The sequence below is a fragment of the Lemur catta genome, chromosome 25 (genome assembly GCF_020740605.2).
Source record: "Lemur catta isolate mLemCat1 chromosome 25, mLemCat1.pri, whole genome shotgun sequence".
Lineage (NCBI taxonomy): Eukaryota > Metazoa > Chordata > Mammalia > Primates > Lemuridae > Lemur > Lemur catta.
This window is the reverse complement of record NC_059152.1, coordinates 4,069,883-4,186,527: the sequence shown is the minus strand read 5'-3', so window position 1 is coordinate 4,186,527 and position 116,645 is coordinate 4,069,883. Positions and strand designations below refer to the sequence as shown.

At 39.6% G+C, this 116,645-nt stretch overlaps 2 protein-coding genes and 1 pseudogene across 4 annotated transcripts; 2 read left to right on the top strand and 1 right to left on the bottom strand.

The window, feature by feature from the left end:
* Positions 1 to 1,069: 1,069 nt before the first annotated feature.
* CATSPERE (catsper channel auxiliary subunit epsilon) lies at positions 1,070 to 60,652 on the top strand. The gene is made up of 22 exons (XM_045537205.1): positions 1,070 to 1,230; positions 2,856 to 2,904; positions 7,294 to 7,367; positions 7,674 to 7,743; positions 9,096 to 9,163; positions 14,233 to 14,257; positions 16,860 to 16,937; positions 19,728 to 19,834; positions 22,186 to 22,678; positions 25,403 to 25,880; positions 29,706 to 30,148; positions 32,679 to 32,737; positions 34,395 to 34,470; positions 37,783 to 37,835; positions 41,483 to 41,533; positions 43,035 to 43,068; positions 43,193 to 43,272; positions 46,942 to 47,041; positions 49,119 to 49,205; positions 53,419 to 53,576; positions 58,623 to 58,676; positions 60,364 to 60,652. Exons 1-22 carry the CDS (start codon positions 1,166 to 1,168, stop codon positions 60,512 to 60,514), a joined length of 2,853 nt encoding a protein of 950 aa, XP_045393161.1. The 5' UTR covers positions 1,070 to 1,165; the 3' UTR covers positions 60,515 to 60,652.
* On the bottom strand, positions 27,314 to 27,968 carry LOC123627406 (annotated as a pseudogene). Its single transcript, XR_006731278.1, has one exon. The product of XR_006731278.1 is annotated as a 60S ribosomal protein L12-like (transcript).
* An 8,338-nt stretch (positions 60,653 to 68,990) lies between the features above and the next one.
* On the top strand, positions 68,991 to 115,361 carry DESI2 (desumoylating isopeptidase 2). Of its 2 annotated transcripts, none has more exons than XM_045537202.1 (5): positions 68,991 to 69,289; positions 98,078 to 98,150; positions 100,524 to 100,617; positions 102,211 to 102,352; positions 111,957 to 115,361. In XM_045537202.1, the coding sequence occupies exons 1-5, from the start codon at positions 69,248 to 69,250 to the stop codon at positions 112,185 to 112,187; spliced, it is 582 nt and encodes a 193-aa protein (XP_045393158.1). In that variant the 5' UTR covers positions 68,991 to 69,247; the 3' UTR covers positions 112,188 to 115,361. The 2 variants fall into 2 exon arrangements, with proteins under 2 accessions (XP_045393158.1, XP_045393159.1); XM_045537203.1 differs by lacking the exon at positions 68,991 to 69,289 and adding an exon at positions 88,623 to 88,929.
* The last annotated feature ends 1,284 nt before the right edge of the window (positions 115,362 to 116,645 follow it).

Genomic DNA, 116,645 nt, shown 5'->3' with positions numbered 1-116,645 from the left:
TTTCATCCCCACACCGTATAAGGTAGGTGTTCCTGTCTTGTCCTTATTTTACAGGATTTAAGATCTCGGTAACTAGCTCAAGGGAGGCTTTAATTGGTACCTAGACAGGCTGAGTGCAGAGCCCAGAGTGCAGAGCCCTGGTATGTTCCACTCCTCTTAGCGTTTCAATTGTGGCTAGACTGGAGTACACCTACTGCTGATGTAATGCTCTTCCGACTGCAATACAAATTATTTTAACGGTGACGTCTAATTCTAATAAAAGTTGCTTCGGAAAATAGTGGGAATAGAATCACATTATATGCGTCTCCCACATCGTATATACTGTTACATTCCCCAAAGGTCCCTGGAGCGCATTTTAGTATTTTATTATTTCTATTTAATGTGTTAAATAAGTAAACACGAGAATTCACTATAACCTAAGGCTGTACTGGGCACTGATAACATAGGAGGAATAAAGATACAGTTGCGCCCACAAGGATTCCAATTATTTGGTCTAGCAATAAGTAAGTAAATTATAATACTACATAACTGGTTTTTGTTTATCTTGACTTTATCGCAAACCATTTGTAAGCAAGAATGCAGTCATATTTTATACTCTAGTGCCCAGGGTAGTGTTGGGCATATAGTAGATACTCAATAAGCACACGTTCCTATTCGTTTCTGTTCAGTTTTTTAAAAATCATTTGTGGCGTGCCTGCTCCCAGGAAGACACTGCCAGACAATGTATTTGCTATTGCAGTGTCTACATAGTCACACGGAGATTGGGGCTAAAAGATAAACTTAAAAGTTTCACCTTCATTCAAGCAGCTCAGATTTTTCGAAGGGCTTTTGCTATCTTACATCAGGAAAGAGCATTACTGCCGTTCCTAAAATCTGTTTTGTATTTTCGCACTCCAGTTTCTAACTTTGAGGCCCCTGGGGGAGCGCAGCGCGCGCGCGCGCACGCACCCACCCTCTCACACACACGCGCGGGCACGCGCACGCGCGCACGCACTTTCTCTCTCACACACGCAAGCGCGCGCGCGCGCGCAGTTTCCCCGCCGGTGCCCAGGCCGAGCCCGCCCGGCAGCGCCCGGGCCTAAGCGCCTGCGGGCCGACGCCCGGCGGAGCGCACGCGTCCCGGCGGGCTCGGCGGAGGCGGTTGGGCGGAGGCGGAGCCGGCGCCATGTCTGCCTGGGGCGTGGCGGCGCTCCTGTCGTGGCTGAGCTGCTGCGGCTCGGCCCTGTGGAGGTAGAGTCGCCAGTCGCGGGCGGGCGGGCCGGGCCCGCTTCCCGCCTCCCCAGCGCCGGCGTCCTGGGGCCGCTCGCCCTCGCCGCGCCCCGCCTCGTCCCCTCAGACCCCGCCACCGGCGACCCGCCGCCCCCGCCCGAGTTTGCCGTGAAAATGAAAAGTGAGGGCGGAAAGTGGGCGCCCTCCCACTGCGGCCCTGGGAGCGACCGAGCCCCTCCGAATTCTTAAACTCACTTCCCCTCCCTGCACCCCCGTGTCCGCCAACGAGACGAGCGAACGAAAACCGAAAGGTCGTCGCCACAGACTGGCAGGGAGGAGGCACTGTGCCGGGGTGACTGGGTCGTTGGTGGCTCATACGCGGCAGTCGAAGCGGAGTGACTTGTGAGAAAAGCTGCACAAGTGTGAGGAAATGCACTTCCTGCAGGAAGGGAGTTGATCTGGGGGTGCCGACGTTTGCAGGGTCTGAGGGAGGTCGGCAGTGCGCGCTTGACTCTTGTTCAGTGTTCGGTGACTGCTGCACTGGAAGGTGTGTCAAAATATTTCAGACTTTCCACGTAGGTTAAAACACAGATGGTTAACCAGAAAATCACATTCCACGGATATTCTGTTTTTGCTGTAAGAAATAATTACTACTCTGTAACATTTCTTCTCTGTGAAAGGGAAATAACAAAAGCTGTTTCCTGGGGTGGTTGGGAGGCTTAAATGCTATGATATATATACACAAGAATGAATATATCTTTCCTATTCCCTCTTCGTGTAGTCCCACTCTCCCACGCCCTCGATATTTAAGAGCATTCTTGACCTTTACCCCTTCCTTCATTTCCCAACAGATGAGTCCCCGTTTGACTCCACTTTCCTCTCTCTACCCAGCGTATATTAATAGAACATGTTCTTTGGGTAAACCATTTTTCTCCCAAATCCCTTACCTACTCATCCTCCTATAGCTATCCAGGAATTGGTTTTGGATACATCATACTCTTAGGCATCTGACATAAGCTGATAATTATTTTGTACTGATTATATGTTGAATAAAATATATTATTAAGGTTAATTTCATTTCACCTGTTTACTCTCACACTTTTGGTGGCTACTAGAAAATTCGTAATTACACAGATGGCTTGTGTTACATTTCTGTTGGACGGTGAGTGCTACTTTAGATGGATCATAGAGACAGAAATTAAAGGACCTTGGATAATTGTACGAAAGTGATAATGAACAAGGACTGACAGAAATTTGCTCTTTATTTCAGTGTTTAAAATAAGAAATGCTGGTTTTTGAAATTCCCATCTTTATTATTCTGATTTTAACTCAGTTTGTAAGTGAAGGAGTTAGAGCCAGTGTTCTTCAACAGTTTTCAGCTACCAAAAAAAGAGTAAAAAGATGAGTATTTACTTCTCATCTAATTTTCTTGTCTTCAGATACTGAGCAAACCCTAACACACCTAGAATGATGGGAAGAGGTCACTGGTAGCCCAAATTTTAGCCCTCAGTTTACTTTGCAGGAATGGACTTGGGCAGAAAGGTTAAAGCTCTTGGGAGCCCAGGGGTGCCATGACCACAATAGAATTTCTCATATTTGGAGAATAAATTAGTTTTGACATTCATATTTGTCTTTTTCCTCCACAGGTATTATAGTAACAGCCCAAACTATAACATTTTTAGTACCAGAAGTGCAGTAAGTATTGAATTTTTCTGAAAACCATAGTTCAGTATTAAATTTTTTGAAACTGAGAGCAGAGTTCATCATATTCAGTTTTACAGCTCAGTGTCACTCTTTTATTTCTGTTTCATTTCCTTCACCCCATTCATTATCCTAATATATTAGTAGGTCCCCTCATCAACACATATCCCTAAATATGTGTGTAGCAAAAAGAGTGCTGTTTTGAGTGTTTTTGTGATTTATTAGTAATATTCATAAAATAGTGTTATAGATAGAATTACCATATATATTGTCTAAACTATTGAGAATGTGGGTACTATTAATAATTACACACCAGATATAAATGGAACTATCGTAACTTCTACCTTCGCCCATCACTTTATATTTTTTAAATTTTTTATAGTTAATAGACTTTATATTTTTTAGAGCAGTTTTAAGTTTACATAAAAATGGGTAGACAGTATAGAGAGCGCCCATAAAATCTCCGCAGTTTCCCCTATTCTAACATCTTGTATTAGTGTGTTACATTTGTTACAATTGATAAGCCAATATTGATACATTATTATTGACTAAACTCCAGTAGTTTACACTAGGATTCAGTCTTTGTGTTGGACATTCTATGTGTTTGGACAAATGTTTAATGACATGTTTCTTCCATTACAGTATCATATAGGATAGTTTCACTGTGCAAAAAATGCTCTGTGCTCTGCCTTTTCAACCCTCCCTTCCCCCAACCCCTGGCAACCACTGATCTTTTAATTAAATACTTTCTCCATAATCTTGCCTTTTCCAGAATGTCATATAGTTGGAATCATACCACATGTAGCCTTTTCAAATTGGCTTTTTTCACTTAGCAATAGCATTTAAGGATCCTCCATATGCGTATTGATATGGTTTGATAGCTCATTTCATTTTAGTGCTGAACAATATTCCATTGTCTGGATGTGCCACAGTTTATTTCTACATTCACATAGTGAAAGACAGCTTGGTTGCTCCCAAGTTTTGGCAATTATGGATAAAGCTTCTATAAACATTCATATGCAGGTTTTTGTATGGACATAAGTTTTCAACTCCTTTGGGAAAATACCAAGGGGTAAAATTACTAGATTATATGGTAAGAATATGTTTTGTAAGAAACTGCCAAACTATCAAAGTGTCTGTACCATTTTGCATTCCCGTCAGCAATGAATGAGAGTTGCTGTTGCTCCATGTCCTTGTCAGCATTCGTTATGGTCAGTGTTCTGGATTTTTGTGAGTCTAATAGGTATATATCATAGTATCTCGTTGTTTTAATTTGCAATTCCCTGATGACATATGCTGTTGAACTTCTTTTCATGTACTCATTTGTCATCTGTATATCTTCTTTGGTGAGGTGTCTGTTTGGACTTTTTGCCCATTTTTTTAAATTGAGTTTTTGCTGTTGTTGAGTTTGAAGAGTTTTTGGTATATTTTGGATACCAGCCTTTTGTGAGATATGAGTAATTTTGCAGATATTCTCTCCCAGTCTGTGGCTTGCCTTTTCATTCTCATAACAGTGACTTTTACAAAGCAGAATTTTTTAATTTTATTTATTTACTTTTTTTTTTCTTTTAACAAGTAATTTATTGAGTGCTCCTTACAAACCACACTAAAGAAAGGCATTGCCCTTACTCTCCAGGAGCTTACAATCTAATTAGAGATAAACAACGGGACAGAATGTATAATAAGTTCTATAGGAATGTAATGTAAAGAAAAGTTACTTTGTGTAAGAATCAGGAAGGGTGTTATATATCAGATAATCTGAACATTAGAATAGCATCAGGTGACTGGGAGCTAAGTGATGAAAAACATAAGGAAAGGTAGAAAAGAACAGGCTGTTTGGAAACACTGAGTAGAGTGGCTGGCTAGAGAAAACAAACTGAGTAAGAAAAGGAGCATTCAGGGAAATTTAAAGTGGGATGGGGCCTTACACACCTTCTGTTCTAGGCTTACCTATCTGAATTGTATTCATCTCTTGTCTACCAGTTTAACCCTTATCTCCTACAAGTGGATTCTCTCCATAGCTTTTGATCCCTTGGAGTTCTCAACCTTCCCAGCACTTGTAATTGATCACAATCCTGAACACCTGATTATGACCATTTTTTTCAGGTAACCCAAGTCAAGACATTTTAAAAACTGTAAACACCTGTAAAAATGCTAGCTATTATCATTATTCTCTAATTCTTTCACTGCTGATATTTACAAAACTTGTAAATCTGATCTTGCCACTACCTGCTTAAAGTCTGTAATGATGTCCCATTTTTCTTAGAAAAAAGGCATAAATCCTTTAAATGTCCTATACAGATCTTCCAATCTCTAGTTCCTGCTTATGCCTCTAGTTTTTTAAGGAGATAAACTCTCTCCTACCACTGAGCTTCTACACATGCTGTTTCCCCTGGAAACCTCATACTCTGCTCCTAGTTTGGCCTAGTTACCTTCTATTTAACCCAATTCTGTTTTTACTCTCAAAGAACTGTGTTCCTTTGTGTTAAGACAACTCATCTCGGTTTGTATTTATGCATCTTTGGTTTGATTATTGAACTGATTATCTCTCCCACTAGAAAACTCCGTGAGATCAGGGACATTGCCATTCCTATGCCTGGGAATAACAGGCACTCAATTGATACTTGTTGGAAGAATTAATGTGTCAGGTTGTCACTACACTGGCAGGCATCCTGGTGCCTGCTTTTGATCTCCTTACGTGAAAAGAAAGGCGTTTACTAACATGGGCCTACTAACAAGACTCTCCGCAAACAACTGCGATGTGCCTGCCCAAAAGGTCCTTGAATTGAGACACGAAATTTTAACGTCACTTCCCAGAGACCTCACGCTGGACTGTGCTCGGGATGGCAGGAGAACTAGCCCACCAAGGAGAATTCAGAACTCAAAAGACAGGTTTTAAATCGGAAACATTCTTCAGTCTGCCATCAGCTTCTCTGGTCCCGCGCAGCTCAAGCTGTGGTTTTAGGGGATGCTGGACGAAGGCTTTGGCAGAGGCTTGCAGACCCCCTATCCACATTCGCCCCCAGCGGCAGTCCAGATCCTGGAACTGTGTCGTCTCGACCCGACACCCACCGCTCGAAGCAGCTTCAGATCCCCGAGCTGGATCTCGTGCAGCTGAATGACGCTGCTGCCCCGTGCGAAGTTGCCCGTGGTCACAAATGTGGCACCGCGGGGCACCCACTTACAGTCACACACCGTGTAGTTGAGGCCCTTCTGGATATGGGCGATGATCTGAGGCTTCTGGAAGGCCGACCTGGTCCAGCCGATTTCCCCTCCCAGACCCCAACAGAACAGCAACCCAGAAACCAGACTCCAAACGTTACAGGAATTTTTTAATTTTAATGAAGTCTAATTTATCTTTTTTTTTTTTTGGATAAATTTTTGTGTTGTATCTAAGATGTCGGTGCCAAACCCAGAGTCACCTAGGTTTTCTCCCATTACTTTAGACTGTCTGGGTCACTTTTTTCTTTGGATGTTTCTCTTGTGCACAGCGTGTATTGAGTCTTGCTTTGTGAGTTAAGCCCATTCACATTTAATTATGTGACTGATATCTTTGGTCTCAATTCTCATATTATTTTAGCTTATAATTATGTATGTTATAGTTACTGTGTTTCTTTCTCAGCCAGATTAATTTTCTCTTTTTAAAAAAGTATCTTTCTGTATTTTAGAAAGTTTGTATTTTTGTTTTAGGGGTTACCTTTGTATTTATACCTTTTGAACATGTTTAGGGTCTTGGTCTCTTATTTACGCTTTTACTCTCTGGTTTCTTACTTTTTAATGTATCATTTGATTTCCACCTATTCCCTGGGCAACAATATCCAATCCAATATAGTTTGGATATTCCTCCCCCACCCAAAAACCTCATGTTAATATTTGATCCACAGAGTTAGAAGTGGGGCCTCATGGGAGATGTTTGGGTCGTGGGGGCAGATCCCTAAATTCTTGCTATTAAAAATGTTTTTTTGGCAGGAAATAAAATCTTTGGATCACACTTTATTTTCTTGAATTTATTTTTAAAAGATACTTCCTTGTTACTTTGCTTTCTATGTTGCTTTTGAGAAGTCTGATGCTGTTGTATCTTATTTGATCTTTTGTTGGGAGGCCTAAAGATTTTCCTTTATCTTTAAAGTCTAACATATTATAGATTATTTTTGAAGTAAAATAAAATTAAAGGCTTATAGTTTTTTGAGAGACTACTGAAGTGTCTCAGAAGGGTTAATTTACTTTTTGCTTGTCATATTACTTTGTACAATTTCAAAGGAATTGAATTTTAGTGATTGTTTTTTGAATAATAAGGACCCAGAATGTTGAACCCTACAAATGAACACTGAGGGGAAAATTTTGAAGCATATTTTTTGTTTAAACTCTTACTTTCTTTTTTAGATTAAGTTAGAGTATGAAGGAACATCATTTTCTGAGTGGAGTGTGCCAGAAACTTGTTCTTTGCAAGATAAAAGGTAAGATTTTTGCCATGAATATCAATGTCTGTGTATATTTACAAGTAGAGGAGCATTCACATAGTGTGGACATTTAGATTCAAGGCTGAGATTTGATGTAAATTTCCTTCTATTAAATAGATATGAAAAGAAAGACAAAAATCACTTTGAACTAGGATTAGAAGTAAAATATTGTTATATTTAAAAATTTCTCTTATCAGCATATAATGGAAATTTTTGGGCTTAAAAAATAAGAGGGAAATTTTTATTAACCTCATATGCATCTGTAGTTATTTCTTCTTCTCCGTTTTTTTTTTTAAACACTAGATCACCCACAACAGAATTGCGTTGTTCTGCTCCTGGTATTCAGGCTATAAAACCAATTGTTACGGGCCCAGTAAGTTGATTTTAATGATGTTATTAAATCTTGAATATTCATCTCTGTTACATTTTATTTTGCCATTCTTTTGAGCTTTTCAACCTAACTTACCTTGCTTTAAATAGTATTCATTGTAACTATAAACAAGAACTATTTTTGAATTATTGTCGGTATGTCAATTTTTATGTATGTCTCATATCAATTATAAATTATGAAATGGTGTACAATTTTTACCTTAGCCTTTTTATTAAAAAGTATGGTAAAGTCAATAGCCACTACCTTATTGATAATAATACTCTCAGGTGAATGGGTCTTATATCATACACTCCTATGCCAGTACCCAGGATCAAGAGCAATTTCTAGCAGATTTGTTTTTACTCTACTGCATTTTCTTCAGTTCTAGAAAATATATGAATGCAAATGAACTACAGTGATGTTGAATCCTCTCTAGTTTACAAAAAAAAAAGAGAGCCAAAAACCCAAAACCAAAGTAAAGCATTTTAAGACATTGGCATTTTAATAGTTTGTAACAAAGTGCTGGCCACATACCTCACAGCTGATGTTCCCTCACAAGTGTGTCTGAAGCTACTGCTAGAGAGACTCCATGTGACAAATCCTTCCTTTACTTAGGACTTGTGCCTTTTCTTTAATTAAAAAACTTTATTTTCAAGGCACAAGTAGACAGAGTGATGTGGCAGAGGCCAGAAGAATATTAATTCATTTTTTAATCCCTATGGAGTAAAAAGTATTTGAATTTGTCTTTTTGAGTCTATTAGTATTTACCAGTTTCAAGAACACAACTCATGAGGAAGCAGAGGACTCCTTTCCTTTTTATTTATGTTAGAAGCCCATGTAAATGTGTAATATTATATAAAAAATACACATACATGCATATATGTAGGAATATTTTTGTCATTTATGTACAGTGTCATCAAATCCTACAACCAGCTGAGGAGGTACATCTGACTTTTAAAATATACTCAAAAGCACTCAGCTGTAACAACCAAAAGCATCTCCAAGCATTGTCACAAGTCCTGGAGCAAAATTACCCAAGTTGAGAACCAATGAATAAGAAAATGAATTGAATTGTATTTCAGTGAGGAAGACAAATAAAATAGAAACAAGGATAGCAAGCCATCAGAATAGCTTCTAAATTTGTTACTCGTGATAGTACATTCTTAATTACAGAGAATAGCTAAAGAATTGAACTAATATTATATGTATATTTTTAAATTATATTCTGAAATTTATTTATTTTTCTTCCTCTAATATTAGATAAGTAACTTAATTCCTCTGTGACTTTTATGCCTGTATCCACATTTGTATTTATTTTGGAGGTAATATCATAATTCTTTTGCATTTTCGTTTAGGATGAAGAAGAACGCTATTTATACGTGGACAGTTCTCATACTTGCTTTATGTGGCATTATAGAATTATGTAAGTAAAGCAGTGTTGAATATAAAGGTAATTAATGCTTTTAAAGAGTATTTAGCTTCAACTTGTAATTAACCACAAATGAATTGTCTGTATTATGGTTTCCATACAAACTTTCATTCACCAACCAAGATATTCACAAATATATTGCCAAAGAAATAACTGAAGAGCAAACAGTAAACGTAACAGTGGCAACCATCATTTGAACAGATACTTGGTCTATATGTTCATATTTTGGAGCTCTAGTGGTGCAATCGGTTAGCAGTACTGATATGTGTTCATATTTTTAGACACATTATCTTCCTCAATTTTCATAATATCCATGTAAGTGTAATTCTTTATAGATGAGACAACATGAACTTGGATGTTAAAAATTTGGAGAAAAATACAAAGCTACTAAAAGACAGTATTGGGACTTGACTCTTGTTTTTCACACTACAGGGCTCTTGTGTTTCTATTCTAAACATTCCAAAAACACTCTTTGTATTGGATAGCTCTTTAAACCCATTTTAACATGAGAGTGAATGAATATAACTAAGAAGAAAAAACTGGTATAAGAATACATAATTAACTGCATTATAAAATCATTCACTAAGTTAAAAAAGTGTTAATGAATCAGAATATTTTTAGTATCATAGTGAAGGCAATATTCCAAACACTGTGTAGGATACAAAGAACTGTTTTATGTGGTTCTTGCCCTCCAGATGACTGGAATGTACCTATTTCTTTTTATCCACTTAACATCCATTCCCTTGAGAAAACTATTCTCCCTATTATATGATAATATTGTTAATCTCATGTGATTTTTATGGTATTAACTCTCCAAACTCACACTTCATTGGCTATATATAGTTATTAGCTGAGGATCGGCGCATGACCCAGGCAGAACCAATCAGAATACTCATGTCTTAATAAAGCGTAGTTGTTGTGGATAGCTTCGTTGTCCGGGTCCACATGGTTCCTTAAAGTCAGATGGTTCTGCAGTTCCTGTGCAATTTTTGAATTGGAACTCCTGAGCCAGACTGCAAGTCCTGATAACGGGGTCTCAGCAAGCCCAGCAAGGAGCACCCACGGAGTCACTCCTCTCTGATTTACTACCACCTTCCCAGAGTCTCACCGAGAAGTAAGGATTAAGTCTCTGCTGCTCATGAAACTGTCAGGCTTCTGTCCTTGCTGGCAGTTTCAGAAATGTCAATCATTGACTTTCCCCCTATGGATTCCAAACCAGTTGAGAAATAGACAAAGAAAAATTTGGGGATAAAAACTGTGGGTAGATCTGGATTGGAAATGCAAATTTGATCTCCAACTTCAATATATTTTTTATGTATGGTGTAAGGGTAAGTCAGAAGTTTTCTTTTTCCCTTTATGTTTCTATAATACTTCTTACAGCATCATTTGTTGAAAAGACTTCTTTTCCTATCGAATATCTTTGTTACCCTTGTCAAAAGTCAGTTGATGGGAACTGATGGGCACACATGGACACAAAGAGATGGAAAGGTCACTGGAAGTCAAGAAGGAGAGAGCGGGAGGAGGAGAGGGGTAGAAACCTACCTATCAAGTACAATGAACACTATTTGGGTGATGGATACACAAAAAGCCCTGACTTAAGCATTATAAAATGTATCCGTGTAACAAAAACATTTGTACCCCTTAATATTTTGAAATAATTTTTTTTAATAATTTTTTAAAAAAAATATGTCTAGGTCTCTATCTGAGTCTATGTCTGGACTCTATTCATTCAATTTATGTATTATTAATGCCAGTACTACACACTCTTGATTACTCTAGTTATTAAGTTTTAAAATCAGGCACTGTAAGTCTTCTAGCTCTGTTCTACTTCTTAAGAATGATTTTTGGCTATTCTAAGTAAGTCCTTTGCAATTCTAGATAAATTTTAATATCAGATTATTAATTTCTACTAAAAGGATGCTGACATTTTGATTGTTATTCCATTGAATTTATTGATCAAGTTGGAGAAAAATGACATTTTAACAATATTTAGTCTTCTAATTCATGAACATGATATATCTCTTCATGCTTGGATCTTCTTTAATTTATCTGTTCAGTGTTTTATAGATTCCAGATTAGAGGTCTTATGTGTCTTTTTAAAAATTTATTTTAAAGTATTTTATGTTTTTGATGCAATTGTAATTGGTGCTGCAAACTTTGAAATTAACAAATATCTTTATCTTCTTACTGAAAAAATACAAGTAACTTTACCTCCCAATATTCCCTTCCTGGTTTATGGCTTACTCTTCTTTATTATTTTTGGTGCTTTCTAGTTGTTTCATTATCCTTCAAATTGGACATTTTTTTCAGTCAGCATTTATTTTGATTTATTCACAGGCCTTCCATTTCTTAGTTGAATAATGCTTCTTATATCTAAGAGATTCTTTCTCGTATTACTTTCTCTTCCTGAAGTATATCCTTTAAAGATTCCTTTAGGGAAGATTTCTTAGGAATAAAATTTCTCGTATTTGGACCTCTGAAAATATCTGTATTTTATCCTCACTCTGGAAAAATGGTTTCTCTGGGAATACAATTCTAGGTTGGTTGCTGTTTTCTTCCAGTGTTTTTAAATAATTTTTTCATTGTCTTCTGGCTTCTGCTTCTGTGGAGAAGTCTGCTGTTGTTCTGATGATTTTCTCTTCTTAGGTAATCTGTATTTTCTCTGTGGCTATTTTAAGATCTTGTCCTTATGTTCGATGTTTTACTATTGTAAATTTCTTTTTATTTGTCTTGTGATTTTTTTGCAATTCCTGAATCTGAAGATTGGTGGCTTTCCTCAATTCTGGAAAATTCAGTCATCATCTTTTTAAATACTGGTTCTCACTCATTCTCTCTCTTTTTTCTTTCAAGATTTTTATAATACGAATATATGTCACTTTTTAATTCTGTCCTTCTTGACTCTTAAAATCTTTTCATATTTATCCATCTTTTTGTCTCATTATGATTCACTCTAGACATTTATAAATGTTTCTCCCAGTTTACTAATTTTCTCATCATCTGTGGCTAAAATTTTTTAATTCCTAAAATCTTAGTACTTAGAGTAACAACCATAATATACAGTTCTGCCATTTCTGCATCACTGTATCCAAAATTGGCTACATTGTGGGGTCTAGAGTAAAATAAAGTGTGAAGCTCAAAGAGCAGAGGGAAAATACTATTAAAGGTATTAAATATAAAGCTTTTTCTTTCTCCCATAGTCACTTTTATTACCTGCCATGGCGTTTTTTTATTGGCAATTGAGTGTCATACTACCTTGGGCACAGGAATACTCCTGGGCCAAGTGCAGACCCTCACAGTCACCTGGTGATTCAGCAGGTGCACAACCCACCAGCTGACAGGTTTCCCCTCTCAATTGACCTACACATCATGCCCCAGCCAGTGGTGTGGTCTGAAATAGTTAAGCCATGTATCTTCCCTCCATGAGCCTGCCATCTCAACTCATAGCAGATGGGCAACCCCCAAGGGCATTGCAGCCTCTGCACTGGAACATGCTAGACGCCTGGATTGGGGGTGGGCAAGAGTCTTACTCCTGCCAAGATGAGTCCTCCATCAGTTACACCACGGTGCTGCCAATCACAAATGGGACAGCTACTGCTGACAATCCCCACACCTGAGTCTAGGCCCTTGCCCAAGTCAAAGGGCAGAAGAAAAGGCTGATCAGGACCCACAGTGCCATAACATGGAGGAAGAATTGTCCCAATGAGGCAGAGAGGAAGCAGGAGGCAGGACTGCCCATGAGCCAAGGCTTTGCATCCCCAGCGCATGCTCCCTAGTCCATTACACTTCACTTACAAGACAAGTCAGTCGAAAGATAAATTAAGAATGTCAAGGCAAATACGCTTTCTGAGCACTGCCTCTTTCTCTGGGCTCTTTAAACCTATTGACTCTATTTGTCCCCAAATCAGTGTTCTGATGCTAGGGAGGAGAATTCGTGAAACAAGTATCATGGTAGCATCTAAACTCTCTTGGTTTCTTCTTCCTTTCCCGAGGGTGAGAATAGAGAATAGGAAGAAAGAAGAATCCATAGGGTCATGCTCAAACTGCCATCTTTCTCAAGTTCATGTGACACTTTTCTACTTTATCACTGTATCCCACTACCATCTATTAATATCTGAAGTCACTGAAGTTAATTGCCAAATTTAATGGATTTTTTTTTTTGGACCTCTTACTATTTGACTTCTGTACCACATTTAATAGTGAGTATCATTCATTTCTTCTTGAAACTCTTTCCTTCCTTCACTACTCATCTAATACCACTCTTAACTCACTCTTTTCTTTCCTGGGCCGCTGACAAGTAGCATAACACAAGGCAGGACGTATCAGCCCTAGAGCCAGGGATCTTTTTGATAGACCTTGGACTTCATTGAACTCTGGGCACAGTTTACCTATGAAGATTTATAGTACCTATGTTTAGGAGCTTTCTAACATTTCAGATTGAACATATATTATGTTCACTATATGGTTTCGGAAAATCACTGCATGCTCATTTATTGATTCAAAAAATATTTTCATTTTGTGTATGATAATGTACCAGGCACTGTGCAGCAATCAGCAAATGGAAGAACATAGTCCTGAGGTATTGACTTTTAGAGATTATATACGATAAAAAGTACAAGTAACTTTAAAGTGAAAAAACCACTTTCTAAAAAACATACAACTAAACATACAAATGAATGTTGTTTCTTTCAGGGATGGTGAATGAAAGATTTGTAGTGCTAAAAGATGAATTTGAATTTGACATAAATTAAAACATGTAGGTTTTTTTTTATGTGGAATGATAATATCATTCAACTTTGATTATGTGAACTTGCAGCATGGTTAAAGAAGCATGCACATTCAAACCACTCAGCCTTCTGTGATGAAAAATGAGAATCAGTACACATATTGATAAATAAATAGACATATGTAGGGTTTTTTACATTTAGTCTTTAATTGTTTATATATCTGTAATGGAATATAAAGAGAATATTCAAAAGTTTAGAAACATGTATATTGAAAGTAGAATATTCAACTAATATTGAACACACTGTTTACTGAAATATGTTTCCTCTTTTTCCCAACAGACCTTTCTTTGAAAATTTAACCCACGTAAAGTATTTTTAAAATTTTGTATATCCTTCATATATTGCTACTATATTTTTCCAGATAAGGAATTTTTCAAACTAATTTTACAATGAAATTTGCTTAGAATAGTGGTACTCAAGGTATATTTTGAGGACCCCTAGGGCTCCATAAGACCTATTCAGGGGGTCCATGATGTTCACCCTTTTCGAAGCTCATATCTCTGTGAGGATGTATTATTCCCCATATGCAATATCCCTCCCCCATCATAAAGAAAGATGGATAGTTCCACCAATTCATTTTCTGAATCCAGCACAACTTTAACACCGCAAGTAGGCAAAGAAAAAGGAAGGAAGGCAGGAAGGAAGGGAAGGAGGGAAGGATGAAAAAATTGTAGACCAATACACTTGTATATATAGGCGCAAAACTCTACATAAAATATTAGCAAATGGAATCCATCATTGTAGCAAAAGAAAAAATTCAAAAGGGCCAGTCTGCCAAAAATGCAACATTGGTTCAGTATCAGGAAAACTGGCAAAAATATTCATTGTATCAACATAATAAATAAATTATATCAATAAATTAAAATTTCCACAGCCATTCCTAATGAATAGACTAAGTCAAATAATTGTAGAAGGAACTACTTAATTGTAATAAAAACATTTATTTCCGAAATAGCTAACAATAATTATTATAAATTATGAAATATTTCTAGTTCAATTAAAATCAGGAAGTAGACATATATGCTTACTATTACCATGTTATTTAATGTCTTGAACATAATTGTGTTAGTAATAAAGTAAGAATAGGAAATTTATAATATTATTAACTTTATAGCAACAATAAATAAAAAAAGAAAAACATGGAACCTGTATTAAGAACCCCTCTCACATCTTATTGATGACATAAATAGATCTAGTTTGTAAGACTTAATTGCACAATATCAATTCTCCCAAATTAATTTAAAATTTAATGCAATTCTAATTGGACTCCAAATAGATCCAGTTTTAATTGTAAAAATATCTTAACATTTATATGGAGTAATATAGCATATAAACTATCCTCCTGGAAGAAAATAAAAGTGGAATCCTCTCTTACACCATATACAAAAAATAAATTCCAACTGCATACAAGACTTAACAGTAAAAAGAAAAAATTTTTCAGGAGAATATTGAAGCTGGGAGAAGCTTATATTAATACAATCAAGGGAAATCCTAGGATCTGTAAATAAAATATAGTCATAATTGATACTATAAAAATTAAAAATTTTCATATTGCTAATATACTATAAACAAAGTCGGTTTTGACAACAAGGCTATAAAAAATTTTCACAAGATAGATGACACTACACAGCTATTTTGAAAGAGCTGGTGAGGATGTCAATTGGTGTAACCATTTTTAGAAATGATTCCACATTATCTTGTAAATTTACATTACCTAAGTGAATGAAAGATATTTTTAAGGTTTTATTTCTTGCATTGGGTAGTGAGTTCCTGGTTTTCATTTTAGTGTAAATTTAAATAATTACATAAAAGAGGGTCATGTGTCATGAACCAAGAATTGTGATTATTCTGATTCTGTGTCTGTGTACCTGAAGTCCAGCAAAACAAAGAGTTCTTACAAACATACAAGAAAATGTAAAGGAAGGGAGAGAGGGGGAGAAGGAGGGAGGAAGCTAGTGTGACAATGTATAAAGACAATATCCAGTCTGAGGCAAACAGGTTTAATAGGATGAAGAAGGCTGCCATCTAATGATATAAAGAATAAAAATGCCAAAAGATACAAGAATGAGTTTGTATTTATTAAAAATAAACAATGCAGAAACTGGTAGAAGTCCAAGGGAAAACTGAGATAATGTGATCCTAAAACAAGGACTATTTTTTAATATGGAAGAGTAAATAAGTATAGAGTTTGATGAATTCTCTCTTTTTCGCGCATGCACGCACGCACGCACGCGCACACACACACACACACACACACATTTACATAACCACCACACACAGATCAAGAAACAGAACATTTCCATCACTTTAGAAAGTTCCTAGTCTAACCGCTCCCTGTTTCAGAGATAAAAAATTAGTTTTGCCTGTTCTTGAACTTCCTAGAAATGAAATCTTGGAACAGTTTTTCAAAAGGTTCATAGCATTTTACATCCCCATTAACAATGTATCAACGTATGAGAATTCTCTAGTTGTGCCAACATGATATGATAAGTGCTTTCAGTGCAAGGCTTTTTTAAAGCTTACTTTTCTAGCAAGGATGTGTTGAATTAAGCAGAACAAAAATTGATGAAGTTATAGTAGATTTGTACAACACAACAGCAGTAGCTACTGGGACCAAAGGGGAAGTTCCCAAAACTTCCAAACATTGCTGTGCCTATTTTTGGGTGTACAGAAAGATATATAAACATTCATATGAAATTTTAACATTAGTTACTTAAGCAGTGCAGAGGGATGTTATTAAGTCTTTGTATGTCTTTGAATGGTTTCACTTACGGAAAATGGCTTTTCATTTTTAGAAATGGGATAATAAAAAATGTTAAATAAAAATATTTTTATTATGTTTTGCCACAACTAAAAATGAAATTTGTACAAAGTATAAAGAAATGCAAACACATTTTATTTTATAGGTTATCATTATATGGGTATTCGATCCAGAACATGCAAATCCTGATGAGTTGCTAAGGAATGCAGAAGAACCCTCACGAGTAGGTGGAAACATGATTATTGTCATAGATAAAATAGTATGCTGCCTTTCTTCTTTAAGGACTGTGAATAATTTATAATCAGTAGTTAGGATTTTAAGCTGCCCAGAGCTAACTAACTACATTTTTGTTATCCATTTTGGTTTTGCCATTATAATGATTTTGAACTTGTGGTCGATTGCTACAATTATAAACCTTTCTTTAGAATTCTTATTGAGTATATTTTATATTTTCTGTGAACCTTATTACTTACGAAGGAGGGCTGACCATTCAAGTACTTTAAAGATGTTCTTTGAGCATCTGTATTGAAGCCTTCCTTCAAAAATCGGTCTAATCCCTGATTGACTGCTTTATCACTTGAGACAAATCAATTTTTTAAAGGTGCAACACAGTGAATAAATAAGTCCTTTCTTTTATTTGTTACAAATTTACATCTTTCACGATTTCAATTCTGTCTTCTGTTACAATTAAAATATATTAAAGATAAATCTAAAAAGAACAGTTAGCTATTAGTTTTTCATGGGACTGTTGACATCTTAATGAGTCGACATCTGTCTGATTTTTAATAGCATGTTATCATGACTCATGGTAATCCGATTCATAAGAGATGGACTGATAAATCAGAATAACAAGCAATTAATTATTTTATGTGGCAATGAACTTTAGAGGGAATAAAATTAATTGATGAAAATTAAATACTTTAAGCATGATTATAATTTAATTTCTAATCTTTTAAAGTGAAAATATGTGATTTGAACATTATCTAGTTCCTGCATATCTAATACTTTTCTTTTTTCCATCTCCATGTTTATCCATGACCATGTAATTTCCTTAAAACCTTTCTGTGGCTCCCATTACAAACAGCATAGACTTTTAACTCCTCGGCTCGTAACATGGCATACAAAGCCCTTGATACCTGTCTCTGCCAACCTCCTCTGGCCTCAGCTCTCCACGTATCTTGCTTCCAGCAACTGGACTCTGCCCTGTGCACACGCTTGCTGTTCCAGGCATCTGTGTCTTTGCCTGTGCTCTCCCCTCTGCATCAATTGTCCATTCCTGTTCTTCATCTACTCGTGTTATAGGTCTCCAGTCAGCTATCACTGCCTCCAAGATGCCTGCCATGACCAAATCAGGACTTTTTTCATGTGAGCAGTCTGAGGGAGTTATTTTGATGCCTCAGTGTTGACCAATCATCAGAAAGTAGCTCTGGCAAAATGTAAATTGTCCAGTAATGTGTGTAACAGACACCCAACCCCTGGTTCTATCCCTGACTCCTCATTCTTCATTCTCTTCCTTAACCATCCCAGACTTTGAACGCCAAATAATCTCTTGTCTTTAACACATTCCTGTATTTTATTCCATCTGTGAACCTCAACCTGTCCTGCCTTTTCATCTCATTCTCTCTCTGAGCCTCACCCTGTTTCCAACGTCCACACCAAGGAAAAGAAGACCAGCAGTGGGATGAGGCTCAGAGATGGGGTATGGGATAACTACTTTGTACAATTTGGTTAAAAAATATTAAAAGTTTCAGAGCTTTATTTTCTTTTGGTTTTTTCCTTTTATTGCCATTTTTAATTGTGAATTATAATATACAGAAAAAAACAAAAGCTAAGGATACAGTTTAATGAATAATCATAAAGTAAATAGATATATAACCACTATCAAGAAATAAAACACTGGCAATAGTACAGAAGGCCCCATATGTGCTTATATGAATATAATTTCTACCTCTGCCCTAGAGGTAACTGTTATTCTGAATTTTGTGGTAATAATTGCTCTACTTTTCTTTTTAGTTTACCACATGCATTCCTAAGCAAATAGTTTAGTGAGTTTTTGTTTGTTTTACTTTATATAAATAGAATCATGTTGTATATACGGTTTACATTTTGCTTTTTTTTTTGTCAACATTATGTTTGTAAGTTTCATCCATGTTGTGTATACCTATATTTTGTTTGTTTTCATTGCTGTATGGCATTCCATTTGTTTCAACAGACCACAAATTATCCATTCTACTGTTGATGAATATTTAGGTTGTTAAAGTTTACAAATTTTAAAGCTTTGAACATTTTCATGTCTCCCTGTTTCTTCATGACCATATCATTTCCCTAAAACCTCCCAATGTCTTTCCTTTACAAACAGCGTAGACTCTTAATTCTTACACTTTTTAATGCCTGTAGGATTAGGCAGATTTCCCATTTCTACTTGGGTCAGTTTGGTAAGCTACTTTGGTAAGTTTTTAGAAATTTGTCCATTCTAAGGATAATAACACTGGGATTTTTTAGTTTTTTCTAAAGTCATTGTGATATATTACTTTTTTTAAAAAAGAGATTTGTTTATTCTAAGTAAATTTTCCAATTTTTGGTATAAGGTTTTTCATAATGTAATCTTATTTATTTTTGAGACAGGGTTTCACTCTGTTGATTGGGCTAGAGTGCAGTGGCGACAGCATAGCTCACTAACCTCAAACTCCTGGATTCAAGCTATCCTCCTGCCTCAGCCTCCCAAATAACTAGGGTTATATATTTAAGGGTTCCCATAGTTTCAGATCATTCATTCAAGATTCTGATTGTGAATTGTGTTTTTGGTGTGTTGGAAACTATATTATGCCTTATTTGTAATTCATAAAATTCTAATGGAGAGGAGGCTGTATGGTAGAAAAAACAAAGCTGAATCTTGAAAATGTGGTAAATTTACAAATACGAAAATATAGTAACTAAAATAACACATGATGTAATTTCAGAATACTTTGGCTATGGAAAGAGTTAAAAGAAAAATTTCATTTTGTTTTTACAGAATTCCGTGGTACTCTCCACACAGTTGGCTACGTTGGGACAGAAGCCTACAATATATACAATTTTGAGGAAAAAAGTTTATTTCCCAGATGGGAACATGAATGATGGGTATTTAATTTTTAAATTTCAAATATAAAATTCAGATTTCAAATTCAAAAAAATAAATCAGCAACTTAAAAGAGATTTAAAAACCCTTATGTAATTTTATGGAATATATCTTATATGTAATTTAGAAGTGCCTTCTTTTATGATATACAAAAAAATTGTGATAATCACATTTAATTACCAACTCAGGAAAATGGCGATCACACTCTTGGATTATAGTTTTACAGTTTGTGTTAATACCTAAACCTCAATCCAAGAGCCTCATTCTGGATGGTGGCAATCCTGTCAATATCTCAGAACATTTTCTGCTGGTTCATAAAAGTGAGCCACATGGTGTGACGGAAGTTTCAATTGCTACCACAACAGTGTACACACACACACACACACACACACACACACACACACACACCACGAATTCTACCTGAGAAGTAACATGTGTTACTGTTAAAATTGGTAGGTTATCACAAGGTGTGTAGCCAGCTTTTCTTAATCTGTTGAGCAGCAAGGCAAAAGGCAAGGTGCTTACAACTAAAGACAAAGTTCTGTGTTCAATGACCTTACAGTAGTGAGAGAGAAAACCAAACAAATAAAGGTGAGCCCAAGGTTCAGTGGAACTCAGAGAGTGCGCGCCTCTACGCTCTGGTTTAGAGAAGAGGGCATCAGGGAGGACTTTCCTAATGAGGTGATATCTGCATTATTGAAAAGAAATAAAAGTTTGCCAATTGGGGGAGCATTCCAAGCCGAGAAGGTGACATACAAATAATGTTGTTTCTTTATAATATTGAGGAGAAAAAAGTCGATTTTCATCCAAGGCCACTGTCTGTATGGAGTTTGCCTGTTCTCCTCATGTCTGTGTGGGTTTTCTCTGGGTAATCCACTTTCCTCCCACACCCCAAAGCTGTGTGTGTGAGGGTCATTGCCATGTCTGCATGGTCCCAGTTGGAGTGGTTTTGAGTATGAGTACGCCCTGCCATGGAGTGGTGTCTCCAGGGTTATTTCCTGTCTTGAGCCTTCAGCTGCTGCTCCAGTCACCTGCAACACTGAACTGGAATAAGTGGGGTTGAAAATGAATGAATGAATACAAATTATTATAAAATAAAATTTGTAAAGTATATAATAATCGCACAAATGCACAATACACCATGCAGTATAAAAGCGCTCAGGAGCCACCATATTGGTGATTATTTTTGAACTGCATGGTGGTAGGAGGTGCCCCTTACAATTTTTGCTGTACAAACATTTATTTCTTGACTTAACCCACCACCACATTTGCAGAAATACAGACCTTTTAAAGAATGCGTTCTCAGCTTCAGGCAATTACTGTTCAAGTACAGTTGATAATTCTGATCATCCCATCTCCACTGAAGACAATCTCGTGACCTCCACCCAGGATCTCCCTTTACCAAGTTCCGCTAGGCCATCTCCTGTCGCACAAATAAACAAAAGATTTATCCTGCCCCTCCCAACCACTGGCGTGAGGTGGGGACACAGGCTTTAGTTCTCAACAAGGAGTGGAGGATGTTTTAAAGAGACAGAAAATATTTTTGCCATTTTTTTCCAGGCCATTCCCTCTGTTACATCCCTAACCTATTCTCCATCAGGTGTGTGAAATAAAGATATTTTCAGATATTCAGGGTCTCCAAAAAATGTATGTTCATAAACCCTTTCACAGGAAGGTACTGAAGAACATGCTTTAGCAAAACAAGAAAGATCAGTGAATGGTGGCTTAGACCCAGAGAGTAATGAAACAAGTCCTAGGTTACCTCTACGTTCATCACAGGGGAAATATTAGAAACACTATTTTAACTACCTATTAGAAAACTAAAAATTTTTAATGAAATAATTATTAACTCCAGGAAAAATTTAAAAAAGAAAAAATAATCATAGTAGAACTGGCTCAGTAGTAAGCAATATTTATGTAGTTGTAACAATATAAACACTCCGTTGATTGAAAAGTTAATAAATTTGAGAGATGGGGAGAAAACGTATGGGTAGGTATGACATATGAGAGATACACCTTCATCTGCCATGTAAGAAGGCTATAGATGATGTATAAAAATTCTATATTAAGAAAGAGCAGTATAAGAGTATTTATTTGATTCTGTGTAATTGGTACACAAAAAAGAGGGAAAAAAAGAAAAAAGTATTTATTTGAGAATGTGGAGACATTGCAGAAGAAAGAGCTGTAAGAGTCAAGATCTGGTAGTGGTAGCATTATAGTATTATTTTATTTGTTTTATCCAGGTTTATGTTGATTAAAAAATTTTTTTTAAGATGATAAACGTCAATACTGTGCAAGACGGATCAGAGGAGGAAGAGATCATTTTATTCTTTTTTTTTTTTCCTCTCCATAGGACCTGGCGTATCACCGTACCAGTGACAAGAGACGATGTGCTAAAGGAGATTAGAGGAAATCAAGTGACTTTTCAAGATTGCTTTATTTCAGACGCTTTTTTCCTGCTGACTAGTCCTTTGTTGACCACGCCTGAGTTTCCTGGTTTTTTACCCCTCTCTTCACAAACTGGTAGTCAGTTAATACCTTCCTGGAATCCTTGTGTTCCTTCACTAGCTGTTGTAGTATCTGATACGGAGACCTATCAAACAAATGATTCCTTCCGTACCTGGACTAGAATCAGAGTGCCTCCAAACATTCTGAGTGACGATGAAAGACAGAGTGTGACTTGTGTGACCCTGATGTATGATGGAATATATTTTGTAATAAATGGCATTCTTTACCTAAAAACTTTTCATGCATTTAAAAGACTAGGAAGAAATGAAAATATTCCTGATGGTGGAATTATGGGCGTGACATCAAGAAAATGGTGTTGGATCAAATATTTACTCAAGGTTAGTAAAAGATTATATATATGTATATCACACATACACATTTAGATATATTTACCATACCATTTATTCGGTAATGTATCAGAGACTCTGCTATGTACCTTTTGCACAGTTATTTTATCTAAGGCTATAAACAGCTCGATCTTCCTGACCCAGCTTCTCAGAGGCCTCTTTATAGTAGAGATGCACCTCCAACAACAAAAACTAAAATTAATCTTGTATGTTATTGTGCAGTTCTGGAAGCTTTGTTTTACCTTAATATGGCCAAAAGGCCCCCCCAAAATTATTTTCCCCAAAGACTCCAGAAGCTCTCAAAAATGGATTAAATAAATCTTCCACGTCCAACAATGTGGTGGATAAGATGTCTGGAATCTTTCCTATTACAAAACACCTAAAATGCTGTGTAAAATGTTAAACCTTCTTTTAAGTACGTTTCTGAGCTTGTGTGTGGAAAGGGAAATCCTGGAAGAAAGGAAGATATCCTGAGCACGAATCCAAAGGCACAAGCAAATTCCAAAATCTCAGCTACCTTCAGGTCATATGCTGATGCCAGGTAAGTAGACCTCTGATGCCAAGATACAAAGCCTTGGGCCTGAGCAAAGTAGGGCATCTGATAATAATTTTTTGCATACAACAAGGGCCTTCAAAGAGTTTCCAACACAATTAAATCTATTTCAGCTTTAATTCTTAGAAGGGGGGAAAGTTTCTGTTTAGAATTTGTGAGGAGATGCCAAGTCACATGCACTTTGGAGCCCAAATTCACAGTACGCACGTGGTTAAAAAAAACCATTAAGCCAAGCGTCAAGCAGAAGAAAACACAAATCCTGTCTGGAAAGATAAATCTTCAAGTCATGCTTTGAAGAATTTCTATAAAGAATGTTCCCACAAAATTGAAGCCATATTCAAAAATGGTAAAACATGCAAAGAAACAAGGTACCATGGGAGTCAGCAGAAATAACAAAAAGCAGAATCATTCCTGTAAAGACATCAGGTATTGGAATTGACAGAACATAAGGTGTGTTTAATAGATTTAAATAAATGAAAAAGAAAACAGAAATAAGGAAAAAAATAGTCTATCAAATGGCAAGAGAAAGTAAAACTAAAAGCAAGGAAGTTATTACTATAAAATTTAGCATAATGGTTATCCTAGAAAGAAAAGGTAGTGATTGGGAGAGGGCAGGAGTAGTAATTTGGAAGTTTTGGCAATATTCTATATTTTAATCTGTACAGTCATTGCACAGATTTTTGCTTTGTGATGAACCTGAGCTGTGTGCATTTGTATTTGGTACTGTGAGGGTGAGGGGAAGCTTCCCCTTTCCAGCCGAAAGTTCACTGAAAGATCAACGCAAAATTGAGGCAGATTAATAAGAGAAAGAAGTTTATTTACTGTGCACACAGGGAGAGTCATAGAGTGATTACCCCCTATCCCAGTGGGGTCCAGAAATTTAGTTACTCTCCTTTTGAGGGGAGGAAGAGATGAGGAGTATATGTAATTCTGTTTAGGGACAATAACTGGTTGCTAGGCAGAATGAATAGATACTTGGGAGAATGAATGGACAGGGGTGGGGGGGATGGTGGGGGGACAGATTGACTTGTAAATTCATCTGAGGTACTTAAAATGATTTGGGCCAGGTCTGGTTGCATTCTTGATCTTCTTTCCTGCAATATATTGAGATAACAGGGAGGGGAAGGGAAGTGAATTGTTCTTATTGAGGGGCCCGCCTGGTTTACGCAGATAGAGGGGAAGCCCCTTCCAAGGCCTGTTGATCTGTAAGGGCCTTTAATTCAAAATACTCTTCGTACCAAGGAGTCATATTCTGGAGATTGAGGTCTTGAGTACCCGGTGTCTCTTTCATTCCCATCCAGGCACCAGGTCCCTTCCATGGAGCAGGCCATCTCAGGTTTGGTAGGCCAGGGCTGATCTCTGTCCCCCACCCCGCCTGGCCCACACACAGCCTTGCAGGTGGGGTCAGCAGACCAGATTGCTTGATGTTGGAATGCAAGAGGAGAGGTCTTATGGGTGACCTGTCATTTCCACTGAGGAACGGGCATGGAGAGGAACCAGAGTGGGCAAGGTGTGCTTACTCAGGAAGAAACAGACAACATGAATATCCGTATCAATTAAAGGAATTGTGTTTATTAAAAACTTCCCCGTAAAGAAAACTGTTAGGGCTGGGTGTGGTGGCTCACGCCTGTGATCTTAGCACTCTGGGAGGCTGAGGCAGAAGGATCATTTGAGCTCAGGAGTTCCAGACCAGCCTCAGCAAGAGCAAGACCCCATCTCTACTAAAAATAGAAAGAAATTAGCCAGGCAACTAAAAATAGAAAGAAAAAAAAAAATTAGCTGGGCATGGTGGCGCAGGCCTGAAGTCCCAGCTACTTGGGAGGCTGAGGCAGGAGGATCACTTGAGCCCAGGAGTCTGAGGTTGCAGTGAGCTATGATCATGCCACTGCACTCTAGCGGGGATGACAGAGTGAGAACGTATCTCAAAAAACAGACAGACAGAAAATAAAATTATCGGCATAATTTATTTTTATAGTTATATGTAATATATTTCTATTTACTCTATTTCTATGCCTGAAGAATTTATTCAAAAATGTACTGAAGAAAATGAATCTTAGTAGTTACTACCTTTTATTTTTACAGATACCAAATTAGAAGACAGGAATTGTTAGACTTGTCTCTAAAATCAAAGATGTTTCTAATTGTTTTCAATTTTGTCACAGAATAAAGGAAGAAGAAGCACCATGGTAATCTGGACAGAAAACGAAGTTTACCTTGGATATACTCCTCTTGAATTTGTCAGAATAATAACTACTGCAGAACTGAAAATACTTCTAAAGCTATCACCGTCCGCTACTCTGACTGTACACAATATGGAGTATACAGGACACCCTCTGGAACTTGCCGTGTTATTAAATTATTGCATTACGTGTACTGTCACCAAAAATATTTTTATAGTGATATACAATGAAGATACAAAACAGTGGGTGTTCCAAGACTTTACATTAGATGTCCCTATTGACAGCTTTTTAGTTGCACGTTTTCTATTTTCCGCAACACCGGAATTGATACTGTATGACAAGCATAGGATCTACTATTGTTATCATAATTTCACTCTTACTGGGGTCTTACAGACACCCACAGAAAATGGAAATCTATCAATGTTATCAAATGAGAGTGTTATTCATGAAGTTTTTATAGGTAAGGCATTCTCATAATTCTCATTCTGCTACAATTATTCTAGATTTTTGCAACAATTCCTAATGCACCAATATGTGGTGCTTTTGGTTGTTAAAGATCTACTTTTTACCACCGAAAAATGAATAGATTTTATTTTATTATTTTTTTAATAAATCTTTTGCTTATTTTTGCCAACAGTTAAAGCTGAGAAAAAATGAAGAGATTTTAAATTCAACTAACATTAACTATGATCTCGCATAGCAGAAAGACAAACTCAAGTTCTTTTTTTTTTTTTTTTTTTGGTGTTTCACTTTGGTCAATCAGCAGATTCTAAACTAACCAACTTATACGTACATCAGCCGCGTAGGAGGTGCTGTGTTATTGTATTCATTTCCCAGGGCTCCCATAACAAAGTACGCAAACCAGGTGGCTCAAAACAACAGAAATTTATTGTTTCACAGTTCTGGAGGCTAGAAGTCAGAGACCACGGTGTTTACAGGGCCTTATTCTCTCAGAAACCTGGAGGGGAATATTTCTTTGGTTCTCCCCAGTTTTTGGTGACTTGCTGGCAAATCCTTGCCATTCCTGGCTTGCAGCTGCACCATTCCGATCTCTGCCTTGTCGTCACAGCCTTCTCCCTGCGTCTCTGTCATCACATGACCATCTTGTTATAAGGACAACAGCCATACTGGATTAGAGGTCGTTCCTCCTCTAGTGTGACTTCATCTTAACTAGCTACATCTATGATAATCCTGTTTCTAAATAAGACCGCATTCTGAGGTAGTCCTGGGGGTTAGAACTGCAACACATTTTTTGGAGGGGACATAGAGTTCAATAGCAGATTTAGATAGGTTCGTGTTGAGATCTACGAACAAGTCATTTGATCTCTCTAAGCTTCTGTTTTCTAATCTCCAATACAGGACTGGCATGTTGAGCAGATAAGGGATTGTATGTAAAAAGCTTAAACAATGTTTGACAGGTGGCAAACCTTCAATTAATAGTAGTTATTCTTGATTTTATTATTCATTCCCCCTTGAGTCCATCTTAGAAATTTGTATTTTCCTAGGACATCATTTATCTAGATTTTCTAATTTATTGGCAAAAATTTCCCTTGTTGACTCTTAGATTTCTTATGTGTCAGTAATTATATTCCCTTTCTCATTTATAATATTGTTTGTGCCCCACCCCATTGTTAGTTCGGCTTGCAAGAGATTGTTTATTATTTTTAGGGGTTTTTATTTTTGTTTTCCTTTTAAAAAGCTATCTTCGTTTTATTTATCAGCTCTACTTATTTAATTCCTTAATTTCTGCTTTTGTCATTATTGATTTTTCACCTCTGCTTTCTTTTTCTAACTTTAGTGGTCTACTGTCTGCTCCTTAAGTTAAATGATTCATTCATTTATTTTTAGTCTTTCTTGTTTTCTAAGCATTTAACGCTATAAACAAGCATAAGGCTATGAACTTTTCTCTGTATGTCTTTTTTGGGGGAGGGTGTTAAATGATCCTTTATTGAAATATTTTCCTTTGTGCTTTTTAATAGCTGGCCATTCCACTGCACCACTGTTGATGTCATCTATGATGTCATGTGGGTGGCGGCCATCAACATTGCAGCCCACAGACTGGGCAGTCCCCAGGATCTCTTTAATGGTTCCAGAGAGTTCTCTGGCTAAAAATCGGTGCCGCATCTGTCTGGCAATGTTGACAACCTCATCAAAAGTGGTATTTCCATTCTGTTTAATGTTTTTCTGTTTCTTTCTGTCTCTTGGTGGTTCCTTGAGGGCTTTGATGATCAGGGCAGAGGCAGAAGGTACCGCTTCGATCTGGGCCTGTCTGTTCTGAATAGTTAGTTTCACTGTAATCCTCAGACCCTTCCAGTCACTGGTTGCCTTGCCGATGTCATCACCAACCTTTTTTGGAGACAGACCCAGGGGGCTAATCTTGGGGTCCAGGGCGGACGTGGCACCACCTTCGCCACTGGTGCACCTCAGGTACACGACTTTGATCTTCTTGGGGTCGAAGTTAGGCGGCTGGTGTCGGATGAACCCGGATTCGGGGCCACCGAAGCAAGTTGCACCTTGGCCTCCCTTCTCTGTATGTCTTTAGCTGCATCCCATGAGATTTTTACATACGGTGATCTTATTGTCATTATCTTTTAAATCATTCTTAATTTTCATCTAATCTTCATATCTAATCTAAAGGTCATTTAATAATGTTTTTAACCAGCGATGAGATCAGCAAAAGAGAAGGTGCCATGTAAGTATATATAAGGAGCATCAAATCCAGATTTATGGGATCTGAAAAATAGATGTGGAGGAAATTCCTTCTCAACTGAAAACCAGGGGTGGAGTATATATATTAGAAACATGATTTCACTGGTTAGGATAGGAGATTGAGGTAGCTTTCCAGGTTGAGAATATCGCATGTGCAAAGATCTGGAGGTGAGCAAGCACATGGCAAGGTTAGAGAACTGAAATTAGGTCAGTATGACCAGATAATGGAGTGTAAGGCAAAATGTGGCAAGAAATAAACCTTGGTCAGGAAAAGAGAGATCACATTGTGAAGCAATTTGGACATCATATATAATCCAGAAACAATATATTGTTTTGTTTCATGAGGTTTTACATTTTATATATCATTACACTGTATCTATCCTGCAATCACTCTTTCATTCAACATAGAGATATATTTTATTATGTCCTCCACCCACATGTTTCTCCCTTTCCACCTTGTGATCTGCTTGCACATATTTCTGATTAGGTAAATTTGAGTAGAATATAATTTGTGGTAATTTGTAAAGAGGCTGCTGATTTATTCAGATTCCACATGTAAGATGTGTGAGCACCACACAACCTCAACCGCCCTGGCTCTATGAATTCACCTTCCTTCCTTTCCTCCAGTCCTCTCTGAGTGTTGTCTTTTGAAAATTACAGAGGGTGTACCCCTAGGCTGTACACAGAGAATGTCGTAGCTTGAAAGGAAGCTATGAAGTCAGCTAGTCCAACTGGTCATTTTACAGATAAGGCAACAAAGCCAAAAAGGTTACGAGAGTTGCCCTCTATGAGCCACTAGGACTTAGGCAGAATCTTCTATCAGGTGGAGAAAGTTGCTTGTCTGCTATGAGTGAAGCTGCAGAGGTAGGCTGTGCTTGACACCACTCCTGCCCCGGTCACCCCTATTTCTTCATCCCAATCATGTTAGTCTGCTAGGGCTGCCATACCAAAATACCAGACTGGGGTGATTTAAACAACAGAAATTTTCTCACATTTCTGAGGGCTAGAAGTCCAAGATTAAGGTACCGTCAGGATTGTTTTCTGAGGTGAGGCTTCTATTCCTGTGTTTCTTCCTTTTCTTGTAAGGACACTGCTCCTATTGGATTAGGACCCCCTGCTTACAATCTCGTTTAACCTTAATTGCCTCCTTAAAGTTCCTGTCTCCAAATGTGGTCACACTGGGGATTAGTGTTTCAACATAAAAATTTGAAGGGGACACAATTTAGTCCATAACCAACACTTTCTAATAATACTATTCCCGCCATGCTCATCCTCATTATTACTTAATACACTTATTCTAGCTCTTTTCTCTGTGTAAATGATGTGATATATAAAAGTATATAATAGTAAGTATAAGGAGAAAATGCATTCAATAAGAAAACTGAATACTCTGCACTGACGTGAGAAGTTCTCCGATTTAGTGTGAATGTTCATGCCTGCACACTCGTATTTTCTCAACGTACACAAATACTTACTTCATTATAAAAGAAATTCTTTTGGTTAAAAGTACACTTAAATAAAACAGCGTGATTTATGGTTGGTTAGAATCACCCAAACTTTTCTCTCTTTTTTCCAGATTATTATGGAAATATTGTGGTAAAAATGGAAAATAATATCATATTTTATTTCAAGACTAGTATTACAGATGCAGTCAAGCTGCACGTGTGGGTAAACAGCACGATAAGAACCACCTTTCTCTTAAATACATCTGGTCATATATATCTCCTGTATGCTTTTGACAATGGCACAATACGTCCACAGGAATATCCGTTAAAGCTGGAAGCACATAGTATAGCATTCAAGACAAAAGACGAATGCCCATACGCTGCATTTAATAATGATATTAGTCGCATTTTTTACTTTTTGGACAAAGGAGATACGGTGAAACTGTGGAGTCAATTAGTTTATCCAGAAAATACTGGTCTGTACACTATTGTGGAACTCTATGGCCCAGAAGTATTGCAAATAAGCCGACACACTGAGTTTGAAATTGCCTTTGGACACTGCACTAAAACTCTGGTAATTTAATATTTTAAATTTCTTTAATTTTGATAAATATAAAAGTATAATATAAATATTTTTAATAAGTGGAGTTGATTTCCCTTCTAGGTTCAGCTGGGGAAATGTTGAGGACTATGCTTTTATTTTTATTTTTATTTTTTTTGAGACAGAGTCTCACTCTGTTACCAGGGCTAGAGTGCCGTGGCATCAGTCTACCTCACAGCAACCTCAAACTCCTGGGCTCAAGCGATCCTCCTGCGTCAGCCTCCCAAGTAGCTGGGACTACAGGCATGTGCCACCGTGCCCGGCTAATTTTTCTATTTTCAGTAGAGATGGGTGTCTCACTCTTGCTCAGGCTGGTTTCAAACTCCTGAGCTCAAGCGATCCTCCCGCCTCGGCCTCCCAGAGTGCTAGGATTACAGGAGTGAGCCACCCTGCCCGGCATCTATGAGTTTTTTATAAATAATAATGTAATAAGCCATTAATTCTCAAGTCACAATTTTTGCTTTTAATATCCAAGGCCACTTTGCCACCTAAAAATATATTCCTTCAAAACTCCTTGATTGTCAATTGCATTGTTCATTTTCTTTTTCTTTTTTTAATGCATGACTTTTCTGTAGACTTCTGTTATCTCTTGTAGTATAATAAACTACCTCAAAACCTACTTCCTTTACACAATGACCAATTCTATGGGGCAACAATTTGGGCCCTGACTAGCTGGGCAGTTCTGCTGGTTCCATCTGGGTTCATCGAAGTGGCTGTGGTGATCCGGCCATTCTTCTGCAACTGATGATCTAAGATAGCCTCTTTAGTCCCAGGGACTGCAGACAGAACACTTGTCTCTGCTCCATGCCTCTTCTTATCCTCCAGACTGGACCTGGCTTCTTCATGTGGCAGTCTCTTTATGCATTTATAACATACCTTTTCCTTAATTTTTTTTCAATATTTCTAGGCTACATGGTTTGTGAGGGTTTTTTTTTTTCAAATTTTTGCAAATCTCAAAAAAAAAAAAAACTTTCTGATCTATTTATTAAAAAAAAATCCACGTGTAAGTGGACCACTGTGGTTCAAACTAGTATTGTTCAAGGGTCAGCTGTATATTTGCCCATTTGCAACTTCCCCCCTCAAAATACTAGTTACCCATCAAAATATATAAATGATCAATGACTATGAAACATCAAAATTTGCATTTTTAATAAAATGCTGGCTCTATCATTTATTACCTGATGATGTTGAGCAAATTTTTAAATCTCTCTGTGCCTTAATTTTCTCATCTGTAAATTTGGCATAATAGGTTTTTATGAGGATTAAACGAGTTAATATACATAAAGGACCTAGGAAAGCACCTGGCACATACAGTATGTGTATCATGACTACAACTACCACCGCTGTTGCCCCTGTTACTACTACCACTACCACCACCATATTTCATCAACTCTAAGGCACGTTTTTTTTTACATTTAACATCTCTGAAATCAGGATGAGTCTTATATTCTATGGCATTTTTGATTTAATGAATCATGATATTATTATTATAGCACCTTGCTTATATGATGCAGATTGGGTCACTATAACTTCACAGACTGATTATTGCCTAGCATGGTGATAGGCATCATCATTCCTTTTTGTAAAAAAAAAAAATGAATATAACACCCATATACAAAAGTGGATAAAACATTTATGAATAATTTAGTAAATTATCATAAACAAAACACCCATGTAATCACCATTCAAATAAAAAAGTAGAATATTAGAAGCACCCAAAGGCCCCCTTGTATCTTCCCTGATCATAATCTTCTCCCTCTTTCAGAAGCTAAACACCAGTCTAACTTTTGTCTATTAATACGTATGCATCACTAAATAATATAGCTTAAGTTTGTCTATTTTTGAACTTTATATGAATGGAATCATTACATATATGTTAAACATACATACATACATAATATACATATATATGTTTTTATGTCTTCCTTTTTTTCTTTGACAATTATGCTTGTGAAAGTCCATGTTGTTTAGTGTAGCTGTAATTCATTCATACTCATTGCCCTATAGTATTCCTCTATATGAATGTACTATAATATATACTTATTTATTTTACTGTTGATGAACACTGGGATATTTCTATTTTGGGGCTACTCTGAATAATGCTACAATGAATATTTTAGTATATACCTCTTGACAAATACCTATAAATATTTCTATCAGAATTACTAACTTTTATGTGAGATTCTTGGGGAGGCTGTAAATTCCATTTATAATTCTATACCATTTTATTATGAAAAATTTCACGCATACAGAAAGTTGAAAGAATTTTATAATTAACGCCTCTACCTAGATTCTCCATTGACATTTTACTATAGTTGCTTTCTTATATATCTATACATCGGTCCATCCACCAATCAATCTTGCTTTACAAGTGTTCAACATTATTACATATCCTAGAGAAGGCATTTTACATGCCTGGATATGGAAAACCAAATGCTACTAAAGTGAGATCCCCATCCCTAATTTTCCTGCTTTAAATAAACTTTTTAATTTTCTTTTTCAGAAACTAACCTTTTCTCAGAATATAAATTATGAGGGAGTAGATAATTACTTCCACTTGCAGTAAGTATGACTTTTAAAAGAACTTACTCAGTATTAAATATGCTACTCAGGTTATTGATTTCTAGGTATTTATTTAAATGGCTTCATATCTGTTTAAATATCCAAATTTCAAATTCCTTTAAGTGTCTGGACAGATGTAAAATTAGTATTTAAGCGTGTAAAATGTAAAGTACTCCTTGTAGTTTAATGGAAACATGACCTATCTGAAGGTTCTCATTCATCCAAATGAAAATGCAAAAAATGGGCCATTTATTAATTCAATAATTTTCAAGCGTGTTGCATCACTAATCCCCATCTCGAAGTTTCTACATACTATCATTAAGCAAAAACAAGAACTCTAATATCACAGAAAGTCTTAAACTTGTGAGTAAAGTCAGATAAAACATCATGTTTGACGCCTGGAATAAGGTAGCACTTAAGCATTTAACTTCTGAAGGAAGACAACCAACTTGGAATCCTGTGTTAAGGCATTTATGTGGTTACCATTACAGCCTGGCAATATTTTCCGGGAAAATAGCATTTTTTTTTCTCTAGGAAACAGTTCCATTTTTCTTTAGCCTGCTACTACTCCAAGTGAATTTGCATACCCGCTCTATGCCAAGTGCTTTTTAGGTGTTCAAAATACATGGTGAACAAGGAAGAGAAAGTATTGGTGTCATGAAACATATCTCCAGTGGGAGAAGACAAACAGCAAGGAATTAAATAAGCAAGATAATTCAAAATACTGATAAGTGCTGTTAAGAAAACAGAATGATGTCGTAGAGTCTGATCTGGAAGTGTAGGGAGAAAATGCCACTTTAGACACAGTAGTCTAAACTGAGTCGGCTCAACTCGTTCCTTTGCCCTTCATCCATTGACTTTTTGCTTTATATTTCTAATGGTGTGGATTCCTTTGACTATTTTTGGTTTTGTGGATATTTACTGAGATTTCTGTTGCTACAGAATGCCCATAAAGTTGTCCAGGATTTTTTTTTTTTTTCGTGTTTGTTTTTGCCTGGTGTTTTCAAAAAGTAAAAACCTTAGCAGGGGTGGGGTACAAATCAAGCTTTCAAAATTTCCCCTTCTGTTCATTTTGAGCCCTCACATTTTGCCTGAGCACTAAATGATTCGTGGGTACTTTTTAGTTGAGAAAGGCATTATGTCTGACCTCCCTTTCAATTCCAGCCAGATCCAATTATGCAGCTTTATGTGGTTCAGAAAACTAATTTGACAACTTACTCTTTATTGTTCCAAAGTTGTTATAGATAGAAGGGGAAAAGCTATAGGGGATCGAGGAAGAACACATGTCACGACTACCGCTTTGCAATACCATCAGGAAGCCAGTAGGTCAAGATATTAATAGCAGCAGCAGAGCCCCGTGGTCCAGGGACTGAGGGTCTTTATAAAATAGTGGTCATTTCTGTTTCCCATTGTGCCAACCCAGTGGTGGCCAAAATTTGGGGTACCATGAGGTGAGAGCCACTTTACCATATGACCACAGTGCACAGCTGCCTTAGCAGAAGCAGTGAGCAGTTACCACCAGCACCAGGCCTCTAGACTTCCTCGTGGTGGTTCAGTCACATAGAGTACATGGGACTTTTCGTTTGCTCTACAGAAAGGCAGAGCCATGTCTACTTCTCCCCTAACTGCAATAACCTATGTGGGTTGTTTTTCCTAGAGACAAGAACACCGGTCTCCTACTTATTCAACTTCGACCTAGTGCATATTCAAAAACGTGCACGAGAGCCCACAAGGTAAGTGACGTAGTAGTAAAGACCAAAAATTTCCTCCAAGAGTAGATAGGTGGTAAACTCAATAATTCATATTATCTCCATACAATACCACTCCCCTAATACTTAGCAACATTTTGTAATGTTTCACCGTAAAGATAGCATTATTTCACGTTGCAGACAGAAGATAAGATTTCTGCCTTCCATGAGTTTGTCATCTGAAGTGGGATATATAAACACACAGAAAAATGTGACACTGTTAGTTTTTGAAGATTTGAAGATAAATAAAACTGTGTAAAGGAAAACTGAAATTAATGGGGACAATTTAAGTTGGATATAGTTTGTCGAAGAAGACTGACCGTCATGTTCATTATTTATCCTGCATTCATTCATTCAAAATATCATTCATCCAGAAACAATGTATTGCTGCCTGCTAGGTTTCTGCATTTCAGTCTGAGCGCTAGGTCACGGGAGTTACAAAGATGGAAAGACAGACTGCCTCTCCCAGAGGTAAACATAAGCTAGCTTAAGAGAATGTGGGATGCACAGTTATCAAATTGCCCAGAGGAAAGTGTGAGCAATTTGGACTGGGTGGGAAAGGTGAAAAGAAAGGGATACATAACGTGACTGTTGAAGAATAAGTGAAGTTCAGCAGGCGGATGCAAAGGGAATTCCAGGAAGGGCATAGGCAAAAGCACAGAGGTATGTAACAGCATCAGGGTGTTCAGGTAACCATGAGTATTATGAAATCAAACATACATTCTTAACAACCCCCTCCTCTGAGTCTATGTTCCATATTTGGGGATGCCTGTTCTTTATTCCTTCTCAGCCTAACATTCAGTGAACGTATATTGAGCACCTACTGTGCATCAGGCATTGTGTTATACACAGGGAATACTACGTGAAATAGGACTTGGTCCCTCCTCTCCAGGACGCCAGCACAAGGAACCTGTTCCTACCAGAGCAAGGTTCCATGAGTTTAGAGGGAACGTTGAACTAAGGCAGATGTGATCCATCCCTGAGTACTGCTGACACACACTGCTTCCCCAGGAAATTGCCTTCAGTTGCATGTCAATAACTCCAGTCTGCCCACCATGCCACCCACCCACCGTAACTGCTTAGGAGGCAAGAAACTGCAACCTCAGGAGTTCCTGCCCTAGGCTAGGTCTAGGTTTTCCGTCTTTAAATGCATGACCCTATTTCTTTATGGATGCCTTCCTAAAGCACTGTGGTTTTCTTTACCCCGTCTCTAATCTCTAGATTTGTTAGGGATCCCTATTCACTCTATTCTGCCCAGCCAAGGCATTACAAAGGCAAGTTCATCTAACCTGAGTTCAGATCCAAGCCCTACCACCTACTGGCTTGGACAAGCAACTTAAACACTCTGAGTCGCAGCTGCCTCATTTGTAAAAACGGAAACGTAACATCTATCTTACGGGGTTGCTGAGAGTATTAAATGAGATCATTTATGCAAAGTACCCAAAACAGTGCCTGTTTCAGAGTAATTATCTAATATTACTGGTTTCTTCCTTCTTTTTCCTCTTTGGCACCCTGCTGACAAGGACAGTTCAAATCCAGCCACCCTCTGGGCCCACCGCAGGGAGTTTATATTGACCCACCAACTGAAATAGAATGGAGAAATATGCAATAGCCCTTTTAGACAATAGGAAAATGTGGTCTTTTACAGGCAGGTCCTCTAATTAGCCAAGGAAATCAAAACCTGTACGTAACCACAAGGAATGCTTTCAACCACAGGCTCCATTCTTGGTGCTCTCATACGTACGAGTAAATCATCAGCCTCCCAGATAAACATTGTAGAGACACAGGGCCCAGCTCTGTATGTCCACAGAACCAAGGCCTACAGACTTCTCCTCCAGTTGCAGGAAGTTAGGCCCTTGTTAAACCTGCTGGATCAAATGCCAATGGACTGTGCTCTTTGAATAAGAGCTGCTGTCTTTGTCCCTTAGTCTTCACAGCCTGCAGCAGAGCAGTAAATAGAACCAGCAGCTCCAACAAGGCTGCATCTCACTTTTTAACCACGCACCGAGAACTGGAAATGCAGAAAGGTAGCCAGGCCCCAGAGGGCCTTATTAATTCCTTCCAGGATGAATTTTCCCTGGGAGGGATGACTACAACTCTTGTCTACCAGCATTTGTGATGAGGAACTTTAGAATCCCTCAACAAGGCATTATGGCACAGCATGTCTATGTGATGCTATTGTCGGCTTTTGCACTTGCCTTCCTCACTGTCCCCCCAAGTTTACTTACAGAGAAGCACGTGCTGTGTTAACAAGGCATCTCACCTGCGGCAGATACTGCAGGCTGATTTCTAACTTCTTGCACGTTGCGCTATAGTATCCACAGGTAGTTTGTTTTCAAACAAAGAACAGATGTGCTTTTCTTTAAACAAGCAGTTGTGAGTAATGCTTAAAATAAATATCCATTGAACTAGGACCTGGGGTTAATATTAAATAGTTGGCCTTCTGCCAGTGATCCTTTGAATACAGGGTAGTGCTGCTTAACGCAGGAATAACAAGAGTAGGATGTTATTTTACGTGATGCTACTCAATACTCTGAAAAAATATTGGTCTACTAAAGTAAGGGGAAAAGTCAAATTAGTAGCTAGATATTAAAACCCTCCAGCTGAGGCTGGGCACGGGGGCTCACGCTTGTAATCCTAGCACTCTGGGAGGCTGAGGCGGGTGGAACGTTTGAGCTCAGGAGTTCGAGACCAGCCTGAGCAAGAGCGAGACCCCCCATCTCTACCAAAAAAATAGAAAGAAATTATCTGGACAACTAAAAATATATAGAAAAAATTACCCAGGCATGGTGGTGCATGCCTGTAGTCCCAGCTACTCGGGAGGCCGAGGCAGGAGGATCACTTGAGGTCAGGAGTTTGAGGTTGCTGTGAGTTAGGCTGACACCATAGCACTCTAGCCCGGGCAACAGAGCGAGACTCTGTCTCAAAAAAAAAATAAAAAATAAATAAGTAAATAAGTAAAACCAGCCAGCTGAGTCAGAGGTGCAAGCCGGAAGCATGAAGTCAGGAGTCACGGTTGTAGAGGTGAGTAAAAGATGGGATTGGATCAATTCCCTGGGATCGATAAGAAAGCAGAGATCCAACCTTTGGGCCTCATGAGCAGTAAAGACAAAGGTAGCAAAGAAAAAGCGCTCAAAGAGAAAGACGGAAAACAGCACAGTGCAGTAGTATAACAAGGACCTACATTTAAAAGGTTATTATCTCAAATCTAAAATGTAACTAGTTTTAGCTGTCTTAAGATTTCGGATCATGTGAATCAGAACAACTGAACTCACTACTTAAATTACTTCATTTTAGGTGTTCCAAATGGCTGTTGGATGTGATATTTATAAATACATTACGGTTAAAGGGCAAGTATATTTTCATTTGACCTGTCTTATACGCTTTCGGTTTTAAGACAAATGGTGAACTCGATGATAATTACTAGTGATAATATTAGCCTAATGACGGACACATCCACAATGAAATCCAGAATTAAATTGACATTTATGTCCACTTTCAATTTTTGCCAAGTCAAACACATTCGCATCATACTAAAAAGGGGGGGGAGAAGCTCTTTCTCTATTACCAGCATTTTTCTCCACCTTTCCTTTTAATAAGCCAGTTTCTATCTTTCATCATTTCATCACCTCTTCAGTGTACAGCTCATTCCCAGAGAAATGAGAGAGAGAAACGCCGACCTCTGGTTTCTGCCCTACTCAAACCACTTGTAACTTCACTTGCGTCGGACAATTGTTACCCCCATAGCAGAGGAGCCTCAGTTTTCTGCACCGTTTTCTATGGGAAATTTTTTAGAGCAAACCTAATAGAACCACCAGTGGTTCCTCCAGAGAATCCCAAGGTGCTATGGTTCACAATGGAGCACGCTGGATTTTGTGTCTTCCATCTGCCATGGCGCTCTGTCTTCTACGTGGGAGAGACACGGGCAGCGTGTATATATGTTAATCTGTGTAGCTGCGGTTAAATGTATAATGGAGACAGCAGTTTGTTGTGATTCTTCTCCTTTGGTTGGGAGTGGGGTTGAGGGGGGGGACCATTAACTCTCATCTGAGTATTTGTGAAATGGCTTGCTCTCATCCGTTCCTCTGTCATTCTGATCATCTTCTGATTATTACTGAATGTTAATGATCACTTGCTAGATCAACAATTAAATATTTGCGTCTCATTTAGCATTTGCTAAATTTGCATTTCCTAACAGCTTGGCACTCTTAATTCCTTTTCCAGGGAACACAAAAAGGCTAACTGGGCTGGGCATGCTGGCTCACGCCTGTAATCCCAGCACTTTGGGAAGCTGAGACAGAAGGATCGCTTGAGCCTGGGAGTTCGAAATCGCCTGGGCAACATAGCTAGACGCCCTCTCTAAAACAAACAAAAAAAGAAAGAGTGTGTGTGTATGTGTGTGTGTGTGTCTGTGTGTGTGTGTAAAAAGCCAGGCATTGTGGCGCACACCTGCAGTCCCAGCTACTCGGAAGTCTGAGGAGGCAGGAGGATCACTGGAGCCCAGGAATTTGAGTTTACAATGAGCTATGATCATGCCACTGCACTCCAGCCTGGGTGATAAAGCAAAACCCTGTCTAAAAAAAAAAATAATAATAATGTCTATAGCCTGTACATCCTATTATCCTATTTCTGGGATTATTTACAATTTACATCTTTGCTCCTCAGAGTTTGGCCTTGGAGCAGCACTGGCATCATCTGGGAACTTGTTATAAACGCAGAATCTCAGGCCTCATCCCACACCTGCTGAGTCAGATTCTGCATTTTTTAAAAAATTTCCAGGAGATTAGTAGGGGCATTAATGTTTGAGGACGTCTGCTGTAAGCAACATGTTGCCAAAACCAATTCCCAGCACCGCTGCATGCAGAATTCCTTTGCAGGCCCCTGATTTCCTTCCAGTGTGGGAGACAAAGCAACTTGAACCAGTCTATTTCTGGGAGGCTCCAGACAGTAATTGTCAAGCTTAGTTGCTCATCAGAATCACCTGGAGCGCATGTTTAAAAAACAGATTTCAAGACCTTACTGTGGGCCTCTTAGTCAATAACCCATTGCTCTGGAACTCTAAAAACAACTTTAATATCTTGGACTCAGGTTGCAGTGGGCCTGTGATTTTCATAGTTGCCAAGGGAGACTTGGAACAGTGTGGGGTCCATGGCACTTCAGAAGAGTTGTTGATAAAGGAGAGCTGTCATCACTTGGGATCCAATTTGGGTTCAGAGCAGGGGATGGTCTAGACCTCTAATATCGATCTAGAAATGATGGTGACTAGGGTTCCTTCTAAGTTACACTGGAAGCAGCGAGCTAAAGTGGTGAACTGGATAACTTTAACTAAAAACTGTGTAATTTCATAGACCATTATTATATCCTCTGTCTATATGAACCCTAACTAGAAATTACATGAATCCTTAACCTGCACCACTGAGTTTCTAGTAGCAACTAGAAATCTTGTTTTCTTAAAAAAAAGTTTATGTGGAATAAAACAGTCCAAAGAAATTTGTCTTTATTTTGATAGATTTTCTATGAATTTCTATGTGTATGTGTGTGTGTGTGTGTGTTTTAAAATGGTGACTTTTTAAAAATTGTAATGAAATTCACACAACATAAATTTACCATTTTAAAGTGTACAATTCAGTGGCATTAAGGACCTTCACAATATTGTGCATCTAGCACCACTATCTAGTTCCAAGTATTTTCTTCTTCTTCTTTTTAATTAATTAATTATTTTGTTTTAACAGAGACGGGGTCTCACTCTTGCCCAGGCTGGTTTCGACCTCCTGAGCTCAAGTGATCCTCCCACCTCGGCCTCCCAGCGTGCTAGATTTACAGGTGTGAGCCACCATGCCCAGCGTAGTTCCATAGCATTTTCATCACCCCAAAAGGAAACTCTGTACCCAGTAAGCAGTCACTCCTCATACTGGCTTTCCCCCAACCGCTGGCAACCATTAATCTACTGTCTCTACAGATTTGCCTATTCTGGATATTTCATATAAATGGAATCATGTAATATATGACCATTTACGTCTGGCTTCTTTCACTTAGCATGTTTTTGAGGTTCTCCTGTGCTGTGGCATGTATCAGTGCTTTATTCCCCTTTATGGCTGAGTAATATTTCCATTGTATGGATAAACCATATTTTGTTTATCCATGCATCAGTTCATGAATATTTGGGGATGTTTCCACCTTTTGGCTTTTGTGAACAGAGCAGCTATGAATATCTGTGTACAAGTTTTTGTTTGAACACCTGTCTTCACTTATAGTGGGTACGTACCTAGAAGTGGAATTGCTGGGTCGTGTGGTCACCCTGTGCTTACCTTGTTGAGGAGCCACCGCACTGTTCTCCGCAGCAGTGTGACATTTTATATCACCACCAGCCATGTATGTGCATTCCAGTTTCTCCACATCCTTGCCAACATTTGTTGCTTTCTGTTTGAGTTTTTTTTGTTTGTTTGTTTGTGTTTTTGTTTTTTAAATTGACAGATAAAATTGCATATGTTTGCAGTGTGCAACATGATGTTTTAAAATACATTGTGGAATGACTAATTCTAGCTAATTAGCATAGGCATTACCTCACATTGTTCTCATTTTTGTGGTGAGAACATTCAGCATTTTTCAAGAACCCAATATATTCTTAACTATAGTCATTATGTCGTAGGATAGATCTCTTGAACGTATTCCTCCTAACTGAAATTTTGTATCTTTTGAGCATCCTCTCCCTGCCCACCCCCCACTTTTCTACGAATTTTTAATAAACATGTATCAAATATAAGAGGTCAATCAGCAGAGTTCAAATTCTGGTGTTTTCCGAAACCTTTGTGAAATTGATTTTTTTTTTTTAAATAGAAATACTAGGGCCACACACTAACCCTGGAGATTCTAATTCAGTAAATGATGATTCTGTGATGTTCTCCAGTTGGAGAATCACTTTGTTAAATGATTAAATGTTTTTGTAAATATATAAGGAATGATATTACAAATTTATTATGTTTTATTTTTTTTGTAGATTTAGTAAAAAAGGATGTCTTCAACACGATTTTACTTACGTGATTGAAAAGTAAGAAATTTTTTTAACATAAGACTGAGTTTTATATTAATGTATTACCAATAATTTACAGTCATTACTCATTCATTGAATTCCTATTAGCATCCTTGTGTCTGGCTTGACACTGTGCAGTCAGTTTTAGCATTAAGCAAAATGTGTAGACACTATAACTAACTTTTCTGAAACGTGCAAGAGAAAGAGAGAGCCCTAGCCTCCTCCTTCAATTTAATTGGATAAACAAAGTAAGCCTCATTTACATATGTGTAGCCTCAAATCCTATATTGTTCCCTCTCATTTAAGGAAGACACACAAGAATTTTTTTTCCCTACATAATTCTTCTCAAATTCTCTTGACTATAGTTAAGCTAGTTAGAAGTTATAAATTTACCAGGAAAATCCCGACATCAAATATTCTACTAACTCATCTTTTTCTGTATTTTATATTTAATCTTACACACATTTATTTATAATAGTGCAACTTGTTAAAGATATAACTAAACAAAATCTGACTTTTACTTTTGTAAGATAAAGATCTTCATTAAAAAAATTAAAATATTAGGCTGTCAAAAAGTATAGAAGTCCATAGTGTCTGAAATATTTACATGAGCCTTTGAAAAGCTAAGAAATTGTCTAATTCTATTTAATTAAGTAGAATTTATTTATTCCAATTAAATTATTTATTCTAATTAAAGCATGTTTAACCACTAGGTATATCCCTTACGTGATTTTATTAAACTTTAAGGCAGGGTGGAGGGATGGAAGAGCCTAGATGCTCCAACTGTGATGCTTGGTGGAGTCAGTAGGTGACATAGAAGGGGTGAGAAGAAAACGTTTAATAGTTGGTGACGGCCCCACCTTTCAGTGTCTGTGTGGTAGCTGGGCCTCCAGGATAATCATATAAAACAGACTCTATCCTCTATGGCAGGAATTTCTTGAGTCTGTCCCCTGAAGCATGATAAGACATACAGAGCTTGTGGCTGGTAACAGTGACTCAAATTAGAGGACTGACAAGACAGGAAACGTGAGGGAATAACATGAAGGGAATATTTGAAGGAATAAACCCTGGAGTTCAAGAAGGGGAAGGATTCCATCATAGTGAGAAATCTAAAGTATGCATCTATTGTTATTGATTCTGAAGGATCTTATTCTTTCATCTGTTAATATTCTGGAGAGAACTGCATTGGAATAGCATAATGAACCTGGGCTTTATGATCATGCATCCTTCTTGGTAGTAAAGCAAGGTTTGTAGCCTTGAACAATTTCTGAGAATGGTTCCGTATCTACAAACGGAGGACAATAATTCACACCGTGTTGGTTGTTGTAAGAATGCATTATTACATATGGAAATATGTGTAGAAAGAAAGTGCCTTGAAACATAGTCAGCGCTCAGTATTTTATACTTATGTTTATCTATTTGACTTTGGTGATACTTCCTTACTTAGATAAAGTAATCATTCTAGTTTTTAAGTTTGAAAAGAGGAAAGAAACATAAATAATGAATATCTTTTTTACAGGTCACATCTGAGGCACCGACCATCTCAAAACTTGGTAAGAAGATTATAATTTTTATCTTCTGAGGCTGAGCACTAAAGAAAAAAAATTTTAACAGAAAATTATAATTTTGTCAATAGACCAAATATATAAAATAACTAAAGCACTTTTCCTTTTCTAGAAAGTAAGGTATGATTGGGAAGAATATGGCTGCCCGTTAAAACTTGAGTTCACAGAAAAGTTTCAACCTGTGATTCAACTGTAAGTATATTCTCATCAAAATTTTCAACTTATTTTAAAAGTTTCAAGATAAAAGTATTAATTAATCATGCATTTATTAATAAATTTTTGAGTACTTAAGATGTTGGTTTTCAGTGCTAGTTATACCAAGCTGGGCAACCCTGATCTTTACATGTTGGAGGAAGTTGCAATTTAGCAGCTGAGACTCAAATGGATAAGAGAGCTGAAAGCCTTCTCAGGCCCACTGGAAAAATCTGAGCCCTTCGTTTACCCTCTCCAAATCTCTCCCAGAACTCTGCCTATTTGGTAGGAACTATCTTCCCCAAGTGACGAGATTTTTCTTTCTCTGTGCCAATAATAAACGAAAGCTTATAAGGAAAAAAACTAGATTGCTGATACATACATTAAGGAGATTCAAAACTAACATCCCTGACCTAATTCTTATAAACATTTCATAATAGTAATATGAATAAAATGCTAATAGGAAGGCTTTTCAGAGTAATTTTGTATTTGTTTGCTTTCCTCTCTGACTTTTTTATTCTTGGGTTATGGTTATAAAAGTAACAGGGCTCATTACAAAATTTAAAATATAGAAAAAATATAAGTGATAAATGACCCATATTTCTAAATGTTTTGCTATTATCTTATAAAATATCTGTTTCTGTACATATTCAGACACTGATCTGGATATGCCATTAGGATAAATTACTGGAAGTAAAATTTAGGTGCTAATTAATTAATTAGCTTTGAGAATCAGGCAGACTTTAATTAATTAAGCTTTGAGAATCAGTGGCAGGGGTGGCTGCTGGGAAATTCGTCTATAGTCTGGGCCTCCGGATTGCAATAAATGCCTTACCTCTATAGGGAACGGGAACAGTTGGGCAGAATTTTTCACCATCAAATGCGAGGAAGAGTGAAGCAAGTCCTGGGAGTGTGATCCAGCTGGGAACATAAGTGCCACGATCCCAGGTGGATCACGGTCCCAGGACTTGCTTCTCTCTTATTCACATTTGATGATAAATCTATTTTTGTCGCGTCCCCAACTAGAATTTGGTGCCACAGAAACCTCCCCAGAGGAGGCAGTGAAACACAATTGTTCTGTTACCATGCAGGGAGTTCAGCAGCAAGTATGAAGGGTGTTTTAAGGGCATCCAGGATTTGTTTAGATCAGGTGTGGTAAGACATACAGACGCAGAAATGACTAAGGCTGTGCCACACAGGGCCACGGGGGGGGGGGGGGGGGGGGAACACCGGGGTCGGGCAGAAGGCAGAGGGAGTGAGGGGCAAGTGTGGGCAAGATGCCTTTTGTAGTTTAAGAATAGGCAAGGGTAGGACAAGTAGGTTTGGGGTTGGCTTGTTTGAATAATTTCAGGGGGCTCTGGGGAATAGGAGCTATTCCTAGTTGTCTGAAATCTGGTTCTGGGGTCATTAGGGTGGGTGGATGGCAGCCCAGACTATGAGAGCCCATAAAGGAGGTGGCTGGGGGTATGGGCTCTGGACTGGTGGGTTTCCATAGGAAAGGGGCCCCTGGAAGAGCTGTTTACTATCGCTAGGTATTGGCTAACCCAGGCAGTCCTTCTAGGGTCAGCAAGGCCCCAGATGTTAAAGCATCGAAATGCAGAAAATAAAAGACATGGTTAATACAGTGGGCCATCCACAAGGATTGTGTCTAGTGGATTTGTAGATCGACAGAGTTCTCTCCTTCCCAGTGTCAGAAGTGGAACTGCCATAGTGGAGAAGTTACAAATTGTAGGGAAGAGTTGCCAACTAGTGACATTTCTGAATTTCTCAGGTTTAATTAGTATCATATTTTACATTAGTGAACATTAATAAAAATAAATTATGCTCACATAGATAGTATTTTTGTCATATATTTTCAATGAAATACATAAAACATTACCAAAGATGATTATAAGCCCAGCAATTATGAGTCTCGCAATTTTTCCTTATTGCCACTAGATGGCACTGTAGCTTATTTCTCTTGTGAGAGTTGAGGAAGATGCCAGTTCAGTTCAATTAAGATGTTTTTGTTTTTATGTTTAAGTAAAACATAACGGGTTGTAAGTAGTTCTTAATAATTCAAGAATTCAAGAATCTGATGACTTTTGGAAGACGCAATAAAACATCCTGCTTCTTCCAAAGCTGCTAGAATTAGAGCTTTGCTAAAAGCTCCACCCAATCTCTGAAACGATAAACAAAAGTGTGTGTGTGCCCACACACAGGTGCATTTTTCTGTGCAGAGAGGGTGCAGAGCTCTCATTTGAATTTTAGAATTCTCTGTGGCCCTCCTCCCCTACCAAGAAAGAAGTAAAGCACTAATAACCCAATGCCTACCTAGTCGTGCCTGTGTGAGAACTCACCTTCTGAGTTCATCTCTTTATGATTTCTCAAAACTAATTAGGTTGGAAATAAAATAACTTCTCAGACACCACTTTTTGACACTTAAAGTTTTTGTACCCAATTTGTGAGACTGGGACAATAACGGCTTCTTATAACCAGGGTTAGATGGTAGCAAGCAGTAGGAGACCTGAAAAGCCAGATACAACTACTACAAGGGGAAGCAGAGATCTGGGCAGTGAAAAACAAGACACTGTAAAGGGCCTATTATTTTTTTATGAATAGACACAGAGCTGTGAAACAAGAAATTATATCAGAAAGTGGGGCAACAGTCCAAAAGTCAGCAGCCTAGAAGCAAGTGCATGAGACCAAGGTCCCAAATGAGAATTTGTTCCCAAGAGGTGTGGGGGACAATTTCATTCAGAAATAAGGGTAGTAACTGATGGAAAAGGAAACTATGTAACCAATTTTACAGTCACAAGTTCTGTTATGCAAAGGTATGACTTTATCAATCACTGAACTTTAGTTTGGGTCTCAAGTCCCTATTTTCATATGGTAGTAGGAAAAAAATAATCTTATATGAAGTACCACATCTGTTTTAAAACTCACTGAGTTTGATTGAGGTAATAAATAGTCTAAACTCAGTGGGACTTAAGTATCCAGTCCCAGGATCACGGGAGGGGTGTTGTGTCCATGTTGCACTCTTTGCCGTTGGTAGAAGTCACCTTCCATTCTGAGAGCAAGGGCTGTGCATGACTGTCGCCCCAGCGACACTACTGCTTCTCAGCCCCGCCTCAACTTACCAAAGCTGCTGCTCCTTTGAGACTCAGCCACATCTTCCAGCCGGTCCCTCCCGAGGGACCTGCCAACGTCTCAGTTCTCACTGTAGGGATTCAGTTGTGTCACTCTCTAGTACATAATAAGCAACAAATGAATATTTGTTGATCAAATGACACCTTTCTCCATTCATGACATCCTTCCATCTTTCTCCTGGCTAACATCCAGAACAGCAGGGCTCAGGCTACCCTCACCTTATCAATATATGCTCCCTATCAAAGTGCAGAGAACATATGGTTACAACTGGTAAAAAAGTGAACACTTTCTACTTTGTTACTATTAGGTATTTATTACACCTATTCTGACACCTGTTATTTCATTCAGCTGTCAAAATAGACCATACAGTCGGCACTATTCTTATTTGACAGATCAGCAAAATGAGACGTCCCCAGGGTCACAACGCTATTTAGTGATAAAGACAGGATTTAAACTTAAGCCCATTTAACTCAAAAGCTGAACTCTTAACCCCTCTATTTTATATGAAACTATTATTTTTGTGATTGTTGTTTCTTTCAGATTCAATGATGACGGCTTTATTGAAGATGTCAAAGTGAATTTCATAGTGTGGGAAATACATGGCAGGGACGACTATAGCTTTAATACTACTATGAAGCAGGTATGACATCTTCGAATCTAACAGAATTTAGCACGCCGTTAGACATGTCTTTCAAATTTAAAACTATGTACAAATGATCTAAAGAAAAAAGAACCAGACAGCAGTGGGCAGAAAAAACATGGTTTTTTTAATATTAATATTAATATAGAAACCTCTATATTAAATTCTATGACTACCAAAATTCATTTATGAAAAAAGAAGCCACATAAAACAGCCGTAAAGGAGACAGAAAAAATAAAATGTTTATAGTAGGATGATGCAATTATATATGAATATTTTCTTTTCCTTACAAACTGTATTTAATATTTGATTATTTGTGAGTCTGCCTTTGGCCTTAGGACATTTACTACGTGTGTGCTAAATCAAATGGACACCCGGTAGGCTTCCGTTGACAAATACTGAAGATCGACAATCCACAGATGAGTGGAATGCCTGAAAAAGAAAAACAAAGCAAAGGAATGAAACCAATACTAACACTTTAATTCAACAAAACATCCCCTCCTAAAAAAGATTTTGAAAGAGTATACCATGTACTTAAGAATATCAAACCAGAACAACTAACCCAAGCAGGCATCTAGGCAAAGACACAAGCAGTAATTAAGGGAAATAAAATTAGATTATCATCACAGAGAGCATCATATTCAATAGTGAAAGTCTTAAAGCTTTTCTCTTCTTTGAGACAAGGTCTCGCTCTGTTGCCCAGGCTCAAGTGCAGTGGCCTCATCATAGCTCACTGCATCCTCGAACTCCTGGCTTCAAGCAAACCTCCCACCCCAGCCTCCCAAAGTGCTAGGATTACAGGCGGGAGCCATTGTGCCTGGCTGAAATTATCTTTTTTTTTTTTCATTATGAACTATACTATGGGATAACCAAATAGTAGATGAGGGGAAGCATCTCTTTATAAAATTATTCCAGTTGATAAATGAAAAGGAAATGATAAAATTGGAACATCCCGTTTTATAACCCCAGTGAACTAATTGGATATAGACATTGAGCATCAATAGCTAGTAATGTCACTAAGAGAAAATCAGAGATTAACGTGCATCCTGATTAAAGATCGCACCACCACCGAAGTCTTGCCAAAGAAGGACAGCTGCCACATGGGCCACTGGGTGCAGAGGACTGACCAGACCCAGGTTCACTCCCTGCATCATCAGACACAACTCACCAAAGTTTCTTGTGTTACAAGAAAAAAAAAAAAGATAGAAAACTCTAAACCCGGATGATTTTCCTGAAGTCTACCAAACATTTAAGGAAAATTTTTCTTTGGCCTTGTAAAAACTCTTCCAAAAAATTGAGTGGGCGGATGGTAGGCCTTCCCAACTCATTTTGTGACTCTTAAAGACCTTAAAAGAGAAGAAAAATTATAAACGTAGATTCTGAACAAAATATTAACATATCAAATGCAGCAATCTATTAAAGAATAATACATCCAGACCAAGTTTTATTTCATGAATGAAGAGTTGGTATATTTTTTGAAAAATCAAAGTAATTCACTATATTAACAGAATAAAGAAGAAAAGGCATAAGATTATTGTAATAGTTGAGGAATAGTTATTTGTCTAAAAATTTATCACTTATACATAACATTTAAAAAACAAATCTTAGAAAATTATAAATAAATAGTAACTTCTTTAACCTAATAAAATATAAACAGAAAAAAATTACAGCAAACGTAGTTAATGGTGAGAATTAGAAAACCTTGCCTCGGAAACCAGGAACAAAACAAGGGTGGCTATTATCACAACTTCTATGCAACGTTGTTTCTGAAGATCTTTGTAATAAGGCAAAAAATAAATGAAAGGTATAAGAATGGGAAAGGAAGAAATAAAACTCATATTCACAGGAGACGCAACTGTTCACATGAAACAATTAGAATTAATAAGTGAGTTTAACAAGTTCCCCTGATACAAGGTCCATATACAAAAGTTAATTGTCCCCTGTATAACAGCAAACATTTAAATAATGAAATTTTTAAAAACATAAGATTTTCAAAGGCATCAAAATATATTAAGTACTTAGGAATAAAGTGATAGGAAAACTTCTACATATCCACATACATGCAATCTTTTGACAGAGTGGTTGTTTAAACGAAGCACAGACCTGGAAGTCAATGATTAAGCTGAACAAGCACCTCCCATTAGAAGAAGTCTGGGGACCTCAGGTAAGAAAAACATTACCTTGCAAATTCAGAAATCTGGGCAATAACTGATGGAGAAGGAAGATACGTAACCAATTTTGCAGTCACAAGCTCTGGTATGAAAAGGTGTGACTTCAGCTTGCAAACACTTTATTTCAAATAATTAATTTGGCATTTGGTATTAACAGAAACTTGATGAAAACGCTTTAGATTTAAATCTGTTTTGTTAAATCAAAACCGATTTTTCTATTGAATTATATTGCAGTATTTCAAAATGCTTCACCTTAATTTCTGTTTCATCTTCCGTTGACTCACATAAGCTCCATGAAGGATGGGAATTTTGTTTGTTTTCGTTCATTGCTATATCCCCAGCATCTAATCCATTGTAGGTGCTCAATAAATATTTGTGGAACTAATTAATTAATTATAGATTATATACCTGTTACAAAGAGTACCATTCCACTACTTAAAAATCATAAAGAATTAAACTAGTAGTGAAATCATTTAAAACAAAACTTACCCTGCTGACTTTTTGTTGAAGAGCATCCAAGGGTCTGGAGTTGGGGATAGGGTAAATATACTCTGCATCCCAAAATCTTACAAAGGGCACCTAACTGCCTAAGATTCTGCCAGAATAACATACTTCAAAAGAGCAATGAGCCAGGTGGGTAATGAACAGTCATGGAGCCTGCCTCTGTCAGCATGATACAGCACAGTGGTTCTCAGTCCTTCACACACATCAGAATCACCAAGAGGGCCTGTTAGATTGCTGAGTCCCACCCCCAGAGTTTGGGATTCAGCAGATCTGGGGTTGGGCCTCAAAATTTGCATTTCTATCAAGTTCCCAGGTGATATTGATACCGCTGATGCGGGAACTACATTTAAGAACCATTGAAATAATGGCTTACATTCTAGAAACATTCTGGAGTGCCATACTGGTGACTAAATATTCAATTCTGCCATGTTAGAAACACAGAAGGGTAAATTCAGTCTGGACTCTGAATATCATAGAAAGCTGGTACCTGCAACCACTAGTTATATCCTAGTGAATCAGGCTACTCTCACTGAAGGGTGTCACTGTATATTAACTCAGCATGGCCATCAGGGGTGCTTTCTTCCTGAAATGAAACAGACTTCCAATTCTTGGAGCTGTGCTGATTGCTACATAGTCCTGATGGCTACAAGAATGAATGACACTTGCATAAAAATCTGGGAAGTATCTCTAGAGACTATAAATTCTCAGGCAAAAAACCCTGAAGGATTCCTGAGCAAAAGTGGCATTTTCACAGGTTCTTCCAAGTTGATGTTGGAGATTGAGAGGGAAAGGCAGAAAATGGGGACCGAGTGGCGGGCTACATACATATATCACGGGATGGGATTTGAGTTTCTGGATGTGGCTGAAAATACTAGACCGAGAAGTCCTTGGCTACTCATACTTGTGGTTAGCAGAATATAAATGGCAGGGATTATATTATATAAATTAAGCATTATATCCTTCTCCTCATCTTGGTGGTCTAACTTCAGTTTGTAACACATCACATTTTTACCTGAAATGCCTTGTAGCCTAAAATTTTATGACGCCAAACAATTCTCCTTCAACCTGGCTAGGGCACTGCCACTATGATGAATTATCTTGAAACATTACTCCTATTGTTGCATCCCTCATTGTTAATTCAGATTCCTGGAAGAGAACTTTGATTGATAGAATTCAGATTATGAGCTGCCCCAACCAGGGCCCACCTATATCCTAGCATAGGGAGCAAAAGAATCTGTGCCTGCCAGCTTCTGTCATGAAAGGTGAGGATGTGGAACTACCCTCCCACTCTGATGATACCCAAAAGGAATCAAGGTTCTATTGAAAATGTTAATGGACGCTGGGCAGACAAAAAACAAGGCAAATATTCACAAATGCTGCTCTCAGGAAGAGGTGATGCTGGAATTCTCATTTAATTAAAAGTATACTTCTAACTACAGAACTTGATGACAATTTCATCTCCTAGGAGAAATGAAGAATACGGTCATGCATTGCTTAACGATGGTGATGTGTTCTAAGAAATGCTTTGTTAGGCAATTTTGTCATTGTGCAAACATCACAGAGTACACTTACACAAACCTAGACAGTACAGCCTATTGCTCCTAGGCTACAAACATGTACAGCATGTTACTGTACTGAATAGTGTAAGGAAATAGTAACACAGTTGTAAGTATTTATGTAACAGGAATTTTTCAGCTCCATTGTAATCTTATGGGACCACCATCACATATATGATCTGTCACTGACTGGAAAATCATTATGCAGTGCATGACTGCTATTGATTATTGGAATGGAAGTAACAGTAAGTGGGATGTGTTCATATCCTCATATTTCATGATATCCAGGGAAGCAAAGGCAAGTGTAATCAGAATTGTACTTCACATCTGAATAAAGCAGTTTTGAAAAATTTCAGAGAAAACTCTGGGTGGTATGGTCAATAGAAAGGCCCGCAGAGAAGCTAAAGAATGGTTGCCTGACATACCAAATGGCCTGACCAAATAAGGAGTGGATCAGAAATAACACTCTCATAAGCCTATAGTCTCAGCTACTAGAGAGACTGAGGCAGGAGGACTCCTTGAGCCCAGGAGGCCATGGCTGCAGTGAGCTATGATCACTGCACTCCAGCCTGGGCAACAGAGTGAGACCCTGACTCAAAAAAAAAAGAAATAGAACTCTCAGTAAGTTTTTGATTTGGGTGGATAAAGCTAATCCAAGGCACCTATTCTTAGGTCATTCAACTTAGGTACAGAGAAAGATGTTGGAGGTACAGAGAGTGCACCTGGATCTCAAATATTAAAAAAAAACAAAAACCCTAACTTTAACAATGTATCAAATTAAGGCTCAACATTAATTCAACAAATGTATGTTGACCGCCTATTGTTTGCCAGAATGGGGATACAACAATAAATATTGAGCTTCGTTGTGGAGCTTATCATTATCATCATCTAATCATGATAATATTTTTTTCCCATGGGGTTAAAGGGTCTCTTCTGTACCTCTGAAACTGTACAAGAGCTGATTGATCCTAAGGTTCTATTGACTGGGAAGTTATTCATGGAAGAGATAGATACACTTCAAGGTAGAAAAAAAGAAAAATACCATTGTCTTAGTCTATTTTATGCTGTTATAATAGAATGCTTGAGACTGAGTAATTTATAATGAACAGAAACTTATTAGCTCATGATTCTAGAAGCTGGGAAGTCCAAAATTGAGGTGCTGGCCTTCTTGCTGCATCACTTCCTCTTGCCAAAAGGCAAGAAAAGGTGAGAGCAAGGGCAAGGGCCAGCAAGAGAGGCCAAACTCATCCTTTTATAAAGAACACACGCGATTAATCCATGCATGAGGATGGTGCCCCTATAACCCAAAGAGCTAATGGGACCCATTTTGTCCCACCTCCCAACACCTTCACATTGGAGATCAAGTTTCTAACACATGAACTTTGGAGGACACATTCAAACTGTAGCAAATAGGAGGGATGTTGATAGACGAAAGCTCAGACCCATCCAAAGTAATCGCCTCACAAGGCTTCTTGTTTTCTTTCAAAGGAGGAGCTTCTAGTGAGCAGGAGTGGTAGAGGGGGAGTCCTTTAAGTAGAGTTTGAAAGCATACGTGGGCCTTAAAGAACCCAGAAGCAGTGCCATGTAATAGTAGGATCAGATATCTGCAAGTTTTAACAGTATTTTATTTCATTTTCTTAGTTTTAATAAAGTGACTTTAAAAAATATATAGGCTTGTTTCATCTGGGCATTTTTAAAAGGGAACAGGAGGTAGTTTGTATCTTGAGGCCCACAGAGAGACACAGTAGTGGTATGGGGGTAAATAAAAGTCCTAGGGGGAGATAAAAACCCAAGGATATACCGTCTTGACTGTTGTGTCCATACCTTATGATCAAAATAGTTTCTGTTCCCAATTAAGCATTTTTGGAGGATTTTGTGCTTTGATGATTTAGGAAAATAAATACTTAAATACCCTTGACATCCTAATTTGTTTATAAATACAACATTTGCTTTCACTAAGCTTTACTTTTTGCCAAACTTTTACCCAGTATAGCCTCTAAAAATGCTATAGAGCACTGCAATGATAGAATAGAAGGAAAGAGCCATTACCTTTAAATAATTTTTCAAGACAAATATATGAGAATATAATTTTGTTTATTAAAGTCAGAAAATGGCCTTAAGGTTTTTGTCTTTGTTTCTTGTTCAGAACTATAGACATTGTTTTTCTTATGCTATTGGAAAACCAGGAGACTTAACACAACCATATGAGATTATCAACAGTTCTAATAATAACCACATATTTTGGCCCCTTGGCCATTCTGGAATGTACGTGTTTCGTGTGAAGATCCTGGATCCAAATTACAGGTGAGTGTAAATGTTTTATTATAGTAGTTTTAGCATTAGTTCCTCAAAATTAAATTTTTATTTTTTAAATTTAACTTGATGCCACCTAGATGTCCAATGCTTGTTCTTGTTATTTACCTATTTGCTTTTTCAATTTGTAGCGATCACACTAAACATTCTAGGGGGGCAGGAGAGTTTACGTTAAATGCTAATTAAATCAACCAATTTGCAGTTACATTCTGAATACTTTACTATGTTCAATTGCCATGATAGATCCAAATATAAACACAATCTCAACCTTCTGGGTACTTATAATTAAGCTGCTTGGAAAAGGAGGATTGAGGGGGGGACACACACAAAACAACAAAGGTCAAATCAGAGCAAATACGTGAGATATTTTTCAAAAATAATCATTAGTATTATTGATAAGGGGAAAACAGAAAATTAGTTCAAATATATGACAGCAAGGTAGAAGTAGGTACAGATATTCTATTCTGAATATCTATATGTGGTCATGAGGCTATAGTTGGTATTTTTCACTTTCTCCATTTCCCAGCCTATATTCCCTATGTCTTTAGCCAGCACTTCAGGTTTGTTTCCCAGCAGAATAACCTTAATTTTCATTCCTAAGGAATCTGAGCTCTTAGCAATCCCTACCTGTACATGCCTGAGGTTTTAAGTGAAATTCCACTCTCAGGTTGATCACTCGGATGCTCAGACTCATGTATTCTGGCTGTGGGAGAAACACCAGCCACCAAGTTTATGACTCAGAGCATCTACTTCATTCTAAGGAGAATTCTCCAACCTCACAGGTGACCTTTTCCGCTAGCGTTAGAGCTTTTGTTGCTATATAATTCATCATCCAAACCAGAACACTTCTGAGAGTAAAATGAAACTTTATTAATGTTTACACCAGACCAACAGATGTCCTAGGTAACCGGTGATTATGATACCCTAATAATAAGTAGAAGCCTTGAAAATCCATGCTACTATTCTATGAAACCAATGAACTCCATGAATATAAGTCCTGTGCCTTCTTTTGCTATACAACTGAGTTATTTGGTTAGAAGCAACATTGTATGGGATAACATGACAATATATATGACATTGAGTGTGTCCATGTATGGTGTTGGCAGGCAAAAGCTGTATAGAAAAGGCAAATTCAAAAGCCAGACATGTCACAGGAAGAATAAATCACTGTTGCTTCCATGATAGGCCAATCTGGCACCCAGTGGCTATCTGATAGCACTGGGTTATCTACCTATGGAAGCTTTACGGTCGGTTGCTGCTGCTGCCAAATACAGGCACACCTCGGAGATATTGCTGGTTCAATTCCAGACCACCACAATAAAGTGAATATCGCAATAAAACAAGTCACACAAATATTTTGGTTTCCCAGTGCATATAAACATTATGTATATACTATACTGTGGACTATTAAGTGTGCCATAGCATTATGTCTAAAAAAACAGGCCAGGCACAGTGGCTCACGCCTGCAATCCTAGCACTCTGGGAGGCTGAAGTAGGAGGATCGCGTGACCTCAAGAGTTCAAGACCAGCCTGAGCAAGAATGAGACCCCGTCTCTACCAAAAATAGAAAAAATTAGCCGGGCATGGTGGTGCATGCCTGTAGTCCCAGCTACTCGGGAGACTGAGGCAGGAGGATCACTTGAGCCCAGGAGTCTGAGGTTGCTGTGAGCTAGGCTGATGCCACGGCACTCTAGCCCAGGTGACAGAGCAAGACTCTGTTTCAAAAAAATACAAAATAAAAAAAATGTACATACCTAATTAAAAAATGCTTTATTGCTAAAAAATGTTAACAATCATATGAACCTTAGTTGAGTCATAATCTTTTTGCTGGTGGAGAATCTTGTCTTGATGTTGGTGGCTGCTGACTGATGAGGGTGGTGGCTGCTAAAGGCTGGGGTGGCCGTGGCAATTTCTTAAAATAAGACAACCAGTGAAGTTTGCTATATCAATGGACTCTTCATTTCATAAAAGATTTCTCTGCAGCGTGCAATGCTGTTTGATAGCATTTTACCCACAGTAGAACTTTCAAAATTGAAGTCAATCCTCTCAAACGCTGCTGCTGCTTTATCAACTAAGTTTATGCAATATTCTAAATTCTTTGTCATTTCAACTTTATTCACAGTAACTTCACCAATAGATTCCATCTCAAGAAACCACTTTCTTTTGCTCACCCATAAGAAGCAATTCCTCATCTGTTCAAGTTTTATCACTAGAGTGCAGCAATTCAATCTCATCTTCAGGCTCCACTTCTAATTCTACTTGCTATTTCCACCACATCTGCAGCTACTTCCTCCACTGAAGTCTTGAACTCCTAAAAGTCATCCATGAGGGTTGGAATCAATTTCTTCCAAACTCCTGTCAATGTTCACATTTTGACCTCCTCCCGCCAATCACAAATGTTTTTAATGAATGGTGAATCCTTTCCAGAAGATTTTCAATTGACTTTGCCCAGATCCATCCAAGGAATGGAATGAAATATATCTATGGCCGCTATAGCCTAAGGAAATGTATTTCTTAAATGATAAGATTTGAAAGTCGAAATTACTCCTTGATCCATGGGCTGCAGAATGGATGTTGTGTTAGCTGGCATGAGAACAACATTCATCTCCTTGTACATCTCCTTGTACGCTCTTGAGTGACCACGTGCATTGTTAATGAGCAGTAATATTTTGAAAGAAAGCTTTTTTTCTGAATAGTAGGTCTCAAGAGTGGGTTTAAGACATTTAGTAAACTGTGTTATAAACAGATGTGCTGTCATCCAAGCTTTGTTATTCCAGTTTATAGAGCATAGGCAGAGGAGATCTAGCACAATTTTTAAAGGCCCTAGGATTTTTAGAATGGTCAATGAGCAATTGGCTTCAATTTAAAGTCACCAGCTGCATTCACCCCCAACAAGAGAGTCAGTCAGCCTGTCCCTGGAAGCTTGGAAAGCAGGCGTTGACTTTTCCTCTCTAGCTATGGAAGCACTAGATAGCATCTTCTTCAGACATATGGCTGTTTCATCTACGTTGCAAATCTGTTGCTTGTGTAGTTACCTTCATCAACGATCTTAGCTAGATCTTCTGGATAGCTTGCTGTGGCTTTTAGATTAGCACTTGCAGCTTCACCTTGCAGTTTTATGTCATGGAAATGGCATCTTTCCTTAAACCTTGGGAACCAACCTTTGCTAGCATCAAACTTTTTCTTCTGCAGCTTCCTCACCTCTCTCAGCCCTCACAGAATTGAAGAGACTAAGAGTCTTCCTCCATGTTAGGCTTTGGTTTCAGAGAACGTAGTGGCTGGTTTGATCTTCTATCCAGACCACTCAGACTTTCTCCATATCAGCAGTAAGGCTGTTTCACTTTCTTATCACTCATGTGTTCACTGGAGTAGAACTTTTAATTTCCTACAAGAACTTTTCCTTTGCATTCCTGTTTGGCACAGGAGGCCTAGCGTTCAGCCCATCTCAGCTTTTGACGTGCCTTCCTCACTAAGCGTCATCATTTCTAGCGTTTGAAATGAAGTGAGAGAAGTGCAACGTTTCCTTTCACCTGCACACTCACAGGCCATTGTAGGGTTATTAATTAGCCTAATTTCCATATTGTGTCTCAGGGGATGGGGAGGCCCGAAAAGAGGGAGAGAGAAGGGAGAATGAGGTCAGCGGAGCCGTCAGAACGCATACAACATTTATCGATTAAGTTTACTGTCTCACGGGTGCACAGTTCATGGTGCCCCGAAACAATTTCAACAGTAACATCAAAGATCACTGATCACAGAACAACCATAATGGATATAATAATAATGAAAAAGTTTCAAATGTTGTAAGAATTACCAAAATGTGACACAGAGACAGAAAGTGAGCACATGCTGTTGGAAAAATGGCACCAACAGACTTGCTCAACATAGGGTTGCCACAAAGCTTCAGTGTGTGAAAAAACACAGTATCTGCGAAGCAGAATAAAACCGGTAGGTCTGCATAGAGTTTCCCCCATATCCACGGTTTCACTTTCCATGGTTTCCATTACCTGCAGTCAACTGAGGCCCAAACATGTTAAATGGAAAATTCCAGAAATAAACAACTCATAAGTTTTAAATTGCACAGCATTCTGAGTAGTCTGATGAAATTGTGCACCATCATGCTCCGTCCTGCCTGGGATGTGAATTATCCCTTCGTCTAGCATATCGATGCTGTATACGCTACCCACTCATTAGTCACTTAGTAGCCTTCTTGGTTATCAATTGTCGTGGTATCATAGCACTTGTGTTCAATAACCCTTGTTTTACTTCACAATGGCCCCAAAGCACAAGAGTAGTGATGCTGTCATATTGTTATAATGATTCTATTTTATTATTAGTTATTGTTGTTAATCTCTTACTGTGCCTGATTTATAAATTAAACTTTCTCACAAGTATGTATGTATAGGAAAAAACATGCATAGGGTTTAGTACTATCCGTGGTTTCATGCGTCCACTGGAGGTCTTGGAATGTGCCCCAGGGACAGGGAGGAGGACTACCGTATGGCTATTGGTAGTGGTAGTATCCAGGCCAGCCTTGGCGAGGGAAAGCCCTGCGTGTAAAGCCATCCCAGGCGCCATGGCCGTGTTGTTTATGAGCCTATAAACAATGAGCAAGCATTTGAGTGGCTGGAGAAATAGGCTAATCATATGGTGGTCAGGTGATAAACTAAGAGCCTCCTCTCTAGTAAAGGGCTTTCGATAAACATTCAGATGAGACCCAAACATTCTAATAATCTAGTCTCATTCCAAGAAGTTCATCTACATACATTTTCCCTAAAATTGCTTCACAACAACTCTTGTTTTTTTTCCAAGTCTTGGCCATGCAGCCAAACATTTAGCCCCTGCCCATGATTATCCCTCAGGCCATCTTCCCTCTTGGGAAAAGTGGGAAAACAGATACTATTAAATCTGTCCCTTGTCAAGAAAATGACACCTTAACTAAGATTATATATGATTGGATTGTTACTGTAGAGATGCGGAGGGAGTTTTAAAATACATGGGACTTAATTTAATCTTGAATATTATTTTTCTAATTTGCAGTTTCTGTAACCTAACAGCTATATTTGCGATAGAGACCTTTGGAACGATTCCCAGGTAATGACCAGCACCCACCAGGCTTTAGTGAGAGAATGTCCAAAAGGCACGAGTGGCAGCTAGAAACAGAGCCCATGCGATGGCTCTTCAGGGTCCCCCAGCCTAAATCCTATCATAAAAAATATTATTACATGGTATATAATGGCAATGAAGGCTCAAAAAAAAACAAAAAAAAAATTTGTATGAAGTGCTCATTGCAAAATCAATGGCTTTTATATGTCTATGTTTAGATTTTTTTTCACTGTCTATGAAATCTGTTTTCCCGAATGTCAGAAACTTGCTATTTTGCTTCTGCCCTATATAGACATCCTAAAAGTTGTGTGTGTGTGTTATACCAGGGATACAGCAGGAAGGAGTTCCTGAGAACTGTTACAGCAGCGAGAGTCCCCTTTTGTTCCATCCCACTTAAAGCCACTGTCTTCCTGTCAAACATGCCTTTTCACCTATTCCTACAGAAGGCAGCGGTGGGGATTGGGAGGTGACAGTGGCTGTGCCCTCCCCTCTAAGCCTGAGTCAGCTCCCAGCCACCGCCTGTCATTCTGATGCATCCGGGACACAGCCGGGGAAGGCATCTCCCTGGACTCAGAAATGCCTCAGAAAATGCCCATTTTGCTCTGTTCCCTTGGAGAACAGAGTTCAAAGTCTGACTACTAAAGTTAGCACCTTAAATGACTTTGCTTCTCTGCCCCCGGGCCTGGTGTTTGGGATTTGGGTTTATCTTTAAGATGTTAAACAAAAGTAGAAGAAAATCAATTAAGTTGCTCATGGCCCTGCTATAAATATTCCTGACTCCTGGGTTTTTTGTGCTAATGGAAGGTTAATGGGGTGAATAATCTGCAAATGAGATAAACCAAGGATTGTTTCTAAGTAACTTCGGGACATGCATGTAGCCTTTTGCAGTGACTTCTCTTCCTCATTAGGTTGGTATATTTGATTTAGGTGAGTGTTAAGGTACGTCCACCCAAGTACCCACCAGCAACAGAGGCTTGTTCTGCCTTTACAACTATGCTTCCGTTTCATCCATTCTTCATGCTACCATCAGAATCATCCTTCTAAAATGTCAGTCCTATATCATACCTCAGAAACTCCCTCTTGCCTTTAAGATAAAACCGACACTCTCTGGCTTGCTCTCAGCTGTCTTTCTCCTCTGGCCCCTGCGTACCTACCATTCCTCATCTCTCACTGCTCCGGCTGGACCTGAGCCCTGGTCATACCGTACTAGTTTCAGTTCTACAATGTCTGGGAGTGGCCTTGAGGTTTTCTCATGCTTCCGTGCCTTTGTACATATAGCTCCCTTTGCCCAAAACACTGTTCCCACCTTAGTCTCTTCCTCCAGTCCCAGCTAACTCCTCCTCCCACTCCTTCTCATGGCAAGCTAACTCCTACCCACGCTCAAGTCAAGGGTCCCCTCCCCGGAAGGCCTTCCATGATGGGGGCTCCCACAAAACTTTACGCTTCCTTGTCTCATTATGTTGATCACACTCTCTATTTTCCTTCCTGGTCAGCCTCAAACACTGAGAGGCAAACACCTTGAGGGTAGATGTCATGTCTTATTTATTAATCATCATGTCTTGGTTCTCTGTTGATGGCATAGTAGCTAGCTATTCAAAAGTTGTTTGACTAAGTAAATTAACAACCAGAGTGTGAAGGGTGACGTCTAACGACTTTTTTTTTCATCTTATTTCAGTCCAGGTGCCTACCTGGTAGCTGCTTTCCTCTTTATCCTGATGCTACTGTTCTTCACTCTGCTTGTTTTGAGCTACTTCCGGTATATGAATATTTATAGACGACATATTTACGAACCACTTCACAAACCTCCAAAACCAAAGGGAAGTTAGGAAAACTGAAAGTTTGATAATATGAATACATGTGTGTAGAGGGAGTGCGTATATATACTTATATTGAGAGTGTGTATTTGACCAAGAAATACTAAATATAAGCTCATATATCACCAAATTCAAGAGCTGAAAAATGTTCTTAAATTATCCTCAAATAGAAATATTTTCATATATACTGTGTGTTATTAAACTAATCCTTAATATGGTTGCATTCATTTTAAAGGTACTCCATATACTCTTACATGGCATTAAAAAAAAAAAACTAAATTTGGCTATTGCAATCCATCCTAAGACTAAAAGTAAATTTTTGAAAATGTGTCAAATATTATTATTTTGCACAGAACTTTTCATATGAAACTTTATAAGGCTGTAGTTAATTTATGTGTAAAGGACTTAATAAAAATGTGTGGATTTAAATGATTTGTCTTAAACAGATTCAGAAGTTTTTCTAGTGGTAGAGTCACACATGAAATGTAAAACTTATAGTAAAAATGAGTAGCTGATGTTCTAAATTTTAATTCTAAGTTTTAAAATTTGATTTTGAGGCTCAAAATAATCTCCTTCCTTTGTCCAAATATTATCACAGCTTTCTAAACAATTAGTATTTGTATCAGAGTTCAACCAGAAAAGCAGAATCAGTGTGTGTGTGTACATGCGTGTGTGTGCGTAAAGAGATTTATTGTACAAGAATGGCTTATTGGATTGTGGATACTGGCTAAACATGTCTGAACTCCACAGCACAAGCAATCCAGAACGGAAGATCACAAGCAAGACGGAATTCCACGGGCACAGACTAATGCTGTTGTCCACAAAGCATTTCTTATTTTACTAAAATCAAGAACAAGACAGGGCTACCTGCAGTTCATCATTGTTTTGAAAGTTCTGACATCAAAAGAGAAACATAGAATAACCAGTATACACACTGGGAAAAAAGGAATAAAGTCCTTTCTTTAGATAATATTATATAACTAGAAAACCCAAAATTCATAACAAGCTTTACCAGAATAAGAGAATTGGATGGCTCAATACCACACAAATATTTAAAAATCAATACCTTTCTATAATAGTTATAATCATTTAGCAATAAAGATAATAAAAAGTAATCTATTCACTGTAGTGATGAATTCTATACATTTATTTATTTATTTACTTACTTATTTTTTCCCTTTAAGGAGGACCTAGGGAAGAATTATATAAATTTAATACGAAAAGTACATGACCTACATGAAGAAAACGTTAAAATATTTAATGAAAGAGGTGAAATACAGTCTGAAACTTGATAGGGGGGGAAAAAAGACAAACGACCCAATAGAAAATGAGCAAAGAATATAGTCTCATTACACAGAAGAGTATATCCGAACAGCCATATTTTAAATAACAACTATTTTTTTAGTGGTTATTACGTGCCAGGAACTATTCTAATAACTAATCCCCCTCAACAGCCCTATGAGATGGGAACTATTATTATCCCATTTATAGAGATGAGGAAACTGCACATAGAGGGTAAATAACTTTCCTAAGGTCACAGTAACTAGTAAGTGATGAAGCTGGAGTTCAGACTCGGGTAGACTGGCTTCAGAATCCATTGCTTATCTACTAAGACACTCAACCTCGCCGGCAGCGGGAAAGATACAAGCCGATGTTACAATGAGCCTGCATTTCTCCCCTGATGGTAAAAATTCAAAAGGCTAAGACTCTTGAGAAAGAATGGGGGTCAGGGATGGGAAGGAAGTTCTCTTGTATTTCTGAAGGAAATGTGAATTGTTACAGCTGTTTTGGAAAGCAATCTGGCAAAATCCATTAAAATTAAAAATACACATTCTTGGCCAGGTGCAGTGGCTCATACCCCTAATCGCAGCACTTTGGGAAGTCGAGGCAGGAGGATCACTTGAAGCTAGGAGTTTGAGACCACCCTGGGCAGCATAGTGAGACCTTGTCTCTACAATCAATCAATCAATCAATCAAATACACATTCTCCTGGACCCAGCAATCCCACTGTTTGGAATCTATCCATAGGGTGGGATGGGGAAGGACCAATATATCGGGATATCTGTGTGTGTGTATACAGATGGATGGATAGATAGACAGATGGCATCATTGGTAGCTATGGCAAAACTCTAGAAAGACAGGTAATGCCTGTCAATGGTGAATAGGTGCATGGTTGAATAAAAAGTTGTACATTGACCACCTAATCTGTACTAGTTGATTTAGAAGATTTTTCCACACGGTCTTGTTAAATGAGAAAAGCGGGCTGCAGAGAAGTATCTATAGCATGATCCTATTTTTACATAAACAAATGTTCTCTGTGTGACAACATGGAGGAAAGTGTGGAAGTACACATACCATTTTGTTTACACCGTGTGTGCAAGCATGCGTGTGTGTATACACAGCAGGAGGGCGAGTGGGGCTCTATGGAGCAATGTAGAGATATAAACAAAGCCCCCACGATGGGGGAAAGGGAAACAACAGAGAAGCAGCATGTAAAATTTTCTCTTTACAGAAACCATACGTCTGTGCGTCAAGACGATTGAAAGGGTGATAGTCATCAGACTTAAAATGATTTAATGACTTAGTGATTCTAGATGCTGTTTGCTTTCTTGCTATTGTTTCCCACCACACTGAACTCACCAGATTTAATTAATCATAAAAAAGTGAAATTCTTATTACTGTGAACAAAAGAATGGGAAATGAAGAAGCGGAGACAAGCATAGAAAACTATTTCAAGAAGTTCCCATTTTTCCTGTGACGGGGAGCAAAGAAATGGAGGCACCTGGCGGCACAGGTGAGGTCAGGAAGATGTTACCTATTGAGTGTGGGTGGCAGTAATTCAGTAGCTAGGGGAAATTAATGACACAGGCAAGAAAGGGGTCATTGCTGGATCACAATCCTTGAGTAGGCCAGAGAGGACAAGCTCCCGTGTGGAAACTAAGAATTGAGCATTTCAGCATCTCTTGCAGGACGGAAGCCAGAGTTCTTGGGTGCTGATGTAGTCAGGCTGTAAGAAGATCAGTGGTTTGTGGTGACAGAGAGATTGCTCCTCTCAGACCTCCCACTGCCAGAGTGTGACTGGCCTAGGGCATCAGCTGCTGCCCCCTGAAGTTCACTGCCACATTTGCACCAAGCCCAGGCCCCCGACAGGCTGCTCCCCACCTGTGACCAGGTGCAATGGGGCTGCTAAGGCAGACCCGATCGGTGCTGGTAGACACAGGACTCCTCTGGGCCTGGTTCAAGGACTCCCGCAGGCTTCACCAACCCTTCCTTAGATTGCACGGCAGTTTAGAACACCTCTCTCCAATCTTGATCTAACTGCCCCTGGCTGAGGACTCTCCTAATCTTCCATAGCTCCCTATTACCTTTCACACGAGTGCTTCCCCTAATAAAGTCCTTGCACATCTAATCCCATATTAGTGACTATTCATCAGGGGACCTGGACTGATACAAATGGTAATGAGCGGTCTGAGAAATCACGCAGTCAGACGGTGATTTGGAACTGGGCCACCCGGCACCCGGCAGGCAGAGAGGAAGCCATCCTGAGGGCCATGTGGGGCACCCGTAGTCCCTGGCTCTAGGTGGTAGGTCACTTGCTGACGTATTCGTTGGTAGTGACCGGGGAAAATGTTCTGGTGGAGAGGAATGCTGTAGTGGGGGCATTTGAAAAACACTGGATAACAAAGACAGCGAAGTTGGCTGGTTACTGCTAAGTTACACTGAAGACCTACAGAAGGTTAGTGAGACACTGAGAGCCATGGCAGTTAACATGAGTCAACCGGTGCAACACCTCCCCCCTCCCCCCGCTTTTCCTGGTGTGCTAGGCTGAAAACTAGGGCTGAATCCCAGAAAAACCCAGCTGGTGACATGCAGGGCCCGATAAGGTTTGAAAGAATTACAAACACTCATCTGTGCGTGCAGGTAGGAGCCAGGGAAACGTGGGATTGGATTCTGTGGGTTCCTTAAAACTGGATAAGCAAGAATTCGTCGACTTGGCATTTTCTCAGGACCTGGGAGTTAACAAACAGCCTAGCAAACACCCCAGGGGATGGGGCAAACTCACTGCTCTTAGAAGCCTGGAAAAAAAGGAAGACGACCGTCAGTAAAGTAGAAAGAGCTGGGTGCCCTGGCAGTTGGTAGGGGAGGGAATGTAATGGCTCGGGGAGGTGGGCGGGCTGGAAAGGATATACTATATGAGGCCAGAAGACCTAGCAGAGAATTATGTCCCATGAAAGGGTCCAGATGGCGCACCGTTCTCCAAGGACACCCTGATGACAGGGATATCAGCGTCACCAAAACGTTCAGTGGTGGCCCTCCTCTGCAGGTTAGGATGACAGTCACGGAGCCGAGTTCATTAACATCCCTGGGGAGGATGAGACCTCAAGAGTGAGAAAGGCCCAGTGGTGACACGTCACTTCCAGAAGCCAGAAGCCCACATTACTGTAATGACAGGCAAGGAGCAGCCAAGCGGGCTCGGCCTGCCGGGAGTTGTGGAGGAAGTTAATAGAACTTGGTGTTGTTAGCAGCGAAATTGTTGGGCAGCCAGCAAGGCTGTTTGTTAACATCTGTAATAATAATAATAATGAACAAGAATGGAAAAGGAGGCTGAGGGCAATTGTCCCAATAAAAAGTCCTAGTCCCTTGCTTACTCCCCAGACCTGAGTCAGTTTTCAGATCCAGAACCCATTGACCGAAGAGATGGCCGGGTCCCTAGGAAGAAGGGTCCTGTAACACTGTGGCAAGTTTATACTGTGACAATTCCCCCAGAGACCTATGGCCATTTACTAGGTGACTGTACTAGGGAAAAAGGAATAACTAGACATTGTGAGGATTACTACACACAGGTCTGAGTTGACATGGATACCCAGAGACCCAAAGTGTCATCAAGCTCCCCCGGCCCCGGCTTTAGAGTGAGGGCCTGAGAGCCACAGCGGCTCCACCCACCGGGGGTCCTTTCCCCAGTCCCCAAGTGCATAACTGGGATTGATGTATTTGGCAGCAGGAATAAAGCCCACATGGGGTCCCTGGTCTGTGAAGTAGGAGATTCACAGTGGGGAAAGCCAAATGGAAACCTCTGAAACTGCCCCCTAAACACGCCCCAACAAAGTGTGAAAACTGTTGTTTTCCAGGGGGTGGGAGGGTCGCAGAGATTAGCGCCACCATTAAAGACCTAAAAGATGCGGGGTTGGTGGTCCTCGTCATATCTTTGTTTAATCACCAGTCTAACTCCTGCAGAAAATGGATGGATCCTGCAGCTCCGTGAGAGACTCCGGGCCCAAAACACTCACCTAAACTGCTCTTGGATTCCTGGCCCTCAGAAACTATGAAATGCTTGTTTTAAGCTGCTGCGTTTGGGGGGAATTTGGTACAAGACAATTAATAGGACACACAGTTCATCTCTGTAACACAGGTAGCCATAAGCTTAAAAATTAATCTTCCTTTACAATGGCCTGGGCAGCTTATGTCTCCCTCCAGGTTACCTAAGAAATAATTTGTGGCTGTGCGAGTTTTAATCCAAGCTACTGTCTCTCCGTTTCAAACCACCTTTCTATGCTCTGCATTGCCTGGGCCCCAGGCGAGGGGCACAGGTAGGGACTGGAAGGCAGGAGGCGGAGGGAGGACATCCTGGTTCCTCCCATGAGCATGAATGTAGTCAGGCTTCTTCGCTCCACTTGATTTCAGCAGCAGGGGTTGATTTCTAGCTTGGAGTTTCCAAAACTTTCCAGGACCAGCATCACTGTGCCCCTTCAGACACACCTGCAGTTCCCCTCTTCAGAGTCTTGAATTCCAGCTCAATAGGGCTCTCCCCCAAACTTCACAAATATTTAAGTTCCAACCTGTTTTCTTTGTTCTCCCACACCCAGGGGTGACAGCTGCTTCTCCTTCTCTGATACTTTAGTGCTCCCTTTTTGTTTTTTCAGGCCTCTTATACCCAATTTGCAATTATTTATACTAAATTCTTTGCTAATCTGTCTCCTGAAAACCACCTCCAAGAAGTCTTCCTGTTACATTCTACCACTACTTGTCTCCTTCAATTTAAATTATAAAATTACAAGTGAATATATATTTACATTTTTTCTGTCTTTCACTGCAGAATCATGTCTGTCCTACCGTGGATGAACTAGTGATACACAGTGGCTGACACATAAAAGGTGCTCATTTAATACTTGTTCAATGAATGAATGATGGATGATTCATTGTTGATGGATCAGTATCTGAATTAAATGAGCAATATAACTCCTTCCATCATCAGATGATGAAGTCTACTTTGTACCTGATAAATTCCAAGTGGCCATGGGACATTCCATGGGATAGGCAGAATATACCACCAGCCCCACCAGAGATGTTCACATCTTAATCCCCAGAACCTTTGAATGTTACCTTTCACAGGAAAAAATGACTTAGCAGATGGGATTAAGTTAAAAGATCTTGAGATGGGGAGAGGAGCCTGGATTATCCAGGTGGGCCCAATCTAATCACAAGGATCTCTGTAAGTGAGAGGGAGAAGCAGAAGAGTCAGGAAAGATATGATGGGGACACTCCTCAAGGCAACTTGGAAGTGGGTCCCAGCCTGCAGTCCTCAACCTTGGGCCCCCAAAACTCTATATTTTAAAAAAAGGAACAAAGAAGAAGAAAGAAAGAAAAAGAGAAAGGAAGGAAGGAAGGAGGAGAGAGAGAAAGGAAGGAAGGAAGGAAGGAAGGAAGGAAGGAAGGAAGGAAGGAAGGAAGGAAGGAAGGAAAGAAGGAAAGAAGGAAGGAAGGAAGAAAGAAAAAAAAGAAAGAAAAGATGTGATGATGGAAGCAGATTGGAGTGATGTGGCCGTGAGTCAAGGAATGGGGGCAGCCTCTAGAAGCTGGAAAAAGCAAGGAAGCAGAGTCTCCCCGAGAGCCTACAGAGGAAACACAGTCCTTGATTTTAGACCCAGGACATTTTGGACTTCTGATCTCCAGAACCACAGGATAATAAATATGTGTTATTTTAAACCACTAAGTTTGTGGTGATGTGTTACAGCAGCCAAAGGAAACTAACACATCCTGGTAGAGAAGTCCAGCAGGCTGCAGGTTATATTGGCCGGCACTCAGGGGAGAGGAGAGGGTTGGAGGGGAAGACACGGGACTCTCCAGCACACACGCGACAGCTACAGCTGTGGCAGTGGATGAGATCACAAAGGGCAAAGGGCGTGAGGAGCAGGAGGTGAAGTGACCCAGCAGTTGGAGCCCTGAGAGTAGCGCAGCCAGGACTCAGCGACGTGCGAACGGATAATGCCTTTTCCCCACCTTTCGTAGGAAAAGGACTTAGCAGATGTCACTAAGTTAAGCAGCTGGTTCAACTGGGTTCAGGTGCGGAGGAAATGCCACAGCGGGAAAGGACAGCAACGCAGCCCATACACCAAAATCAATTTTAGGACTTTGTCCACGACCTTCCCGGGGACAGTCAAATAACAATGACGGACGCACCACTTACTGCCCCTCAACACCACCTGGCAATCAAACCATATTTTCCTAGTATATTTATTTTCCCTATTTTACATCTCTTCAAATTCCCTATACCCCTCTCGTCTCCTTTCACGGTGATGTTAATCTTGCCTCATAATTCATTGAGAAAATCAAAATAAATCAGAAAAGAACACCCTCATTCTCCACACTTTAATATTTCCAACTTGTCTACCCGTGTCTTCCTCGCCTTCGTTGTCACTGTCACCGTGCACCTGCATCCGCCCCGCACGGAGATCCTCGGGATCAGATGGGCCCACGTGCGACAGCGCACGCCGCGTGTCCGGGTTGTGCTAACCTGCGGACGGGGCACTCTCTTCCCATCTCCGCGGGACGGTGTCACAAAATGTAAATTGCATACTGAGTAGTAACGAGATGCGTGCGACACCTCATCCCACAACTGTCACTCGCCTTCCTCTATTTCCCCACAAAAAAAAAAGAGGAGTTCGGAAAACTTAGGGTCATTACTTCGGTCTTTTGCCACATCTCGTTGGCTTCGTCGGTCTCAACGCGACATAAACTATTTAACTGCAACACGACCAGCAACGAGAAGCTGAAGGTAAACTTAGCCGCCTGCCGAGGGCGGACAGCCAGGGGTCAGCCGGCAGATGCGTAGCACTGCATGCCGGGAACTGTAGTCCCCCGGGGAGACCTGGTCTGGTAGGGCTGGTGCCCCGCAGCATGCTGGGAGCTGTAGTCCCCCGGGGAGACTGGTAGGTCTGGTAGGGCTGGTGCCCCGCAGCATGCTGGGAGCTGTAGTCGAGGGGCGTGGAGACTACGCCTCCGCACGGCTAGTGAGCCTCGCTGCATGCTGGGAACTGTAGTCTTTACGGCAGCCCCGCTCCTCCGGCGCGTAGAGGCGCCGAGACTGCGGCCATTTTAGGCCCCGAGGTGCGGCGGCCGAGCCGCAGAGCGCAGGCGGGCTCAGCCGGGAGCCGGGCCGGCCCCGCCCCCGGGGCGCCCGGCGCCCGCCCCGTGCCCAGGCCCCGCCTTTCCCCACGTGGCTGCCGCCCGGAGGAGGCGCCTCAGCCGGAGCGGGCCCGCCACCGGCCGCCGCCGTCTGCGCAGAGTCTCCCGTCGGCGGCGCCCCGGAGCTGCCGGGCCGCCCGATGCTCCCGCCCCGGCTGCGGCGGGCCGGGCTGCGCGCTTAGTGCCCGGCTCGGGCCCGCTGAGGCGGCCGCGGGGGTGAGAGCGGCCTCGGGCCCCGCGGAGACGCAGCGGCTGGAGGGCGAGGCGGCGGCCGCGGGGAGGATGGGGGCCAACCAGTTAGTGGTGCTCAACGTGTACGACATGGTGAGTGCGGCCCCGGCGGCCCCGGCTCCCCCCCGCCGGCCGGGCTCGGGCTCGGACCCCGGCCCCGGCTCCCCCCCGCCGGCCGGGCTCAGGCTCGGACCCCGGCCCCGGTCCCCGCCGGCCGGGCTCGGACCCCGCCGCGGGCGCTTCCTGCCTCGCGTCCCCGCCCCCAGCTCGGTTCTCTCCGGGAAGGGGGTCGGGAGGGAGTCTTATTACTATTTTCTAATTCTCCCCCTCGTCGGTGCTGTCGATACTGTCCCTGCCCTCGGCGCGGCCCCGACCCTGGCTCTGGGCCCGACCTCCTGCAGACGGGCAGCGTCCTTTCCGCAAAGCTTCGGTCGCGTCTCCGACGCCCGACGTCCCGGCCCGGCCGCCCCTCTGCCCCGTCCCGGCCGCCTGCGCTCCCGGCTCCCCTCGTGCCAAGCGCACATCTCTCCGATCGCCCAAGTCTTCGAAAACTCCCAAGCCCCTCCAAGTCCGGAAAGTCACAGTAGTTACCGATGCCCCTGCTAGAATTTCAGCAAAGGTGAGCGGGAGCCAGCACTCCCTTGCCCACGAAGGCAACCTCGTTAAAATGAATGAGGCCACCCTGTAGCCAGAAAACAGCCCAGCTGGTTAGAGATCAGGTGGTGCTCGTTCCCTGGATTGCGAAGACCACTTTCCAGGTGATGCAACAGGTGACGTGACCACAGGAGAGGCAACGGCAGAACTAGTTTGTTGTGTCATGTAACTTGGGAGTGCTGCAAACACACAGGATCGAGTTCAAGGGCTGGCTTGCCTGATCATTGTAATTGAGATACACCCAGAGAAAGTAGCCGGTAGAGGATTATGGTTGCAGTTAGATGCATGCTTGGGTGTTTTTGTTTGCTTTTGGTTGATCAGTTTTTGGTGGTTCAAATTCCTTGTAAGTCGACTGACAAATAAAAAAATTCCCCATCGTTATTTTTGTTGCCTTAAAGATGCAGAAGGACAGAAATACTACAGGTCAGGAGTCTTAACAGTTCTAAACTTTTTGTTCCCTTGTTGATAAGTTTCTAAATTTACAGTGTAATATCTTGAGTAGAAAGGGATTCCTCGTGCTTTATTTGGGAATTGTGACAGGAGGGTATAGGGACCACCTGAGATTTGAAGTGAGTCCTCTGTTGAGTTCTGGTGCGAGCCTGGAGTTAAAAGTAGATGGTTTAACGTAACTGAGAAAAGTGGAGCGTCATGAAAAAGTTAGAAGAATAATCGGAACAAGAGAGCCTAGAAAAGCATGGCACTTCCGAAGATCTTTGGCCTATGTCAAAAAATAATTCTCTAGATTTAAATTTTTTGTGTTCAGCTGGACACCTTTGTTTTTCAAGGCTTTTTATAGCCGTTTTACTTTTTCTGTGCCCACCATCTGAATTTGGTTTCTTTTTTATTAGTGTAAACTACTACAAACCATCTCAGGATATATACTGCTCTTGATTGAGAGCACAGTGTGCCTTTTCTTCTAGAATTAGATTATTAAACCCCTTTGTAAATTAGGAATATGCAATGGCCAGAGGCCCTGGGTTCAGAGCCTAAAAGAAATTTATGAGAGTAGAAGAGAATTTTGCTTTGTAAAAGAAACTGAAAATGCATTTGTTTGGCATATAGTGTGCTGCTTTACATTTTAGATATTCCGTGAATCAGGAAATTACCTTGCTAATTATGGTAAATTGGGGCAGGCTAGAGGTGATATTCAAACCAATATTTTTTAGGGGAGGAGTGTTCTGGTTTTGTTGTTTTGTTTTTTTTTTTTTTTTGAGACAGAGTCTCGTTTTGTTCCCCAGGCCAGAGTGAGTGCCGTGGCGACAGCCTAGCTCACAGCAACCTCAAACTCCTGGGCTCAAGCGATCCTCCTGCCTCAGTCTCCCGAGTATCTGGGATTACAGGCATGCACCACTATGCCTGGCTAATTTTTTCTATATATTTTTAGTTGTTTGGCTAATTTCTTTTATTTTTAGTAGAGACGGGGTCTCGCTCTTGCTCAGACTGTTCTCGAACTCCTGACCTTGAGCAATCCTCCCCGCCTTGGCCTCCCAGAGTGCTAGGATTACAGGCGTGAGCCACCACACCCAGCTGGGAGGAGTGTTCTGAACAATGTTAAAATATTAACTAATTAACGAAGATTTTATTCTTCACATCACTTGTGTAAAGTAGGTAGTTACAGAGGAAGCAGGCAGAGAAAAGGGAAAGTGACCTGCCCAGACAGCTAAAAGTAGGATGTGGAATTTCCAGACCACAATCTGATTCGCTATCTTATCTATTGAATATTAGTTGCATTTATTTCTTATATATTGTTTTTTCCTATCAGCAGGAGATAAAGCATATGAATGGTTATCATAATGGTAAATAGTTGAATTATTAGACTTCCAATAAACTTGATCTCATGGGGTTTTTTGGTTGTGTTTTTCCCCCCCTTTCTGGTCCTTGATTCAGGACTGTATGTTGTTTTGAAGGCTTTGGTCTATGAGTATATATTATGCCACTAATTCAGCAACCTACCATTACTTATTTAATTTTGACCCTGTAGAAACCACAAGAATGAGTTCATTGTCCCTTGGACAAAACAGTAATAACAATTTAAGACAGAATAGCATGATTTTGATAAGAGCAGAAAGAGGTGCAAAGGAGGAGATTATATGTGGTTATAGGATCAGGGAATACTGAAAGAGAAAAGGTAGAAAACTTGAAGGACTGGCAGTATCCATGAGGGCAGAACAATCAGCACAAACAAAATGGCAGGAGTAGGAAAGCACAGGTTGAATTTAGGAAATATCAACTGGCCCAGTATTGCTGGAGTGTGGGATGCATGAAAGGAGACAAAACAAAGTTTGAGCAGAACTTCATCAGTTAGGTTAGTATTGGGCTTGAGTGAAGGACCGAGGGGACTCTGGGAGCAGGGGGACCCGTTTAAGTTTTCATGGAGGGGACAGTATGATCAGAGTTATGTTTTACAGTGAAGGCCGGTGGGGTGAGGTATAAATTTTTGTCTGTTATACTAATTTTTCTCAAGTTAGTTTTGGTTTTTGAAATGTTTTTGTTTGTTGCCAAGGGTGAATTCCTTTTATCTTTGGTAATATTTCCTATTCATCATAGATGCCTTTGATGAGAATTGCTGTCATCTGTGCAGGCCTGGTGCATCAGCTGGCTGGTTCAAACTTCGTAAACATGAAAGTCAACCTTAGGTTTGCCGTAATAATCACTGTTAATAGGGACTGCTTGCCGTGTGTCCTCGTGCCCCTTTGTCAGATTGTCACCTCTGTATTTCTTCCTGTTCACTAGGTTGGGCTGCTGCAGATCGTTCCTTTTCTTTCATAAGTCTGTTACGTAGTTGAAAATAATTGTATTGGGATCACCTGTGTTAACTTCCTTCTCATGGAGGAATAGTATAATCTTCAAAAGGTTATTTAATCATGCATCGTGCTCCTAAATTATTGCTTGCAGTCTTCTCAGTGCTTACATTTCTCTTTGTACTTTGGGGTAATCTACCACCAATAAAACATGTCCTGGAGTTATTTCCTGAAGTCTTGGGAAAGAGGTTATTCAAATATTCCTAATTTACTAGCATACATAGCAAAGCACCTGACTTAGATTAGTTTCTCATGCTGGGACAGACCTCTGGTGTAGTTGCTTTAGCAATCTTCATTTTTCATAGATCGAGATTTTGTGCTTTTCAGATTATCTTGGCTACTAATGAATTTTTACAAAATAAAAATATGCAGGTGTTAATGTTTGTAAATTCATTCTATAAACAAATTTCTTCCTATTTTTAAATATCCGCACATCATCGGAGGTTTGGCTTTTTGGGGTTTTCTTTTGTTTTTTGAGACAGTCTCACTCTGTTGCCCAGGCTAGGCGTCAGCCTAGCTTACAGCAACCTCAAACTCCTGGGTTCAAGCGATCCTCCTGCCTCATCCTCCCGAGTAGCTGAGACTACAGGCATGCGCCACCATGCCCGGCTAATTTTTCTACATATATTTTTAGCTGTCCAGATCATTTCTTTATAGTAGAGACGAGGTCTCGCTCTTGCTCAGGCTGGTCTCGAACTCCTCACCTCAAGCAATCCTCCTGCCTCGGCCTCCCAGAGTGCTGGGATTACAGGTGTGAGCCACCGCGCCCGGCCCATCAGAGTCTTGAAAGACTAGGAAAGAAACACTTTCTGGGACTGTTCAAATAAGGTCGTTTTTGTCTGGATTCCATTCTTTTGACCCTCCTATCTCCATGAGACTCCAAGAGAGTGTGAGGTCCTGCAGGTCTGATAAATTATGACTTCTTGTACATCAGTAGGTCTGATTCAGACTTTTTAAACAAGGTCCAGACTCACATACTGCTTCGCCTAAATGATTCCATAATATCTCTAAATCAACACGTCCAGGAACAAACTTCTTTTTCCTTCTCTTCTCTTCACACTTCACACCCTTCCCTCTCACCCCATTACCCCCTAAAAACCTTTGTTGTCATTTTACCTTGATAACTAGCACTTTCTTCTACTTAGTTTCCCAAACCAGAAACCTGGGAGTAAACCTAAATTCTTTTTTTACAAGCCCTTCAGTCCATGTCATCAAGAATGAAGACTTTCTCTCCTTCTGCTCTGCCATCTCACCATGTTGGCTTTTCCCCTTGGTCTGTCCCCTCAGGGCTGTAAAATGACTGCCCTGGCAGCAAACATGGTCTCCTCATTCAGCGTGATGTGAAGGAAGGTGGGCCTTTCTCTACATGCCCCTCTCTCCTTTGAACAGGAGGGAAAAGCTTTGCTAGAGCCATGCTCCTTCCCCAAGAGATTATCCAGAATTGGCTCCTGTGTAACTGTGACGAAGCTAAGTAAGTGGATATCTGGCTTTTCTAGCCTTTATGGTGCTGAGTTGTGGGTAGGGAAGGCAGGGAGTACTTTATGAATATTCTTTAAATGGGTTACTTTATCCCCATTTCAACTGAAATATCCCCTTCAAGTTCAGGCCCTCATTATCTCCGTTTAAAATTATATTAGCCTTACAGGTTTCAATCTCTGCTATTGCTTCATTTTAATCCACCTTCCATTCTGTTACCAAAGTAACCTTTCTGAAACCTAAGTGACTGTGTCGTTCCTCTGCTTAGAATTCACCTGCAGGGTAAAGTGTTGTGCCCTTTATGATGTGACCCCCGCTGGACAGTTACAGGCCCGTCTCCCACCCCTGCGTACACAGTCTGTTTTCACAGTGAAACTTTTTAGTTTCCAGATGGGCTGTACTAGTTCATATCCTCGTGTCTTTACAATGCTGCTCCTTCTGCCTGGAATGTGCTGGTCCAGCTTTGCTCGGCTGCAGCCTCCTGCTCCTTCTAGCCTTTAGTCATCAGACTGATGAACTTCTGTGCCCTAGTTGTACTTTCTACATGTCTGTTACTGCGTATATTATGATCTTCTGCATCCCACTACACTGTAAGTTCCTTGATAGCATCATATTGTCACCAGTGTATAGAACAGAGCCTGTCACTAGAAGGTGTTCTATAAATATTTGCTGAAGGAGTGGGATTTTAGCCAGTTTCTATTAGGAGAGGTGCCAGTATGTAAATGGCATGAAAAGATTGTGTGATCCTCCTTTTTGTGCCAAATACCTATTTCTGCGTTTTTTCCCCCTTGTACCTTTACTTTAGTACATTGCTAGATTTTAGCTTTGATTTCTGAAATGGGGTGACCAAATAAAGGAGGGAAAGATCATAGGAATGGGACAGAAAAAAATCAAATATTTGCCAAAACTTTTTGGTGTGTGTGTTTTTTAATACTGTGGGACTAGACTGAGAAATTTTTTTTTTTTTTTTTTAAATAGAGACAGTGTCTCTCTGTGCCACCCATGCTGGAGTGGCCTCTTCATACATAACTCACTGCAGCCTCAAATTCCTGGGCTCAAGTGGTCTCTTGCCTCAGCCTCCGGAGTAGCTGGGACTATAGGTGTGCACCACCATGCCTGGCTAATTGTTAAATTTTTTGTAGAGATAGGGTCTTGCTATGTTGCCCAGGCTGGTCTCGAACTCCTGGGCCCGAGGGATCCTCCCAAAGCCCTGGGAAGCTGGGATTACAGCCGTGAGTCACCATGCCCAGCCTCTGAGAAAATGTTTTTAATCTGTTTACTTCCTGAAGTTGGATCTTAGTCATTCTTTGGAAGATAATCTTTCCAAAAACATTGTCAGTTCTGGAGTTTTATAATAATACAGATTAACTAGTTAATAGGGACTTATCTTAATTTTCTTACCAGTATGGTGCTTGGACCAGTGCCATTTCCACTGCCTGACATAAAAATATGACCCACAAGTCTAGCCAAGCAAAAAGGACAATCGTAAATCTGCCCTCCTACATTATCCGTGGCGTTATTTATTTATTTATTTTTTGTTTAGTATATATGAAAAAATACAAATACTCATGTATTTGTTTGCTATTGCTACAATAACAAATTGCCAAAAACTTAGTGGTTTAAAACAACACAAATTTGTTATCTCACACTTCCGTAAGTCAGAGGTCCAGGTAGGCTAGGCTGGTTCCTCTGCTCCAGTCTTCACAAGCCTAAAATCAAGATGCTGGGCTCTGGGGGCAAATCCACTTCCAAGCTCAGTCAAATTGTTAACAGAATGCAGTTGTTTATGATTGTGGGTCTGAGGTCGCATTCTTTGCGGGCAGTCAGCTGGGAGCCTCTCTCAGCTGCTTGAGTGTCCTGCAATCCTCCATCTTCAGCCAGCAATGATGAGTTAAATGCCTTTCTTGCTTCAAATATCTGACTTCCCCTCTGCTATATCTATTCTGTTATACCTCCAGCCAGATACCTCCAGCCAGAGAGAGTTCTCTTCTTTTAAAGGCTCCTATAATTAAATGGGACCCACCCAGATATTCCAGGATAATTTCCCCTTATTAAGGTCCATAGTTTTAATTACATCTGCAAAGTCCCTTTGCTCTACATAACGTACGCACAGTGTCTGGGGACTGGGGTATGGACATTTTGGGGAGTCATTCTGCCTGTAATACCATCCATGAACGGTATTTTGTAAACCCAGAAATGTTCAGTGTTCCTTTTTAGCAGTCCTTGACTTCGCATGGAATAGCAACTTAAAAAGGAAAATGGAAGTATTCAAAAAATAAAGCATGGAGACTTTTTATGATTGGCAAATATTCAGATTTTAATAAGGTCCAAGCAATTGATGGCTAAAGCTCCTTCGGAATGCAGTGGTATACTGTAGTGTATGTCAGTTCCGTGGCCACATTTATGATTAATCAAGTTAACAAAATAGAACTTTTGAAACAAGTAAATTAAATACTTTTAAAATACCAGGTAGAGCCTACTATTTAGATGACTTGTTTGTTTAATGGATTTTTCTTAAGGTGGGATGTACTTACACTTTCCATTTGTTGACTGTCAGATTCTCTGCAAGATCATTTGAATTCCAAAGCCACATTATTATTCAGATGTCAACCAGTTGGTTAATAGAATGCAAAGAGAAGACTGCCAAAATAATCAAACTATAAGAAAGGCAAAAAAAAAAATAAAGGGAAAATGGGATACATGAAAATAATTCTGTTTCATTTTATGTGGGCTGTATTTTGTTATATGGTGTGTGTCTTCCTACCCTCAGCTAATTGGCTCCATGTTATTTGAAGTCTTTCCTCACTAAATTTTGATGTCATCCTTGTAATACTAAATTCTTGCCCATATGGAATTGTTGATTCTAGCCTTAATACCTCACTATTTTTATTATAATTTCATACCATATTTAGAATCTGGCTAGGCCAGTTTCTGTTCATTATTAAGTTTTCTTGGCCTTCATTTCTTTTTCTAGGAGTACTTTATAAGCCTCTGAAAAAATTTCGTGGGATTTTGTTTTGTTTTAGTTGTGTTAAAATGCACATCACATAAAATTTAGCATTTTTAACTATGCAGTTTAGCAGTGTTAGGTATATTCACATCATTGCACAACCAATCTCCAGATCTTTTGCATCTTGCAAAGCTGACTCTACCCATTAAACAATAATGCCCTGTGCCCTCCTCCCCTTAGCCCATGGTAAACACCATTCTACTTTCTGTCTCTGTGAATTTGACTAGATACCTTATATAAGTGAAATCATAACAGTATTTGTCCTTTTGTGACTGGCTTATTTCACTTAGCATAATGAACTCAGGGTTTATCCATGTTGTAGCAAGGCTGAATAATTAACTGTGTGCATATACCCCATTTTGTTTATCCATTCATCCATCTGTGGACACAGGTTACCCCACCTTTTGGCTGTTGTCAATAATGCTGTTACGTACATGGATGTACAAATATCTGAGTCCTGCCTTCAGTTCTTCTGGATACATACCCAGAAGTCCATTTTTTTTTTTTAATTTTATTTTTTTAGAAAATTGGGCTTGCACTAAATTTATAAATTGGGAGGAATTGACATCATTTCTATCATATTCCTCCCCACACTCCCATTGATAAAAATAGGATTTTTTATTTTTGCTTTTTGAAAATTTTAATCAGAAAATACATGCCAAGCTTCATCTATCTAAGCTACCTGTTAACAGGATAAAGCTAATAAATAAGTAAAATATGGTACATTAAGTGGTGATAAGTACTGAAGAGGAAAACAAAGCAGGGGAAGGAAGGACAGTGTAGGTCAAGATCGTGCAGCTGCAGTTTATACTGCAGTTTCTAGTAGAGTGGTCAAGCAGGGCCTCAGCAAGGAGGCATTCCTGAAAGGTGAAGTACCCCACGTGGGAAAGAGAAAGTGTTGCAGACAGAGGGCAAGTAAGCAAGCGCAGAGGCCCTGGCTCAGGCCACATGCCACTTCTTAAGTAAATGTACAGCAAGAAAACAAGAGAAGTTTTTAAGGTATTTCTGATTTATGTTCTCAAGTAGGTTCATAAGGATCATTGAAAATAGAACAAGCAGTACCAGAAAGGGCACAGTCTGAGGTTCGGGTAGATTCCACAAGGATGAAAAGCACCACTGCCTAATTTAAAACTACGAAGGGAGTTAGATTGGAAACTAAAGGGAAAATAACAAGATTTAGAAAGTCAGAACTCCAATTAGAAAGGTCAAAAGAATCAAGTGCTAGGCAGAATTTTTTAAAAGTTACGAATATCCAACCAAAGCCTGGTTTAACTTTCAAATTCTAGTAAAGCAAAAAACTACAAATACACAAAGGCAAAAAAGTAATTACGAGAGAACAAAAGTCAGGCTAATTTCAGACTTCTCATTCATGACACCAAAGGCTAAATAAAATGGAGCATTATCTACAGAGCATTGAAAGGGAAAAGATATATGCCTAAATGTGATGGCTTCTTCAGTTGTCATTCATATACAAAAGGACATAAACAATATCCATGTACCATTCTGGAGGTTAAAAGATTCAAGAACTTAAGAATGAGGTGGTTCAGTGTAAAAGAAAAAACCATGGGTATCAAAACTCACTTAATGTAGCTAAATCTTATTATAAATGTGGTTAAAAACAAAGCCAATATCCAGAATTTACTCTTCAAAGAGAATAAACATGATTTTTTTTAAAAAATTGAACAAAGCTTAGGTGAGAGAAAGGAGGTAAAATCATCTAGTAGTCCTACAAAGGAGGAGGTGAGTGGGTAAATATAATTGATTCTTGTTGGTATTGGAAGATTATATTTGAGTGTATGTAAATTTTTTGCATTATCCCAAAATGTAATCATTGTTGGGATAAAATCAGACCTGGAGGGAAAAGAACAAAGAAAACATAGTCTATATGGTGTAAGAGAGGAAGAAAAAAAAATTAAATATAAAATGAAGAAGGACCAAGCATATAAGTTGTGAAATGACAGTAAATAAATAAAATCCCTTATTAAGCTTGGTAAGTGTATTTATGGTGTCCTTTGCCTTACAGAAATTTTAAGAATCATACATGGTCAAAACTTTTGGTCTTCTACAACCTTTCAGCTTCATGTCATTTTCTAGAAAGGTTTTTCCCTAGCATAAAATTACAGAAATAATCTACATGTTTGTTCTCAAGTGGAATGACAGTTATCACAGCACTGTTTATTGAACAGTCCATACTTCCCCATGTTAATTTGAGGCACATGCTATGATACATTTATTCTATACTAAGTTGTCATGAATATTTAGGTCTATTCCAACACTTTATGTGCTATTCATTTATTTAGTTGCCTCCTCCTGCACCATTATTAAAAGTTTAATTGCAGTAGTCTTCTAGCAAGTTTTGGTATTAGTGATGCACATTTCTCTTAACTTTCTTTCAGAATTGTATTTTTCTTATTCATTTTTCAAATATAATTTAGAAGCAGTTTATCAAAAAACTCAACTGAAATTTTTTTCTACTGCATCTTCTCAGACTTAAGTGTAATAACATTACATTTATGAATAATTTGGGGGAAGAATTGATAGTTTTACAGTATTGAGTCTTCCTGTAATAATAAAGGCTGTTTTTTTTTTTAAGCCAAATTTAGCAATGGGGGCCTGTATGCCAACTTGAGTGGCAAAGCTAACGTTTTTGAGTGTTTTCTGTATGCCAGCCACTGTACTAAGCCATTTCTTCATTATTATCCCTTCGTAAGATGATGAAACTAAAGCTTAGCTGAAAAACTTGTTCAGAATCATGCCATAAGTGGTGAAGCACAATCTTGAACCAAGAGCTCTTGAGACTAAAATCTGTGCTCTTAACTGGTCCTCATCTCAGCCCCTCCATCCCAGGAAAGTGCTGATTCTCTTTTTATTTGTCCCAATCTCACACCCCTCCCTGAACTCACTTCTGCTGTGCTCTCTGGAACTCATGCATGAACAGAGACCAAAAAGATGCCCTACATCCTAAACCTTTTCTATGAGTATTTCTGTGTTGGTTAATTTTTGTGTCAACTTGCCTAGCCCGTCATACCTAATTTTAGTCAAACACCAGTTTAAATGTTGCTGTGAAGGTGTTTTAAAGATGTGATTAACATTTAAATACATAGACTTTGAGTAAAGCAACTTACCCTCCTTAATACAGATGGGCTTTGTCCAGTCAGTTGAAGACCTTAAGGGAAAAGAGGCAGGTCCCCAAGGAAGAACGAATTTTGGCTCCAGACGAGCTGCAACATCAGCTCTTCCCTAGATCTGCAGCCTGCAGCTTGCCCTGCAGATTTCGGACTTACCAGCCCCCACTGTCTTGCATGTCAGTTCTTTAAAATAATCACACCCTTACTCTCCTCTTCATCTAGGTTAGACTCTGTGCTCTCCCGTTATAATCCCTCCCTCGGTCATACTTGTTTGGCAACCGTGGTTAAAATCAGCTCTCCCTCTACACCTCAGCAGCTGAGCAGGGCTAGAGGAAAAGGCACAACCATACTGACTGATCTCACTTTAGAATTGTGACCACAAACCCCAAGGGGACCCTAAATACTATCTGGCAGTGCTTCCTTATTTCTCTAGTCAGTTGACTTTCCCACTCTCCCAAACAACCACAGTACAATTTGTCATACTCACTCCCCACTCCGCACTCTGAGCTGTCTCAGAGATGACCTCACAGCTTGTGTCACTGGAGGAACAAAGCAATTGACTGAAACAACAACTCGAAGTACCGAAGAGGAAAAAAGGCAATTGAACTTGCATCTTTCCTCCAGCACTGTTCTCCTGAGCCCGCCTTCCCTGCTGTGACGTGGAATGTATTGTCCACGTCCCTACCTGAGATGAAACCTCCCGCTGTCTACTAGATCCAAGACCTCTCACAATTACCACCACTCTCTTCTGCCTCAGTTTTTTTTCCTGCCTACTATATCATTCCAGTCAGCAAATGCATATGCGGTAATATTTTCCAGTCCTCATCCGTTTAAACTGAGAAGTAGTGATATACTTTAATATTATCTCTGTTGACCATCAACCTTACTGTACCATGCTCTCAAGCTGGAAGTTTGTCCTTTTAAATCAGCTTCTTCAGAAATACATTACTTTTAAGAGTCCAACAAATAAGAAAGGGAGTAAGAACTTGGTATTTCAATCCCATTCATTCGGACCTGTTGCTGTTTCATCAGTGGGTATCAAGCAATAATGCAGCGGTGTAGGTTTTTGAGTTTCTCATTCTGCAGTGACCTTGAGGGCAGAGACAGTCTTACTCTTTTTTTATCCCTGGAGATTGGTGCATAGTAATTGCTTTAAAAAGGTTTGCTGGACTCGCCTGAACTTTTCCCCTAGGTCTGCCAGCCCGAAACAACTCCTTTCCCCGCGGTGTGGTCTTGTTCCTTGCTGCTGCCTGAGGGAAGATGAAGTAGCAGCACGCTGCGGGCACCAGCAGTGGCTTCTGTCTCAGCCTTCTGGCTGGCTGCTCTCCTCTAGGGCCCCCTTCTCTCTGCTGGTCTAATGGGTCTCCCCAGCCTGTCGGGTGGCAGGTGAGAGCCCTGAGCCATCTGCACGGGGACAGTGTCAGAGTCAGGACTGAGGCGAGGGCAAGCCTGCTATCTGGAATCTGTTATGGTAAGAGGCGGTATATAATGCAGTTGTTTTGTCCTTGTGGCATACGCTGGAATCAGGATGCATGCATTTGTTGTATCCTATCTTCTGCTTTTTAGCTGTGTGACCTTGGGAAAGTTACTTACCTTCTCTGTGCCTCTGTTGCTCTCTAATGTAGGAACGGTAATGATACCTAGTTCATAGGATTGTTGTAAGAATCATGTGAGTCATTTTAAGTAAAATGCACAGAATGATAAGCACTAGAAAATGTTATTATAGCCATTGTTATTGCCATTGTCACTTGCAGGATTATGTAAGCTAAATGAGCTGCCGTTGGTGTGCTTTCAGCAGCTGTAACCCTTAGTAGCTTGATCTTTGGAATTTCCTCACTTACTGTCTGAAGGAGTGTTCACACTACAGAGAACAAAGTTCCACCCAAATTGAAGCATTAAAAGCAGGATTGGCTGGTCATGGGGTGGTCTGTAGTCCCAGCGACTGGGGCAGCTGAGGTGGGAGTGTCACTGAGGCCAGGGACTGCAGGCTGTCGTGCGCAGCGATCAAGCCTGTGAATAGTCGCGACGCTCCAGTCTTGACGACATAGTGAGACCCCATCTCTTTATAATAAATAATTTTAGAAAGCAGGATTTTGTGTTTGACACCAGCTCCAAAATCTTCATCGTAATGTATGTATGAAATGGACGTTAGTTGGATAGCCCTTTTTCCCCTCCTGTGTCAGAGTTGACATCTGTCTGGTCTTTAGCCTTTCAGTCAAATGATCTTAATGGAACTAATCTGTAAGTCTTTAACTGTTTGCGGAAAGTGTAAAAATAATAATAAACATCTTAGCTTGAGATTGGTTTGTACATACAATGATGTCATCATAATTTCTAGCTCGCTGTTCAACAATAAATTAAAAGAACCATCAGATAAAGAATTTAACAGGTTTATTGTCTCCAGCACCCCCCCCCTTTTTTTTTTGCTTCCTGCTCCCTCCAGCTCCTCCCTACTCCCCTGGTACAGGCTGGAGATGGGCTTCTTGTGGGGTGCGAGAGGAATGTGTGCGTTGGGTTGGGTTGGAGGGACAGGTCGTGGTGAGAAAGATTGGGGGTGGGGCGTGAATATGCACTGCCTGCCCTGCGCTGGAGGAAGCAGCAGCTGGAACAGCTCCTAGCCAGCCACGTGCATGGCTCTGGGTTTTTCTTTTCCCTCCCACCACCCCTTCCCCCAACCCATTCCTTCCACCCCCATAACCCTCATCCTTCCCTCAAGCCCCCACCTAGTCCACTGCAGTTCAGCCCAGCCTGGTGGCTCCTGGGCCCCCGCAGGCAGTCACTAGGGCAGGAGAAGGCCTGGGGGGCACCGAGGTGGGAGAGACGGGTTCGAGGGGCCCTGGCTCCAGCCGTTCTCAGTATAATCTGCTGTGTGTATTCTAGCTTACTGAACAGCGTAAAAAGGCTTGCCTGGTTGAAATACAGTTGAAATGCTAGTTTCCAAAAGGAATCTATGTCCTCTAGATTTTTCCTCTTCAGATACAGAGTTAAGTTATAGTCCCCAGAGTAGGAGATTTCTGCATTACTAAATTAGCTATGAGGTGGGCCCGTCCTGTGATGTTTAGGCAAACAGGAAGTTAGGGCAGTTTCCCTTAGCTCGTGATGGTACGTGAGGGGCCACCATGATTTCATGTTCTAGGGAAAATGGTGAATTAACGGTAATAGCCTCCATCTTATTCTGAAGTTGCTCAGGATATTTCAAGATCATGTACGGAAAATCAAGGCCACGTGAGGGTGCCTATTAGGAAGTAGAGCTGTGTGGGGGAGAAAGCAGCAGGTGAAGGCTGAGAACCCTGGGCTTTGTTTACAGCTTAGCCACTCATCACGTGACCTTGGGGCAATTACTTGCCTGAACATCCCTAATGTAATTTACATATTTACATGGACTGTTATCATTGTGAAAGACAGAATAAGTTGAAAGTACACTTAAGAGTGACGTCCCAAAAATGAGTTATTAATTTACTGTGTGTGTCCATGTTTCTGTTTTAACGCTTATCAAATTGTGTTTATACATGACTTTCTTACCCAAAAAAAAAAATGTGTTTATATTGTTAATGAGTTCCTTATGGACAAGGACTGTGAAGTAATCATCCTTGTGTCCCCACTGTCTAGCAGAGTTCCTGTCACGACATAGGAGATGTACATATATTTTGTTGAATAACGTTGCTTTGTTTATAATTTTGTTGGTTAAGTAGACATTTAAAATGAGATTTAAACTGAGATGCAGTCTAGGGGGGACCCTTCTAAAATAGTGTTTCTCAATTTTATCTTGAGCCAACTAAGAAATAGATTTTACATCACACTCATTATACACACACATAACTAAAATCAAATGTTCAGGAAACACTTTGTTATGTGTCCTCTGATAAGTTCTATTCCATTATGTTTCATTCATTTAAAATCATACTGGTGCAACCCACTGAAGTAATTTCAGAATTCTCTAATGCGTTGCAACCTGCAGTTTAAAAGACATTTCTCAGTGCAAGCTCATGTTTGCTTTCTGTGTTGCTAGTGCTTGGCACATAATAAGTGTTCAGTGAATATTTGTAGAACGGAGATGCTCTTTCCGATGGGTCACTTTTAAGAACAGGACGGGGAAAACGTTACATCCTCCTTGCTACATTTCAGCTCATTAAGTGTTTGAGTGGTCGTCTAGGTGTGATACAATGCACTGAGCAATACGGAGGATACAGAATTAAATAAGGCTGTCTCTGATCTCACGCAGCTTAGCACCTAATCCAGGGGGATGGTTAAGTACAAGTAGGGCTTTAAAAGTTTCAAGATTTTACGAAAATATTTGACACCAGCCATAGACAGAAATAAAGTAAGCGCCTGATAGGAGAGATTTGCCAAGAAGGTGGTTTTCTGCTCGAGATGTGATGTCAGGATCGAGAGTTGACAGTACTCTGCCTCCTCCATTTCTCATGACTAGAAGAGTCAAACTGTGGGTTATATGAAATAGATTTATTCTTAAAAATACTTAAGGAGCATTTGATTCCCTGACGAGTAGATTATTTAACATCTATTTGCTTTTCAATAATTTAACAGTTCACAGTGATCCTGTGTCTAGCTTGTTGTAGCTCCTAAAAATTGGGACTTTTGGCAGGCATGATAATTTGTTTTTAAAAATTAGTTTGCCTAGTGGATAAAGAAGCTTCAGCTCTATCCAAAATACATAGCTCCACATTTTCCTTAGTTTAAGCCGTCATGTCATCTGTGCACTCCCACTCATGGGTTCAGGACAGTGCTTAGGAGCTTTTAAGACTCAAAGTATAGTCCTTAAGAAGACCAGCCTTAAGCTAACCTTCAAGTTTATCATCAGAACTGGGACTTGAGAGTAAAAGAGGGTACAGGCAGAATAATTATGCCAAAAGAGCATAACATGAGAAACATGTTTTGGCATGTTTTAGCAAAACATGCCAAAATTGGGACTATGACAGCAAATTAAGAAGTATGGCACCCTAGCTTTAGTACATGTGTTTGTTTGGCTATATTCTCAAAAGGAGGAAAAAAAAAAAAACTTCACAGAATATTTGCAAAACTTAAAACACTATTATCTAAAAGTTATTGGCAAATCTTTTGTAATCAGGAGTAATTACTTTCAGAGAGTGAGGTTTTTTAATACCAAAAGTTATCAATAATGTATAAGTAACATAATGAAAATGTTTTTGTTTTTTTTCCTAAGACCTAGTGAGTAATACACTTATTTTTAAAAATCTCTGGTAATGAAAAGATTGGACATTTTCTTAAAAATAACAGTAAGTAAAATAGGATCTGTATGTGGTGTCATCTTTCTAACAGTATAAAGCAAGATAACAGACATAGCCCTGGATGTTTATAATTTCTTTGTTTGTTTGTTTGTTTGTTTTTTGGATGTTTATGATTTCATCTAAAAAAGATACTAAGATATCTTGATCAGTTCATTCAATGAGTTTTTAGTGACTCTGCCTATGAATAGCCTGATGTTAAGGTACTATAGATAGCATTTTAACATGAGTTACTTTTAAATAGCCTTTGCTATAAGATTGTCTTGGATTCAATCCATTGTTACCAAAAGACCTCTTAAGTTAGTTTAACAGTGTGACCATCAAAGATTGGTTTTATATGAGGCAGCAGTATAGTAATTAGTCCATGATCTCCCCTACTCAAAATTTATTTGGGGCCTTTTAGCTCAATATTTGAAATGTCTTCTCTTCCCCAAGCACCACTTTTTGGGAAGTAAGTCAAACACTTGCTTTCATCCATTCAACATCTAACATGAACACCGATTCTGGTTTTTTAGGGGGAAACAGTTATACTTTATACTTATTCAGATTATTTAATACTGCCTTTTACAGAAGTCAGGCCCAGGCCCTAAATGGTTATATTAAGTGTTTCAAGTTCCAGACTGGGCAGATAGCATTTCTCAATGTTGCTTTCAAACAGGAAGCGTAAAATTTTATTAAATTGATAAAGCAGATCATTGACAAAAATGAAGTTTAATGAAAGTTCTCTAACATGACATTAACATAGCACAATCAGTTCACTTCTGTAAACAATGCTTTAAAACAATGAATAGAAATATTTAGACCAGTATTTTTGCATTGAGGCAAGATTGAGCAAAGTAGTTATACTTGTTTATATATCTATCTCCTTCCCACATATTTTAAGAAGATAATTTTCCCACAAGTTTTTTTCTCTTCCTTTATAAATAGAATGCCTTTTAAAAGCCTTCTAAATCAGTGACACTGATTGGCATCAGAGGAGGTAAGTGTTTATTAGTGGTCTTCCTTGGCCGTCTTCTGTTTACTTACCGTCTCCATGGACTTAAGGACATGCAGGACTTAAAGTCCTAGCACCAAAGCGAGATGTGGTTCTCCAGGGCTCTGCTCCTGTCCCTCACGAATGTATAGGCTTCCTATAAAATCACTGCCTTAAAGAGGGCTTTTACTCAAATCTGTACTTGTCAAGAATATAAATGATTCCTGTAGGAGTCTTAAAGTAGAGTCATATTAACTCTGCCATTGTTTGCTATTCAGTTTGGTGAGTCACTACCCTTGGTAATTTGACATCAACTCCTGAAGATTCTTGAAAATTATGAGAATTCACAGATAACCAGAATTGATCTGCTTATTTGCACATGCATACCACCTTTCCCAATATGTAGAACAAAAATATTAGGGAAGGATCATATTGTCGATAAGCATATGTATTTGCTGCAACTATTAACAATAATATTTACTGTGGGCCAAGCACTTTTCTAAGTACTGTAGACATACTCATTTAATCTTCAGCAGTCCTCTGAGGTAAATTCTATTTATTATCCCCATTTTGTAAATAAGTACGTGAAAAGACAGGGAGGTTAAGTATCTTCCCAAAGCCACACAGTTAGTAGATAGTGAATTTGAACCAACATATTCTGGGTCCAGGATTCAGAATTAGGATCAAACACTTCTTGAGAGAGATTGAATACCTTAAAAAATTATCAAATATATATAAACAAACAAACCAAGGCAAAGTGCCCGAGTCTCCCAACTCTTAATCTGGTGTCTTTTTCACTGTCGTTCAAATGCTTCAACTTGTGTTAGTGTAATACTTGGATAATCTTTTTGTATTCAAGCAATAATCTCTGAGATAAATTCAAATACAATAGAAGAAATGCGCTTGTGATCTAAACTGGAACCAGAGGAACATTGTGGGTTTTCTAGTTTGACCCTAAGGGAAAGGGATCCTTAGATTAAACTGACCAAATGACATCCTCAGTGCAAATGGTTTAAACAGGTGGTTGACACAGGGATGTTGTGGTAAATCTTCTGTTGTTTTGTGGTTTGAGAGGTACCATTTTGTGGTAGGTTCTGGCTGGTTTACTGTTTTCCTTTGGTATGTTAGGAAAGGTTTGAGAAGAATCAAACTGGAAATTTAACTTTGAAATGAAAATGTCTGATTTCTCATAAATGTCTGATTTCTTATTATATGGATTCTTCTTACCTATAGAGTCCTGAGAGGATTATATAGTTGTCAGCACTGGGTTAACTTGAATATATAGCCCCCTTGAGTGTATCTGCCCCAATGTTCTGTGTCATTGCTCCCTTGCACATTGCCGCTTTTGTGTTATAAACTTTCTCTACAAGGCTGTCCCCGGTGTCATTATATTAATATTAACATATAACTCTTCATCCCACGTTCTGCAGTTGTCTCAGAACAGTAGTTCTTAAACTAGTCCACTGGATGCTAGCTGTACTCTTAACACTTGAACCAAGCTCTAAGAATAAAAGTCATCTTTTCCCCAGTTCACATAAAACGCCAACTTCTAGGACTTTATTTGGATTAAAATATCCTGGATTATCCATTTTTCCCAAGTATGTATTTTTAAACCTTTGGCATCTGCTACTGTTGAGGTAACAAATCGGTGAAGACATACACGACAAAAATTAACAGAAATCTTGCTGACATCCAGTCATATCTAGTTCAGCAGCTTGTTTTGTTTGTTTGTTTTTTATGGCTGTGTGGATACATGTTCCTGGCTGTGATTTCTTTTTGCATATTTATAATATTTTCTTTTCAAAAAAGAGTTTCTAGTTTGTAAAATGGAGTTAAACACGTCAGTGTTACGGTGCTCCACAAAAGCATGATTTTCCTCATGGCAAGTTTGAGAAGCTGTGTTGAGCTTTGTAGGGGGATTTCTGCTCAAGAGATGCTATGTGACATGAATTTTGATGATGATGAAATAATTTTTAAAATAATGACAAAGAATGGAAACCCAGTTTGGGAAGAATTAAGAAGCACTACTATTAATTTCAAAAGTTTCACTATGAGAGGGGATAGCAGTTACTTCAGCACGAATAACTACCAACAGTAAATAATTATTGTAGGAGAGTTTCCCAACTGAAATCATTTGGTAAAATAAGATCAGTCCTCATACTTTTTTGTTTTGTTTACAGTTGTCTCATTAAATCTTCACTTAAAATAGGTGTCTGTATTATCTGCGTAGCCTTGGCAGGATTATGAGGCAGAAGGACTGTATAAGGCTGTGGTCCCCAACCCTCAGGCCATGGTGGAGGTCCGAGGCCTGTTAGGAACCAAGCCACACAGCTGGAGCTGAGCAGTGGCCGAGTGAGCGAAGCTTCATCTGTATTTACAGCCATTCCCCATGGTTCACATCGCCGCATGAGCTCCGCCTGCTGTCAGGTCAGTGGCTGCATTAGATTCTCGTAGGAGCGGGAGCCCGACTGTAAACCGTGCACGGGAGGGATCCAGGTCTCATGCTTCTTATGAGAATGGAATGCCTGACGATCTGAGGCGGTGATGCTGGGCCTGGGGAGAGGCTGCCAATAGAGATTATCGTTAGCAGAGAGGTTTGACTACACTGTAAGTGGAATGCACTTGAGTCATTCTGAAACCATCCCCCTGCCCCCAACCCCATCCATGGAAAAATTGTCTGCCAGGAGTTTGCGACTCTCCCAACAAATCGGGTCCCTGGCAGGAACATCACAAGAGATTGGAAATAAAGGAGACAGAGACAAAGTTTAGCTTAAAGTGATGGGGAAATCAGGGGTCCTCCAGCATTCCCATGTGCCAGGAGGCCACAAATGGAGTCCCACATCAGTATTTATTCTTTCAGCAAACAGTTATTGTCAGTCACCGATTTACATGTGCATATCATGAGTTTATGTTTCAAGGTCTCCCAAAGTAACAGTAAACTAGCTAAGTATACCCAAGTTAAAGATAAAATCATGAGTCAGCAGTAAAGGGTATAATCCAAACGGGAACAGAGACCACATACTTTTTTCTACTTTATCTAGTTCTTCATTTATGGAGTCCGTGAACTCAGGAGACAGATAGGAACATTGCCTCAGGCTTAGAATAGCAAACTGCTCTTAACCTGCTGGGCTGAATCCTTTGATCATACTCTCTGCCTTCGGATTCCTAGTCTGTTTGCAGACATCCCTGATCGGTGGAATGTCCCCCTCAAGGTCGAACAGCTTTTGCTCGGTGAGCTGACATGTCCCCAGGTTGCTCTTTGGCAAAGTCCTGTCCCACTCCTGGGGTTCTCATGTGTCGACCCTAAACCTCAACAGTTGTCTTCCATGAAACCAGTCCCTAGTACCAAAAAAGTTGGGGGCTGTTGGCATAAGGCATCCTGCCCTTGAATTAAACCGTGTCTTCCACAGGCAGCCTGCCTGGTTGTTGAAGATTGAGCCTTCCAGGCGTGTTCTCTAGTAACAGAGCTAGGAATCTCTGACAGGAGAAGAGACATTTGAAGGGCATCTCTTTCTCAGACCAACTCTTTTGGAACGTCTTACCCTCTTATGTTCTCATTCTATTTAGGAAAAAAGTCACATCAAAAAAAAAAAAACCACCTAATTTACTCACTTTATAATGTGAATTCTAAAAATTTCTTCAGAAATGTGAAGAGGTGGCTGACCAGAGTATATATTTAGAATTGTTTTTTTCTGCTGTTGTTGATGTATTACTTTTTTATATCCTGTTTTCCTTGTGACTAAAAGCAGATGTTTTTAGAAGACAGCTGGCTGGAATTAGGAATGCAGTCTGTAATTTAAGAAGTAACCTATTTAAAGGTTTGATTAGAGATAGTGAGTTCAAGAAACTAATTGGACCATCTTTTGTTGTTGTTAGAAAATGTTTTAGGGTGGCTAGTATTTTCCCTTTCACTTTTTTTTTTATTGAGAGCCCCACTCCCATAATCTATATATTTCACTCATGGTAAAGTTTATATTGGACCACACCTCATAGTAAGCACAAGGAAATGGAAAGTTTTTTTTCATGAGTTTCTTGGTTCTCATTTTGCTAACAAATGGAAAACTTTGTTATACTGCCAAATTCCTTTTTTTTTTTTTTTTTTTTCATTTTTAAGGAACAAAGTATGTTTTGTATCTGAAGGAAAATTTATCCTTGAGATCTCAAGATATATATGGAATTGTTTTTGTTTAGGTTTGCCAACTATAAAATAATATACTCTTGTGCCACTTGGTATGAGTTAGTAGATCTTTTACTTCTATTGCTTTTTTTTTTTCCTTTCTTTTGTGTTGGTTTTTTTTTTCCCCCAGAGTAGTTTTGTTTCTCATGGCAGTTGTTTATTTTTTTTTTTATTTTTTGAGACAGAGTCCTCTGTCTCTCAGGTTAGTCAGCAGTGGCATCATCATAGCTCATACAGCCTCAAACTCCCCAGCGCAAACGATCCTCCTGCCTTAGCCTTCCGAGTAGCTGGGACTATGGCCCGCACCACCACAACCAGCTAGTTTTTTTTTCTATTTTTAGTTGAGATGGGTCTTACTCTTGGTCAGGGTGGTCTTGAACTCCTGACCTCAAGTGATCCTCCCACCTGGGACTCCCGGAGTGCTAGGATCACAGGCGTGAGCCACGGCGCCCGGCCCTACTCCTATTCTTAATGTTCTTTTTTTTATTAACAGCTTTATTGAGGAATAGTTCATATACCATACAATTCATCTATTTAAAATATACAGTTCAATGGATTTTAGTATACTCACAGAGTTGTGGAGCCATAATCACTACAAGCAATTTTAGAAAATTTTTATCACCCCAGAAAGAAACCCTATGCCCATTAGCAGTCACTTTCCATATCCTGCCAAACTTCCCAGTCATAGGTAACCACTAATCTACTTTCTGTCTGTATAGATTTACCTATTCTGGGCATTTCATTTAAATGGAATCATGCAATATGGTCTTTGTTATTGGCTTCTTTGACCTAGTATAAGGTTTTCAAAAAGTTCATTCATGTTGTAGCATGCATCAATACCACATTCCTTTTTCTTTTTTTTTTTGAGAAATAATATTGCATGTATGGATAATACCAGATTTTATTCATTAGTCAGTGGACATGGAGGTTGTTTCTGTTTTTGCTATTATAAGTAATGCTGCTATGAACATTGATTGCAAGTTTTTGTGTGGCTGTATATTTTCATTTTTCTTGGGTATATGCTGAGGAATGAAATTGCTAGGTCATGTGGTAACTTTAGGTTTAACATTTTGAGGAACTGCCACATTGTTTTCAAAGCGTCTGTACGGTGTTACATTCCTGCCAGTAATGTATGAGGGTTCTAATTCCTCCACATCCTTGCTAATAACACTTATTATATCTTTTTGATTATAGTCAACTGAGAAAATGTGAAGTGATACGTAATGGTGGTTTTGGTTTGTATCCCTTTGAAGAAATGCTTACTTAAGATCCTTTGCCCAATTGTAATTGAATTATTTGTCTTGTTCTTGAGTTCTGAGAGTTCTTTATATATTCTACATATAAGTCCCTTATCATATACATGACTTGCCAATGTCTTCTCCCAGTTTGTGGGTTGCCTTTTACCTTTCTTTAAATAGTGTCCTTTGAAGCACAAAAGTTTTAAATTTTGTTCACATCCAGTCTATCTACTTTTTGCTGTTTGTGCTTTGCTTTTGGTGTCATATCTAGGAAACCATTGTCTAATCCAAGATCATGAAAATATCCTCATGTTTTCTTCTAAGAGTTTTATAGTTTAAGCTCTTGCATTTAGGCCTTTGAGCCATTTGAGTTAATTTTTATGTGCGGTATGAAGTAGGAATCAAGCTTCATTTGTATGTGGATGTCCGGTTGTCTCAGTTCCATTTGTTGAAAAGATTATTCTTTCCCCCCGTTGAATTGTCTTAGCACCCTTATTGAAGATCAGTTGACCAAAAATGTAAGGATTTATTTCTGAACTCTGAATTTTAATCCATTTATCTGTATGCCTGCCCTTATGCTAACAACATACTGTCTTGATTACTGTAGCTCTGTGCTAAATTTTGGAATCAGGAATTCTCGGTCTTCTAACTTTTTCAAGATTGTTTTGGCTATTCTGGGTCCCTCGAATTTCCATATGAATTTTAGGATTAGTTTGTCAATTTCTGTTTTTAAAAAAAGCTGGAATTTTGATAAGGATTGCAGTGAATCTTATAGGTTAATTTGGGGAGTATTACCATCTTAACAATATTAAGTCTTCCAGTCCATGAGCATAGACTGTCTTTCCACTTATTTAGGTCTTTAATTTCTTTCTATATATACTGTTTGTAGTTTTCAGATACAAGTTAGAAACTTCTTAAATTTATCCCTAAGTTTATTTTTTGGTGCAATTATAAATGGATCTTCTTAATTTCATTTTTTGTTTATTGCTAATGTACAGAAACATTTTTGTATATTGATCTTATACCCTGCATATATACTTGTTTATTAGTTTTAATAATTTTTTAATGAATTCTTTGATTTTTCTGTATACAAGATAATGTCATCTGTAGACAGAGATAATTTTATTTCTTTTTTTCCATCTGGACGCTTTTAATTTTTTCTTCTTTAATTTCGCTAGCTAGAATCTCCAGCAGTGTTTAATGGAAGTGGCAAGAGCAAACATTAGTATTTTACTCCTGATCTTAAAGGGAAAGTGTTCAGTCTTTCACCATTAAATATGTTATTAGCTGTGGGGTTTCTCAGAGATGCCTTTTTATCAGGTTAGGGTAGTTTCCTTGAGGTGTTTTGTTGGTTTTTGTTGGTTTTTGTTTGCTTGTTTGTTTTTTTAATCATGAAAGGGTGTTGGATTGTGTTACATGCTTTTCTGTGTCTATTGAGATGATCATGTGGATTTTGTCCTTTATTCTATTGATCTGGCATATTACATTAACTGACACACATATACATATATTAAGCCCACCATCCATTTTTGGAATTAATCCCACTTGGTCATAGCATATAATATTTTTTATATGTTGCTGGACTTGATTTGCTAGTGTTTTGCTGAGGATTTTTTATTCTATTCATAAGAGATATTTGTCTGTGTTTTCTTGTGATGTCTTTTGGTATCAGATATTTTTGTGGCCTCACAGAATAAGTTGGAAAGTGTTTTCTTCTGTGTTTTGGAAGAGTTTCTGAAGAATTGTTATTGATTCTTATTTAATTTATTCACCAGTGAAGTCATCTGGTCCTGGGCTTTTCCCTGTGGGTAGTTTTAAAATGATGAATTCATTATTTTTTCTCCTTAGAGGTCTATTGCAGATTTTCTGTTTCTTTTTGAGTCAGTTTGGCTAGTTTGTGTCTTTCCAGGAATTTGGCCATTTCATCTCAGTTATAATTTGTTGGCATACGGTTGTTCTTAGTCTTCTTTATAATCCTTTTTATTTCTATATAAGGTCGGTAGAGATGTCTCTTTGTAGATTTCTAACCAGTAAATAAAGTTACTTTTATCTCACAAAGAAATTAACTCTTCAACTTGCGGGCCTTTCTAGGGATAGAAAATACAATAAAACAGGAAAAGCAAAGAACTACTGATTCCTTCATTATTATTGCTAACAGTGAATAAGCAACATCAACATTAATTTCTAGCTGGGACAGAATATTGAAGGAAAAAAAAAAAAAGTTAGGAATGGGGGTGGACTTACACTGTTTAATACTGTCCAAAGGAGTTATCTCTAGGTTAAAAAATCTTTTCCTAGCAGCTTGTGGGCTTCCTATAACCTTGAGCAAAAATACTTGACCTGATTATTCAACTTTCTGAGAATGGAGGTGACACTACCACTTGCAAAGCTATCAGGTATTCATTTTTCATTGCACTGTCTCAGCAATTCTGTAGAAACTTTATTCAGGCCAGATCTCATTATAGTGAATTCCAGAGTACTGAACAAATTTTTGGATGGTACATTTCTCTCGTTTTGAAGTTTCTCTCATTTTACAGATAATTCTCCTTTACAAAATATGTCAAAACATACCCTTTTATTTTTTAGAATGTAAAAAGTCTTGAATGCAAGGAAATTTCAGCTTTAAGTTGTATCCAGGCAACACATAGGAGTTCTCAAGCACAGAATCCCTAAGCGTAGAAGAAATTATTTTCACTTGTGAAAAAGCAGAAAATAAGATTTCTGAGTTCAGGATCCCTGCTCTAACAAGTGCATTCCCATCCTAACACTTTGGCCAGAAGTCACCATTTGTGTGTGTGTGTGTGTGTGTCTGTGTTGTGTGTATATATATTTTTGTTTTTCATGAAAGCCTTTCCCATTTTTTAATAAAACATTTGGATTCCCGTTATGGAAATTCACTATAAAGTACTTTTGGAAGGCTATTTACTGCTCAACTAAAAGATTATTAAAATTAAGTGATATTGAACATTATTAAATGGAAATGTTCAATTTACTAGGAGTTTAAAACCTTTTGATTATTGCAGCCAAACCAGTATGTATATATCTTTTTGGAAAATACCCTGTTTTGAAAGAGAAACTTACACTATAAAAAGAGAAAAGGCCACTTTAAAATAGAGCTTCCTGCATCCAGAACAAAAGCCTGTGTTAGAGCCGTTGTTAAGAAAATCAGCAGTATACAGACCAAATTATTGGTTGCAACTGTATAAACAATGGGATTTCTCAATTGGAAAAGGCAATTTAAATCCTAGAAGTTGGCTGCCAAGGAAACCACTGACTGGAGAAAGACTAGCAGAATTTTTATGCAAACTAGCATGATACCTTGTATTTTCTACTCTTTTTCTTGAAAAGGGGGAGAAAGGAGGATAGCAAGAAACTTGGAAAGGCATCTCTTCTGTTCTAAGGAGCCAAGGACTAGACTATTCATAGTTCCTTCAACTTTTTATTTTGAAAATTAGAAAACCTTCCCCAAAAAGTTGAAAGAAGGGTACAATCTACATACCCTTCACTTAGATTCACCAGTTGTTAACATGTTGACATATTTGGTTTCTCGTCTTAACACCCTTCTCTCCCTCTCTCTCTCTCCATAGTCGCAAACAGCAATTCATCTCTAAATACTTTGGTGTATGTTTCCCAAGTACTAACCACAGTGCTATTATCACACCCAAGAAATTTTTAATTGATGCAGTATCATCTAATATATAGGTGTTGGTGGAAAACACTGAAACCATTTTTTTCCTTTGCTCTCACACAACAGTCATCAACACAGAAGACTTCTGTGACCAAATGTGGTGGGGAGGGCTCTCCCTGCCACCAAGTGAGCCAGCAGTTCCGCAGCGAACACCACTGGGTGTCCTGCCAGTCAGTTGCCGCCATCTACCTGGAGATATTAATAGTTCTACATCCCACAAGTTGAGGGCTCAGTTGCCACTGGTTGCAAGCCTGAGCCCCTAGAACTTCTGCCCATACGTATAAGTATTTCTGAGGATTATATTCCAGGGGGTGAAATGGTTAAGTAACTGTCATTGATTTACTCTTGTGCAGTGTCTTCCTCACACCCTTGCCAGCAACAAGTATTAGCAATATTTTTAATACTTGCCAATCTGATAGATAAAAAAAGAATGGTTGTTCATTGTTTTAATTAGTAATTTTCTATTTACTAGTGAGATTTTTAGTCCAGGTTTGCTGGCCATTAGTTTCTTCTGTAATTGCTCACATGTCTGTGGGGTTTTGGTTTTGTTTGTTTGTTTGTTTGTTTTTTAATGGAGCTTTTATTTACAGATATACTCACTTGTCTGAACTTTGCTTTCCAAACTTTGGTATTAAATAGATTTGGGTAAAGGTTTTGAGGAATCCTTGCTGTATGTAATCTCACTATTCTCCATCTAAAATCAAACTGATTCAGATAAAAGAGGACGTTTCTCTTTCCTAACTTGCCCATCCAAATTCTGGCTGTCCAAATCAAGAACTCAAAAGATTGGATGGAGAGGGATACTTACATTCTCATGCTAATTTTTGCCATATCTATTAGAATTGTCTTTCTTCTTGTGCTGTTTATCTTTTGATTGATCTTGTTTGTGTAGTTTTACACACTAAAAAGTTGTACATTTTTATGTTGAATATCTGTTGATGTTTTCCTCTATAAATTCTAGGTTTTTGCTTTTTATCCATCTACAATTTTAAATATTTTTATTTTCTTCTAGTATATATGATTTTTAGAGATGTAAAATTTATGTGTAATCAAGTTGTCAACACATTTTTATTTTTTAATTTTTGTAGAGACAGGGTCTTGCTATGTTACCCAGGCTGGTCTTGAACTCCTGGCCTTAAGTGACCCTGCCAGCTTGGCCTCCCAAAGTGCTGGGATTATAGGCGTGAGCCACTGCACCTGGCCAACACATTTTAAATACATATATCTATTTTTGCTTAATTTTTCTTCCAGGTACATTTTAGGGGAAAAAAACTGACTTGTCTATTTATGCTTCCTCCAGCAGTGTATGAGAATGTGCCCAGGTCTGGCAGAAACTGGCTAGGGGTGCAGAGCCAAGGTTAAGACTTGAATAAATCTAGAAAAAAATTAAAGAAAATCTGTCCTCTAACCTGGGGATTGAATAGATTTGTAACCCTGTTTAGTGTTACCTAAATGTGTGTTTAATGAGCTCTTAACTCATTTACCTCCTAGGTTTAACCCCCTGCCGTTACTCTTTCAGTGCTTTTCACAGTCATTCCCTGTAATTTCATATCATACTGCCTATGTACAGCCTCTTCCCTCTTCCTGGCATTTCTGCCCTTTCTCTCCCCACTACCACCACCCCCTACACACACTTATGGCCCAGATTTCTATCTGGGGAAATTTCGTTTATTTCTAAAAACCCAGTTCAGATATTGCCTTTTCTAAGAAGTTTTTCTTCATGCTAACAATGAGAATGTTCTTGGCGTGGGGAACCTGCAGTCTTGGGGCCTAGTGTGGCCTTCTAGGTCTTTAAGTGCAGCCTTTTGACTGAATCCAAATTTTATAGAACAAATCCTTTTATTAAAAGGGGTGCAGCAGAGAAAGATGAAGCTTTTCTTGCCTCCTTTGATGCTTAAAAAAGAACAATCTTGAAATCAGAAGGCCACAGGTTCCCCACCCCAATATCATTGTCAAACTTCGGGCAGAATCAGGACAGATGATGCATGCCACAAATGTTTATTGAAAAAGAATACAATATCCCTGCCTTCAGCAAGCTCACCAGAGAATGAAAGGAAAAGCTTAGCATAGAAGAACAATAGATATGAAGGCATACATTATGTGTGTGATTTTTTTTAAAAAATCACTAATAGGAGAGCTTTTATAAAATGTTTTTTCCCAAAAACCAACCGGGCTTTTGATTTTAATGCTTACACTCTAAGCCATAGATAATGTGCTTTTATACTCAAATTGAGACATTAATTTTAACCCAGGAAGGCATTCCAGGTGGATGTGGCACAAGCATAGGCGCTAAGGTAGGACCAAATGGCTCGTTATCATGGGAGTTTCAGAATTGTCAGGGAAAATACCAAGAAATAGGATTGGAAAAACCTACATATCTAGTGAAAGATCTGGGGAGTTGTCACTTCCTATAATGTGGAGTTGAGTTGTAAATGACCAGGTATTCTGAATCTTTTCTTTTTTTCCCCTTAGTACTGGATGAACGAATACACCTCATCCATTGGAATTGGAGTTTTTCATTCAGGAATTGAAGTATATGGCAGAGGTACGTGTACACACAGTCTAAATATACTTTCTGAAGATTTTGTACTTTAAAGGAGTTGCAAAATAATTAGTGTTTTTTTAAACCACTTCAATATATCATTACATAAAGTAGAAAAAAAACTCCCATATTTGTTTATACTGTGTTTTGGGAAAATGGAAAAATACTCAAAATACAAGTGTACACATTCATTTAGAGTTACCTTTTATTTTAAATACTGTGTCTTAGAAATATTTTCCTTTTGATGTTATTATTCCATGACTATTTGTTTTGCTCTAATATATATTGGAGTTCCTAAGAAACCTTATACTTTGAAAAATAACGTGATAAAAACAGTCATTTTGGTTGGAAAAGGGGTTGGTGCTATAGAGTATCGAACTTGAAATACCAATTTCCTGAGGGAATTTCAGTAATAAATTTGTTTTTGTAGACCTATATGTTTATGAAGTCTAGAAACATTGCTGAGAAAATCCTGCTGTTGATGACATCTAGCTTTTTGCTCAAGAATGATGGCCTTTGTCATTAACTCAGCCCTTTTCATGCTTGTTATTTTTATTACCCTTTATTATGATAAACATGTCAGGAGCCACTCAAACCAAGCGTGCTTTCAACAGTTTTTTCCTTTGTTCTGATTCCCACTCTTGCTGCAATATAATCTACTCCTGATCGAGTTGTAGCTAGTAATGGTCTGCATGAGGCAGGTCACGTTGCTGGTTTCATCAGCGTTGTGGTAATACATCGTTTTGAGTCGTAAACGCACCCTATGGCAGAAATGTATTTGCTTCAGCTGGGCGGTCTTTGTGACCTCTTAGAATATATTATTGCAGTTCACTCAAGGTTGTCCTTGAACAAAAAATAAATTTTAGAAACAGAAAATGCTCGACCCACAGAGGAAACAATAAATAATCGATCTGCCATTTAAGCTCCATTTCTACCAAATAATCCCAAGAAACAGTGAGGGGGCGGGCTCTTGCTAAAAGTTTCATTGTTTAGAGTATTGCTATGGGTGGGATCATAGTCTGTGGGGTTGCTTTCTTGGGTGATTTGGCTTTTGCCAAAGTTGCATGTGTGTTCCTTTTTAACTGGAATTTGCATGATGTGTTACAGTTTTTAAAGTACCATCAAGTTTTGACCCCCATGCCCATGCTGTGAAGTAGATAAGGGCTTGTGGCATTTTCTCCATTTTTCAGATCAAGAAAACCAAGGCCCAAACCTGAAAGTCAAAACATTAACAGTTAACAGCTAGGGCTTGAACCCAGGTGTTCTTGTATGCAGTCCACTGTTCTGTTATCTGCCTAATCATTGCTCCCCTTCATAAAATTATTTAGTAATAATTACAACATGATTCAAAACATGACCACATAAATTTAGAAAAGCTAAAACCAAATATATTCCTGAAAGTGAATCATGGCTTCTTAAATAAAAGAATAAATGGGTCTATGACTTTCCTTACTATAATTGAGAAACTTAAGAATCCAAATATAATCTCCCCTGTCCAACCTGATTATCTACAATATTTTATAAAATTCTGTCATTAAAAAATAAAAATTTAATTTCAAAATAGAAGGCTAAACATTTTATTTCTCAACTACATTATTGCTTTTTTCTGAGGTCTGAATTGAAAATAAACTTAGTATCTGCTTTGTTCTTTCTCATGTTTTGTTCTAACATCTTTAAGATTATTTTTAATAAATTTTAAGTGATAACTTATACATGTTTGGATTCTTTAAATATTAATATGTCCACTAAGACTTAGCCACTTAAATATCTAGGTGAGATAGCAGAATTATAGCCAGAAATTTTTTATTTGTAACCATTCTCCATTTTTGTTCTAGATAAGAGTTTATGTCTTAGCTGGATGAAAAGTCACTGTAGTACAGATAGTTCCTCCTAGCTAAAAGATTTATTGTGCAGATGGGGAGGTAGTGGTGTATATGTTAAAATTTGGCAGTGTGTTTTTTGTAATGTTTCACTCTTACTCAAAGATAAACCCAGAGTCTTCATCCCAGAAACTGTGAAAACTCGGTTATTAGATAGTTTTCTCCAGTAATGTATTAGTTTGAAATTTGTCACTTTCTAAATTAAAGTGATCTAAACACTGAACTGACCCCCTTAGTTTGGCATGATGGATATGCAGAGAGACTGTATTCACCTTTGAGTGTCTTCCATTATTTGAGTGTTATTTGAGTTTCAGCCCTTTCTGAAGACCGTTCTATACTAGTAATAGCTAAATGAGACGTTTGTGAAAAGCATTTTATAAACTGAGAAATATTTAGATGGTTTCATTATTATCCTCATCATTTATTAAAGCTAATTCAGCATTCTGGTTAAATTTTATGTGATAAATACTAAAAATCATGAGTTTTCTCTTTTCAGAATTTGCTTATGGTGGCCATCCTTACCCCTTTTCTGGAATATTTGAAATTTCCCCAGGAAATGCTTCTGAACTAGGAGAAACATTTAAATTTAAGTAAGTAGGGAGGATAATTTTTATTACGCTGTTTTAGGTGCCAAAGCTTGTTTCCAGGCATACAGAATTCATTCTGTAGATTAAAATCTAAGAAGTTAAAAATGTTTCTTTACCTTTGTTTTAGTTGCTGACACTTTATTTTAAAATTAAATCTATTTCCGTTGTTGTGTAGAGATGAGAATCAGCCAGATAAGTGTCTGAAATAGCTTTCCGCTGCTTTCATTCAGGGCCCGTGCAAGTCACGCCGTCTACTTTGAAAACATTCTTACCTTTGTGTCACTCAGGTCTGCCTTAGAAAGCTTCCCGTCTAATGACTTCTTCCTCAATCTCCTGTTTGGAAGGAGGAGGAGGAAAGTTTTATTGTGACCTACCTGTCACTATTAAAAATCTCTTTAGGTGGGGCGCGGTGGCTCAGCCTGTAATCCTCGCACTCCGGGAGGCTGAGGCGGGAGGTTGCTTGAGCTCAGGAGTTCGAGACCCCGTCTCTACAGGCGCGCTGTGGCAGCTACCCAGGATGTAGCCCCGGCTGCGCGGGAGGCTGAGGCAGGAGGATTGTTTGAGCCCAGGAGTTTGACGTTGCAGTGAGCTATGATGACGACACCACTGCACTCTACTCAGGGCAACTGAGCAAGACTTTGTCTCAAAAAAATAAAATAAAATAAAAATCTCCCTTTATTTTCCCAATGAAAAGGACACTGTTTATAAACTTGAAATAACTAAATAGTTGATTAGCCTGGAAACTATTGTTGAGGTACATGTATTACATGTAGTGATAAACCTAAAATGTACGGGTATAAGTGTTCTCTGGAACATTATGAGTAGTAAAAAGCAATGAAAATGTGAATATTAATCAAATTTCCATTCTTTAATTAAGGTTTGTATTTAAAGTGATATTTAGAATCTTAGTTTCAAGAAGCTTTAAAGAAACTTCTGGGCGTATGGTAGATAACTTGCCAAGTGAAAAACAGTGAAATTAGGTTATAACATTGAAATTCAGTATAGGGCTACATAATTTTAACACTACCAAGTTCATGGTTGTCTCAGTTTATCACTGAATTGAAACTTTTACACACAGGAGTGCTATAAAAATGCCATCCTGAATCCATTGATTTTCTAATAGTTTTCTCCTTTCTTGAATGCCTAACTCATATTTGACTAAAATTCCACTTTCCCTTGTCTATTGCATTTCCAAGGTAGGAGTTTTTGTTTGTTTGTTAATGGGGGTTTTTTGGTAATTTTCTTTAAAAAAACTTAATCAAGTTTGAGAGTTCATCTCACTGTAGCCTAGTGGCAGATAACTTGAAAATTTGTTTGTACATTTTTATATAATAACATACATTGTTTCTTAAAGACAACTTATTATGCATTTGTAGTTTTCAGAGGTAATGTACTTAAGGGTTTGCAGAAAAGTTGAAACTAAAATTAAGATCTTAGTCGTATGTCAATTTTCTTTGTCTTATTATATTAACCTTGCTTTGTTACACCAATCATAATATTCCTGGAAATAAGTCTTTAAACATGCTGTTTATAAATAACTGAAACTCACACAGTTATGTCCTTTTTTTTCTTATTTTTTTCTTTTTGTTTTTTAAGAGAAGCTGTTGTTTTAGGGAGCACTGACTTCCTAGAAGATGATATAGAAAAAATTGTAGAAGAACTGGGAAAAGAATATAAAGGCAATGCTTATCACTTGATGCATAAGAACTGTAATCACTTTTCTTCAGCTTTATCAGAGGTAAATTAAATTTTTATCCTAAAAATTGTTGAAATAACATATACTAGTATACTTGTTTTCCCAGTCTTTTCGATGTTGATTCATTTTTTTCTGATCTTTTTGTGTTGTGCAAAGTGTGATACGGTATTTCTTTCTCCTGAATGAATGACCTTTCCAGAGTTGGTAGGTAACTTCAGAGTTAGCACAGTTTTAAATAGTAATTCTGTTCATTACTTTGCTGTAGGTAGAGAGTGAGTACAAATAATCGTCTCTTACTGTATTACAGCCTAAAACTTTCACTTAAAAAAAAAAATAGATGCTGAGGACCTCTGCTGCTTAGCCACTGCAGTTTCTCTTTTGCTAAATTTTAGTTGCCAACTTGAATTTTTTTTCTGCCTCTTAAGTAGTTCATCTCTTCGATCTTGAAATTTTATTCTGCTAACATATCACACAGACGTATTTGCCTTTTCAATTCTTGGATTCCAAACAGAAGATCAAAACTAGATGGAAACTAAAGAACCATAAAAAGAAAGTGGAAGGAAGATATCAAAAAGATTACAACAAAAGGTCTAGAGAATTAACTAGCACTTAAAACAACTTCCCAACTTTCTGACTCCTTAACCAGGTGATTGCAGTGGTGGCATCAAGGTACCACGACAAAATGAGCTGCGATTGCAGTAAGCACCTCTGCATAAATGCTTAGCTGCCCAGCCCTTTTCTCTTCCCTCGTGGCTTCTCCAGCATAGCTTTCAGGCAGGACTGCGGTGGTCTGTTACTGTGCTGCTCTAAGTGTATTTCATAGACTAGTAGCATCAGCATCGCTTAGGAATTTGTGAGATATTCATCGTCTCTGCTCTATCACAGATGAATCAGAAACGTCATTTTAACAAGATCCCCAGGTGATTCATACAAACATAAAACTTTGAGAAGCACCACTAGTCTGGCGGGTGCAGACATATCACAGAGGTGACCTAGTCGATTTTCAGGGAAGAGGGAAGGTGGTTCTGAGCTTTCTTGATCCTAGACATTATATTTGTAGAGAATACATTCGAAACCCCCATAGAATGTTAAAACTGGTAGAGATATTAGACAATGTCTAGTCTCATTTCGTAGACAAGGAAACAGGCCCTGATTAGGAAAATGACTTATCAAAGATTGTTATGGAGAACTCAGAGTAGACCCTGACTCGATTTAGTCCAGTGTTAATTATACTTTATCATTACTTCTTCCGGTTCTGATTTATCCTCTTCCAAATAAATAGATAACTTTATTAAGCATCTATATCACCACCTGAGCCCTAGTCTAACCCTGAAACTATTACAGTTGGAAGCCTGAAGAGCAGTTCTAGATGTTCCTGAGGCCATATTTTAATGCAGTGTTTTTATGCTTTCCCCCCTATGAGTGCTGAAGTGTTACACTGTGCGACCCAGAAGTGACTCAGCCAAGGACACCCCAGCTTGTTAGTGGCGGTGCTGAAACTGGAATTCTGGGTAGTGAGGGATGTAAGGACCTATTTTAGAACACCCCATATAATGGAGGCAGACAAATTTAATATTAGGCACTCTAAGGAATTTAGTAAAACTAATGTGCTTTTACATCTTTGACAACGTAGTTTGGAGACTGTCATCTAACCAGTTGTAGATAGACAAAATAGTTGCTAATTATAATTGTTGATATACATACTGTTAACATTATTCCAAAAACTCTAAGAATTATCATCATTTAACATAGTGTTATCAGTTCAGATGCTTCCTCTGTAGCAGGGATTAGCAAACTACTACGGCCTGTGAACCAACAGCCTGCCATCTGTTTTTATACAGCCTGCAAGCTAAAGATGGTTTTTAGCTTTATGTTTCTTATGCAAAGTTCAAATTTCCGTATTCACAAAGTTTTTCTTGATGAGCACAGCCATGCTCATTTGTTTACCTATTATCTTGGCAGCATTGAGTAGTTGCAACAAAGACCCATGGCCTGCAAAGCTCAAAATATTTACAGTTTGGCCCTTAACAGGAAAAGTTCGCCAACCTCTACTCTACAGGTTAGATCCATTCTAATCTGATTCCAATTGGTTTACACAATGAGGAAATATTATTTCACAAAACAAGAAGTCCAGGATAAGGCAGGTTCGAGTCAATATGGTCAGTGTCTCAACTGAGTTTTATTAGGTATCTGAGCTCTTGTCTTTTCATTTCTCCAAGCTGCCACCCTTTAGGATGTTGGCTCTTCCCTCAGGCTACATCCCTTTGTGGTTTTCAGATAGCTGCAATAATTTTACCACATCCAGAGGAAGAAGAAACTCTCTGGATTGTCAGTGGGTAATTTAAAACATGTATAAAAGTATAGAGAATAGGATAATGAGCCCTATACACCTCTCACTTAGATTTAAAAATTTTCAACTCATGGCTAATCTTGTTTCATCTATAAAAGCACCCACTCCAGAATGCCACTCCATCCCCAGATTATTTTAAAACAAATCCCAGATATCATTTAATTTCAGTTATAAATGTTTCACTCTGTAGCTCTAAAATATAGGTTCTCTTTTCACATAACCACAATATATCACTCCTAAAAGAAGTTAACATTCCTTTCTTAATACTATCCAAATATACAAGTTCAAAATTTCCCCAATTATCATATAACTGTAAAAAAAAAAAAAAAAAAAAAAGTCTCACTGTGTTGCCCAGGGTAGAGTGCAGTGGCATCATCACAGCTCACTGCAACCTCAAACTCCTGGGCTCAAGGCGTCCTCTTCTGCTGAGCTTCCCAGGTAGCTGGGAGTACAGGTGCTCAGCACAACACCGGCTAATTTTTCTATTTTTAGTAGAGACGGGGTCTCGCTCGTGCTCAAGCTGGTCTCAAACTCCTGAGCTCAAGCGATCTTCCTGCCTCGGCCTCCCAGAGTGCTAGGATTACAGGCTTGAGCCACCACGCCCGGCCTTTGTCATAACTGTCTAGTAGTCTGAATCCAAGTATAGAAAAGTTCATACAGCTGCTTACTGTGAGGTATAGTCTCCACAGAAAAGGCAGAATAGATGCTTGATTCTTTCTCTTTACTTACAAGTTTTCAAAAAATGAGTTGGTTCCTGTGCAGAAAAGAGTTAAAATTGCAGGCCTGAGACTTCTGTCCTTAGAAAGGCCTGCTTGTAAGTTTGGCCCTAACCTGGCATCTGGGAACCTGGACTTCGGGAAGGTTCTCACCATGCCTAGACCTGGTAAGAGTGGCTCCCTATGCCTAACCTGTTTGTACAAATAATTTGGTTTATGCTAAACACTTGCTATCCCTCCGGGAATCTGGAATTTTGGCAGAGGGCGCCTACATGACCAGCCCCCAGTAAAAACCTTGGGCACTGCGTCTGTAATGAATTTCCCAGGTAGACATTTCACACATGTCACAGTTCATTGCTGGAGGAATTGAGCATGTCCTATGTCACTCTACTGGGAGAAGATCCTTAGAGCTTGTGCCTGGTTTCCTACTGATTTCACCCCAAGTACATTTTCCCTTTTCTGATTTTATTTTATACCTTTTCGTTATAAGTCATAGCCATGAATATGATTAGATGCTGGGTCCTGAGTCCTAGCAAATCACCAAGTCATCACCCCTCTGTGACTAAAATGACTGAGAAGAGAAAGGATGAAGGGGGTGGGGGTGTGGCAAACCGTTGGTGCCGGGTGGCTCTGGAGTCATCCACAATACGAAGTAGCAGCTGAGCTTTTTTGTCTGTTGGGAGAGATAAAAATTACTTAAGGAACTTGAAAATGATAAAGTCAACTCCAGGAGAGCCGATACACTAGACTCCTGGCTACTTTTGGCCACCATGTAGGCTACAGGGAGGAGGGGACAAAAGAGCAGCTCAGCCCAGGTAACTGGTTTGGTTTTTGTTCTCTCCTCCAAGTGAGAAGAAAAAAGCCCCCAGAATTCCCAAAGATGAACTTTGATTGGGCCAACAATGCTAAACATTGTGTTGCTCTCTCTTCCCAAGTAAGAGGGAAAAAGGTTGGATCCCTTCCCAGGGCTGGAGCAAAGTACAAAAGGGCAGGGGCACACTCCAGTCTGTCTTTACCCACCCCCTGCCCCGGCACCCCTCACCCCCAGTCCAGCTAGGGTCTCCCCAGGCCTCTGTAATGTCAAACCTTTTGCTAAGTTTACTGTAAAGGGTTTGAATACATCTGCAATCAGGAAGTAGGGGGGTGGTTAATGGCCTTGTATTTTACAGTTATTACATCTATGGTTCTGTGATAGAAATTGATGTAAAATGCTTTATGCTTGTAATTTTGCAAATGCTAGAGAGATCATCTCAATCAGGCAATGCTGCAGAGAAAAACTGTTAGTGGGACACAACTTCCTTGCTTTTTGCTGTCGTAGGGTAGATGGAAATTTAAATCCTTTGAGTGTTGAAACCAAAATAAGTCTCATAACTAATGATTTTTATTGTGATTTTTGCCCATCGGAGCCTCTGAGGAAAGGGAGGCAACATAAAAAGAGAGGCAATCTTCAGATGGAAATATACTTTTAAAAAAAATTTAAAGCAGTTTTGGATTGTTAGTGAGCTCTTGTAAAATCAGCTGTCTGACCCTTGGAGGCTGGTGATTATCTAGCCTGATGTGCATATTTTTGACTGCGTCTCAGGGCTTGGGAAAGCCTTGCTTGTCACTGGAAAGCTGGCTGTCGGGCCCTTCAGCATCTCAGCTTCACTGCTGCTGCAGAAAAGCCCCTGGCTTTTTTTTTTTTTTTTTGAATCCTGAATTCACAGGTCCTAATTGTCTGGACTTGGCTCTTAAGCTAAAACCTGACCTTGTCTGCCACAGAGTTTCAGCCTCTGCATAAGCTGGGTTCAGCTGAAAGCAGAAACAGGCTCAGAGAACAAGATTCTACTTGGGGATCAGTGCGGGGTTAGGACACCATTCTGTGGGCTCTAAAGCATAAAAACCTGGGTGTTGACCGAACTGTCGGGGTTACTTGCCGGTGTCCACAGGAAAGGGCTTCTTCCCTGGTACTTGATTCCGTCTGAGATCAAGCTGCTGATCAGTTCTGTATTTCTCATAAAGGGACTGATTACGTCCCTTACTTTTGGTTACTGACAAAAGCTACAAGTTGGGGGAAAGCACAGGACTGTAACCCTGATAGATCTCAGCCCGCTCAGGGATGTTTCACGGTGTTGACTTAGGGCTTCCCAGATCAGCTGCAGTTTGCAGCAGTGGATTGGTAGCCTACTCTCCTTCACCACCTTTCTACTGCTATATATACATACCTCAGTGGGGCAGTTTGATTACTAAATGCAGCTGTTCCCAGAAATGGACTGATTTTTAAAAAAAGACAGGGTCTTGTTGTGTTGCCCAGGGTGATCTTGAACTCCTGAGCTCAAGTGATCCTACTGCCTTTGTCTCCCAAAGTGCTGGGATTGGGCTTACAGGGGTGAGCCAGTGCTCCTGGCCTGTGATGATCTTTTATAAGCCACTGACTAGATGATCAGGATGGAAGCTGTAAGTGGCCCTATAAACCCATTTTGAAATTTTCTGAAAATTCAGGATTTCATTCCGACTGATTCCTAAAATGACATGTCTTCCTGGTTATGAAAATATTTCCTATGAAAACTTTTGTCCCTCTTTAATACCTCTCTTCCAGACAAAAGGTCTGGATGAGAGATGGGGATAATTTTTAAAATGTGAAGAAGTTACAATTGCTAAATGGGACATACTAACTTTGTAACAAGAACAACAAAAAACCTGGCACCTGGTCAGTCTCACAGGAGGGTGAGGACTGATAATCTTTTTTGGTACTCCCTTTACCCGATTCCTAAAGAAAAACTTCCTGTGCTTGCCTTGTGCGGGCACTTTGAATGTAACAGGCTGCTGAGCCTGTGGTCACACCGACAGGGCTGCCTGCGAGACAGCAGGGGGTGGCCGCAGCTCCTGCATCTCCCACACACGGCACCCACACGCGTGAGCCCGATACCCTGGTGTCACGTCCCTCGGAAACAGACTCAGCTCACTTTTCAGACTAGATTGGAAACCTGATTTCCTCTAGACTTTACCCAGGCACCTTTTCCTGGTGCCAGTTTTGTTTTACATCCTTTCACTGTGATAAATCATGTGTGTGAATACAGCTGTACACCAGGTCCTGTGACCTCTCAGCAAATCAACCCTGGAGGTGGTCTTGGGCATCCCGACACAGTTCCCTGGCATTCTCCAAAGGCAACCAATTTTTTTTTTTCCTTTTTTGAAAAATCTAGTACCATAAATTTCCCCTCCTCCCCAGATGTAAAAATATTTGATATGTCTCAGATACTATTCTTGTCCCATCTTTCTTTGATCAATAGGAGCCTCTTCAAGCTGGCTGGCTCCTGAGTCTTTTGATTTGTCTTTTTTTTTTTTCTTTTTTTTTGAGACAAGTTCTCGCTCTGTCACCCTGGGCTACAGTGCAGTGGCATCATAACTCACTACAACCTCAAACTCCTGGGCCAGCCTCCCAGAGTGCTAGGATTACAGGCATGAGCCACCACACCTGGCCCCTGATAATCTTTGATATACCCTTTTTGTTTTCTGGTAAGACAAGATATTCTAGGTTCATCTATATATTTCTACCATATATTTCTAGAGTCCCCCCCCCCCCCACACACACACCCAGTAGGTAGAGTTAGGACTTTTTATATATATTTACAGGTTCATAGTAATGTTTCTGCTACAAATTCAGGCTGCAGGGTTTTAACATAACTTCATTAATAGTACATCTATATCCTGTCTACCCCTAGTTAAAAAACAACAGCATAATTACTCATTTGTTTTACTCTATACCTAGAACAGCTCTGGAATAATATTGTCACCACTACCACCAACAATATAATTACTGGAAAGTCGAAGTTTTTTTGTAGTTCTCTCTTTAGAGTATGGCTTAATGCATAATCAAATTCCTGTGTTTCCCACACATGGTTGGTGGTTATGCCACCAACTCAGTACACAGTTAAGTTACTTTGTTTCCTTTTTTTTCTTTGTGAAGAAATTGCTTTTTCGTTTAAATTTCCCTTTATACTTAAAAAAATCTTTCCGTGATTCCAAAGTCAAATCTAAAAAACACAAACTGTATTCATGGAAGTCTAGCTTCCCTTCCACTCCCCTCTGCTCTTGTTCTCTGACCTCTAGAACTAAGAACGAATTTGTAGTGTTTTGAGCCACAGTTTCTGTTAATTTGTTACAGCAGCCACAGGGAGCCAGGACAAGTACTAATACCTGCAACAGGGCGCTGCCGTAACAAAACCTACACATGTGGAAGTGGCTTTGGAAGTGGGTGATAAAGGCTGGAGCAAGTTTTAGGGGGTTCATAGAAAACTTGAATCGACTGTTAGTAGAAATGTGAATATTGAAGGTGTGCTTGTCAGGGCTCAGAGGAACAAGGACACGTTATTGGAAACTGGACAAAGGGGTATCCTCATTATCCAGTGGCAGAAAGCTTAGCTGGATTCTGTCCTAGAGATACATGTGACAGAGAGTTTGTAAGCAATAAACTTGAATATTTAGCCGAGGAGATTTCCAAGCAAAGCGTAGAAGGTGCAGCATGCTTTCTTCTTGCTGCTTTTGGTAAAATGAGAGAAAGATAAATTGAGAGAACTGTTAAGCAAAAAAAGGAATTAACATTAAGGATTTGGGAATGTCTCAGCCTTTCCAGATTGCAAAGGATGCTGAAATTAGGAGCCTCCACGATTAGGAAAGGATGTTATAGAAAGCCAAGGCTATGACTAGAACACCTTTTGCTGTTGCTGAAGAGATTAAATATATGATTCATAGATGCTCTCAGCCAGGGAGAGAGAGAGGATGATCCAGGAAAGATCAGTGGAGGAACCTCTTTTCTATTGGAGTCAGTCCCACGACGTGCATAGTTCTTGAGTCCCATGTTTTTTAAAATGTTGTATTAGCAGAAATATATGCCAGTTTGGATGGAAAGAGAGGACAAAAATGAAAGAAGGCTGTTGGACTTTGAAAATTACATAGGCAGGAAGTAAGCTAGAGAAAAAAAGGATGACTCCCAAGGATAGAAATCTAGGCCCAGAAGGCGGACCCCAAGGCCACAGAGGATTATTCCCAGGCCTTGAAACCTAATGGAATTTGCCCAGTTGGATTTCAGAATTACTTGGGACTAGTAACTCCTTCCTTCCATTTTCTTCCTGTTGGAATGGGCATGTCTATAACTGTTATTCTGTGCCTATCCCACTGTTACATCTTGGGAGCATCTATGCACACTTTCTCCACTTTGCGTTTTTCACTTAATGGTCTATCCTCCTGGCGTTCATTCTGTAGCAGAATATAGGGATATTCCTCATTTCTTTTCTCAGCTGACTGGTCTTCCTTTTGTTGGACATACCATAATTTATTCAACCAGTTTCCTATTAATCTGCCTCTGCCATTGTAGCTTAAGAGTAGACAGATGGGAATAGTATCACATAAGGTCATTGTTCAGCTTTCTCCCAGATCTACTTCATGTACATATTCTTCAAATATTTTTAAGTACCTGTCTCCCTTGCTCTACTCCCGGGCACAGGGAAAGCTGCTCGTTAATCAAAAATGGTCAGAACGTGTTACGTTCCCTCAAGACCATGTCACTATGCCTATAGTTAAGACACAGATACAGTATTTAAAATAAATGCAGTAACCATTAATGGTTGGGCTAAATCTTTGGGGAGAAAAGTTACATTGCATAATTACAGGTGCCAGCTTAAATTTGAGCTAGTTTTTGGACATAAGATGCTTTGAAACCTCTTCCCAAAGTCATTAAGATATGTAAATAGCTAAGGTGACACTTTCAGATCACATGATCATTATCTCTGGCATAACTAGAGGCAAAAACACGTAAGTAGGGCATGGTCTCAAGTTAAGCCCAGGGGTGTTGGCAGAAAAGAAAATAAGAGTAAAATTAGTATTATAAAAGGCTTGGTTGTTACTATTTGAAATGTTTTGGCGCGGGGGGCGCGGGTAGTCCTCAGGACTGTAGAGGATGGGAAGCGGGCAGAGGTTCTTCCTGGCACCCGTTGCTACCCCTACTCGAGTCTCAGGCTGCAGCTTGGCCAGGTCCCACGCCTTGCGCTGACAGGCCTGCTCTGCACGGGAGTTAGGGAGCCAGGCCTTTCTGGACCACTGTGAGCTCCTTCAAACAAGTGGGTCAGGGCCAGAAGCACAGGGGTAAAATGAGGGCCGGGAAGAAGGGAGCGCCGGAGCCTGGAGGCAAGTAGGAAAGAACCCGTGAGAAAGGAGAATTCACAGAGGGAAGATCTCCGAGATTGACTGTTCAACTGCCTGGAGCTTCTATTACTCTAATAATATCTTGCATGAACAAGCATCTTCTGCGTGTTCAAAGACACCTTCACACGTGTTTCAAAGCAGTCGCAGGGATCAAAGAGAGGAGCCAAGTGGGATTAGCTTGATTTTACAGACGTAAAAAGTAAGTTTGACAAGGTTCTTCAGAAAGAAAGGAACGGAGCCGACAGTGGGGACCCCAGGCTGCTATCAGAGCTTGGAGTGACCGCACCCAAGGCTCGTCTGCGGTCGCTTTTCTGCCCAGCCTCGTCCCTCCTCCCTGGCAGTGGACCGGATAACCTTGACCCCTCGTACCTAACACGGAGCTCTCTCTCCTCCCTAGATTCTCTGTGGGAAGGAGATTCCGCGCTGGATCAACCGGCTGGCCTACTTCAGCTCCTGCATCCCCTTCCTGCAGAGCTGCCTCCCGAAGGAGTGGCTGACGCCGGCCGCGCTGCAGTCCAGCGTCAGCCAGGAGCTGCAGGACGAACTGGAGGAGGCGGAGGACGCCGCCGCGTCCGCGCCTGTGGCCAGCGCCGCCGCGGGCAGACCCGGGCGCCACACCAAACTGTGACCGCCTCCAAAGCCCCGCTGTCGGAGCTGCCCCTGGCACTGGCTGTCAGTAGGGAAAAGTAAACAGTAAGCGTCCTTTGGGTATTTTGTATGCAAAGATGGCTCTCCCCCAAATCCCAGTTTTTCAGCTCAGGATTATATTTGTAATCAAAAAAATCACTTGGCGCAGGAGGGAGAACTTTGTACGAAGCTGCCCTCTGTTTTTTTACCCACTTGTAAATTTGGATTTACTTCTTCTGTTTTCTACAAGCTCTGTTAAGTTATGTTTACAGTATTTTGTATCGCCGTTTACAAACCTTGCATGGACTCCTGCCACCGTGAAAGAAAATCATCTTCATGTCTTCGACAATTAGGCAGGTAATCTTTGTACACTCCTGACAATTGCCAGAGCTGTGGCATAAATACTAGGCACACAACAAGGTACTCACACGGTTCGAGTCGTCCTTACCTGCTTCAGAATCGTCTGTTAGGTTTCTGTCTGTTGCGTTGCTGTGGTTGGCACCGGGGTGCAGAGCGCCCGCAGTCCTGCCGCCCGAGTGGCGCGGCTCCCACGGGGCGCTCAGTTTCACCCCGAGGATCCGTCCGTGTAGGCAGGTGGTGGGCTCTCCTGTCCTTCCGGCTTTGCTGCCTCTCATTCTACAATTATGGTTTTTGTTAAAGATATTCTTGTTAGTAACTGACAAGTGTTTTTGCACATGTTTTGGGGGAGGGGCTTCGTGGTTATTTTAAACACACATCGATTTCCGCCCTGCACAGGACTCTGCTGGTGGTTGGGAATACCCTCGGTGGTAGCCTTCCGAGCAGCAGGATGAGTCGACGTTCAGCTGCTTTTAACTATTCAGGCTGCCTTTTTTATACTAGACCTTGAAAACCAGAGTCTAAAGCAACACATCCCCCCCCCCAAAAGTAATTCTTTGATATTTCATACTTTTTATGTACCATATCAGAGCTTGTTAATTTTTTATGGGAGTCGTTTCACCTCATAGTAGGATGCTTAGTCTTGTGGACATCTTGTTATATTTGTGTCTTAAATTTCATCTTACGTTGTCCTATGTATGTCTCTTCTGTAGCATACTCTAAGAATGAAACTGTCACCACAGATAAATCCTCATTAGCAAGGACTGTCTGTTCCGGTCTACGCTGTGTGACCCTTGGATGTAAGAACCAAGTCATTACACGTCATTCAGTTTTTCTGCCTTAAGAATGAATGTCCTACACAGAATAACGGATGCAGTGTATAAAGTATCCAAGGCAGCGACTGCAGCTTCATACATATGTTGTTAGTTTTTAAAGTTATTTACATTTATTTAAACTTTTAGATGGGATCGTTTGCCACTTTTTCAAATGTTTCTTTCCTTCTCTGCTTTACCTGAAACCCGACCGTCCCTCGAGAAGCTCTGTGAGAAGGTACATATCTTTCAGTAAACTACATTTTTGACTTTTCTATAAGCTGATTTTTGTTCATTGTATCAACTTAAGCACACCCTGTTCATAGGGAAAATAAAGCTTGGGTTAGAAGCATTGGCCTCAGGACAGTGAAGCCACTTAAGCTGATTTATGCTTTTGACTGTCCTGTTTGCAGAGAGGAAAGCCTTGACAGGTCTCTCCCAGTTCTTTAGGGAGCAGAACACTTGTTTTAAAAGTCGTGGCAGAAGAGAAGAATATTATGAACTTTATGAAATGCTGACTTGGTTCAGATTTCAAAATGAGATTTAGGACAAAACACTAAGGCTCTAGCAGGGAGATGTTCTCGCTAGAAAGAGTCCTGTCACCAAAACCCAGCTTAGCAGAGTGTTTGATGTAGTTAATGTGGACTGTAGTTTTTTCTAATTCATTCAAATATACATGATTTAAACCTGGGCTACTGACACAAAGGAGTAGCCGTTACTCAGACACTTCTTGGTGAATATCTGGGAACATCCCCATCTGTGCTATCAGAATCCAGCAGCTCAGCACACAGATGGTTTTATTGCTAATTTGTTGTATTTACTTTCACCTGCAGCATTTAGAATTTAAAAATACTGTAAAGGGTTCTAGTAGAAATAAGGCCAATTATCCTAACAGTCGGCAGGTAAAATTCTAGGCATGAGATTCTTTGCAATCTAATTATACCTGAGGTTGAGAAATAAATGTCTTCCTTCAGAAAATCCCATTCAAGTCAGGCCTTCTCTACAGTTCAAAATTGAGACTAGACTTCATTAGCATTTAACCAGCTTTTACTTGCCCTTGGAGGAAAAGAATCTTGTTCTCAACCTGATTTCTGTTAAGAAAAATCCTGTATCAAAAATCTGGTTATATACGTGTGATATGACGGAGTCTGTTGTAACCAAGTGAAACATCCTCATGGTGGGCTGGACAGCAATATGGTGTTAGAGGGGCAGAAGCTTCTGGTTTCTGCTGTTTGTTTTAAACACCCTTGGGGTTTGGGGGGTTTTTTTGGTTTTTTGTTTTGTTTTTTAACCCTTCCAAGGGAGCATCAGCTTTGGAAAGTGTGACTTGCGGGACTGTGGAAGGCAGTGGTACACAATCTTAGCCTCCACTTGATGCCTGAACTCCAGCCGACTATTGCTCCGACTCACAGCAATAGTGCACGTTACCCATCACCAGCATTTGTACAGAGCAGGGAATTCCGGTTTCAGTCAGTCGGTGCATCGTGTGTGTGAGGAGATTCAACGCGACAGACAGCTGCGGGACTCTAGCTCCATGGCTTCTTTCCATCTCAAAACGGGTAGAAACACATTCACTGCTTCAGGGTTCTAATCTGTGTCTCTCCTTATGGCTCCATTTCTGTAAGCGACTGTAATCTTGATGTATGCTGTATTTTCGTTAAATGACTAAGTTTCCAAGACCTGGGGTTTTTGTTCCGCAAGCTGGCCATACTGCCATCGTAGCCCCTTTTCTTCGGTATGGCTGGTTCCAGAGTGCAACTCCATCATTAGACTTCGTCTACTCGTTCAACACACATCTTCGCTGTTTGAAGGGTGTTACAGCTGTCAAAGAATCTTCATGGACCTGAAGATAATTTCTTGTGAAGTTGAATGCAAGTGTACTGTCATTCATAGTGTTTATATAAAAATACCAGGAATCTTCACTTTTGCTACCTTGATATAGCATTGGGCTATCATGTTACAACATTGAAATACATTGATTTATTAAAAAATACTTTTATAAGAAATGTTTCGTAGTGCTTTCTGACCTTCAGGGGACGACGCTGTTTTGTGTTTGTGTTGGATGAGGCAGGGTAGATTTTTAAAACCCAGGAATCCCATCTGCTCTGCAGGAAACACAGCCAGCCCCTCTCCACCAGGGCTTCCTCTTGCACTCGGGCCCTTGGGCCAATGCCACAGTCACACCTGCTCGCAGGTAGCAGGGGCAATGCAGGCAGGGAGGGGCAGGCTGGGAAGGACTGTCCTCCAGGAGAGCAGGAGGCAGACCTGCAGAGAAGCCCCTCCCCACCCACCCGTGCCCTCTCCTTGCTGTGAGAGACCACCAGGGCCTCATCCTTCAGGCGGCCATGCCTATGAGTTGTCACCAAAGGCCCAAGCCCCTAGGCTGGCCATCCCCAGACCCTCCTCCCCAGCTCCTCTGTGCGTACCCCCCTCAGCCCAGCACCCCGTTCATCCTCATCGCATCCCACCACTGTGCCTTCTGGGACCCCCAGTCTGACAGGCAAATGCCCCAAGAGACCACTTTTTCCAATGTTGCTTTCCCTGAAACCCGACCATCCCTCGAGCAGCTCTGTGCCAGCGAGTTTGCCCTCCATCTCCCCCCCAGCCCAGTGCTTCTCAGCTGGGGCCCTACTGGTGTTTGCGGTGGGACAGTCATTTCTGTTGGATGGTCCTGCGTATCACGAGTCCTGTGGCATCTCTGCACCCTGCCCCTAATTGCCAGCGTATTGCTCTCTCTGCAGTTATCACAGCATCAAATGTCCCCATGTCTCCACACACTGCACCCCCCAGGGCGGGTCCTGACCTCAGCTGAGAGCCACTGTGAGTGTCTCTTCATCTCACGCCAGCCACACACTGAAACCTTTGACTTGTCGCCGCTAGCAACGTTCTGAACCACCTCGAGCATCTCTAACCATGAACTTCCCAACTCGCCCTAGTACCCTGCGCTGCAACAAGGCTTGGACCTTATCCGGATCCCAAATCCATTAAAATCCAGCATTTGTCTCACGGACATCACCTCCCTCCCGATCTCCATTTCCCTCCTCACCCAGCCTAGATTCATGGTCAATAATTAAATCGTTTCCTTCTCGGTACCCTCCACTCTGCCCCTTTCCCCGTTACAGTGGCCTGGCAAGGCCACCACTGCTGCCACCTGGACCCCCGATTCTCAGCCTGATGAGCCGAATGTTGCTGGAGAAGAATCACACAGGGCACTGACCGGCCTGAGTTGAGTGTCCTGTTCACACAGCCCCGACACGGGCACGCAACACACCCCGGCTCACAGCTCCCTG

Excerpts from the sequence above, each read along its gene's own strand:
- CATSPERE (XM_045537205.1), top strand. The coding sequence starts at position 1,166 with ATGTCTGCCTGGGGCGTGGCGGCGCTCCTGTCGTGGCTGAGCTGCTGC. Across the intron at positions 1,231-2,855 it reads TGCGGCTCGGCCCTGTGGAG|GTATTATAGTAACAGCCCAA; the intron begins GTAGAGTCGCCA and ends TTTCCTCCACAG. Across the intron at positions 37,836-41,482 it reads AAATACATTACGGTTAAAGG|ATTTAGTAAAAAAGGATGTC; the intron begins GCAAGTATATTT and ends TTTTTTTTGTAG.
- DESI2 (XM_045537202.1), top strand. The coding sequence starts at position 69,248 with ATGGGGGCCAACCAGTTAGTGGTGCTCAACGTGTACGACATG. Across the intron at positions 100,618-102,210 it reads GGAGAAACATTTAAATTTAA|AGAAGCTGTTGTTTTAGGGA; the intron begins GTAAGTAGGGAG and ends TTGTTTTTTAAG. Across the intron at positions 102,353-111,956 it reads TTTCTTCAGCTTTATCAGAG|ATTCTCTGTGGGAAGGAGAT; the intron begins GTAAATTAAATT and ends TCTCCTCCCTAG.